The 144,179-nt window shown below is 35.3% G+C and overlaps 3 protein-coding genes across 4 annotated transcripts; 2 read left to right on the top strand and 1 right to left on the bottom strand.

Moving 5' to 3' along the window:
- Window positions 1–11,801: 11,801 nt before the first annotated feature.
- On the top strand, window positions 11,802–17,953 carry LOC144446587 (monomeric sarcosine oxidase-like). Its single transcript, XM_078136391.1, has 8 exons — window positions 11,802–12,021; window positions 12,622–12,691; window positions 13,237–13,431; window positions 14,001–14,217; window positions 15,714–15,880; window positions 16,526–16,712; window positions 17,071–17,204; window positions 17,803–17,953. The coding sequence occupies exons 1-8, from the start codon at window positions 11,922–11,924 to the stop codon at window positions 17,951–17,953; spliced, it is 1,221 nt and encodes a 406-aa protein (XP_077992517.1). The 5' UTR covers window positions 11,802–11,921.
- A 21,860-nt stretch (window positions 17,954–39,813) lies between these two features.
- LOC144449977 (NPC intracellular cholesterol transporter 2 homolog a-like) lies at window positions 39,814–45,765 on the bottom strand. The gene is made up of 5 exons (XM_078140546.1): window positions 45,748–45,765; window positions 45,498–45,649; window positions 44,323–44,430; window positions 42,017–42,192; window positions 39,814–40,830 (listed from the first exon to the last, which is right to left on the bottom strand). Exons 2-5 carry the CDS (start codon window positions 45,586–45,588, stop codon window positions 40,747–40,749), a joined length of 459 nt encoding a protein of 152 aa, XP_077996672.1. The 5' UTR covers window positions 45,589–45,649; window positions 45,748–45,765; the 3' UTR covers window positions 39,814–40,746.
- A 281-nt stretch (window positions 45,766–46,046) lies between these two features.
- On the top strand, window positions 46,047–141,972 carry LOC144449964 (ral GTPase-activating protein subunit alpha-1-like). Of its 2 annotated transcripts, none has more exons than XM_078140539.1 (43): window positions 46,047–46,164; window positions 52,655–52,815; window positions 55,289–55,346; window positions 58,745–58,788; window positions 60,055–60,247; window positions 63,069–63,193; window positions 64,867–65,005; window positions 65,256–65,394; window positions 66,105–66,357; window positions 66,987–67,058; window positions 67,480–67,623; window positions 68,441–68,686; window positions 69,687–69,760; window positions 70,366–70,477; window positions 71,093–71,215; window positions 72,281–72,671; window positions 75,394–75,600; window positions 76,324–76,425; window positions 76,768–77,115; window positions 77,719–77,954; window positions 78,257–78,355; window positions 79,079–79,234; window positions 79,667–79,795; window positions 80,129–80,254; window positions 81,377–81,544; window positions 83,732–83,842; window positions 84,014–84,082; window positions 84,725–84,850; window positions 85,193–85,385; window positions 86,170–86,243; window positions 86,973–87,176; window positions 88,100–88,247; window positions 88,890–89,047; window positions 89,745–89,926; window positions 90,470–90,577; window positions 91,516–91,587; window positions 91,831–91,954; window positions 94,121–94,273; window positions 95,719–95,877; window positions 96,638–96,765; window positions 133,663–133,790; window positions 137,840–137,989; window positions 139,086–141,972. In XM_078140539.1, the coding sequence occupies exons 1-43, from the start codon at window positions 46,059–46,061 to the stop codon at window positions 139,259–139,261; spliced, it is 6,414 nt and encodes a 2,137-aa protein (XP_077996665.1). In that variant the 5' UTR covers window positions 46,047–46,058; the 3' UTR covers window positions 139,262–141,972. The 2 variants fall into 2 exon arrangements, with proteins under 2 accessions (XP_077996665.1, XP_077996659.1); XM_078140533.1 differs by having other exon boundaries at window positions 86,167–86,243.
- The last annotated feature ends 2,207 nt before the right edge of the window (window positions 141,973–144,179 follow it).

The raw sequence follows: 144,179 nt of genomic DNA, 5'->3' as shown, positions 1-144,179 counted from the left end.
GCATGGGATGATAGGTCTAAAAAGTGATGATGAAAACACAAGAGGGCGCGACAACTCTGAAGTACCGCGTAACGTAATAAAGTCGGGGTGAAAGCAAAACCATTAGCCTCGCTAAAACAAGGAGAAGGCTACAATGGGGAACAGTTTCTACAATGATGCCATGGTTTATCAATCAGACATTTTTGTTTACGTTAATTCCTTTCGACCCAAAACATGTTACATTACATTCAGTGACATTCACGTATTGATACATTATAAAGAGCTCTATTATTAGCAGGGGAAGAAATTATTTGGAACATTTTTTCCCAGCCCCATTTTCTCATCTGCCCTTCTCAATGATCTCCCTTGTCCAAATACTAACATTTTAGCCACTCTCCTCTAGCTCTTCTCCCAGGCCCTACTCCCCTGTCGTAAATTCTCACCACAGCCTAAATTTATGTTTCAATTGCCAACAAACATGTTTTACGATGAGCAGAACACTTGTCGGTGTTCTTTTATATGAATGTTAATCACGATAATTACTAACGTACTCTATATACTTATGTACAAGCAATATTGTACTGCAATCATGCATATCAATACGTATATAATTCTGACTTTGAAGTGTGCCGTGTAAACCTTAATTTGCAATGCAACCGTTTGTTTAGGTACGATAAATTATGTCGTCATGTGTACAATAATCTTTTACGAGCCACTGCGAAATGAAAAGTAATGTCGAAATGAGTTTTGAATATTTTAATAGGGTCAGAGTATTTCACTAGATTGAACACCTGGTCGGTTACCTTTTCCAATAAAGGAGTGTTTACAGACCAGTTCATTTTACTATTTTATTGTATATAACATGTTTTAATGTAGTTTAGGGCGAACGTGCACCCTCCCTTAAAAGCGTGTGGACTCTACAAGAGCTGATGTAAAATATAAATAGTTTAAAAAAAATATAGGTTATCCAAAGCTAACATAATCTCATATGTGAAGCATGTGATTAAAGGTTCATTCTATGATATGTGTAAATATACCGGAAATGGCCTTTCTTTATCTAAATGATTGCATGATGAGACGTTCATATACCAATATATAGCATATAGTGTCACTTTAATTGTACATGTAAACTGAGACGGGCTCATTAGCTATCATCAGACGTGGTATAAGCATCATGTTGCACTGATAGCGGATAAAAATGAGGCCATCCGTTAAGACGCATTCTGTTAGCCATTTACCTCCACATTTCCATCATAATTGGGTGATGAGATATTGTCCATGTACCATCTGGTCCCTTTTACACTTTAGGGACACCGACAGCATTTGCTGCCATTCAAAAGAACAGTAGAAAAAGACGACTAGTATTATCATTGGTGTTCATTTGATTTTTAAGACCCAGAGGCATATCTGAATTAACAAACAAATAAAGTTATTTGATAAGGAATGTTTTTTGTCAATCATTACATGTCTTCCTTTCGTCGACATACACATATTGATATTTCGAAAACTCATTACTATGCTAATAGTATTGAATAACGGACACAGCTTACCATGTCACTTAATCGCCTTATAAAATTGATCCTGTACAGTCTCACAGTACAGTGTATTATGTTCGTACTTTGTGAAAAGGTTAATACAGAAAGTACAACACTCGAGCTAATTGGCAGATAGTTTAGTCCCTGTACAGTATCAATACGATTTACGCGTCCACTCACTTAAGTTATAGTTAAAGTCTTTACTCTAGAAGTCCTGAGGTACATGAGATGGTTGGCAGGAACATTGAGAAGAAAGTATAATGACATTTACTAAAACCAAGTTTTCTTCCATTGTGTGTCTCATAGCTAACAGTCATTTGCAGCTTATTCTTCACTTTTTTCCTCTTTTGATATCAGACATAAATATGTATTAAAAGATAACATACCAAGCCATAACAATACTAATATTACAGTTGTCATTCACATTGAAATGTTAGATGTACTGATAAACAATCATAATCAGTGGAGGAGTCATGACGAAATATTATAAGTTTCGCGACCTTCTTTTTTATGTTAAACTGTTTGACATTTAACGTCATCAACCTTTAATACGAGAATCCATATTTTCCTAAGCGTGACTTTATTTTATTTTATTTTCACTTCCTGAATTATGCACTCATCCAGCTACACGGTTTGATTTGAACCCCATAACACTATACTATTCCAGCAGCATATCAACTTACACAACTAGTTAAACTTTGCACCTCAAATATTTAGGAAATACGTTTTTGTAAGTGATGTGTATTCCCGACTTTAGGCGGTAAAACTGTAACTCGTATCATCCATTCAAAACAGATATAAACATAATCGATGTAGATGACTCGAAATCGTAATATTATTAAGAAACTAGAAAGATATATGATGGTAGTGTACATATGAAAGCACTGTATGACCAAGTTTATATTGATTCGGTAAACTTTCAACAACTGAATATAAGTGATGTTTCCAATTTGTGATCGACACGTGCTTAAATGTCAAGTGGCGAAATATCTGCCTCTGTATGATACGTTATTCGAGTATTGACATTTCACAGACATTTCTTTGGGGTGTCATGTAGACGATGATGTCATTCTGATAGAAGTATGAAAACATATTTGGTGTGAGGATGCTTTTACACATGTTGGCTTAATACCAAGTCATTAAAAAGTTGATTTGAGTATCCTGGGCTATTTCAATATCCCTCTCCGGATTGCAGTATATTATCTATTTAGGAAATGGTTTATGTATGAATAATGTATTAGTAACATGAAACCAAAGTGTTTAATAATGTCTCATTTCAATGTACGTTCCCTTTCAAACACTTATAGTTAATACATGTAGACGCATATACACTATCAGGTGTCTGTCAGTTTCAGGTATTGAAGTCGATTTCAAGTCTGATATGATGTATTGCACGAGTAAGCTTACATAGAACTACTTGGCCATGTAGAGAAAAGAGGTCATTAACTGAAAATAATCGGACACTGCTGGATAAAGATTCAAAATAATGGAGCTTTACCCCATAGTGTCCGATTATTTTTAGTTAATGGCCAAGGACTTGTCCTATAAAGAAGTTATACTTCGAATTAGACGTGTTTTTAGGTTTTTCACCAGAGAGTCAATCTTGTCATTTACAGCCTTTTTACATAACCTCTTACCCCTTATCAGGTTAATTAAAAATTCACTATAAACCCATCTCGCATATCTCGGCCAAAATAATCTGATGATTTCCCCAAAAGTTCAGTGTGAAATCCATTAACCTAGCAAAGACTCCTACTGTAACAAAGTTACAGTCCTAATTCGAACAGTATTTCTGTTTTTACCCACCCACCCATGGTTATGTTACTAATCCTGGTGCACATACTCATTGTCATGACAATGAACACATTCTATACGGAAACCTGCTTTCTGCACAAGTCACTTTGTAGTGAAATGGCTGTAGCCTGTAGCGCATGTCTTTGGATAGATAGGTAAGAGCTAGAGGTACAGTGTTCGAGACCCACCAAGGTAAGGGCGATTTTTTAAACACACTTTACACAATGAGAGGTGCAGAATTAGGCACGGTAGAACACGGTATTAGGCAATGCAGCACATGTCGGTTGCATTGTAACAGTTGACAAGTTGGGAACAGTGCTATAGAACAGTGCTAACATTAACCACTGTTACTGTATATGAACCTAACATTAACCACTGTTACAGTATATGAACCTAACATTAACCACTGTTACAATATATGAACCTAACATTAACCACTGTTACTGTATATGAACCTAACATTAACCACTGTTACAGTATATGAACCTAACATTAACCACTGTTACAGTATATGAACCTAACATTAACCACTGTTACTGTATATGAACCTAACATTAACCACTTTTACAATATATGAACCTAACATTAACCACTTTTACAGTATATGAACCTAACATTAACCACTGTTACAGTATATGAACCTAACATTAACCACTGTTACAGTATATGAACCTAACATTAACCACTGTTACTGTATATGAACCTAACATTAACCACTTTTACAATATATGAACCTAACATTAACCACTGTTACAATATATGAACCTAACATTAACCACTGTTACAGTATATGAACCTAACATTAACCACTGTTACTGTATATGAACCTAACATTAACCACTTTTACAGTATATGAACCTAACATTAACCACTGTTACAGTATATGAACCTAACATTAGCCACTGTTATAGTACATGAACCTAACATTAGCCACTGTTACTGTATATGAACCTAACATTAACCACTGTTATAGTACATGAACCTAACATTAGCCACTTTTACAGTATATGAACCTAACATTAGCCACTTTTACAGTATATGAACCTAACATTAACCACTGTTACTGTATATGAACCTAACATTAACCACTGTTATAGTACATGAACCTAACATTAACCACTGTTACTGTATATGAACCTAACATTAACCACTGTTACAGTATATGAATCTAACATTAACCACTGTTACTGTATATGAACCTAACATTAACCACTGTTACAGTATATGAACCTAACATTAACCACTGTTACTGTATATGAACCTAACATTAACCACTTTTACAATATATGAACCTAACATTAACCACTTTTACAGTATATGAACCTAACATTAGCCACTGTTATAGTACATGAACCTAACATTAGCCACTGTTACTGTATATGAACCTAACATTAACCACTGTTATAGTACATGAACCTAACATTAGCCACTTTTACAGTATATGAACCTAACATTAGCCACTTTTACAGTATATGAACCTAACATTAACCACTGTTATAGTACATGAACCTGACATTAACCACTTTTACAGTATATGAACCTAACATTAACCACTGTTACAGTATATGAACCTAACATTAGCCACTGTTATAGTACATGAACCTAACATTAGCCACTGTTACTGTATATGAACCTAACATTAGCCACTGTTACAATACATGAACCTAACATTAACCATCTAACGTCTTCAGATTGTTGTATTTTAACAAAAGGTCCTGAAATTGAAGACTTCTGGTGTAATGATAACAATATCACCCAGTTAAACTGCAATATTTAATTTATTTTGCTGTCGTTTATTATGTAATATATGGTTTGGAGATATTAAAAACAACCGGTGAGGTATTGTCCGAAAAAAGCCTGTGTTGCTTGTGACCTCACATAAACTTGACGTTGGACGAAGACGGGAGTCGACACTATAATATGTCGCGTTTCTTTGATTGTCAGACTTAGTTAAGATGTATGTAATTCACATTATAACGTGATATTGACATTATAGCTTTTTGACGATGTAGCTGTAACGTTTTATCGTCCAGTCGATAACACCATCTGTGCTTTTATGAAAACACATTAGGAAGAAGTGGGTAAGGGTGTATGGAGAACAGGAATTTGTGAATAAAGGTTTGATAAAAATCATACATTTATGGATACACCCCTTGAATCAATACAATGGCATAAACACCTGATGGAGTAGTCTAGAGTCCACGTAATCTGGAGTCCATCTGATGGAATAATTTAGAGTCCACGTAGTCTGGAGTCCATCTGATGGAGTAGTCTAGAGTCCATCTGCTAGACTGTAAGCAATATCGCCATGACACAATCAGGTTTGAATTATAGAACACAAATACTCTAAAATTAGTTTTATGTTTATGAGTCTCGCCCTTATGAATTAACCGTTACACAGATTTACTTTGCCATGCTTTGAGATTCACATTGTATAGTAAGTGACAATGACATTACTTTGTTCAGCTTGTTTAATTTCATTACAGTACCGGTGTAGCATTGAATTAATGGTTTTATGGAACACACATTGTATATCATCTTATATACTTTGTGACCTACTCAGTTGGCACATTTCCCATCAACCTATATCGCATTTCTATCGCTATTACACTCAAATAACTTGTTTCAATGATATAAAGTGATCATATCGAATTTATGATAATAATAATAACAATGTTAGTTTTTATGTTTTATACAGCTCTTTTCTACTTTGTGCTCAAAGCGCTTTACAATTAATTTCCCTGGCACGGATCTATCCCGGCACAACGGCACTTTATACAAATGGTCTTAGAATTGAAAAAGAGACGAAAACAGTACTTCAGAAATGCACTTGCGATATTTAAAAAAGAACCGTACCCATCTATCTACTATGAAGCTAGCACCGTGACAATAGCCTGTGGCGAGACAGAATGTAGATAGATAATTTTTTAGTATCAGATTCTCTGAATTGTTTCGGTGAGACTCAGCTGGTCAAAAACCGACACTATCCATAATTCATACACTAACGGAAACGGCAATGACGTTCTGCTATTAAGTAAAAACTATTATATCTATCACCGTAAGTTATGGTAGTGATACTTGTCCTATTTGAAGTATCTATTCCATGTGAGTGTGACCTTGACTCATAAAACTGTAAATAAAACATTTCCATCATATACTGAGGATCAAAGGAAACTCTTCAAGCAGTAAAAGATACATCATGTCAAGTCGATACCTTTAAATGGTGAGACCAGGAGAGAAACACTGGTGGAAAAGTAACACTGGTGGAGAATTAACGTTAACATTAGAGGTCGACCCATTTATTACACTGGTGAACGACCCTCTTTTTGTTACATAAGCATGTAATGCTTGTCTCGTCTTCTATACATTTAGAAGATTTCATAGTTCAACCAGAATAAATTGCAATCTAATCACTTATCCCGCATCAAAAATTTAGACAAGACGTCTTTCTTATTGTTGCATAAAAAGATAAATCAATCATTGGTAAGGTAGCGAGAGAAAACGCCTTTAGAACCTTAACAACAGAACAACAATAACAGAGTTGACTATCTCAGTTGAATAAATGACAACGAATCATCAGCGTAAGACTTAATATCTTGATATAAAAGAAAAGAAAAACATCGTACGGTGTACTTAGCCTAGCTGCAAATGGCAAACGAATGTTTGTTCGTATTTCAATCTGCTTGGCTATGGACCTTTCTTGTGGACAATTTCGGTCAATTGTTTCTCGTTGAGGAAACTCTGGAATAGTGTTATTGATACATCTAAAGATTAATATTGAAAATTACATTTAAGAAAGGTAGATATATCGGATCTCGGATAACGAGAGTCAGAAAATCACTTTACTAGGCGAGCTGATCCATATAAACTACATTTTTTTAATAGTATATGTTTTGCATCATAATTGCATACCAAGTTGAAACACAAAGCATTTCTGATTTATAACAACAGACAAACAAGCTAATCAGACTTAAGGATACGACCAGGGAATACATGGAATGTATAGGCTATGTGGTTTTAATTAACATTTACTAATTAATGTAAAAGTACTTGTTAGATATTCATGTCTACTATAAATACAGACACCATCCTGTTTGTTGTGTAAACATTTCCCCTGATATGCATTCTCTGTGTTTTCAATTTGCCCTATATATGTGTTTGTTTCACTTGTAACAAGCTTACCTCATTATACAGTTTGTCTTTTATTGTACCATTATTCCAGTGTAATTTTTAGCTTGTGAGCTTTGAAAACGGCTTTCTATTTCTTTCTTTTTTTTATTGTGAAGCGCATCCGAACAATAACATTTAGGAATTCTACACTACACAAATTCTTACGTTATCTTTATCTCAATCTTTATATATCTGAGGTGCAGATCAGGATACGAGAAAATCATGGTTTGTGGCGACAATTAATCACATATTAGTTCATAAATACCAACCGTTTTAAATGGTGACAACTTCATTTCAGACATCTATTGTACTCACTTGTCATTACGATATATACGACATCAATATGTTTTTTCCCCACATCACAGCCCGCGTTGTTGATACACTATATCAAGCTCATGGACTGAATGGCCGACGGCTTTCAAATGAATAACTAATTCACGTATGAGTGATACCATAGAAGCAGAAAAAACACCAAAACAATCATAGAGAACGTTTCCCCTAATTGTATGCTCCAGGATGTCTGGTTGAACGCGAACAATAACATCACTCGCTTTATGGTTATTGTAAGCGAAACCTACAAATTAAACATCAGCTAGCCAAATTATATGCCAAATTTCTTTGCTGTGGTACATATGGCTTCGGGAAAATTTGTGACATTTCACAGCAGCGTGTTCTTTGACAAAAAGTTTTAGGGTTTCATTTGTATAATTTACATATCTTTTTTGAAGGGAAGGTTGTAACTGCATGATATCAAGTGAAAGGTGATGGAATAATATTGACATTGATGTTACCTGGAAGTTTGAGAATATTACTAGTATAGCAGCACAATTTACCAACATGATTGAAATTATATATCGTAGGAAATTCTTTTGTATAAATTGGAGTATATTAAGAGAAGTACTGTAGAAATCACCAATGCGTAATATCGTACAGTTATATAATACTGAAAATAAATTCACGAGAAATGAAACGATTCCGTGGTCACGTAAAACATACCTCACGGCTGACTGAGGGGGCGCTACTATCATCGAATCAACAAGCTTTTATTACGACTCGCTACTATAATTCGCATACATTATTTTGGAATTATATGATGTAAGAGAACTTCGGTAACTACTAGGGGTAAGGCAGGGAGAATGGGGGAGGGGCACTTTTTACCAAATGTTTCTCGGGGAGTGTCATATTTCAAAAATGGGATTTGGGATAGGTCACATTTCACTTAAATTGGCTCATTGTATTATCTAACTTCAACTTGTTTTTATATTTTTGTATCCCACCACTGACATGTGATATCAGTATATAACTAGTCATATTTCAGCTTACAACTATGCAGTGAATCGAATCAATAGTTAGTTGTGGTGTGAGAAGAGGGGTTAGTTTCACAGCAATGAAAGATGAACTGTTACAGTGTTGTAAGATATTGGTGATAATGTTTTGGAGTGGGGATGTTGACCTCAGTCCCAACAATGTATGTAGTGTAGTCATCTAGTGATCTTTGAGAGTTCTGGTCTTCAGCTATGCCATTAGATCCAAATACAGGAATCGATTAATGCAGTGCCTCCATACAAATGTGGCGGTAGTATTCGGAAACAGTGCAATGCCTTTGAAAATTATCGATGTGGTGGCAGCGGTGGGATCAAGTCATTGTCATTGACTCTGAGACTTGTGTCTTATTTCACGTCAGACAGCATTTTCACCCAGTAATTTTGAAATATTTAAACGGAAGGGGGAAGGTTATACTTTAGAGAAAGGAAATTGAGGAAGGGGTTACCTTTTTAGAAAATGGAATCGGGGAGGGTTTCATTTTACGCACCAGATCGTGCTGGCTTTCCCCCAGCCATCCCCCTTGTATTTTGTGAAAGCTCTCTAAGCATTAATTGACCAGGTTATATAACTTTATGTCAAAGAGGCTAGCCATGAAAAGGGAGCCGTCACAGCACAATAAGAAGTTTTTTTCGGGTTGTAAAGGGAGCCTCCAGTAACTGCAAGGGGGAGGGCCGGCGAAAATCAGGCCCGGGCTGTTGAATAAAGTGTGACCCTCCCCCGATTCTGTTGCGCTAAAAAGGGACCCTTCCTCAATTTCCTTTCTTTAAAATATGACCCTCCCCTGTTGAAATATTTCAAAAACATCCATTGGTTTAAAAGCTGTCAGACATGGAAAAGAACATTAGTCTCAGAATAAATGGTTTAATGGAATTAATCGCACCGCTGCCACCAAGGTGAAAGTGTTAATGGCATTGGTTATTTCCCCAAGAACTACCACCATTATATTTATGTGAAGACAGTACTGTTCACTATATGCCACATGGTTATCAGCAGCGATTTTATGATATGGTCTGATATTATGGTACCTAACCCTAACCCTAACCCTAAGCCATACTTTAAGGCGACATTGAGCTGTTCATTACAATGATAACAAGGATTCTATACTAAAAGTGAAACATGTTTTGAGCACCTCATATGCATAGCTAATAGCAATGCAAAGTAGAGTGTCAACAGTCAAAACAATATTAGTTTTTGAGGGCTCACTATTAAAGTGTGCACCTACCGGCTATATTGCATGGAGTTTGCATACAGTCAGTGTATGCATAAAGCCATAATTTTTAGCAACTTTGGGCTGTTCATTACCATAGTTACAAGGATGCTCTGGTAAAAGTGAAACATGTTTTGAGCACCTCATATCCATAGCAATGAAAAATACACTGTGTCAACAATCAAAATAATGTTAATTTTTGAGGGCCACTATTGCATACAACTATACATAGATGCCAAAATCACAAAATAAGGCCAAGTTAGACAATGCACTTAGTGGTCAAAGTAAAATTTGACCCTTCCCAAAGCCAAGTTTCTAAAATATAGCCCTCCGCCGAGCACCAATTTGTAAAAAGTAACCCTCCCCCAATTCCCCAAGCCCCCTAAAGCCATCACCGTCTATTTGATAAACATAATTTACTTGTTGATTGTTCATGATATTTTTTTCTTAACTTTGCGATAAAAACTTTAAAGAAACATTTTACATCAACCTTTATTTTATGAATAACATTGCAAGTGTTCCCAGGAAATATCTATAGGAGAAGGAGTGGTTGCATGTAATATATTAAGAATGGATGTTCAGTGGAAATATAGGACATGGAAAATACGTTAGTCTGTTCAATATGCGTGCATTTTACCCTGGATTACCGTGACCAACACGACAAACCCCATGACGCGTGAGTGCAAGTGTGACGTACTCGATGTATTTGCACGAGCGCTTGCAGTGTTCTCTAGATCTGCGGTCGTACTTTCACGAGAGTGAAAGTGCAGCAGACAATATTGCAAGCTAAGCATGAGAGTATATACCCCTGAGTACCCACACTAGCACTCATATGTCAACCCCTGAGTACCCACACTGGCACTCACATGTCAACTCCTGAGTACCCACACTAGCACTCACATGTCAACCCCTGAGTACCCACACTGGCACTCACATGTCAACTCCTGAGTACCCACACTGGCACTCACATGTCAACCTCTGAGTACCAACACTAGCACTCACATGTCAACTCCTGAGTACCCACACTGGCGCTCACATGTCAACCCCTGAGTACCCACACTGGCACTCACATGTCAACTCCTGAGTACCCACACTGGCACTCACATGTCAACTCCTGAGTACCCACACTGGCACTCACATGTCAACTTCTGAGTACCCACACTGGCACTCACATGTCAACTTCTGAGTACCCACACTAGCACTCACATGTCAACTCCTGAGTACCCACACTGGTACATCATAAACAGCAAATTTCCGTAAATTCATGCTGTGCGACCATATGTATGTATGTATGTATGTATGTATGTATGTATGTATGTATGTATGTATGTATGTATGTATGTATGTATGTGTGTGTGTGTGTGTGTGTGTGTGTGTGTGTGTGTGTGTGTGTGTGTGTGTGTGTGTGTGTATACAACCATCAAAGAAATTGAAAATGCGGATTGCTAGGCACTGGACTAGGGTTTTAAGTAATTCCTTACTCTACGCGAGGCGAAAACAACTGTCAAAATTTAAAGCATACATTTTTTTTGAAAGAAACAAGAAATTTGCTGTACCTCTACTGGGCAGAAAAGAATTGCAATCGGAAATAATTGTTGTTGTGGTGGTGGCCGAAAAAAAAATGTTGGGTCCAATTCCTCCTGCCCCACTTCCCCTGAAATCAATTGGTTTACCCCTAAATATATTACAGTGTAGGATCACTATCCCTCTACGACGAACTTCTCGGTGAAGGCCAGGTGAAGGCTTACAGTCATATATCCTTTGTGTGTGTAAAGCACAGGCAACTTGTCTAAGGTCAGGACTGATTGGTTGACTATTATTACTCTACTTCAAGGTGAAGTCAGGACAATGTACGCCTGCGCAGATATGGATTTTGTGTGGTGTAAATAGTATAACTGTGGACGTAAATCATGGCTGGTAGTGGAGCACAGTACTACGAATATATTGTGGTAGGTTGTGGTGGGATTGGAAGTGCCACCGTCTATTGGCTTTCAAAGCGAGTGGGTAAAGGTAAGTCGTAATACCGATAGTAATTTTAAATTCAAATCTAAATGTCTCTTTCGACAAACTACCATAACACAATAACACTCCAGTGATTGTCAATCTCCATAATACGCTTTCTGACTTCATACAAACGTCTGATACAATTAATGAAAAGAAATAGCACGGTAGCGAATCTACTGATCTCGGTGAAGGTCAGGTGAAGGCTTGCACTCATAGTATAGTATAATATAGTATAGTATAGTGTAGTGTAGTGTAGTGTAGTGTAGTGTGTATAGTATAGTATACTATAATACCTTCTTACTTGTCTGTGATAGTATAGTATAGTATAGCATCCTATCCTATCCTATCCTATCCTATCCTATACTATACTATACTATACTATACTATACTATACTATACTATACTATACTATACTATACTATACTATAATAAATGTGGATTGTATAGTCAACCATAGACCAGGAAGCAGGCCCGTTGCCTTTTGTCCCGCTCCTTGGCCCGTTGTCCCCGGCCCGTTTCCCCTAGCCTGTTGCCCCACTCCATAGCCCAATATTGACTTTATTGTACTTAACACCTATATCACGAATTGTCTCTATTTGGTTTCAGACGTCCTCGGACTAGAACAGTTCAGATTGGGCCATGAGCATGGTGGCTCTCAAGACCATTCGCGAACAATGTAAGCCCGCCCCGCCCTTCCTCAAAAAAGTCGGATAACTGACGATCGGAAAATGTCATGACTGTTATTATGAACTAAGGGTTAACTTGGTTAGTTTGTGTTTGGGTGAAGTAATATCATGATGTTTATGTTTAGTGTTGGTGTTGTTTTCGCAAATATTTAAACCCTAATAAACAGTAAGATAATATACTAGAAACAGATTTGAATTTCAAGGGTTATTTAAAAGATGTCTATTTTTACATCAAGTTGTCCTAGAAGTGTTATAGAGGGTATACATGTACATACATACATACATACATACATACATACATACATACATACATACATACATACATACATACATACATACACACACACACACACACACACACACACACACACATACATACATACATACATACATACATACATACATACATACATACATACATACATACATACATACATACATATTTCGGTCGCATATATAACATATAAAATAATACATATATATCTAGTGAATGTACCAATATTAATTGTTTTGTGTTACATATTTGGTCTGATAGGCGGGTTTCATATTACGGTGATGAGAGATTTACCACTTTGTGTCGAGACTCCTACACTGCGTTTGAAGAAGTGGAAGAAGAATCCGGTATACAATTACTTTACAAATGTGGTGGCCTACAGCTTTCCACACCTGACTCTGCATCACGGTTATTCATTGAGAAGAACACAAATGATCTGAAGAGACTGAATATTCCGTAAGAAAATGCAGAACCACTTCTTTGATTTGTCTGTCGGTGTAAATGTATCTTTTATGTTATAATTATACATAGGCGGAAGTACAGAAATACATTATTATATCATTTTCTTCACACTTCAGCTAAACGTTCAAGTATAGTGTGTTTGCAACCCCTCCAAACAAATACCAAACATAGTTGAGAAAATTATTTTTGAGTTCTATCAGTCATATTAATTTTTTTGTTCTTAGGATATTATTTGTGTTCAGACAGTAAAAGTACACTCACTCTAGTATCGATTATTGCATATTGATTTCATTGTTTTCTGGCAATGACGGAAATACAGCTACAAACTTTAAATGTATCGTCAATGAAAGCTTGTTATAAATCAGTAACGACTCAACATTCACCCCTTGGCCATCGGTCGATTGTGAAAATCGTTGCAGATTCCCTTTTTTAAAACCACTTCTATGAGACATCCTTTGAATACTGCAAGTTGTCTGTGCTAATCTTCCATCCTACATACAGTATTACGTTACTTTACAATGTATCATATATATGATTTCACTCAATATTTACTCGTTTTACAGGCATGCACGAATGGAGGGTGTACAAATACACGAACGATTTCACCAATTCCAGACAAGACCAGGAATGGCTGGTCTGTATGTTAAAGACATGGGTTTTGTTGATGCTGCTATGGCCAACGGTGTTCAAAGACAGTTAGCCAGAAAACACGGTGCTACTATATTGGAAAACTGTCCAGTTTTGAAATTAGAAAAAGATGAAGATAACGTACATGTTTTGGTAAGTAAATGTCCGTTCGTTTGTCACAAAATTATCGTAAAAACCCATCTGCATCACATGATCATCATTTTTTTTCAATCGTTCACAGTGATGTTTGTTTGTTTCTTTTCAGGTTAGAATAATTTACAAATTTACTTTACAAAATATGTACAACTACTTAAATATCTATTCATATCTGCATGTGTAATTATTAATCGTTTTGTACTTAAATATCCATCCATGTCTGCGTGTGTGTGTAATTATTAATCGTTTTGTACTTAAATATCCATCCATGTCTGCGTGTGTGTGTAATTATTAATCGTTTTGTACTTAAATATCCATCCATGTCTGCGTGTGTGTGTAATTATTAATCGTTTTGTACTTAAATATCCATCCATGTCTGCGTGTGTGTGTAATTATTAATCGTTTTGTACTTAAATATCCATCCATGTCTGCGTGTGTGTGTAATTATTAATCGTTTTGTACTTAAATATCCATCCATATCTGCATGTGTAATTATTAATCGTTTTGTACTTAAATATCCATCCATGTCTGCGTGTGTAATTATTAATCGTTTTGTACTTAAATATCCATCCATGTCTGCGTGTGTAATTATTAATCGTTTTGTACTTAAATATCCATCCATGTCTGCGTGTGTAATTATTAATCGTTTTGTACTTAAATATCCATCCATGTCTGCGTGTGTGTAATTATTAATCGTTTTGTACTTAAATATCCATCCATATCTGCGTGTGTAATTATTAATCGTTTTGTACTTAAATATCCATCCATGTCTGCGTGTGTGTGTGTAATTATTAATTGTTTTGTACTTAAATATCCATCCATGTCTGCGTGTGTAATTATTAATCGTTTTGTACTTAAATATCCATCCATGTCTGCGTGTGTAATTATTAATCGTTTTGTACTTAAATATCCATCCATGTCTGCGTGTGTAATTATTAATCGTTTTGTACTTAAATATCCATCCATGTCTGCGTGTGTCACTTATTAATCGTTTTGTACTTAAATATCCATCCATGTCTGCGTGTGTGTGTCACTTATTAATCGTTTTGTACTTAAATATCCATCCATGTCTGCGTGTGTAATTATTAATCGTTTTGTACTTAAATATCCATCCATGTCTGCGTGTGTCACTTATTAATCGTTTTGTACTTAAATATCCATCCATGTCTGCGTGTGTAATTATTAATCGTTTTGTACTTAAATATCCATCCATGTCTGCGTGTGTGTGTCACTTATTAATCGTTTTGTACTTAAATATCCATCCATGTCTGCGTGTGTGTGTCACTTATTAATCGTTTTGTACGGACGTACAGAAAACGTTTGACAGCACTCCCACTGTTTGTCAGAGCTATATGTTTTTTATAGTATAATAGAAGTCTGGAAACACAAATTTAATGATCGAAATTTTGACTGTATAAGTTTTGCGGAAACAGGTTTGCATCGCTAAAAGGAAAAGAGTATTTTACAGTTTTGTTATATTTTGTAATTAACAGGTTCACACAAGTCAGGGTCTGTTCCGTTGTCGTCGTCTCATTATTTCTGCCGGCGCTTGGACCAATACAGTGATCAAATCACTTGGTTTCCAGCTGCCTCTCAGTGTCAGTCAAGAACAAGTTACCTACGTGGCTACACCTCATTTAAAGGACTTCACGAAGACGAAGTAAGTTAAATAAGTTAAAAGATTAACTGAATGCCTATTTTGGAGAATTAGTTGAGATTGTGGTACGAACAATTTTTGTTCGGCGCACGTGTATGATATATAATCTACTTCAACTTACAATATTCTCAGCTTTGAACGTTGAGTGCGCCAACTTTGACGTGGATAATGATCATTACTTGCTTGATTGCATATTTAAGTAGCCTCGGACCAAAAAATTGACTGATCATGTGATCTCTGAAGAGTGACCAATCACATCTTTCAAACTCAGTCCATGACAATTTAACAGCGCCACCTACAGTTTATAGGGTAGTATTTCGAGGAAGAACGTTGTAGTCTATCAATATGGTGAAAATATGGTATGGTTTTGTGGTCTCTTTCTGTATTTATATCACTTCCTCTCTCTTTCTCGCTCGATCGTATTTCACACAAATCTAGTCAATTCCTCGACAATAGAAATGCCAGCCAGAAATAAAACTTTAAGGCTTGCAAAGTTCCGATCTAAGGGAAAATAGCGTCTAATCAATAAAGATAACGAAAACTTGTAACTTGTAAATGGTTCATAAACCCATAGCAAAATGATCGTCCACTACCAAGTCTTGTGTTGATATGTATAAGCTGATATAATTTTTACAACGATTCTTACAGCTTTCCTGTATGGGATCTCTTTAGCGGTGATCATTTATTTTACGGTCATCCAATTCATGGTAACACAGGTGTGAAAGTCGCTATCCATGATTGCACACGTATCGTCTCCACGGACACAAGAACGTATCAGCCAGACCCAGTTAAAGAGAAAATATGCCTTGACTTTTTGAAAAAATTCATTCCACAGGTTGCGTATACTTTTCTGTAATTATGTGTGTGTGTGTGTGTGTGTGTGTGTGTGTGTGTGTGTGTGTGTGTGTGTGTGTGTCTTTTTTGTTTTGTGGACTCTCAATCCTATTTGTCGGCCCTTGCTCAAGAAAAAGACATTCTCTATGGCGGGACTTAAAAATGATTAAGCTACTGATGGTAAGAAGGCCGGTGAAACCACGTCCTCTTATAAGTGTTAACTCTGAAGTGACATAGTGGGGTGGAGGTGGTGCTACTTTAAATAGGCTGTCATAATCAAACCTTAGAGTAATAAGAACTACTACCACACCGATTACCATGGTAACAGTATGCTTTGATGCCTTGATTTCCAAATGTAGGCTGTAGGACCAATACTATATACAAAGACTTGTCTGTATACAAACACCCCGGACTTTGGATTCATCGCTGATTCTTTGGAAAAGAAAGGTTATCCACAAATAATGCTATTTGTCGGTGCTGGTCATGCATATAAGTAAGTACAAAGAGAGACTTTGCATTGAACTGATCATAGATTAACTGGTAATGATGAAAGAATACTTGTAATCAAATTGTGTACTGCTTTGAGTCACAGATAATACCACAAATATCGCTGATACAATAGAAGTAGGAGTATCATTAGATTAACGTTTGGTCAACAGCGTTATATTGTTTACTACCAGGAGGGAGCTTAGAGTAACAATGTTCATTTCATGGTACACAAGCTAGCTGTGGCCATGGAAAGGCATTTTCAAAATTCCATGTCTAATAATTTAAAGTAGTCAATTAAATGACTTTGACTAAAATCTATAATATATCAAAGTTAATATATATTACATATTAAAATTTCGCACTTTTATTCATTCCCAAGCCCAAGTCCATACTGAATAGTTGTCTTGACAACATCGACCAAGGCCCCTGAACACGCCTTCTCAAAGGCAGAATGAGCAAGCTAGGGAGGACGAAACTAATCAAGTATATGTGTATGGGTATTTAAGTGAAAGTTTTCACAATGATGTCGTTATTGTTGTATTCATATGCTCCAAAATTATATATATAATCTATTTCATATTTCATATTTGACATTTTCACAGATTCAGTTGTTTGTTTGGAAAGATATTAACTGAGATGGCCATTACTGGTAAAATAGAGTACGCTGTCATGAATGACTTCAAAGTCGACAGAGCTGATCTTAGAGACCAAACTGATAAAGATCACCACTTTCCTCTGAAAAGCAAGATATAAGCGGGTTCTGTTACTCAACGATACGACGGTCACCGAGAGACAATACATCTATGCTTGCCACGACTATAACGTTTCCGAATATTACCCGATATTAGGTATATCTCAGTTTGTTTTATCATAATTAGGGTGATGACAACCCAGTGAGGGCAATATCATAATTTAGTGCCTGCACAAGGGTTGGCTCTGTATACCAACATTTTGATGATGCCCAAGCCGATGGCGATGGCATCATCGAAATTGGGTAAAGAGTGCCAGCACGAGTGCATTTGTTATTAATTTTATTACACTGTCCAATTATTCATCCAATCAGTCACATGTCCACTCATCGTTCATCATAATTCGTCATGGATAGAAAATTTCCCTTCCATGGTACATTATTTGTAAGAGTTCCAATATCAGACATACAATATGTATTGAATATAATTACAAATGACTTGTACGGTCACTCGAGCTCTTACAAATAATGCCATCCACCATGAAAGGGTTGAAACTTCAAGTTTGCTATCGATGACGACCGATGACGCTACGACCGATGAGTGGACATATGAATGATTGACGAATGAGTGGACGGTGTAATAAAATTAATAACACATTCGCATGGGCAATATCACAATATAGTACATGTACCTCCCCTCAGGCTGGCGCCCTTTATCAAAAGAGTGCCAACCCTTGTCCATGCACCAAATTGTGATATTGCTCCCGCTGGCATGTGTTATTATTTAATTATTAATTATTAATTATTAATTGAATATGTATATATACTGTATATGATTTGAGAAATTCACTAAAAACTGCGATTGTGTATTTTATAGATTTGAATGGTTATAAATAAATACGATGAACAGCAAACTTAGCAAGACCTTTCTATTCATTTTGGAATTTACCTCTCCCTCCCATGCTTCTAGGCTCTGTCTTTGTTTCAGTCTGACTCTCTGTGTATCTCCTTCCTTCCTTTCCGACTCTCTGTGTATCTCCTTCCTTCCTTTCCTCTTTCCCTTCCTCTTTCCTTCCCTCCACTTCCTTCCTTCTCATTCCTTCCTTCGTTCTCTTTTCTTCCCTTCCTTTTCTTTCTTTCTTTCTTTCTTTCTTTCTTTCTTTCTTTCTTTCTTTCTTTCTTTCTTTCTTTCTTTCTTTCTTTCTTTCTTTCTTTCTTTCTTTCTTTCTTTCTTTCTTTCTTCATTCCATCCTTCATCGTGTCGTTACCAGGATAGTGTACACCTCCAGTTTCCCCTTGTCCCTAAATTTATCAATATTCCAGAGATCTGGTTTGAATTTCAACTCAGTGATAATCCTTCGCCAGACTTGTTATTATAATGGTGAAAAGGGGGGTTGTGGATGCACGTCAAAATAAAGTAGCTTGTACCATCACATGTTTTCAAGACAGATACACCAATGATGTCACTAGACTTAAAACAGCTCGTGTTTTCCTTACAATTTGAAGATCTCACGTCATTCCTATATCCCATTTTAGTTTCTCGCTGTATTAACAGTAGAGTGACGTCGGCCTTTGTGTAGATAATGACGTGCATACATAGCAACTATTCCTCCCCACTACTTATCCTTGCTTGCCAACGTCATTAATATACATATGTAAATCAATGTCAAATCACACCTATCTCCTTGTTGGTACACTTTCAATAGATTGTTGAACGTAGATAGTAACAGTTCGTAAGAAACCTTTCACAACAACTCACTATTGTAATTTGTATTAAGAAAAACAGTGACTATCCTAAAAACAGGGACTTTCCTAACATTTAATTTATCCTTTCATTTTGAACTTTTAAAGTTGTTGCCCCGAATGTCAGCTCGTTAAACTTCGTCCTTGAAATTTCACAATGGTGAATATCAAGTTTTTCCTTTGTTCCCTTTACTGTACTAGTAACAGTCCTAGTACAGTAAAGTAAACAGTCCTAGTAAAATACAGTTAAGTGGCGTGGCAAAACTATTTGTGCTGCCATAGTTCCGGATGATGTAAAAGTTGTCCTGTTTCTATAGAAACCAGTCATGGTCATATTGTACAACTCCAGTATTTAGTATTGTATGATAGACCAATGAACTGATCAATCAATCATTCCATCTTACGTCATCTTATTGTTCTCACTTTTCAGCGAAATTGTTCATTTTATAAAAATGAAAATATGACACTGAAATCAATGAAAGTGTTAGGTCAATCGAAGTTCGGTTTCCTTTTTCCTTTCTCAGTGTGTACAAAACGGTTCCCTTTTAATCATTCATCCTTCCATTAACGTTGGAATTTTTAACGAAATGGGTCATTTAAGTCATCTTAAAACAAATAACGTCCAACAATGATGGTGTTAAAACAAGGTTGGGTAGGGATTGAATTCCTTTGTCTACGTCACGTTTTTCATGAATTGATGCTCAATTAGAAGACACTCATAAGTTAGAACATTGGCTTACGTCATCAAGTAAGCACCTCTTAACCTCTTCTCTTATTTAAAAATCACTGTACGCTTTCGGATAATCGCCAAATAGTTCATTCACTCAAAGTGTTGGGTACAAGTATATCCATTCCACAGCTGTCAGTTAACAGAAGTCACCTGTCAGTGAGATTGTAACTTTAGTAAGTAATGTTAACTGTAACTTATCCAATCAATAATGTATCATTCATTCAATCTGAGTTGTTGTGGCGTCTTGTGTACAGTTTCATGTTTGATAATTGCTTGAAATCAGAACTATTCCCCTCGATTGCCGCATGATACAAAATTCAGTTTTCTATAAAGTGTTTTTACTATCAAGAAAGTCACGAAAGTAACTATCCACACTCATAAATCTAGTCACCCACCTTACAAAATTACCAAGTGAATCACTTGTGAGAGTTACCATCGACTAGCAATAAATAACTTTTTTTTTTTTCAGGTCTGTGTTTTTACACTGAAATCACGCAAACATGGGTATTATTCAGTATTTGTTACTAGCATCTGTGATAATCAGTGTGGGGTCCACAACGACTCTAAGTGGAGAGGAGAAACGCCTTCTCGCCAAATCCATTCTGGGGTACCGCAACAAATATATTAAAGAAACAGAACTCAGAGCACTCGGAGATGGAGGTATAGAAATCTACTTTTTTCGGTGTACTTTTGCTTTAAGACTAAGACAATCTTAAGTCTTGAAAAAATTAATTCAGGTAGAATAGTAGAAATTCAGTCGATGAAGACAGATTTAACTTTGTAACTCCTCGTTCTGGGCCATCACAGTATATTACTGTTACAGTGCATGTTTTGGATGGGAGTTAGCATTTCAATTGGCGCCTCATCTATTTTGATCTGACAAATTCAAGTTGATGTCCCATTGCTTTAGAAAAATGACGAGTGACACTGGACTTGTATCAAATGATATTCCCTTATTCCAGATAGGAGGACAGAACTTTCTAAGAGTTGAACATTTCAATAAGTGGTGATAAATTAGTTCCGTACTAAAGCTGCCTTTGCTAAGAATATTACGACATGCACTAAACGTACTAGAAAAATGATGGAGTATGTACAATGTAGAATTACATCTACACATGTTACAATATTTGCCAATAACTCATAATGTTGAAATATACAATGTGACTGTACATTTCTTTAAACAATTTTGATTAACAGTACCGTACAGACGATTTGTTTTCTTTCATGTTCACATTTATGTTCCAGTTTTTGGACCGATATGCGTCAGTCGTCAGTACAAAGTGTTTCTCAACGAGCTCTTCTGGGATGAGGCAGTAGAAGCCTGCGCTAACGATGGGGGAAGACTGGCCGTGTTTAGAGACAAACAAACCGCCTTATTCATAAAGCAGTATTTGAAATCAAGTGGGATTCAAAGACAACTTACTACTGGTATTTGGATTGGACTAAACGATAAGGAGGAAGAGGGCAGCTTTGTAACATCTGATGGCGTTCCGTTAGATTTAAGTGATTGTGGAACCTATCAGGATTGGGCAGACAGGCAGCCAAACGACAACACAAGACGAGACCCCGAGGGCCAGGATTGTGTACAATTATGGTAAGACGTCCTATCATCTACAGAGCTAAATACAAGCATTCTTACTTGGATAACTTGCACATGAAGGCAGAGTGAGAAATATCTGTCTCGTTATCTGTTAACAAAAGACACAATAATGTGAATGTTGTGAGTAAATTACAGCAATTGGTTAAATGACGTGTAATAGATTTAATACAGCATTAGACTACACATAGACCATGACAATATACTTTTTTTTCCGGTTTTCTTCCAAAATCTCTCAATGATTACTGTTATTTCAACCATTCCTTCTCTCCATTTGAATAATTACATGTATATATAGTCTGGACATTGACAGGTAAATACCACTACAGTCTTCCAGTGTGGCGATTTTGCTAAATAAACTCTGAGTACAATACAATTTCTCGTCCAGTTTACTTACCTATCATCACTCTAGCCATATGCATAGTTCAAACCCCTTCACTAATGACATGGTTAGAGTGACTACTATAAACATATAAAGAGAATTGTCCAGTTTGATAATGCTGACCAACTTAGGGTTTTCTCCTGACATGTTGGTTTCTTCCAGGCAAAATTGAGAGCGAACCATCTATGAATTTCCTTGGAAATTTTTTTAATGAGTTTGTTAAAGACCCAATAGCCGTAACTGTAACTATTGTACAAATTAAAGTTCTGTTGTTATTTTCATGTTACTGTACTTACCTGTCAGCATTCCACAAATTCCCAATTAAAAAACAAAAGAATACATTATCCATACCTCTACCACGTGATGACTGTTTTACACTAGTTATTATTCATTGGCCAATATGTCCTAATATGGTGTTTAAATTTATGATGAATGTATACCGCCACATTTCAATGTTAAATTTGCTGTTCTGTACAATGCTCTTTCTTATCTTCTTGCAGGAAAAATCGAAACTTTGCTTGGGACGATGACTACTGTAATTTCAGACCTAAGGCTTACATGTGTGAATACGACGGTAAGTATCAACTTGTAACTATGGTCAGACAGTCCACTGAAATCAGTGTACACAGTAACAATTATTAAGAAACAAATCTGAGCGAACACAGTATGTTATGGTTATATATGCATAAAGAGGCCTGGGATGGATGTACTTATTAATACCTAAAAGATAATGTCGTAGTGTTCTTCCTAAATTCTTGGCGAGAGTTCTACCGGATGCTAAGTGTTATTCAACATGCTTCAATTAAACATAGTTCGATATGAAAGGAAAATAACAACCACACACCATATCATTACAAACTTTAAAGATGATCGGAAACTGTGTGGGTCTCTCTCCCTTCTCATTCTTAGCAAAGATTGTACAACGAGAAAAGACAATACAATAGCCAATCACTTCAAGGCTGCAACTTACGTTCACATTTTTTTTAAAAATCTTTCAAACCCTTTTAAAATGTCGAACACTTCAACTCTCGGATATTGTAGACAGTCTAGTCAAAGGAGATAATAATTAGTAGATGACTAGCAGAAGTCTGGGGTGCTTGTCTAAGTGCAAGGAAGACAATTAAGAAATATCACAACTTCCAAAACACCTTGGTATGTATAAGTTGTATAGTTTTAAGTGGCTGTTTTCGAGAATTAAACTTCTCGTTAGCAGCCTGCTATTGTGCAGTTTACATCATTTGGTTTCTTAAATTGTGCTGAGAATGAGAAGTTAGCATCTCAATCAAATAAATGTACTTTCACTCACGTATGTCAAAATTTGGTTTCTTTATATTTATAGCAAGAGGGAAATCGTGCTCAGTTTTACTGAACGTGCATAGCTTAGTCGTAGTGCCCGTCAGAGTTTTACAATAGCAGTCCAATGGCAGGATAAATACACTGTTTTTAGAAACAAGAGTGTGGGCCATGTGTTTTAAGTAGCTACCATGAATAAAACAAAATATTGGGATACTTAATGACTATGTAATATTCAGCTTACTATATGATGTGACAGTTTCTAATCGACGCAGGTAGACTAATACCTGAAAGGTAACTTTTCAAAACTTATACAGGTTTGCAAATGAAAATTTCAGTTAAAATGACTCTGATATAACTTTATCCTTATAAATTAAATATACATTATGTTTTACAGTCTGCAACCAAGAATGTGCTGTTTGCCATAATCGGGAATAGATGGACAGAGACGAATATCACACACAGCAACTTAAACATACCATCGGATAATACCATCGCAATTAACGGAGCGGACGAAGCAATCCTTTGACTGTACTACTAGTGAATGCATCCTAAATTACAGCACTGAAAATAATTTGATACATAGAAAAAGAGCCGTACTTCAAGTAGATAGATATTTTTCATTTGTTGGACGTAAGTTAAATAGAAAAATGGATACCTTTTATATAAAATATAGTGAAATCACGGCTAAATATAATACGTAAATTTTGATTAAAGCTGATAATGTGATTTGTAACAACTCTGTGTCAAATAAGGGACAACTTTATTTCATGAGTCACTACTGGGTAAGGGCGATGATGAAGATGATAAAGATAGCACACTCAAGACCTATTATTGCATCATAAATACCACTAGTATGAATACTTTGACTGTCGGTTCTTTTCGGTTGTGTACTAGTTTCTCATATACATGTTACACATTTTACATTTTTTACGAAATAAATTTACCAGACGGTTTGCAACATAATGATTGATGATTGCCTTTTTGTCTTTTATTAGAAAATAAATATTCTCTCAGCACAGTATCAACGACAAGTTAAATAACGCTGAATCGGATAAAAAAGGGGATGTATGGTCTTGTCTATAGGTACAGTTTATAATTTCATTTACAAAATTCACCAACTTCAAGTTGCTCTATATCATTTTCTTTTGGGACGACACATAAACTCCTTCACTGGATATTGAGCATCGACTGATTAAAATTTGATCTCACGAATTGGTTCAGTCATGGAGTGAGGTCGTCAGTCTTGTCAACGAGACTACACATATAGAGTATATCAAGGTATACTGGTACTACACATATAAAGTCTATCAATGTATACTGGTACTACTCATATAGACGCTATCAAGGTATACTGGTACTACTCATATAGAATTCATCAAGGTATGCTGGTACGTTGAACGAGTAAGCGATACCGCGCACTTGGCATAAAGAATCTACAGTTTGCGAATACAGCCTTTCCACTACTTTAACATGAGCTCAGCCCCACCCTCTTACATTTCCCCAATGTGGTTAGTGTAAGATATCTGGGTTAGTTTTGTTACTGTTGATTTCCAGGGAATTGAGAAACAGTTTTGCAAAGATATATGATAATGGTGTTAATAATATGTTGAATTATTGCGGGCCTTCAAATAAAGTATTGTGTGTAACGATGTCTTTTCACTAAGACTTTTAGTTTTTACACACTTGGTGTTTAAATTGTTAGGGTAATAAACATTGAACAAAACATCAATAAACTACATTTACTGTGTGGTGACGTGAAGCACTTCGCTTACAAATACTGGGGATTTTCGGCTTAAAATTAACTGACATGTAATTGTTGCAATGTAAAGCCCCTAAAATCATCCAAAAAGTCCCGGAGGGGAAATTTACGGATCAAATTATATAACGTCGTAATTAATCTTATGCGCACACACGCACAGCGGATTACTATAAGTGTAGAACATAGAGGCTTACCTTGGGGAATGCTAGTTGGTATATCGACATAAAAGACGTACTACAAAGATACATGTAGGGACTATATTTCACTAAGGTCGTATCTCAAAAAGGAGTGAATCCATCGCAGTGGCATACAGCAACAAATAAAAAAGTACAGTCATAAATCAAATAGTACAGAAATATAACTTCCCACATTTGAACAGTTCTATGGCCTAGAAATAGATAGTAGTTAGTTACTTGTGCAATATCATTCTCATTATTTAAGTGCACATTCGATTATGGATTTCTACGCCATGTTTACTAACAAGTGTTTTGATATGTCACTAGTTTGATGCAGTTTTATTACAAGGTGAACTACTAAGGTCCATCAGAACGCAAACTTGAATTGATATATGTAAGGAGTTATCTAATTATCTGTGTACATGTCTTACAGTACAACCCATAACACCAAAGTAAGCGTTTCCTGTTTGTACCACAATCGACATCGATATCAAGTGTAAAAGTATTACTCAAATTGAATTTATTAATTAATTTAGTCTGTTTCATTTACTAATTGACCACATTAGAAGGGCCACATGCTATGCTTGTAAATAATCTAATTGAAACAGAACACTTTTACACTTGATATGAATGCTATAAACGAGTGTAGCACATAGAAAAAGTGCTTTACCTCAGTGGTGTTATTCGTTGTATGAGTGCATAATACCATACTAAGTTCACAATGAATTCTATTTTGAATTCATTCACCCTTGGTGTAATTAGAACTGTCGAATACAATGCGTGTATTTCCGTGAATGTTTACCTATTAATTACATCACAAAGGCACTTACTGGTATGTGATTGAATCTTGAACATCGATCTGTACAGGTATTTTCATCTCAAGGCCCACAACAAAATCAGTGACGTCACCCATTCATACAAGTACCACACATACACTGTATATATTGTTTTTGCTTTTTACAAGTTAGCCATGTCCAGCGTCTCGTACACACGATGAGTTGACCTCCACTTTCACTTAGAGAGTATTAACTCCATTACAAAGATCTGTTATCTTCACAGCCCTCCCTCTCTCCCCCCCTCTCTCTCTCTCTCTCTCTCTCTCTCTCTCTCTCTCTCTCTCTCTCTCTCACACACACACACACACACACACACACACAGACGCACAAACACTGAATAAAGAAATAGGCAACATTTGTCAAACGTTCAGTGTCAACGGTAAGGATAGAGTGCAATGTTCTCTTTCGATTCAAGTTTGAACGAGTGTGACTACGCCACCAACGTTGATTGATATAAGATAATTACACACAAGCTTAATTCGTCACGTTGGTTTACAGTTTATGTACTTCAAACATCCCTCTTACTTCGTGCACAAAAATGAAAAGTATCAAATGGGAAAACTAAAACAGGTCGAACAAATATAGCAAAAAGTATCATATTCGCTGTCAATGCAAACACAGTGTGCGACTTTCGTCCCATTCAGTTACCTAATCATACCTATACCTCGTTTCTCATTGACGACCCTGTGTTCACAACCCTACGCGCTGAGATATATACATGTTGTATAGACTTCCGTTGGAGACAAGCTCTCTATGTCCTGTACCAGCACAAATAGATTTGTGGTATGCTGCAGTAAGCATGCCTTTTTCAAAAATGATAATTGTAGGGTGAGGAGTACATCTGCTTTCATTACAATTATCTGTATCAAATGTCAGATCCTTTCTAAATGCTAAAGAGGCAGATTTATGTGCATACGGCAGATGGAGGGGTGGCCGTGTCCAACCTTCCATCTAGGATCCATCAAATTCCGAATAGGAATGTTTAATTATATGCGGGACATCCATGTACAAAAAGCCCCCTTCTCCCTCCTGCCGCTACCAGCAACACCACCAGAAGATGGGGTTGGGGGTGAGGAGGGTGATGAAGGTGTAGTGTTCGGCTAATGCAATTGACTCCTTCAGCATGGTAGCATAAAACAATCCACTCTCTTTTTCGGACGTGAAAATTGCGTCCCAAGTTTTAGACTAAAAGGTTACATAACTTGAATAATTGTAACCCAACATGAATTCATCCATGCCTTCTTGGGTATATGTAACAGGGTGGACTAACAAACATTTTCTGACATGAGTTAGAAGTGTTAGTCAGAAACACACTTCATATATCGGTGTATTCACATCATCCCCACCTCCAAACGGGGAGCATTGCACCAGACACTCGTAATTACAGTGTCGGAAAGTAAACAGTCCCATTTGTTATTGCCATATACTATTAGCTATGGTGGCACTGTACTCATTCTAAATTTGATGCCTGAAGGCATCACTGGCGTGATTACCCATTGTGTTTACTGGGGTAATTACATTTAGTAGCTTTATTAGTCTACGTTAGATTCTTAAGAAGCAATTTAAAAACTATTGAATGTTAATGTCCACAAAACCCGTCACCCACATCAATTAACATTATCATTCGTCGTGGGATACAAGAAAAGGTTGCTATCAAGTTCGAAATTCGTGAAGTGTTGTGTAAGAATGTCAGAAATACATTTGAACAGAATAGGAAGGCTAGGCTCGATCATAGAAAACTGAACACCGATCGTCGGTGGTCAAAGGGTAGAGTTGAAGCCCTAGTTTGGGGTTGATTAAATTTGCTACATTTCAAGTGAGAAGAGTGTCGTTCACTTTGACTCTATCGAACAACGCGGATTTTCCCCGTAGCGGTTTTCTGTTTCCTGTCATCATTTTCCAAGTGAATTTGTCTAAAAATCAGCCACCTGTTGATTCTTGGTGGTTTGTGCGGATGAGTATGCCTGTCTGTCTGTCTGTCTGTCTGTCTGTCTGTCTGTCTGTCTATCTGTCTGTCTGGCTGTCTGTCTGTCTGGCTGGCTGTCTTGCTGTCTGGCTGGCTGGCTGGCTGGCTGTCTGGCTGTGTGTGTGTGTGTGTGTGTGTGTGTGTGTGTGTGTGTGTGTGTGTATCTCTTTTCTTCTTTATCTTTTTCAAGTTACAGGTACACTGGTGTGCACAATGTTGTACTTAGGCCACGTTATCACTGATAATGTTTACATGGGACCATTTTTTCAGTCTCAGTAGAAGGCCTTTTAATTTGCTGAAGAAAGGTGAATTGTGAAATTCAAGCTTATTCTAACCGCATGACTTGAAAATGAGTAACCCTGGATTCTGACAGGCTTATGCGAATTGACGTCAGTGTCAAAATAAAGATTAATTTACAAGCCTTCCTGGACCTGATATAACAAGCTTTCTAGTAAACAGTGATGTCATGTATATACTACCTAGCAATGTGTCTTAATCATCTTGTAACATCTATAGGATTACCCATTATCAGGTAGTGAAGAGGCGATTGACCACCAAGAATTGTATGACGTGCTTTGGGTCAGACAACACAAAGAAGGGATTCTTTAAAGTTTGAAGTTGACGACAGTGGAATAACAGCAAACAATGAATGAACGTAAGACATGCATTCCAACATGCTTAAACGATAGGATGGAAAAAAACATTAGGATTGACTTTCGTCAAGTCTATATCTACCCAATATCCAAAATGTAAATAAACTGTACTGTAATGTGGTGGCTACTGTTGCACGTATTTTCATCTTTCGTTGAGCATCTTCATAAGGTATGACGAAATATACATGTAATATACATTAATAACAACAAAGTTTCACAGTCATCATGTCTATGTCAAATAACCAAAGGAAATGCTTGAAAGGTAGAAATTAGATGACATACGATTGGTTTTGATACCCATTTCTGTTGTCTTCTCCGTAAATTTAGATAACTTTTCAAGAAAGACAAAATAAAGCAACCGTGTTTTATTTTGGTCCTATGGATTTACATGGAATTCTTCTCTAAATGCTATACAACTTCCTAACGTACTATAAAACGTATAGCTATTTATAGAAATCACATCACAAGTGAAATCCTAATCTCTCCAGAGATGACCATCATCACACAGTCTCCACTAGTAGTATCAACGATCTGTAATCAAAGTAACCCCGTTGAATAAAGAGTCAATAGAAAGACTTACAGTTTGTTGTTGTCATGTTTATCCTTTTAGAAGGATGCTGACACTTTAGTGCGTACATGGAAATTATTTCATTGTTTACATCTTCAAGTTGATCAAATAGCAACTAATTTACCCGGCCTTCAATGACGGGTTTACTTTTAGGACGACTAACGTCAGTCATGTCTCGAGTTTCTTACTTGAGACAAGTGATACGTCTTGAAGCAACAAACAAACATGCAACAGCTACATGTACCTGGCGGACTTTTTACGCGATGTAGTGTAAGTTGAAACAATTCGAATGAAAAACAGACATTCCCAACAATTTGTACGACAATTTTTCATGTCAGTTCAGTTTTTGAGTACTGGATACATGTTGAGCTCTTGCTATTTTTTCTCTCATCAACCTGTGTACATTCTACATCGATCACAACTGTTACCTCTAAAGTTCTAAAATACGTCTCTCCCGCCACATGCGTAATCCGCAGTGTGTATTTAACATCCTTTCCAAACAACTATATATAGTTCTATCTATTGTAGTTTCAGACCACCAAGCCTTCCCATTACAACGAATGGCATTTTGACTCTGGCTAAAGTATGACAAACATAAACACAAAGTCCAATATATGAAACACGTTTTTCGCAATAGAGTGACAAATATTCCACCTATTCTTTTACAAAGAGATAAGTTGCACGCCATACTTTCATCCCTACTTTAGCATTATCGCCGAGAACAAGTTACTTGGGGTTTTTTAACGATCAAATTGATAGATGAACAGAAGATTGCAATCCTATGCTTAATAACACAGTAGTAGTAAAAATTAAAGTTACGTAATCCGTCACAAAAATACGTCTACCTCTTTGGAATATTCAAATATTGACAAATCACAAAAACCTACACATAGAACAAATGGGTATAAGACGACACGCCCTTGCATTGTATATCCGTTTGTTGTGAATGAAGGTTTTTTTTCCATTTATTTTCACCACAACTGCATTTGGTAACGTGCGTCATCCCCTATAGTATGTATATGTATATTGTATTTCATGAACAATTTACAAGCTTTTGTAAATTCAAATATGCATATCTCAGAATTACATGACCCGTACCATGTATTTGAATTCCGACCCATACCCTGTATTTAAAGGGGGTGATCCCCCTTTCAGAATGGTTCAACCGAATTCCAGGTAGGAGTATTGTTCAAGACTACACGGGTGGTTGGTGTCATTTAAGAAAAGAGATCACATCATTCTTCCTACTTCAGTAACCTTCCAAATTAGGTAAGCATTGTCACGCATTACAACGCCCCTCTGCTTATTCCTCAAAACGTTTTGGTTCGAGCGTAAGGTAAGGATGTTTTATTGCCTACTAAAACTATACACTTTCGAACTACCAGGCGATGGACTGGCATCGATTTCACACCTGGCACATAACGGCAAAGTCTACGGTGGTGTCTGTTGCAATTTGATCGGAGAGTCAAGTGAGACAAAATAGACCAAAAAGACATACATACATACATACATACATACATACATACATACATACATACATACATACATACATACATACATACATACATACATACATACAGACAGACAGACAGACAGACAGACAAACAGACAGACAGACAGACAGACAGACAGACAGACAGACAGACAGACAGACAGACAGACAGACAGACAGACAGACAGACAGATGCAGCGTTTCACTCAGATTCCTGTTTCTACAGCATCTTACTGAAGTTCAGTGGGACTCCGTGGATATACAGGGTTGAAATTTGAAAACATATTTGATTTTCAAGTAACTGTTTGAGTTGTATTTCAAAAGTTGTTCCCAGGTGTCCCTTTAAATTGATACATCTCACAGCTAACGGTAATATTTCCGTTGAATTTGAGATAGATATTCTAAAGTTTTGTATCATTTTATAGAAATCTGTGGTATTGTGTTGTATGCGTTGTATTGCCGACTGAACACCACTGACTTTTTTAACACCTTTTGTAGCTCATTAAAACTTGATCGTTTAGAACTTGAAGTAAGATGAACATGTTGATTGATTGTCGACGACATAGTTTTGACTTTTCTGACCTTCAAGTATAGGTTAATAGGTCAAGTAGAAGTTTATCGTTATGTTGGCAATTACCGAAGCTTTCTCTGTTCTTATTCAACAACATGACATGAAGTAAACACACACGAATATTTATCATTTCAGTAAACGCGCCTTGTCGTTGTACGAAAATGAGCCTCCGTTTGGTGTTGTCATGTCTAGCTTTGGTCTCCATTGCTGCTGCTGCTGCTGATTCGAAGTGGGATGTACTGCGTCGGTACTTTGGATACGAGAGAGAGTTAGAAGAACCAGCCGACGTAACTACGCAACGAGGTACAGTACTGTAAAGTGTTTTTTAAGCCACGGTTTCATCTCTCGATTTGTAGCATGAATACAACGAGTAACACTGAAGTAAAGCACTATGTCCTACACTTATTTATAGCATTACAACGGGTAACACTGAAGTAAAGTACTATGTGCTACACTTATTTATAGCATTACAACGGGTAACACTATAGTGAAGCATTTTCTCTATGTGCTACACTCGTTTCTAGCATTTATATCAAGTGTAAAAGTATACTGTTTCAATTTGTTTATTTACAAGCCCAGCATGTGGCCTTTCTTATGTGGTCAATTAGGAAATGAAACAATGGAAGGAATGTTTTGAAATGTTGTAGTGGGAAGTGGGAGGGCAAATATGAACAGCTTCATCAGTATAACTAAAAACTGTCAACATAGTTCATTAACTTGTGTTTTGTTTTTTCGATGGAATTCATAAAATTGAAAACTGTACCTGGGTGTATCGTCGGTAGGGATCTACAAGAGAATAGACTTTAAGATAGGAGTTTAGGAAAACAACTTGCAAGGGAATAATACACCCACCCATAACACTAAAGTAAAGCACTTTCTGTATGTACCACACTACTTTATATTATCCAGATCAAGTGTAGTCTAGTTCCTATACGGTATCGTTACGATTTGGTTTAATTAGAGGCCACATTGGCATCCAGACTTTATCAAGTGTAAAAGTACACTGGATCCTGCCCAGAAATATTAGTGTCCGTCTCTCTTTCCCATATTTTCCCCACTACCATCGCCCCACTACCATCGCCCCTCTCCCCATATTCTCCCCACTACCATCGCCCCACTACCATCGCCCCTCTCCCCATATTCTCCCCACTACCATCGCCCCTCTCCCCATATTCTCCCCACTACCATCGCCCCTCTCCCCATGTTTTCCCCACTACCATCTCCCCATATTCTCCCCACTACCATCTCCCCACCATTCAGCTTCATCCTCTCTTTCAAAAAGATATCTATCATGTTTTGTCTATGCTCGCCAATAGATCAGTCTAACTCTCCATACAAACACCAACGAATACTCTTAATATGACATTTTAAATCCATTAACCACTTTTCTGAATCCACCCTCAAATGTTGCCCGCTTCGCTGATAACTTTCCCGTATCCCTCACCAACTCAGCTGACATACAAGTTTTGCCCGTTGAAATACTGGCTGTTTCCCCTCCCTGTACTGGGTCCCACCATATGACCAATACGAAAATACCCTCCCACTGAAACTCTTTGTTGGCTGCACCTGACAACACCTCAATGATAATTGTTTACAAACTGTATGAATGGAGTGACACGAAATGGAATTAAATGGTGTAATCAACCATGAAAGGATAGACATATTGATTGTTAATGACCATATCCGTTAACGTTTTAACACGCATCATACACGACACATAATACATATCCTGTTTATAGATGAGACGTCACCAAGGATTGTAGACAGATTACCCTTTTCATGATAATATAAACCAGATGTTAAAATTTGAAGTTTATCGTCAACTCTCCTCTCGAAGCGTAAAGTCGATCGATTTACATGGTACAAAACAGAGATTTGCAAATTGTTGATTTCTTTGTCAAGTAGAACAAAAAAGTCTTAGACACTGCCTACAAAAACAGCGTTTTTTGGATTTTACATTTGTCGAGAAATGTAGACGTAGCGAAAGTATTCCCACAAAGTTACATAATATCCACAGACAAGTAAGTTCTTACTTGTCTGTGATAATAGCTAAACATTATAGTCTCGATCGTAATTACTCTGTAATTACTCCGCGATCGTACACGTGAACTTTTAAACCCATTCAATTGTTTTACATGTGAAAGTTTATGTTTGCAAGGACTACGGAAAATTGCGTACATTCAAATCTCAAAGTTACGTCACACCGTCTCTTACCTTTTGTCACTTATAATGACCCGTTAAAGTTTATACTTGGCAAAGTTTGAAACCTATGTGTGGATTAATACTCAGTGGGAATTTCGAGGCGTCAACATTAAAAACACTTTCGTTTAATGGTAATGCCCACTTCTGTGACACCTGCGTTAACAATTTAAGAAGTTTACAAAAGGTGGGACGTTGTGAAAGTCGAACCTGGAACTCGCTAAAAGTGTTTACTTTGGATAAAAGCAATGTACCTGGTCGAAACTAGGCAATACACGTTAAAACGTACCACACAACACATCTTACAATTTAATTATCACTCTACAACACACTATATACACATGTATAGACAAATAGATTCCAAACTGAAACAAAGAGATTGGATAAACTAGTGACACTATGCTAAATGATAATATAGTTGGGAAAAATCAATGTCCATGTATGAATATACCTCCACTGTGAGTAGGTGAACAGAAAAATAACACAGACAGACATACAGACATGTGTACAGGCATGTATACAGACAGACAGACAGACAGACAGACAGACAGACAGACAGACAGACAGACAGACAGACAGACAGACAGACAGACAGACAGACAGACAGACAGGCAGGCAGGCAGGCTGGCTGGCTGGCAGAGAGAGAGAGACAGAGACAGAGACAGAGACTGAGACAGAGACAGAGAGACAGACAGACAGACAGACAGACAGTCAGTCAGTCAGTCAGACAGACAGACAGACAGACAGACAGACAGACGGACGGACGGACGGACGGACGGACGGACGGACGGACGGACGGACAGACAGACAGACAGACAGACAGACAGACAGACAGACAGACAGACAGACAGACAGACAGACAGACAGACAGACAGACAGACAGACAGACAGACAGACAGACAGACAGACAGACAGCATGTACCTTTATATATTTGTAACGATGCTTTGGAATGGTAGACCTTGCTTTAAATCATGTTGGTATACAGGCTAAATTAACTTGCACGCTTTGTTACGCATATGCCACGGTACAACAACAGTCGTGTAAAACTGAGATATGTACTTGTTACGTCGCATGCAAATACATATCTTGCGGATCGGACAATCTAACGGTACATCGGACATTAAGTTATTATAAATGGCGGTTTGCATCTTATGTGTGTGGAACTCGTCAACAGCTTATACAATAACGTAAATCATCCTTGTACTATTCAATTACAATGAAAACCAAGAAACCTAAAATAAAACTTCGACTCAACAAAAAATCGTACATCTTCATCTCACCAACAGTCTACAGAGATACTGTCGAGCAAGACGATAAAATGTAGCGCTGTTGCAGTATAACATTTTTGTTGAGTCGAGTCAGACAACACACATAAGGTCGTGTGATTTTGATATTGTATTTTATCGAATCGCTGTTGACCTTGGTCGATGTGTGCTTTCAAACCCGAATCACTCCAACGCACACATAGACTTCCCATTCATCATATATTGAATATTCAGAGAGCAAAAATATTTATATCCATATTCGAATTACACAAATAGCTTTCATACAAAAGTATTCACAAACCGTCGACCTCCATTGCTGAATGTGGCCCTCATCAAATGTATGTGTATACGTAAAACGTCAATGAAAGGTTCCAAGTTGATACGTTTCTTGTTCTGGTATCAATATGGGACTACTTGTTCTAATAAAACTTATTTGCATTGTTCTATACCTCCAGTCTTTGGACCAGTATGTGTTGGTCGAAGCTACAAAATTTTCCTCAACCCTTTAACATGGGACGACGCAAAACAGGCATGTGAGGATGACGGTGGTATGCTGGCTAAAATCCCTGATCGGGCAATCCATAGAGATATGACAGATTACATCTGGAGTGCCAAGTTACGGGGACCAATCAGTCGTATTAGTGGTAAAGGTTTGTGGATTGGTCTGAGCGACAAGGAGGAGGAAGGAAAATTCAAATGGGTGGACGGGGAAGAGTTGAATCTTGATGATTGTAACTTGTACACGGGATGGGCCGATGATGAACCCAATAATAATGTCAAAGAAGACCCAAATGGACAAGACTGTGTACAGCTATGGTAAGGATGTACATATATATATAATTGTATGGTGGTCAAATTGATAAATATACTTAGTGTATGATAATCCACGTTTGCAATATATAACATTGATTTAATACTGAAAGTACTAATTAAGTAGTCTAAGAGTTGAAACTTCAATAAATCATTCGCCAGTAATGTTCAGACTGAACATAAAATAAAGTAATATCTATTTTCGAAGATACGATAAGTTTTGCTAACCTCAAGGGACCATGTACTGGTGTCTGTATAAAATTATCAAATGTAAATTAATTAGGAGACAATTACAAGCCTTACCTTAAAGTGAATACAATTGCTTTCCAGCTTCATCACCGTATAAGTACTATCAAGCCTGTTTCACCAATACTTTCGGTAGTTTTGAACTTTTAAGATAATAATGAATTGTAAACTTTTTTCGTCTATCCATACAGGAAAAATCGTAATTTCTTGTGGGATGACGGTTACTGTGATGTTACACCTAAAGGATACATTTGTGAATATAAAGGTAGGCAGCACTCATATGTATGTTATTTAGTTAACGTGTACATGTTAAGCCATACGCCTCTGTGACTATGGGATCGTGATTGTGAGATACATTAATACATGTAGTTTCTGAGCGCTTGTGTAGACGAAACGAATATACAAAAAAATTAATATCCAGGTGTAACTTCAAATGTCGACAGACAGCTATGTCTAAGGGTCCTCTATAAAAATCAACGAATTTTAGTGAATATGGGATTTTTTGCACTAATTCGTCTTCTGTTCCTTTTCCCTACAGAATGTGCTGATGAATGTGTCGCCTGTATGTGAGTCTGAAGCTTCGGTCACATAACAATGACGCAAAGATAACACATGCTATTCTATTTTGTTTTTATATTTGCAATTTCTCGTTTTGTTAACTTTGACTTTCTTTGATTTTGAAAATAGTAATTCAATAGTCTTTATGTGTCTTATATTACGTTTACAATGTCATGGTGAAATAAACTTATAACGTAGAATTTCCATAATGAAGTATTTACCTTCCTCTGTTCTTGAAAAAAAAATCTTTTAAAATAAACGTACAAGTAACTTCGACAATATGTAAATTTGCACTTTACTGACTAACTAACTGACTAACCAACTTTCTGACACTGTCCTAGTATCCTAAATTGACTACTACCATTGGTGGCGCACTTTCTTTAACTGGCCACTCTCCGACGTTGCAGGCGCACTTCTCTGGTCTACTTTCTTTAGTTCATTCACGGTCAGGAGTTTTAAGGAGGGAGTATACAGTGTAGTTCCTCCTGTTCACGGTTCAGCACACTCTCGAGCTCTCAAAAAAGAGCCCAGCCTAAGTATTAATTCATATTAGATACACAAGATATACAAAAATTCAATCATAGATGCAGTTGATGACATTCAAGGTACAATTAGAAATAATGGTCATGTGATAGAACGTAGATAACTTGATTAGATCTGATAACTTCAAACCTCATGTAAGACCATTCACCATTCACAGGCCATTTACATATAAAACAATCAGAGAAGATGTAAGAAAGAGAAACTCGGAGGAATCACCTGATCCCGTTCAAAATCCATACCAATGTATAGATGTTGTAAACCTTATCTATGAATTATATCTTCCTATAATCCCACTTTGCAGTGGTTTAATCATAGACCCTCGTGAGGGTCTATGGTTTAATGTTTTGTGAGGTAAATATATCTAAAAGGTGTTCCAGTAACTAAGATTCAAAATGTAACCAGAGCTCCAATGCTACAGTAGAGATTTGGATGAAGATTGTAAAACAAATACTGGCAAACAACACACATCTTCCTCCTGGTAAATTCCGCAGGCTAGTAATGTACAGGTCAGTAGCAGCCAGACTAGTGGACTCTGAACTATCTCTCTAGCAGCAGACCAAAACTATACAGCACAAGAATAGAGACAGAAATTGTCATCCATTGATGTATGTCAGCAGGAGAAGCTGGAAATTTATTACAAAAAAGCCATTTCAGAAACTCAAAAGAATAAAAAGGACAAGTAACACCAAACACATAAACCACAAAATATCACACAACAAAATGGCAAAGAAAATGTCGAATGCAATATTACACAAAAATTAACAAATTAGCTAGCAATACTAAATTAGATTATAGTGACAATAATATAAGAAGCAAACAATCAATATGTGCAGTAGAGTACTTACCTTGAGGGTGGTGAATTGAACTAGATGATGATGATGATGATGATGATGATGATGATGATGATGATGATGATGATGATGATGATGATGATGATGGTGGTGGTGGTGGTGATGGTAGTGGTGGTGGTGGTGGTGGTGACGATGATGGTGATGACGATGATGATGATGATGATGATGATGATGATGATGATGATGATGATGATGATGATGATGATGACGATGACGACGACGGTGGTGGTGGTGGTGGTGGTGGTGGTGGTGGTGGTGATGATGATGATGATGATGATGATGATGATGATGATTATGATGATGATGATGATGATGATGATGATGATGATGATGATGATGATGATGGGGGAAATACCTGCCTTGTGTACAAGACATAATGATCTACTAGACATATCTTCATAAGCAATTCAATTTAGCCAAGACATTTGTTGAGGTGTTTTTATCTCCACAATGCTCTCTATCTCTCTATAAGTAGTGAAAGAGCTTTTGGAGATAGATAGTAACACCAAAATAAGTGTCTTGGATTGTATAGTATTACAACCAGTGACTGGAAACCATTTACACTTGGTACTTGTTACAAATAGGGAAAGTAAATAAATGGATTGGATTAATAACTCTGGTACTATACTACTATGTGTGTGCTGCTATTCATACCATTCCATTCGTCTCCAAATCATTATTGATCTCCAGCAGGCCACAAAATTTCAAAATTATAGGAAAGTGTATTTTGTCACTGAAATCTATTGTTAACAGGTGGGGTGGGGTTTTACAATCATTTACATTCATGGTTTCATGGCTAGGCAGGAGTGAGAGTTTTGATGGATTGCTGTCATAACTCGAAACTGTTTACTGATAATTAGGTTGGAATTGTAAGTCACACTTAGTAACAACACAAAACTTTCTATTAAAATCTATAGTCACTGAGGAATGTCCAAATGAGCTTTGGACAGGGGACACTGATATTTGGTGAAGTACTAGTCTCTCTCACAGCCTTTTGAGCATCGCTAGTAGAAAGCAGCTGTTTTATGTACTGATATCTACCACATACTTGTACTGTGCACCCTTATCGACTACATAGAACTAACCATTCCTTGATGTGTTGTTGCAATCCACCATTATATTGAAACGGTCCAAGGACATAAAACAGCCACTTTCTGCTAGCGATGCTCCCAAGGCTGTGAAAGAGTCTAGGGAAGTAGACGAATATCAACCAAGGCTATATCACACAATGATCCATGGAATATCACACAATGACCCATGAAATAGTGTACACCACCAAGTCAACTGCATCCCATACATACATACATACATACATACATACATACGTACGTACATACATACTTATGCACACACACATACATACATACATACATATTTATTTTATTTATTTATTAAGCCGTATACACAAGAAGTGACATTGGCACACACATACATATATACATACATACATACACACACACACACATACACACATGCATACATACATACATGCATGCATGCATGCATACATACACATGCACGCACGCACGGACACACACACATGCATACATACATACATACATACATACATACATACATACATACATACATACATACATACAAACATACATACATACATACATACATACATACATACATACATACATACGCTCAATCAATCATGAAGACATGAATGCACTGAAATCCGTGTAAAAAATGAATTCCCTTTCTTTATTAGTACAAAATGTACAAATGCAGCCACATGTCTGTGAGTGTTAACTGTCAATAAGTACTTCTAGGAAAAATATACCATTTGATGGACAGTTATAATGTTTATATGAAATACACATCCCATTTGTTTGTACTACTTTGATGCTTACAGAAGAAACAACTTCAAATGCAACTATGAAATTCATCAATAAGTTTGTTGTTATAGTTCAGTTTGACAAACACTCGTTTATTTTTCTCTTCAAATTGTACAATAAACAATCCAGTCCAAAAAAACAAAACAAATAATAATAAATGACACACAAAATAAAATAACAAGTACGTGTACTTTAGAAGTCACAACCGTCTATAATTTATGAATGAAAAAATAAACATCCAAAACCAAACTATAGTTAGTCAATGTTGGGGTGGGATTTACTTTACTGTAGTGTATTGTTAACAATAACAAAGAGACAGAACATAGAGGGGTGGTAATTATAAATTCAGCAACAATGAAATATCAATATTTTCCTTCATTTGAGTAAAATTTTTGTGTGTCAATGTGTGACTGGGATGTGTGAGTCTTATTGCTATCTAAGTTCAAAGTCATCATATGCATACATGCACCATGTGGGAGTGATTTACATAATACTGGGATACAGCCTAATCATAGGTTGAAAACAAAACAATGTGACAAAGCAAGTGATGTTTTTGAGCCATTCACACAGCAAGCTCTACCATATCTTAGACTTAGAAGCTATCTTACAGTTGAACATATCATTATAACTTTTGGTATCACATTTTGGTATGCATATAAATTGTACTAAGTTATTGTCATGTTTGTTTTATGATTTGACAAAAGTTACAAGAAATCAGGCTGACAAAACAATGTGAACTAGCATTGGTATAAAGTTACAGGTACAAAATGATTTACTGAATTCTAGCCGGCACCTCAATACAAACAATGTCATCTCCATTCTGATCTTGTAGTTCCCACTTGATGGTAAGTTGAAGCTGTACAATAGCAAACAAAAAAGACGAAATGTTAACAACATTAAACTTGAACTTGTATGCTTAGGCTTTACAAATGACTTCAAGATAAATGTCAAATCAGACTAATATCAGCTACTCAACATCATCAAATATAGTCTAAAATATGTCCTAACAAGTCATTGAGAATGACATAGTCCCCGCTACGATTGGGTTTTAAGGAACTGGCAGTTTATGTTGTCATTTTCTTGATATCACTACTCTGATCATGCAACAACACTTGTGAACCTAAATCAAACAGACTTAGATATGTTGTGTCTGCTCGTTGGACATGGAACATGCCTACTCATGTTGTGTCTCCTCATTGGACATGGGACATGCCTACTCTTCAAGATGATGTGATGGAATAAACCATTCAACAATAAAGAATAGGTCGGGTATGGGGGGGGGGGGGGACCTGTTCAAACATATCTGACTTATGGCTTTGGACATGAAAACTGCGCCAACAAAATGGCTGCCAGGCAGCCATATTGGATCGTATCACGATGAAAATGGATATGCACATGTATGTCATAGAACACTGTCCTAATACCAACTTTGAATGAGATCTGTTCAAACATGTCTGAGTTATGGCTTTGGACATGGAAAATTCGCAAACAAAATGGCTGCTAGGTGACCACATTGGATCGTATCTTGACAACAATGAATATGCACATGTATGTCATAGAACACTGTGCTAATACCAACTTTGATTGAGATCTGTTCAAGCATGTCTAAGTTATGGCTTTGGACAGGGAAAATTTGCAAACAAAATGGCGGCTAGGCGGCCATATCGGATCATATCATGAAACAAATTGACGTGCATATGTATGCCATTGTATATTGCCCCTGTACCAAGTTTGAAAAAAATCGGTCCAGGCATCTCCAAGAAACGGCTGTGGACGGACGGACGCACGGACACACGGAACCCAATCCATAAGTCCCCGTCTCGGACTTCGTCCGGCGGGGACTAAATACACCTTACTGCTTTCCATGGTCTGTGGTTATCTAACACTTTTTCAAGCATTTACAAACCAAGCATATTGAGTTCAACTTCTCACCAAAACAAGAACAACAAAAAGAACTACTATTTCAACAACAGCTGCAACACAAACAACAATACAGTGAATTTATGACTGTCTTGAGATCATCGCTATCTTCAGATACTTACTGCTGGGTAAATGGTCTTGATCTCCAACACATCTACATAGGTATATGATTTATTGGGAGTCAGCGGACATGCTAAACCAGAGTCCTTACATCCATCTGGGTTTGGCAATGGGAAGGGTACTGGTACATCAGCAATAATTCCATGTACGACAGCCTTGATTGCAGTGATAGCCTTATCTAATATCAAAATTAAAATAATATTCATACAATATTTCACATGGAAACACATCTCCCACCATTTGGGATGTCTTGTGTTTAATGGATACAGTTAACCTGGAAATTTTCACTTAAAAGAATTATTTTGCAGCAACACAAAAATAATCAGATGTTAATTGAATTGCCTTCCATAAGGATTTTTCTTCCTATATCCTTTGTTATCACCACGTACATTGCATGATTACCAAAACCATTAATTATTATTATGGAAATGACTTATTAAATGATTAAATAAAATATACCTTTGCTACATTAGACATGATTTTATTTTCTCAGATTTACCAGATTACATGAAATTTAAAGCTTGCAGCCTTAAGAAATTACATCATCACCAAAAATCAGTAATTATGCAAATCATTGATTACAATAACAATCTATATCAATAAGTTTTCGGGGAAAAGGGCAATTCATCATTGTCAATATATGTACAAAATTATATGAAATTTGAAGGTTGCATTCTTAAGATATTGCCCCATTGCCAAAAATCATTAATTGCTACACCTGACCAACAAGCTTTATACAACAAGTGTATGTGCTGTGTCATCATCAATGTACATATTGAATTATGTGAAATCTTTAGCTTTATACATTCTTGAGAGATGGCAAAACAATGACAAATCATCAATCTTGTGAATGACAAATTAAAATTAAAAAAAATACATGTATGCTTTATAATGTATGTTCACCTTGTTATTATATTATCACTGTATGTACAAAATTATATGAAATTTGTTCACTTTCTTACAATAATGCATAGCCCAATTGCCAGTAATCATTAATTATGCAAATTACTAATTAAAATATAAAGCTACACCAACAAGCTTTACAGGACATATGCAATTTCTTACTATTGACCTATGTTCCAGCTGACTCATAATATTCATATGTTTACCAAAACCTAATCAGTTCATAGTGTAAGGAAGAAGTGTAGCAAGTTTTTTTTGGTATCGTATCCACAGACAGAGACAGGCACACATACATACATACAGACAAACAGACAGACAAAACAATAACATAACCGTCCCATATGGCTGTAAAAATCAGCAGTGGCTAAACTGTATTGTTGCAGGCTAAATACCAGCAGTGTATATGACTATTAATCTGAAAGTAGTAAGCACTTAGGAGTCATGAATGTCCATATGTATGTATGTATGTATGTATGTATGTATGTATGTATGTATGTATGTATGTATGTATGTATGTATGTATGTATGTATGTATGTATGTATGTATGTATGTATGTATGTATGTATGTATGTATGTATGTATGTATGTATGTATGTATGTATGTATGTATGTATGTATGTATGTATGTATGTATGTATGTATGTATGTATGTATGTATGTATGTTAAGTTCCATGGGGCAAGAGTGTACTATTATGGAAATAATGAAGGTGAAATATTGTCAATTTGGCAATTCTTGGAAATCACAAGAAATTTATGTGATATGAAATCATGAAATGATTAACCAGAACCCAAAGTTTATGAACATGCCTTTATTTACTTGAGTAACATGGTTCAGTTTCCTTCAGACTTTGTAATTTCTAAGTCCTTGAGACTGTTAATTAAAGTATGATAATGAATTGATAGCATCATCATCTTGTATACATCCCCATTAACTTTATTATAAAGGTATTACAACAAGAAACATAGCATTCGATATGGCTGCCCTTACAAGGACTTTTAGAGGACTTCTATATGAGTCTGTCCTTTGTGTCTTGCAGATTTACAACTTTTTATTTACTAAGTGTACACTGTTTGTAAACTTTACTTGTTAATATATACACAAAGTTACAAGTGACTCATCTGACACAATATGAGTCATTGTCACTTGTCTCAGGTGACAAAACAAAACAATATTGGTTGGTAATGTATAAATACAATGTATGGTGTGATCCACAGAGTGTGTATTCACTCTTGGGGTCATTGTAAATTAAATGTATTAATACAATGTATGGTGCAATCATAGACAGTGGAGGGATTTCCACGGAGTGTGTATACACTGTATTAGGGTTATTGTAAATTAGGATTCTCTTAGTTTTTCATCCTTGGACTAATATATTTATTGGACTGAAGTGAAGGTTACTTACTTGGAGTGAATGTAATTTTGACTGTTTCATTGGTACCTCTTTTTAAAACACATGGTTGTTGTGGACATGGATCAACCTCAACCGTTGCTGCTTTCCCACTCTTGGAACCTGATGGTGTGTAAAAACTAGAATGAGTTAATCATATCAAAAATAGACCAAACACACTGCCATTTGACAAGAGTTTTGTGAAACACTGTCTGTTTCTTCCCACAGAGAGGAAGACAGGCTAATATCATACATTTACTGTAGGGATTGGCACTACTAACCTGGCAGCATCGTACATGATCTAAAACATAATTTTTTCTAGATAGGAAAGTAATTGAAATAAATCATACAGATATACTACATGCCTATCAATGACATACTCTGTATTTCATTTTACTAGTACTTGTCTTCTATTAGTATAATAACTTCAAGTTGTAGTTTTAAAGTCTGAAAGGATTCGCACTTGTTTTTTTCTCCTTTACACGCATTGATACAATTTGATTCTGCATACCAATTAAGGTAAACATATTTTTCAATCAGCTCAGAAGTAACATGGAAACATCATTGAAAATTGAATATTCCAAGTCCTCCTTAAAACTGTTGTATAGGTGAATTACCAATTGATAATTATTCAGCAAATCAATGTCTCAATAACTACAATAACTATTGTATTTCAGAATATAATACGGATTTAAAAACAGTTTGTCAAATTATAGAAGTATGAATCACTGCCCTCTCGTGTCTAAACACGACGATTACATGTAATTTGATACTAAAGTGGACTAGAAATTTGACTTGTAAGCATTGTTAATTTCGTGATATTCATTTACGAGGTACATCGCCATCACCTGATCATACTTGGGAGTGTACACTACACGTCACGAGGTATGTCTCACCATGGTCTCATTATAACTGTACAAACAATATTCGGATTATTGCTATATATATTAAAATCTGGTGAATTTAAACTTCCAACTTCTATTTCAGCTCGGATTTAACCGGATTGATAACAATCAACGGCTTGAAAATTGGGTGAATATTTGACACGTTTATCATTGTGTCCGCAAACGTTGTTGATAACCCCAGAAACTTATTGCTAACATCAAAGTTCCGTAAGGTTGCACATGGCAATTTACATTCGGCCACATAATGTCTCCTTTTTGTGTTGTTCTGGACACATCTGTACTCACCGCAATCTTTGAATTTGATTGTCCCACCAACAACCATGGACGAAACACCAACGATACACAAGATACCGAAAATCGCTGTTTTGACCAACATTTTTCAGCGGAGTTTACGCGACGCAGAAGAGTTTGCTCAGTCCAAAGTGCTTCGGGGTGCTCTGCGGAAGGTAAGTCACAGTGAGTGAAGTAAGTGGGCAAAAGTCAGGTGACTACGAGTCACATGAAGGTCTCGTAGTTCACGAGAATATGTACTTACACTAATATGACAGTACTCTACGGTGGAACAGCATCACTGACATGACTTTCCAAGAGTCATATGGTAACCTAATCATTTTCGTGTTACTTAAGAGTCAATTCGGAGAGGCTATGACAACATGTCACCTGGAACTCTCAGAAGTTTGAAAAAGTCTCGCACTTTGCGATATTCAAACAGCGCATGCTCAAAAAAATGATATCGCCATTTTGAAATTTTCAGGAAGAAAGTAATGGCGGCTTATTTATGAATGATGTTAGCACTGATTATCCTGAAGGCTTGCTTAATTTTGTCTCCAACAGCCAAAGTTTGAAATGTTCAGCAAGAAGCAGCATGGCGATGTCAAGAAATCGTCTCAAAAAGTACTTGATCCGAAGAAGGACTCCATCACCAGGTTGAAACACCTTCGCGTCATCCTCGGTGAGTTTCTCGGTTTGCAAGAAACGTGTAACAGTGGTACTGCTCATTGCACCGGCACTGTTTTCAGACACCCACTCGCTACAACAAATGCCAATCACAAACAAATCACGCAGGTGTGGTAGTCGCAACAACTATAAGACATAAAGTGAGGTTTACCTGAAATCAGTGAAATCTTAACTGCCTTTGCATTTATTTGCATTAATCCCTTGCTCCACCTTGCTTTAGGTTATTATGTCATTTGAACTGGCATTGGTATCCTCGAACAAAAACAAGATCGTTGTATTCATTAATTGTGTATAATAACATCCAGTCATGATCAACATTTATTTGTGACTGTACTGTTATGGATTGAGAGTAATAGACATGTCGAGCTTTCAAACACAGAGAAAGAAAGAATGGGGTTTCATTGTGGTCGTTATAGAATTTAGAAACTACATATTATAAGTTAATAATATTATCAGTGTGATACTGTTCATATGATAGTCACAATCAGTGTGATAGTAGCCTATAATCTGATAATTACATATTTTTAACAAAACAACACCCTCTAGGAATAGATGTACCCAGATACTTCATAATGTATTATAAACTGTATAAAAATAACACTACTTGCACTGATAAACCACTCAAAAGGGGCGGCAACAACACAATCCTTACATGATTCATGTATTGTTTCAGGTAGAAACAGTTTAGGTAACTTTGGTAGATTTTGTCTACGTACTACCACTAACAAAACTGTGAACTCTTGTACAATATTGATCAGTATTATTGAAAGGTCAAAGCAGGTACAAATACATTGCAACATAAAAAATAAATCACATAATTTGTATACGTACTGACAGCCCAACCCTCTCTCACCATTTCAAAGTTATGGGATTCGCTCTTGTATTATCCATAACATTGTGTAAATTTTTGTAATATAAGGGTACCATTTATATATTTTTTATGTTCTGAGATCAAGAAAACATGCTAAATGATTTACGGTAATACTGATATTTGTGTGACAGTGTTAAAAATTGTTGAATATAACAGTAATGGTAGTAAACATAGTTCCATCAATCCACCCCGACAATTTATTGGAAATTTGTGTATTCCCTATTGAGTACAAATCAGTGATCAAAGCTATTGATAGCATGCTCCTGTAAGTTTAATACTTGCAGTCTATCAATTGCTGCAGTAAACAAAACAGTAAGTTGTAGAACAATATGTTGGTGATACAGATAGTATCAATAAGCCAGATGGTGTTTTTACATTCTTTCCAAGTCTTTTTCATGAGATGATAGTTTAAAATGAATTTTTTTTTAACATCTTGACCAATTCAGTCTAGACATGCTTGTGTTTGAGAAAATTGTTACAGGAGCCTATTTTGTATTTGCTAAAGTTTGGCAACCCCAGTATCAAAAAAGGAAATTGGTAAAGTTTGACAATACCAGTAACAAAAAGGGAAATCTGTTAAAGTTTGGCAACACCAGTAACAAAGAAGGAAATCTGGCAAAAGTTGAATAGATTTCTATTTAAATGTACTCTTTAACTTTTGTAGACCCCCCCCCCAACTCAGTTTACCTACTCATACTTGATTGTTATCATTGTGTTTGATTTATCAGCATATTGTAACAGACACAATTTCTGCATTTGCAAAGGGTACATGTAGCTAGGCGACTTTACATGTACATTTTGTATATTATAGAGAACTAGCTTTTTAAATCAGTGGCTGCAAAAGTACATTGTGATATACATTAAGAGATCTGTCACAAGAACATGTTATAATGTACATGCCTATACATCAAAGTTCTTCATTTGTCAACCATTAATCAGACCATTTTCATACAAGGTGTATATTGTATAATCTGGTGAATTGTTTGACAACACTCTTAACAAAGTAATTACCTAGATCTAATAAGTGCAGTTTCCAATTACAAATGTACTTAGGTTCAGCCATAAAGGTATTGATTTCAGATAACTAACCTATTAAATTAATTGTAAAATAAAGTATGTGTGTACTGTCTTCAGATGTTGGTATCCATCCTACATTGTACACATGTAGGCATCTTACAAAATGCAAAATGCAATTATACAATGGTCACTTTCATAATTTCATTTATAAATTATATCAAGTCACATATCGCACTGACTAGCCTGAAATCCTTGTTTATAAGTTTTCCAGTCGTCACCTGTTGTTATGCTGATTCACAGTAAGATTAGGAAGTCTTTTATGGATACACAAATTATCACTTTAATAGTCATATATTGTACATGTAACAGTATCCTTTTTGTAACATTCACATGTGTACATATCTATCAATGAAGTGCTGTGTGGGACTCACAGACAATGATAACATTGCTATTCCATTCTGTTATATCAGGAATACATAAAGAATCAACAGTAATATTGTTTCTCTACAGGCAAACAACCCATATTCCTATTTCATTACTTTTAATTTAAGTAAGCAGAACAAATCATATTGAACCAGAAATGATATACAAATGTACTAGTAATCATTATTAAATCCAATGATGTGGTTATTACACTATTACAGATATAAATGCCTGAAGTCCATATGTTTGTACTCAAAGCTATAAAGTATATATTTTGTAACTTATGAAGTGACTCAGGTTATAGATATGTGACCATTTCAAATTATTTGTATACATCTTTCCTATCATTACAGCAATATTTGAATGGTTCAATGACACAATTCATCTAAGTACATGTGTAAATATTGTTTCATACAGTGTTAATGCATAGACCCTCCATATTGGTGGAGGGTCTATGGTTAATGTTATTTTCACTGATGAATGTTCCGAATATCATCACATATAATGTTCAGTAATATTTATTTTAATACTGTGCAAGTACAGTATGTGGTTTTGTGCATGTGAATGTAATTATAAGGAAGGAAAAAATGTATGTTTTATAACATATGTCCCATTAATTTACTGTCGTAATGTATCATTGCTTTCTCTTTCATCATCATTTAGTAATATGGTACTGTGTATATTAATTCACAAAAAAGAATGTGTGGTAACCTAATTTACTCTTATTACAAAAACATGAGCTGTCTGTAGAACAGATGCTACCTTAAATTTGAGGTCAAAATTCAACAAAATACACTTGTGTAATTCAGTATGAATGAAAGTATGTGTTATACATAGTAACAAGTTTTCACAGCTGGTCAGTTGTATAACATCACCACTTGCACAGATCCATTGACCTTGCTGACACTTAAGGTCATTCACTGACCTGTAAATACACAAGAGTGGCTTACTTTAGATCACAGATTCATCAATATATTTTCTCATAACATTTTTCTGTTGCAACCACCATAGTATAATGTTTTTGACCATGTCATAATGAGCCACACGCATATAAACCATGTGGGTGGTATTCATTGTATATGTGTATATATAGATCATGTAGATGTATACCATGTATACACTGTCACTGCCTTTAATTTATCTGTCTGTCTGTCTGTCTGTCTGTCTGTCTGTCTGTCTGTCCAAATGGGAATGCCAATAACATGTACACTGCATTGTACCTGTCACTTAGTCCCCCCCCCCCCTTCATCCTTGCACTGCTGTTCAATAAATGCAAATGTTTCATGTGAGGATAGCTTAAACTTTAAGGTTAATCAGAATAGCCTAACATGCATTGTAAAAACATACACTTAATTCTAGTACCAGCACTCACTTACAGTCTCCAGACATGTACATATATACAAGTTAAAACAATCTGGTCTCAATGCCTTAATTAAACATGTACAACTAAGACTAGTCTGTAAGATACGACATTTGTGCAACGCTGTTAGCCAGCACAAGGTTGAAAAGCCTGATAGGGCTGAACAACACAATGTATCTTACAGTCTAGACTAAGACTGTTTGTCATAATGTTGCTTTCAAAAGGAGACAGTAGCCAGCTTCCCTGTAATGTCACCACCATTCAATACATATATTGCTACAGACTGTGACATATAATTAGCCATATACATTTTTGTAAATGTACTTGTATATTGTCAGTGCTTTGGTCTTTGCAGTATTCAAAGTAATGGCAAACATCTACTTCATGTGCTAGTTTACTAAATCAATTTAAACAGTATCCATCTATATTTGACAAATGACAGGGAAACAAAGCTACTTGGCTCTACACACGTACATTGTATTCTGAAGGCAATGAATCAAAGTTCTACAAGGGAGTGTCTGTCTGCTACATTTTGTAAATGTATGGCAAACAGTATAAATGGTTGTTGTTTGCAAAAGTGGGAATTCAAGTGGGTATCTAACATTAAAACTGGCTTTGTATACAGCAGGAAATTTTATTTGAAATTCTTGATCTCAACCTCAGTTTTTGTATCAGGTTTTAAAGATAAAGGAATACTACTTTGATTGCAGCAGTTACATGATAATGTAGACCTGTGTCTTCAGAATTGTTTGCTGCTAGTTAATGTTTGCAGTATCACTATCAATTCCTATACTAGTATGTAGTTAATTTGTCACCCAGTATATGTTAGAGCTTTCCTGGTTTTTTGCTTTGGTTTTTTGGTAATACACTTGTCTCTTCTTCTGACTTATCTTTGTTTAGTAGTATTAGTAGCCTTAGGGTTACCCTACTGTATATTGGTAAAAGGTCACTGAACATCTTGAGTTCATCCAGATGAAAAAGAAGGTTGAACTCTCTAGCTATGTACAGTGTGAAATGGTTACATATTATGAAGTCTGTCTTTTTCCTGTCTATAGTATAAATTGCAATAATTAAAATCAAACATCCTTGATTTGTTGATTGATTTAAGTTATTTTGAATTAATTTGTTGGCACTGTCTTCTAAAACTAAAAGAGGCATTTATGTAAATGCCAGTGAACTATTCATACTGTTACAATATTGAAATACAATACTAAATGGTGTATTATGTAAATGGCTTATGTCATTCATCTGGCCAGTATTTGAAAGACAAGTAGCTAGTTATGCCAAATTTTGAAATGTCAAAACACTCGCAGTGTTCAGTAACTCTGACTGACACCATATATATACAGTTAATAGAGAATTCTTTGAATTAATATGGTTGCTTTTTTCATTGTTGTAATGTGTGCATGTAGGTCTCAACCTTTATCATTAATATTCAACACTGTGAAAACAAATATATGTGGATAGGATAATAAGTGATTAGTAAATACTTGTAATGGTTTGATATTACCAGGGTTCAACTCCAATCCAACATACAAAGACGTGCTGCACGTTTCATCAATAATGACTATAGAAGGGAAAGCAGTGTCACCACCTTGTTAAAGGAACTTAAATGGAAACCACTGTCTGAGCGAAGAAGAGAACAACGACTTCAGCTCATGTTTAGAATCATAAATGACCTAGTTGCAATCCCTGCTGAAACCCATGTTAAATTCAACCAACACCCAGGAAATCACATTTAAAAACTTTACTGATACAAGCATGTAAAACAGACACTTTCAAACATTCCTTCATCCCACAAACTATTATTGACTGGAATCACTTACCTGATAACTTGGAACTTGCACAAATTTAGATCAATTTAAATCTGGTTTATCAGAAATACCAACTCATTATGACTAGAGACTGCACACCTGCAGGATTACTGCTCAATTTTTTAGTTACTCTGCAGTATTATACAGATACAGATACAGAGAACCCAACCCAATATCTTAACAAGAGGATACTAAATAGAGTACAGATACCTCTGTCATTGCAGGGTAGTTCTCCTAATAAGCCAGTGACTACAAACAAAAACAAAAACCATTACTTCACTTGGCCAGGGTGAGAACATAACCTCTGTCCATCCTTGTTGTGTTTGAGGCTGTATACCCTCTGTTAACCAAATTTTGTTGTTGTGGGTCAAAATGATAAAAAAGGGTTCACTAAATTTTGGTGCGTCACTAGAAATTGTGTGCGTCAGTGGTGCATCACATTGGCTCAGAGGCCGAGGACACACTGGTTGGGGGAATATGTACGTAATGTTTGCTTGTATGGATGATCTGCATTTGATGGTCCCAAAAATTTGCAATATTAGTCTGTGCATCTTTGGACGTTCAAAATAACAAAACAGTGGGAATCTAAATTAGAAACATGAAAATTTTAGTATCTCTTGTTCAGCTTATGAAGGATTATGATTATCAAGATTGTGACGGAACATAGTAACTCAGTTTTTAAAAAAAAAATGAAAATTTGACAAATAAACAGTAAACTGAGAGAAAAGTTAAACGATGTCTTATTCTAAGCTGATGAATATCATTTCATTATAGTTACTAAAAGTATTGTCAATAAAAACACAGACTATTCTTCAAGTGGCCATGCATTGTACTTGTATAGGCCATGTGCATAATTTATTGTATGGTTTTTGACAAACATTTCAATTTTATACTTGTAATGTTATAATTTATATCTTCACAGGACCAATCTGAAACTGTTGGAAATCTTGACTAAACTTTAATTTCTCATTTCTCATTTCTCTCCTTGCTGTTCTTCCAGAACATTCAGAAGCAGTTGAATCCAAGGCTTTCTTTGAGCAATACTACTCCCATGTCTATCAGGTGTTCTATGACAATTTCATATCAGTAGAGGCTGCCTTGAAACAGAAAGTACACAAAGCACAACGAGAAGAACTGGATGGTATTTTATTTGTCTTTGAGGTATGTATGATATGTTTACATGTAGATATTATACACCATTTACTTTCAATCGAAGCATCAACCATTATATGGTGGATTGACTTGCATATCACAAATGTGAAATTTTATATACTTCTTACTGGACATCTGTCACTTTACAGAATACATTTAGTGCATATATGTATATACACACACGGCATTAAAAATAAGGTAATGTGAGATACAGAGAAAATGCATTAAATCAGTTATTTGGAGGACATAAAACATAACCCCTGGCATAAAAGAAGCATAGTGGTAACTGAAGAAAATTAGCTTTTGCAAAAAATAGGTGAAATTCAATGAAAATGTTTACATTCACAAGTCCTATCCATGACAGTTACAATTGTTATTGTCTGTTAATACTCATTCATGTGTAATGTTGTGCCATTAGCCAAGCTTGGTTTAAGAAAACTAGGAAGTCTGTATGAAAGAGAAATATGTGTTGTGACGTAGGAACAGTAAGCCATGATTTCTGCAGAATGAAGTGATTCCTTTAAAAGTTGTACAGATCTGTAGGTGGTAAGCCATAGCAAGATAATAGTGTAGATCTGTAGGTGGTAAGCCACAGCAAGATAATAGTGTAGATCTGTAGGTGGTAAGCCATAGCAAGATAATAGTGTAGATCTGTAGGTTGTAAGCCACAGCAAGATAATAGTGTACAGGAGGTAATCCTTTACTGTGTCTTGCTGACTTCAATGCAGATTTGGTGTGATTGAGTGTGAAGTAGGCATAGAGTCACAAAATAAATTAGTTCTTTTGGTCATAAACTTTGCTGACGTACATTGTAAAGTGGTACTTCCCCTTCAGGTGTTTTTTTGACATTTTTACTAAAACCAACTCTGATTTGCTCATTACCATCCCATAATGCATGTTGATTTGATTCTGTGTATGTAGGTTTAAGTATCAAATGGCATGCCCTAAGGTTGGATGCATGCTGTCGCTCTATGGACTGGAGTGAGTGATGTCTCCAACCCATGATTTATTCAGACTCTGTATTTCTTTATAAACGTATAACAAACTTAGTACATTTTTTTCATTTCTGCAGATATGCTGTTAAATATCAAAGATACTAAAACAAATGTCATGTTTCATTATTGCTCAATTATAATGATTATTTGTTGTCATATTTCCATCCAAAATAAAGAACCCCCCCCCCCCTAAAACAAATGTCACGTTTCATTATTGCTCAATTATAATGATTATTTGTTGTCATATTTCCATCCAAAATAAAGAACCCCCCCCCCCCATAAACAAATGTCATGTTTCATTATTGCTCAATTATAATGATTATTTGTTGTCATATTTCCATCCAAAATAAAGAACACCCCCCCCCCCCCCCCCCCCCCCCCCCCCAATAGTTTTACTTTTTTATGCTGCTGGCATAAAAATGCAATGTTGTTACAAGGGTTAAGAATCTTGGTAACAGGAACGGGAAAATTCGTTACAACTAGTACAGTTTACCATATTGTGAGCCATACTTTTGATGGGGAACTGTTTGGCTTACTCATGGTTAATGACATTTCTACTTCAAAACACCACTTGGGTAGAATTTACCTATTAATTCTGTCCTTACCAAACACATGAAAATGGTCTCCAAAAATGCTTTTGTGCATTGTACCAGTCTAAAGAAATGTAAATCATAAGATGATTTGGGAGATTGTAATCCTTGAATAGAAGCATAGAAATAATTCCATAAGGAGAAGGGAGAGAATTACGTACTTGTTGGATTGTTTTGTACTGGGTAGTGACTATTAACTGATTGATTGTATTGTAACTGCATTAGTAGTGAGTGTTACAAATTCTTGCCTTTCAGTCATATATAGCACTTAAATTGATTCATATATGAATTAGATTGAATTCAAAAAGAGCTAAATAATTAACTCATTAAGTCTCAACAAGGGTTTGGTGTAAGCTTTATGATTTTTTTGTTTGCAATAGACATGCTAGAGAATGTCACTCATTGCTGCTAATGAATTTGTAATGAATGGATGATCAGTTTACAGTATACCTGTACACTATGATGTTGATTGAAATGATTATGTGAAAGTTACCAATGAAAATATCAAATGCAGAGATGAATTGAGAGAAAAACACATACGTTTGAATACTTTCATTTCAGGAAAATGGCTAGTATATATAGTGTTATTGGTAAAATTTGTGAGTCTGTGGGGGTTGGGTGGTTGGGTAGGGTGGGGGGAGCAATTCTGGTAGAATTGGCATAGTTACCCACATACTTGTACTTTACCATAACTTCTGTTGGGGGGAACCCTGGTGAAATGAAATGGTGAAATGGGGAATTTAGATACAACTGGGACTTACACTAAAGCCATGACTTTGACATCCAAACATTACATACTTTATACCTCATTTGGAAACCAGCATTCAATAAAGACCTGTTGGAATTTAGAAATATACTAAGATGATGACCTGGATCATTTGTTTTTCTTTGTTACAGAAAATTTTAGTACTTTTACCTGATTACATTCATGAAAGATGGCAGTTTCACAGCATAGGTAAGATTTCAACCTTAGTTGAATAACAATCCTCTGTAATTTGACCTCAAACCAACCCTCCATATCGCCTAGCAACACTGTATTGTGACCAACTTGAAAGAACAGTCTAATTGTTATCCATCCAAACTGATCACATAACATACACATATTACTGAAGGCAGGTTTGTAACATGGTGCCTCCATCCAACACCTTTGAAAGAGAGAAATTTTGAGAAGGTAGGATTTGGAACACCTAGATTAAAATCTGGTCACCAATAGCCAAAGATGAGCAGGGGAAGTATAGACTGCTTGCCTGAGCCCTGGGATCAAATATTCATAAAATTGTCAACACTACAGCCATGGATGAGTATGTGTGGTGGTGGTGATGGTGGTGGTGGTGGTGGAGGTGGGGTCACATGTACATTGTGTGTGTGTGTGAGTGTGTGTGTGTGTGTGTGTGTGTGTGTGTGTGTGTGTGTGTGTGTGTGTGTGTGTGTGTGTGTGTGTGTGTGTGTGTGTGTGTGTGTGTGTGTGTGTGTGTGTGTGTGTGTGTGTGTGTGTTTGTTTGTTAGGGGAAGGGGTGTTTGAACTCCTTGTCTGAGCCCTGGGATCAAACATTTATAAAATGTTGTCACCACTATAACCATGGATGAATAAGGAGGTGGATGGGTGGAGGTGTGTTTAGACTGCTTGTGTGAGCCCTGGGATCAAACATTTTCATAAAATTTGGTCACCAATAGTCAAAGATAAGCAGATAAGCAGGGGAGAATAGAGTGTTTGTCTAAGCCCCAGGAATCACATATTCATAAATAATGTAAAATACTTGCATCCTGCATAGTAAACAATAAATCTAATCCATGTTCTATTGTCAATTTTTTGGTCTCCATGTAATTGGATTGACCAATTTACAATGCAATTCAATAATATACTGTGGTTTCCTTCAATTATTGATGCATATTTTGTACTGTGAGGGAAAAATTTAATTTCCTTATTTTCAGTAAACTTTTATTCATAAAAGGAAAAAGCTTGAGTAGAGTATGTTTTGTTGTATCAGTGTTTAGTATCGGTTTACATGTATGCGTGACTTAAATGTGAATGTAAAATGGGGATGGAGTGCCCCCCTGAACTAGTCAAATAACTATTGTGTTTATTACGGTGTTGAGTATACTAATAACTTGATAAACAAAACATGATGATAGTGATTCTACAGGTACATGTACTTGTATATTTGACCAATGCATACATTCAAACACATATTCCCCCATAACACTGGTATGATGTATTATAATGAAATTGATATCACCTGTAATTTATGTTGGTCATATTAACGTATAAATACAGAGTTCAAGGCAGGTGATGTCAATGTAGAATATTTTTTCAAGGTGATACGTACAAAGCAGGCCTGAAATGTTTACAAATATATATCATTACAAATATTGCTAATGACAAACACCGTTTCAGTTCAAAGCAAGTGGTGTAAGTGCAACTACATGTAAAATGTGAGATTTTAAGGTAATAAGTATATAACAGGTATGAAACTGTCACGAATATGTAAAAAGCTCATGACAAACACAGTTTTGCTGGTAATTCTGAAATTGAAACTTGGTCTACTTTATCCTAGAAAAGACTCTTTACCATGATGGCTGACTAGCATACAATGAGGCAATTCATAAAATGGTAATGAGAACACTTGGCTGCCGTACATGTATACAGTGATAGAGTGTATGCTTGAATTATGGCAGTCAAGCTGTTCACTTGTACCTATATTAAGCTTCCTAGTCTGCCTTCCAGCCACAGAAAAGACAATTGTGTGTTGTCTGGCCGTATTGGCTGTCTACTGTTGTATGCAGAGACTCGCAGGATTTATACCTTGTTACCTATTATATGTCAAAAATGTATCCATGTACATGGACCTTTATGGACATACGTGTAGAAAGGAGTTGCACTTTAATGTATATTTGTCTTTGTATACATATGTATAGAAATGAAATTGCCCAAATGTACTTTACATTATTGCCTTATTTTAGTCATTGTACAAATATTGGCATTGCAATAGGAAAAGTCAATAACATCTAATGAGTGAAATTTATTGAGTTGTGTATTCAGCTAAGTTTAGCATTATATAATTAATATGTGACATATCGGAATATGAACTTATAAAATGCATTGGCTCATTGTCAGGAATTTCATCATTTGGTGAACGACTGTGTATAATGTACAATGTACATGTAGGTTGCATAGGTGCCGACACAATGATAAATATTTGTGAAGTGACAAATTAGCGTAGGCTACATACCATCAAATGTCAACCCAAATTATAGTAGTTAATGAAAGAATTCCATTTTTCAAATAATTGTCTATTTTCATAACAGTGTGATAATTTATAACCTTTTCTCATTACTTGACATTTGTGAGAATAAATATTTCAAATGTCAACTGTGTAGAATTTGAAGAAAACTCTCAAACTGAGTCGGCTGTTGTCCTGCAAATTATTTATGCAGACATTTTGCTTGGACTGTTTCATCTTTTACAACTACACCTAGCAACTATATTCATGTATACACATGTACATGTATTTTAAAGAAAAAATGTTCCAATCCTTTGGGTGTTACCAGCCACCCTCCATATTATCAGGTCAGAGGTTATTGTGTCAAAGGTCACATATTTAAATCATTATAGAGCAAAACTGAATAGTTCATGTTGATTGATTTGTTTGTTTGTTACATTGTACCATAATTCTATACCAGCTGGGTCTTTTGACTTCTTTTAGGCATTCTAAATGTCACTGTCCTAACTAGAAAGTCAAAGTTTTTAGTACGTGATGTCCAAATAAGTACTTAAAATATTTGCATTGCTCACACCACCACTATCAGGGTTGCAGTCTCAGAACTAGGTGTTCATACACTTTAGATATCCTTGTAATGGTTATGATAAAAATGATGCCAATATCATCACTATATAGTGTAAGATATCTCCAATTGGAAATGTTGAATTCATATTCACTATTGCGTGACGACCATGCATTCACTGTCACTTGACTTTCGGTGTTCTGTGTGGAATTTTTGACGCTTTCCCTGTGACATGAAATATACAGTTCAAAGACTACAATGTATACAACAATGATATTTTGTTTGTTTGACAATAAATTTTGCATTGGAAATACCTGTTATAGCTGGATTTCTAGTTGTCTGCTAGGTTTGTTTACAAGGGATGTGCAATGATCACTTGATACAACAAGCAAAAATACGGCTGTTGATGAAAAATATGCCTGCATATCTGCAGGGCTCTCGACCAATATCTTTCTTCAACATCTATGATTACAGTGAACAAAATCACAAACTTCTTGCAAACATTTAACTTTTAATAAAAAAACAACCAGAATTATGGATTTAGAAAGTTGCATATATTATCTATTACAGGTCGACTTATGAAGAAATTGTTGCACCCCGGCAATGCCTTGAAGGTAAGTTGTATATTGTATAAACCCTTCACCATGGAGGGTCTATGATTGTATTAAACATGTGACATTTATATATGGACTACAGTGCTTTATTTCTAAGTGAACAGAAGGTCCCATGGAATTAAAGTCCTCATGAAAATTTCATAAATGCCACTGCATCATTTGTAGAGATTTGAAACCTTCTTTGTAATGAATGCTGCTTATCCAATTTTAAATTGGTATTACAAAACATGTTTATGAAGAGAACGTCAAAAGATGATTAGTTGTAGTAAGGCTATATCTTCCCCATTCTCTGCTTTAGTTTACTAATGTATTTATATTCCCTTTCTTCAAGATAAGTGTATTAAAAAAGTATTCTCACAAGAGCTGAAAAATAAAGAAGTATGGCCGTTCACTGTCCCCAGTGATGACTATTCATTTATATCATACTTGTCTGTAATCAAATTTATGTTTTGAAAAAGTAGTCAGTTTTGACAGTAGACTTTCATGCCATTCCTTATTCATGTACAATAAATCAAAGCAACTTTTGTTTCCATTAATACTTCTGTCACCATGGCAACTCCTCCTACTGTGGTTTCCTATTCATACTCTTAATAGTATATGATACTTTAAAAGCAGTATCAATATCTAAAGCGGCTGCAGTAGGTCTGTGTAGAACTGATTGCGTATGTTCTTGTATTTAGTGGTTAATTAATTGATCAAGTAATTGAATTATTACCATCTAAGCTGTAAAGGGAACGCAGAGGAGGACTAATGTGCTATTATAGGTCCATGCTGAGGATAATAATTGTGATAAAGTGGTTGAGTACAGTCAGAAACATAAATTGGAAAGAAACCGTGTTGAAATCTTGTTCTCCACTTTTCGAGATTGCAGTATTCAAATTGATAAAAACCATAATATTGATCTAATTATGAATACGCTTGTACACTATATAACATTTTGACCTTTCAAAGATTTTAGCTGTTACAAAAAGGAAATTAATACGTATTAAATTCTGTCACAGGCAAGTACAGATATTTAATACAAATTAAGTGTATAATGAGCAGAAAGACCATAATGCATTGTATCAACTATTTAACCCAGCAAGTACAAAATCTCTCAAAAAGCACTCAGAACTTAGTATTTCAAAGATAATGCTTGCAAAACTTGTTCAAAGGATGTTGACTCTATTTATTGTACATGTTACTTACAAAATGTGCACTCTGTTTGAACCTAAGTCTAGTGCTATCATACAGTCTTCTTAACTTCTTCACCTTTATACCTTACAGCTCCGGAGGGAAGGCATCCGTCTGTTTCTACTCTGGTTCCAGGCACTTCAGGAGCATGCAGATGAGGAATGCTACCTGATCTATGCAACGCTGATTCCCGGATTTCCACATCCTCAAGGAGCCTCTGGAATTCATACCCTGGATAGTCTTATTAACAACTCAGCTAGGCCACCTTCTAGTGTCTTCCTAGATTGTAAGTTTGTACAAGACTTTCCACATTTTGAATTCTTTTAACTAGTCTCAGCTAGGCTGCCTTCTAATGTCTTCCAAGATTGTAAGACTTCTTATTTTGCATTCTATTAATGTAAATCTCCACAAAGCTGCCTATAAATTGTAAAAAAATTCACATCTTGACATACTTTAGCCATATCTTTGCAAATACTTATTGTGACTTTTGGTTGTGGAGGCTAATGGAAATGCTTGTGTTTCTACTCTATCATGAGTGAATTACACTAAATATATGCAGATATGAATGATATCACATACATGTACATTATAAGATAGGAAAAAAGAGTATTAAATATATTTAAAAAATAACTCCAATGTGATCATGAATGTTATTTGGCCCCTTGGTGCTGAAGGTATTTTGGAAAATGATAACATAATGTAAGACCAGCAATAGAAGTATAGAAAATGATAACATACATGTAAGTCCAGTGATGGAAGTATAGAAAATGATAACATACATGTAACACCAGTGATGGAAGTATAGAAAATGATAACATACATGTAACACCAGTGATGGAAGTATAGAAAATGATAACATACATGTAACACCAGTGATGGAAGTATAGAAAATGATAACATACATGTAACACCAGTGATGGAAGTATAGAAAATGATAACATACATGTAACACCAGTGATGGAAGTATAGAAAATGATAACATACATGTAACACCAGTGATGGAAGTATAGAAAATGATAACATACATGTAACACCAGTGATGGAAGTATAGAAAATGATAACATACATGTAACACCAGTGATGGAAGTATAGAAAATGAATAACTACATATGTTATATGATGAATCAGTAACAGACAAGGTTTTTGGACATTCTTGTAATATTTTACATTCTAACTTTACCATTTAGACAGAGTTAATCCAGTTTTGCTCAAGTTGTAGTTATTACTTGTATACAAACAAATATCCCTTTGAGAAAGAGAGTTACATATTAACTAATCCTGTCACAGCCATTATCTTTTACATGGACTTGACCTGAAGAGCAGGTTAACTTCTCAACAAGTACGGCACATATAGTATCATGATAGTGATGGCGTTAGGCTTTATGCTGTCAATGCCGCTATGAATGGACCATTGACCAAAATCACTTCTCCATGATTATGAGCTTACCCAAGTACAAGATTAAATTTTGAATGTGACTAATTAGTAAATGAGTTTCAAATATTAGATTTTGTTTGAATCACTGAAAACAACTAAGATATTAGTCCTTTTCTGAAAGAGTCTGTTTATTTTTTTCTACAATTTACGTTAGTATTTTTTGTCATGTAAAATTGATGTCTACATTTCAAAAAGACATTGTTATCGAGGATGTTATAATTGTTAGTTAAAAACAGTTTACATGTAAGTACTTTATGACACTGCCACTATAGAAGTACACACAGAAATATGAAATATGAAGAAATCTATACTGTTTTGTACAGTGTACAGCATATGAGAAATGTGTGTTACAGATAACATTAAAAGGAACAGTGTGTGATTTTAAAATAAGAATATATTCACTTTCTTGTCACTCCTGTGCATCTAGTGTCACAGCATGATGAACATAGTTATTACATAGTGTATATTTTAAGAGTGTACAAATTGATTGATTGTTTCTGGAGTGGATATTGCACTTGAAAAGAATGATTTAATGTTTGCAAATACGTCACGTTGAGAACTCTATATGGGTCTTTCAAGTAAAATTGATGACTGGTTACTGTTCTTATGCATACAAATAGTAGTGAAAATTGATGTATATTGCATTGGCTGACCCATTCTTTCAAAATAAAGTATACACTCTAGAAATGCACAAAGATTTGTAATTTCCAAGTCCGGTATTGAAATATCCTAAAGCGTGCAATTATACAACGTGTTGTACTTATTGATGCTAATTTCCTGAAAAATCTGATTTCTTATTGTTTGCTTCCATGATTTTGTTACCAAAATTTATGAATTCCATTGATTGTGCAGAAATCACAGTTCAGTGAAGTGTAAATGACATTTTGTGTGAATACTGTTTTATCTCTGAAATAAGTATGTATACATGTACATGTTTAGCAATATATTTCATCGTTATGGTTACTTTTACAATTGTTCATAATACTGATAACTACTTGTGTTAAAATCATGTCTCATTGACAGTAAATAAGGGACTGTGTACATGTACAAAAAGTAGTCGGAAATACGTGCAGATCACTATGAATGCAATAAATGAATTTATGTTATAGTCTGGGTTCATTTTAGACATAAAGGTATTGTAAATACAAGTCAGAAAATTATTGACAATAATCCCATTTCATAATCATCCCAAATTGTAGAACTGTCCTGACAGTGCTGACAAAAATTTAGGATAATTTTCAATAACATTCTGCCTCTGTAAGTAGCAATAGTTATATAACTATAACTGTATGCTGAATATGTGGTGTACTTCAGTATGTTCACCTGGTTACATTTTTATATTAGCAAACATTCATTCATTTAGATTTGATTTTGTTGAATTAATGAGCCATCCCGTCAATGATTCACTGATGTAGATGACAGTGGTTGGATGAAAAAGTTGATGGAAACAGCAATTCACATTTCCTATCTTTTCTGTATTCGACATACTGATAGGGTCCCCATTCTTGGTGGCAACTCTGCATCAACATTTACAGTTGACTTTAAAATGCCACTGTATCTGTTCAATATTGTTGTAAGACACATGGAGATGCTATGCTCGAATTCAACTAATAGCTCATTGTACGGCTTATATGATCTCAACAATTTTTTGTGTTGTTTTGTTTGTCCCCAGTTACTGCAACTGCTGTCACCCCTGTAGAAATCACCCCACTCATAGCACCACAATCAGGAGAAAAACAACCAGAAAATGTGACAAAGTTTTTATTGGAGGCTGTTCTCCACTTTACAGTTACACAGGTAAGCTACAAATACCATCCACCATTATTGGAGGCTGTTCTCCACTTTACAGTTACACAGGTAAGCTACAAATACCATCCATCATTAAATCCTGACTCATGCCATAATGGAATTGTATTGTAATATGTATCAACAAATATATTTGCATTATGTGTAAGCATTTTGAATACAAAAATGTGTCACTGAGTGAATCATTACAAAGATAGTGAGTAAGCTCTGAAGTTTGACTGACAGAAATCTAACTGTCACTCAAATAATAATTACATATAATCTATGTATTCAATTGTATGATTAAAACGAATGGCTTTTAATCTGCTATTAGTCATCTGTTTTTATAAACAATTAAGTTTCAGACAACCTTTTCTAAAAGGAATTCTTAGTCATGTCTAGACAGAATTGTTCTTTATTTGTTAGCTTTTGTTCTGCAACGTTTTTTAGATCTACTGCATAATAATGAATGTTTGGTAATGATATGGCATCATACATTATACTTAACTCTTTTTACAACAGCACAAACTAACATCTGATTGATGAGACTGTTTTTCTGTCAATAATTTCCTCATCATTCATGTGTCATATTAACAGAGACTAAATTGTCACTTTAAGGTCAAGTTACTTTGCAACACATGAAACATTTGCAAGTCACGAGGCCATCTTGTACATGTGTAGACATATAAAGGTTACAAGGTCAATTATAAAGTTGAAGTCTTCTAGTGGCAGGAACTTAGAAGAAAAGTTATAAAATTACTCTGCCAATAAAATGACTGAAAACTTATGGAAAGTAAAACCAAATTCAAGTTGATTTTCGTTCACCGTAATATTAATTTTCCAACTTCACCATTTGTATATTAAAGTTAGGATTTAAATGATATTCAATGAAGATCAAACGTTTGTAAACGTTGTTTCAATTCAATTCAATTCAATAACTTTATTTATCCCAAATGGGCAATTCATTTTGGCGGACAGAACATACATCAAATATACACATCAAATATAGATGGAAAATAAGAGGCAACAGACTGGTACAAAGAAAAAAAAACATGATAAGAGGTTACAGAACATTAAAAACAATTCTTACTACAAAATGAGTATCTAAAATGTCTTATTTAAAAGCCGCAGAGTGGATGGAATAAAAGAGTTCTTATGATGGTTTGTCCTGCAAGTTGGGCATCTAAGACGTCTTCCTGATGGAAGGAAATCAAATTCATTTGTTAAAATGTGGTCTGTATCTAAAATTGAACGAGCCTTTCTCACGATTTGTTGATTGTAAAATGACAAAAGACTTCTTTGTGGTACGCCAATAATTTTTGAACTTATGGTGACAATTCTTTCCAGAGAATTTCTGTTCTTCAAATTTAAATTACAAAACCAGCAGATAAGAGAAAAGCTTAGTTTGGTGAACTCATTAAATTTTATGGACCTACTGTACATTGTATATACTGCTCTTAAACAAGCCTAAGGGGGCAACTCAAAAAGACTAGGATGGAACAAGCTGACTATATGCAGTTCACGATTTAGAGGAATATTCTGTTGTCTCTAGCATATCAGTTGAAAAACTTTACAGGTATTTGTTATACTTGTAAATAAGCCCCTGTCTGATTTGCCACTTGTATAGTTATAGATAGCATTTACTAAAACATTGAAAATGGAAATGTTTATTGTTTTATTTTCAGATCACTAAAATGGAATGGAGAGATCCAGAAAGGAGAGAGAAGAGTTTTATCTTTTTATTTGAAAATTTTAAAAAGTATTACCTGCCAGACATTTTTCCAAAGTTTTCAACTCAAACAAGCCTTTATGATCCTGTTTTAGGTAAATATAGAGATTTATTTACACCTACTTTGGTGTATTTTTACATACAAAATATGAAATTTTAGATTTATAATTTTCAAACTAGGTAAAATTACGGTGAAAGGGAGAGCTGCAATACAAGGGAAGTGTATGTAAGGATCATTATGTAGAAGACACAGGATATTAGTGCATATTAAAAAGAACATTACCTGAACCAACCTTAATATATATGTACCAGTATGATACATGTTATTCTTGTATTTATCTTCAGATGTTCCTGAATTTAGATCCAAAAGTTTGGATCAGACAGATAGTGTACGGAAGGATCCCATAGTTGCTTGCAGAGTTAGTGTAATCAGATGGGTAGTAGCATTTACAATGAACAGAGGAAAACCCCAGCAAAGAACAAGGTGTGTAGATGCAAGCTTTATTTGTAATAAAAGAAATATAACCACTTCAGCAGTAATTAGAAAAGGTTTTATAAATGTAAGCCTGTCCAGAACCCACTTTGGAGCTTTCTTGAACTTGTCCTTATATCACCTGCATTTGAACACAAACAGGTAGTAGTGGTGGCGCCTTGCTATCCTGTATTTGAAATACATGGACATTTACTGTACCCCAGACAGTCTGTGTGTTTTGCTTAGGTTGGTGAACCCTGGTAACAGAAAAGGAGAAATGGGTCAAAAATTGCATAGATTCTCATGCAATCTACCATTATTTTGTTTGGGAACCCTGGTAAAATTACTTTGGAACCCCAGTAGATTTTTACCTGTTTACCACCCTTAACAAAAACACTGGGTTGTGTTCACTTGTACCACACTGACTTTCAGTAGTTGGCCATTTTGATGGTGGCTCAGTGATTAATTGTTTTACGAGAGAAGAAATCCAGGATCAGTTATTTTTGAACATTGCACGCCTGAAAACTTATTGTCATGGATTGCCTATTATTCTTAACCCATGAAAGAAAAAAATATTAAGTAATGTCTTGTTATTCTGAAATCAATTGGCCCAGAGACCCAAGGCTATTTGGCTCATCATACTGATAAACAACATATAGCCAAGTGTATGGGCTAAAAATTCAAAACTTACTACTACATGTATTATTCTGTTTTTCTGACAGTGTTGGGGATGATAGCACACTGAAGAGAGATGATAGTCGTGATGTGGTTGACAACAATAGAATAGGAGATAGAGAAGAGAATAATCCACCAAGTAATTCTAGTACTTTAACCAGTCAGTCTGATAGAGACACTAGTACATCCAGTATAAGTAGTATGGAAGAAAGTCAGCTTCACACCGATGCTGAGATTGTAAGAGATGCATTCTATGCTAACAGAGACAATGTCAACTTTGTCCATGAGATCTTCAGACAGGTAAGGAAATGAGTCAAAAACTTGAATTTGAACTAGACCCAGTCAAGTCTAGTCTAGTTGTTAAGCAATACATGTTATTTGAAATGATGTGGTCGTAATTTTCAATATTTTCTGCAGTAAAAAAGTACAAAAATAGTTTGAATTTCTGACCAGTGTCACTGGAACTTAGAAGTGGCATTATATTTCTATGTCTACTTCTGAATGCCCAACATATGCAAATTTTCTTTAATTTGTTCACTTTTGTTATAAAATCAATTTGCTAAAAGATAATGATAAAATCAAAAAATGATTTTTGATACACACTTAAAAGACGGTATGTAACATAGACAGCAAAATTTGTACTATTTCCTTCAAGTTTATATGTCTATGTTTTGTACCATTTAGAATTCAATGTATTGATAATCTTCCAGGTCCCAGTAATGACATTGACTCCTGTTAGAACAATGTCCACCCTGCAGAGAATACAAATCCAGTTTATGCTAGGAAGTCTACCTCGATTTCTATCCCTATAAGCCAAACCCTATGGTTACTTCCAAGCTGGTGTACAAATGTTTCCACCAACTGTTCTACATTCTTGCCAAAATACAGTATAGAATTATTTAATCTAATGCAAACTTTTTCTTCCTCAGGGGTTCTTACTCAATTTTAATGATGCAGCAGCAATGAGAAAAGTAGTTAGAGTGTACCAAGACTGGATACAGGTAATTACAACACCAATAGATACTTAATTTTTTTCACAATCTATAGTCTAACAAAAGTTGTCTTCTGTGTAGGTTTGTAGATGATAATACAAACAGTATCAATGTACAATCTCATGTTCATTTGCATTAGGTGTGATTCTAAATATAAGCAATGGAGAAGTCAAATCTGAAAGTAATTCTTGGATTTTCTGAAGTGATAGCTGCATAAAATCTGAGAAGTGCTTTCAAAATTAAACTGTTGGAATTAGATTTGGCTTCTGTATCAGTTGTTTGTTTCAAGATAATACCATATGCCTCAAGCTTTCTACTTAAAAGTTGCCTTTGACATTTTCTACACAGATTTTACATAGTCATGATTACTATGTCTATCTGTAGTAAAATATTAATCTTATAACAACATTTGGTGTTTGACTGTCTACAGCAAGAAGACAAGCCAGTCTTCATGCTGGATTCATACGACTTGCTTCCGGATGCATTGGCTACTTCCCAAGATAGTCTGGATTCTCCATGTATCAGTGAAGATAGTACAGAGCTGAGTGGTCAGCTAAGGAGCATTGGCAATCAAGTAAGTTTGTGTGTATCTCCCACCAGAGTAAACAACATTGGGATATATCGTGAACAAAGTTATGAATTGTTCTCAGGTGATTTTGATTTGAATATGTAAACTTATAATTGCTGGTATTTGAATTTTAAATGATAATTTGGGTAGCAAAGCCTTTAAAATCGCCTTTTGTTCAGCATTTTTATGGAACATTGAGGTTTTATAAAGGCGACAGTAAACATGAAATTACCTCATGGCAGATAGACTGATTGTAGTCATTTTGTCAAGCATCATTTCATGACATTATCTGTAAAGTTGGGGGCTACTTACTACATAGGGTGCCATCCATCTGTGGTAGGTACAGTAGTCCACATATGCATGTTCACTTTGTTTCTTGACTATTTTGATAATGGCGAATGGTAGCCATACTTATTGTAAAAATTCACACATTTTTCCCACTAACTCTGGAAGCTTTAATAGATAGAGACCTCATTTGAGTTTCTACACCCATGTCATTCATGAGGAGCTTTCTTTTGAGACTTTGAACTCTGACTCTTGATCTCTCTGTTTAATTTCAAATATACTCAAAGTGTTCATGTATATCTCTGACATGCATGGACTGAGTGCAACCAAACCTTGCACAACTGTCAGATACTGTAGTCCAATTATGCACATCACTTTATGTTGTGACCTTCATGATAACAATTGAATGGCAGCCAGATGATATTGATCATAATATTTCAGAATATGAATTAGTACTAAAGTTGAAATGTGGACGGTGTGGGCCTGTGTGCTACAAAAACTTGTTGTCTTTCTCACTGTGTAATTGTTTTGTTGACAGACTGAGATGGAGAGTGGGGCGTCTGCATCAAATACTTTAATTCCACACATTCCTGGTGTTCCATACAAGAGATTTTCTCAAAGTGATACGTATTTGGGTGCAATAAACCAAGCAGTTCGTGAGGCCATGGAGCAGTGCAATGTTAGAGCAGGTGAACAGGCTACTTTACAGGTCTTTATCACACACTCTGCCAATGTTTTCTTACTTGAGCCTGTCAAGGACCAGGCCAAACTATTAGATGATCAGGTGAGTGCCAAGACAACTTGTAATAGCTTCCCATAACCAACTCTTCCTGTGAAGCACAAGTTTAAGGCAAAGATCACATACATGATACATATTTACTTGTACAGAAATGTAGTTCAGTTGAAATCTGCATGGTAGTTGTCAATTACAATGAAAGTGCTGGTTGCTGAACTTGATTATTCAATATCTCATTTGGAATCAGGACTAGGCTTAGAGCTTAATATTGAAGAACAGTAACTGACTGGTTCACCATGATTTCATTGTAACTTTGGTCTGAGGGCAAATGTATGGTTTGCTTCCATGACATTGCTGTCAATGAAATTAACTGATCTTAAACTGAATTTTTGTCTTGCGTGAAAATAGAAAGTTATGAAAGCCTTGGTCAGGTATTTTTAAAAGACTGAACTTACTGTGACCTGTCCAAATCTAACTGTTGTCTTAGATTGTCTGATTTTTCCATCAAAGGTTTTAGTGTCTAAGTTTGTGTGTATCTTCCACCAGAGTGAATTTTTAACGATAATTTGGGTAGCAAAGCCTTTAAAATCGCCTTTTGTTCAGCATTTTTATGGAATATTGAGGTTTTATAAAGGCAACAGTAAACATGAAATTACCTCATGGCAGATAGACTGATTGTAGTCATTTTGTCAAGCATCATTTCATGACATTATCTGTAAAGTTGGGGGCAACTTACTACATAGGGTGCCATATGATCCATTTGTGGTAGGTACACTAGTCCATATATGCATGTTCACTTTGTTTCAAGACTATCTCTAAAAGACTGAACTTACTGTGACCTGTCCAAATCTAACTGTTGTCTTAGATTGTCTGATTTTTCCATCAAAGGTTTTAGTCTCCACAAAATATCAGTTATCTACAAGCAATTGAACAGTAACATTCCATGAAATAAGATAAGACTTTAAGATTAGCTGAATTAGGGGACAACATTTTTTTCCCAGAAAGTAGATACAGCAATAACCATCTTTTGTCTTTGTTACGTCTCCAGGTTGATATGTGCAAGAGAGTCCTTCACATTTACAGACATATGGTAATGAATGTCCATATGTCAAAACGCACATGGTAAGTAGATAAATCAGAGCCTTGAATGTCAGGTTAGAGAAACCTGACATAAATGAGTATAAAAAACAGCTATAACTGTCTGACCAGGTTTCACATCACAGATGCTTCATCAAGGACCTCAAAAACATAATAAATGATAATAATGTTGATAACCAAACACTGTCAACGGTTCGCGTAACAGTTCAAACAAAATCTCTCACTTTCAAATGACCACCACCCATTCCACCATATTTTTCAAAAACAACAAATACATTCTGTAATCAATAGGTGCATCAGAAATAGGCAAAACTATAGTTTGGATGGTTAACCATATATGTGTTTGTGAGTTAGGGAGGCATAGCTAGTACTAAGCTAGGCAGGGTAAGACCCTCTATTCATGTATAAAGTCTACATGTAATGCTGACATTGAAAACCCCACAACATGATAAGTGGTCCCTGAAAAGAATACAAAGTGGAACATACATGAAAACAACTATACAGCTTTCTTAGTGTACGTTGCACTTTATGTAGGAGTAGGATCTTCAAAATATACAGAAGATCATCATACATGAGATTTTGTGATTCTCGATGTAATATCAGTGTATGTTTTCTGGTTTCTAAATCAGGGAGCAGTTGTTGATGGTGCTACTTCGGATAACAGAGGTTATACTGAAAAATCCTCCAGAGAAAGGCAACAGGAAATCTCTCAGTAGAGACCTTGCAGCTGTTATGTTTCAAGTAAGATGATGTATTTTTGATCTTTTGGTCCAAGATATCTGTCAATTTTTTTTTCAAATCTGGGTAATGTGATATAGAAAAAGTTGACATGACAACAAATGACTTTCGTGTGCTAGTTGTAAAGATAGATTGTATATTGTAGATAGCAATGTCAAGTTAATAAATCTTCACCAGCAACATAGAGTATCTGAGAATGTTTTACTTTGAATGGCGTAATCATGACTTGCAAGTGTGTCTGACCTTTCTATTCCAATGGGAAATAAAAGGACTTGTCTAGTGTGTGAATGCATGTGTTTATCATGTTGATCAGCGCCCTCTCAGGTGATATTTACCTTTTACACGACTGTTGTTTTTTTAAACCCTACAGTGGTTTTATGGTGGGCATATGATACAGCTTGATTCCTTAAGACTTTGAGTCAAGCTCACTTACCCACCTAGAATAAATCTGACCTTGTTTCAACGAAATTCACAGATAGTCATGTGGATGTTGCTGAGGGGCCAGTACATTATGCATTCTATAGTTAGTTTGGGTTTCATTTTTTTTTTTCAATATTTAATCCAGTCACTTGTCACACACTATTAAAAAATATTCTTTTATTGACATTTTTTTTGCAGACACTAATTGTTACCTGGATCAAGGCAAACTTAAATGTTGCAATTTCTACAGATCTTTGGAATGAACTACTTAGGGTTTTATCTTCACTGACTCATTGGGAAGAACTTATCAAAGAATGGGCAGTAAGTAGACCGGCTATTATTACATATGTACTAGAGATTACTTGCACTGGTATGTGCACATACTAGTGGTATTTGCACTGCACTGCAATACCGAAAACATTATTGCATACCTGCATGCCAGTGATATTCAAATGAGGATGCAATTGTTCTTCCTAGTTCTACACAAAAATGCGTATTAAATCACAGTGTCATTTTTATGGAAATTAGTTGTTTCGGATAAACAAAATTAATAACAGAACCCCATACTGCGTGAGTGCAAGTGTGGCGTGCTCAGGGGTATGTGCACTTGTGCTTGCAGTGTTTTCTGCTGCACTTTCACTTGCTACGGTCATGAAAATACAAGCACAGAGAACACTGCAAACACAAGTGCAATTATCCTGAGTACGCCACACTTTCACTCACTTGTCATGGGGGTTCTGTCATAGTACTGTACACATGGTGTACCTTGCTTTTAGACACACAGATTTGAATGATATGAGTCTGAGAAATCAGCCTTTAAAATCGCCTTTTGTTCAGCATTTTTATGGAACATTGAGGTTTTATAAAGGCAACAGTAAACATGAAATTACCTCATGGCAGATAGACTGATTGTAGTCATTTTGTCAAGCATCATTTCATGACATCAAACTTGTAAAGGTTTATCACTAAATTAGGAAAAAATCTTTTCAATTTGAATTGTCTTTGTTTGGCTTCTCTTAAGAAGTAAAAATCCTGGAAAATTTGCATTAAACATATGAATGAACCATTTCTAGTGATGTTAAAGTCTTGATCTTGAATGTTCACAGTGAAAAATTTGAACTTGTCACTTCTTGTATTCCTTGCATGTGATATCATCACTGTGAACAAAAAGTAGTGTTTCATATCTAGGAAATGCAGGCTTGATTTTGTATTAAAATTCAATGCAGTCAGATGCAAAGAAAAAGAAGTTAAAAACAAAATGTTCGTACTCAGAAAAAGAATTAAGTATTAAATTGTGTATATATGTAGGCAAATGTTAAACAAAAAAGTGATGAATAGCGGGACTAAAACAAGCCTTAAAATGTTTGCGGTTTTTCACATCTACAGAAAACTATGGAAACACTGACAAGAGTGTTAGCCAAACATGTGTACAACTTGGACCTGGGTGATCTTCCTCTGGACAAACTTAGTGAGCAGAAACAGAAGAGAAGACGTGGTAGACATGGACCTATGCAGAAATCACAAGGACGGCATGAAAGATCTTTCTCTAAAGGCTGGAGTCGCACAGACTCACTCTCACCACACGCACAGGAGGAGTTTGAGAGGTTGAGGCAGAGTATGACAGGCATGGCATCTCATCATCTTGGGAAACGTGGGGAGGGGGAGGGATTCAGACAAAGGAGTGCTACCACAGTAGGGCCAGGTGCATCTCATACTGTTGTTGATGGCGCCACCTCTTCAGCAGCACTTGCAGCAAGGCTAAGGCACAGGTCAACAGGTAGGTTGGCTTTGGCATATACATCAATCACTGCACGCATTTATCAATGTGCGTTGTCTCAGTGTTGGTGCCTTCCCCCGCATGCATATTGCTGTCAAATTTGTGTTGGGCATGTCTGTTTATGCCGTATATATATATGAATTTACAGACCAGGTACAATTTTATTATGTTTTACCTCTTGTTATGCATCATTTCAATTTGTTATTGCTACCATTATGAATGTTACAAAGTCATTTGACATTCAGCAAATTATTTGCATCATACATTTATAGTAAAACATCTCCCACATGTTAAATATCAAAGTATAGAATTACTCGTTTATGGCAAACCATTCCTATGTATGTTAAACACAATTCAAATTTATGCATCCCTACACAAAGCTTGGGTGATTTTCTTTTCGAAAAAAAAAAAATTCAGCTGTACATAAATACATTCCATTTCAAGTGTGTGAACCTGCAGCTTTCCTGCCAAAGTTACAGTTGTCAGTTGATCTCATGTCTGTAATCAAGAATTGATGCTGCTTGTGTAGTTGTAGTAATTATCACATTGAAATTAACCTAAGCCAAATTATGAAAATTGTGTTTTATTTTTCATACTTTTACTTGTCTTATTGCTTTACTTGCATTAAGATTTCATTTAATCAATAATTAGTAATGCTATATTTCAAAATTCCCAGTGTGATGAAATTCAAGATTCTGATATTTGATTTCTATCAGCATATCACATTATTAGATATTGACTTTGCAACAAGACAGTGGGTATTCAATATATATTTACCAGCATCTTTTGATATATAGAAAAGTTACATATATATAACAAAACCTGTGAAACATTTGGATAATTATGTAAATCTTGAAGTATACATCCAAAATATCACAGACAGAATTACATACACGGCCATTTCTTTAACAATTTCCACAGTCTAGATATTCAAAGTTTGTGACTTTACTCTTTCATTTGGCTTATCCAGTGTGACATGCCAGACTGCACTGCTAAGAAGTGTTGCCCCTAACAATGTATTACAGCTATGCTTCTGAATTTACTTCATTAATAAATTCTATCCAAACTAGGCAAAGAATCAATTTATCATGAAATTACTAATGAAACTGTTTCACTATTGGGTAGTATTAAAGTCTGTTGTACTTTATTGTTCAATGTTTCCCTGTCAAGTGGTGCACCTTTTCTGAATTGATTCCCTCTCCTCAGAGCTTCCAGTAGTTCTATGTAGTCCTATTACTAGTACTGTAACATGTAGTTGTGTATATTACATGTTAGATGGGTGAGTGGACAGCTTTCAGGTTAAATTATCTTGATATTCTTATACTAATAAGTAAGTCTTAAATACTAACAAATGTACAAAGGAAGTTATCATGGGTATGACTGCTCTTTACTGAGTATGGAATTGTGGGTAATCTTATGAAATGAGAATTGGAATATCTCATGAGATTTTGTGAGATTTCAATTTCTAATTCTATGAGTGAAATATTTGAATATTTAAACACAGTGTTCAAAACTGCTGTCATACCCATGAACATGACCTTTCAATTTTTTTTTTGACTTTAACTAACTTAGTTTTAACAATTTAAAAGATATTTTGGTGTGGATTTCAGTGGTGCTTTCTGTTACTGTTTGCTGACAATTTCTGTTACTTTTTGCTACTTTACTGGCCTAACTTATTCTAGCTATACTGCATGAGGTCTAGAGAATGCATGCATGCATGTTTTCTGCAAAGCCATATTCAGTATTTAAGCCATAAAGATTCTCAAATGAGAGACAAAAAAAAATAATTTTGACTTCTTATTTATCCAGGAATAGTTTATATAAAACAATAGTTCTGATTGGCTAGCATGATCAGTTGCAGCAAAAGTTAATATAGTACAATAGTTCGGATTGGCTAGCATGATCAGTTGCAGCAAAAGTGTATATAGTACAATAGTTCTGATTGGCTAGCATGATCAGTTGCAGCAAAAGTGTATATAGTACAATAGTTCTGATTGGCTAGCATGATCAGTTGCAGCAAAAGTGTATATAGTACAATAGTTCTGATTGGCTAACATGATCAGTTGCAGCAGTAGTTCATATAGTACAACAGTTCTGATTGGCTAGCATGATAAATTGTTGCAGCTGGTGTAATAATCAATCAAGCAATATCAGACATGATAATAATTTCTGAATTGCATGGAAATAGAAAGAGCAATTTAATGCAATAGATCAAAATTTTATTTATGTTTGCTATTTTGTGATAGCTATATTGTGTTTGATTTAAACATCGGAGAATTACCAAGGCTGTGCTGATATACAATTACAGATGGTGTTTGCAGAGATGGAATTATTTAAAGCAGTACGGAATAATTTGCATAAAGTTAGATTTTACATGTGACCTGGTCAGTTGGTGTTTAGTCATGTATGTATTGAAAAAGTGGTATGTTACATGTATCAGTATCTGTATGTCTTATATCAGGTGATGGTGTTTATTTCGGAAATCAACCACTCATTTTGCATTATTTTGATGGATGTACTTCACAATTATCACATTTTGTATAGCGTACATTACATGTAACATATATGATGCATTCTTCCCAGTAGTAATTGCATAGTCAGTACAGCTTTTGTATCATGTATGTCATAGTCACATAGAATGTCTAAATATGCATGGAAAAACCCACAAGTCACTGACTAAGTGATTGAGATTGACTATAATCTCTTCATTGATTTCATACAGGTGAAGCCCCTCATTTGAATCTGAGGGTGATAGAGGATGGTGTAGGGAGACGGCAATTCATACGACAACAATCTCTCAGCTGTACGGAGCCTGAGGCTTACAAGTACCATACATGTAGTAGTGATGATGATGAATCCAAAATGTCACTGGTAAAGAGTAGTAGTACAGGGGATCTGGTAGCAGATGCAATGGTACTCAGACTGAAAGGTAAGTAGTACTCCACTCAGCACTGTTTGTTAGTAGTAGTACAGGGGATCTGGTAGCAGATACAATGGTACTCAGACTGAAAGGTAAGTAGTACTCTACTCAGAACTGTGTGTTAGTAGTAGTACAGGGGATCTGGTAGCAGATGCAATGGTACTCAGACTGAAAGGTAAGTAGTACTCCACTCAGAACTGTGTGTTAGTAGTAGTACAGGGGATCTGGTAGCAGATGCAATGGTACTCAGACTGAAAGGTAAGTAGTACTCTACTCAGAACTGTGTGTTAGTAGTAGTACCAGGGAGCTGGTAGCAGATACAATGGTACTCAGACTGAAAGGTAAGTAGTACTCCACTCAGAACTGTGTGTTAGTAGTAGTACAGGGGATCTGGTAGCAGATACAATGGTACTCAGACTGAAAGGTAAGTAGTACTCCACTCAGAACTGTGTGTTAGTAGTAGTACAGGGGATCTGGTAGCAGATACAATGGTACTCAGACTGAAAGGTAAGTAGTACTCCACTCAGAGCTGTGTGTTAGTAGTAGTACAGGGGATCTGGTAGCAGATGCAATGGTACTCAGACTGAAAGGTAAGTAGTAAGAAAAGAAACCAAAGATTATTGCCATAGTAAGTCAAACAAACAGAACATGCATTGGCCTATCACTATGTAATGATATATATAGAAATAGACATCAATTTGGAAGTAAAGTTTGCTGTTGTGTTCATTTCAGGTGAAAGTTTCAGTAGTGAAACCAGCAACATTACAACATCTAGTGGTGTTACAGGTTCTACAGCAGCTACAGACTCATTAAGTATTGGAGATATTGTGTCAAGTAAGCCCACTATTCATTATCAATATCAAACCTTAATGGACAATCCCTGTAATAGATATATACAATTATAATGCTTTTCCACTATTATCAGAAATTCCACAATCATGTCTCTGCCATATTATATATGTGTGTCCTGCTAACTCTGGAAATGTGAGACTTTTCTGAACATGCAAGTTTATTTTCAGTCAGAGTTTGTAGCATGACAATGTCATTTGCCAAATTTAGCAGAAGTACAAGTTTGTGATACCATTGCAGTCTATGAATGAATATTTTGTCATTGCCAAATATTTTTGTGGGGAACTCACTACCTCAAATTAATCAATATTTGTATCATTGCTGCAGTGCCAGGAATGCCACGAAGTCTGGCTGCTGTTGAAGATCATGAGTTAGCTAGTTTAGCCACATTAGGTGACTCTGTCAGCTTTGACAGCACAAATCAAGGTGATCACAGTCAAGAACACAGTAATCATGGTGATGATAGTGGAGAACACAGCAACTCTAGCATGTTTGAGATTGGTAGGGTGTCACCACCGATAGATGCTATTGGTAGAGAAAGAGATGAAGAGGAAAAGACATCAAGGTCATCATCAAGGTCACCATCACCAGCCACATTCATGGACATGCAACACAAAGATTCACCAACTCAAGAAAGTCTACAGTTAGAAACTGTAGTAGCAGCTGATGAAATAGGTAAGGTTTTCAAGTCTGAAAGATTCTGGCTTGTTGATGGTAATCCTCACAAAGCAACATATTAGATAATTTAAGTATGATCCATAATATTGTCTTTGCTGCTCTGAAGGAAATACAAATGTACATGTCTTATTTAAATCCTTTTTGCTGTAAGTGGGAGATCACATTTGACACTGACATCACAAATATTTCTTGGCAGAATGAGCAAAAATAGTTTGACCTTTCTGATGACATTGTTCCTTTTTCTTACTAATTGAATTAAATTTGGAGAAAAATTCAAAATTTTAAATAAATGTAATTGACAAGATAAAATTTCTATATTGGCAGATAGTAGCTATGAGTTCCATTTTAAGAGTTGATCAGCCACAGTCAGGCTTGGGTTTGATACTGTAATAAAATAACCACTCATTATCTGTAAGGATAACATGTACAACGTGCATACAAAACCAAGTCTTTGAGTCTAGCATGGATTTACCAGGCTATGCGTGATCTGGAAAATAATCAAGGCAGTATTTTTGAACTAGTCATTTAACATATCAAGTGTTGGTACTATGATTTGTGTTATTGTATTGTTTTAATATTTTGCCATTCATCTCTTTACAGACAGTGGTAATCACAATCATACATACTTGGATGGCACAGATACACTACAAGCATCAGCTGAGATGAACTGTCATGTCATCTTAGGAGGAAGTCGTCAGGGATGGTTACCGGATGTAGCTGTGGTACTATGGAAACGGATGCTAGGTATCTTAGGTGACATCAATGAAATCAAAGATCCAACCATCCATGCCGAAGTGTTTGAGTATCTCTGGGACCTTTGGGTTGCTTTCAGTAAAGTAAGTGTGGATCACGTGATGTGGATTTCACAAGACTTGGTCTGATGGATTGATCTTGTTTTTTTTTAAATTTTGTATAATGTGTGTAGATGTACAGCTAAATTTGGTTTTGTAAAATGTGTGCAGATGTAGAGCAAATTGCGCTGAGTCATACAAATCATTTTGAGAGATTGGCAAAGTTACAGAGAATATACACTGTGCAGTACTACTATACCCAAAAAAACTTGTACTTTGTGTTACTTTGAAAAAAAAATAGTTTGAAAACTTATAAGATTACAATTGTATAATCTTTGTCTTGATAGATGAGAGACAATCTGGGAATATCTGTAGATAACCTGAGTACACCACCTCCACCAAGATTGGTTCCACCTCTAAGGATATTTTCACCATGGTTATTTAAGGTATGGACTCACCATTGAATTGAATTTGAATTTGAATTAATTGGTAAGAACAAGCTATGCTTGATAAACCCCATGTCTATTACTAGGTAACTGTCCAAGTTACTTACCTACAATTGTAGGCAAGGAATTGCATTTCAGTCAATTCAGCTTTCCACATTTTGTATTAGATTGGGAAATGATTTCCTCAGTATCCTGCAAAAAAGTGCAAATAAGAATGTTTCATGTTTCATAGATTAGATAATAGATAAATATGCTGCCACGGGTTGGTTTCCACTAAGCAAATTACACTGTGACTTCTTTATCAGCCCAATTACATTTTCTCATATGTAGTACTACTAGTATGCAATTAAGAAATGTGTAGTGCATTATCATGCAAATAGTGCAGACAAGAATCTATAAAAGAGCTAAATATTTCTGAACAAAAAATTGTCTGACTTTCAAAATGTTTGACTTATGTATAATTGCAATATTGCAAACAGTGAAATAGCCTATCTTCTGTAGTAAAGTTATGAAAGGTTTGTGTTGTTAAACTCATTGAGGACAACATAAAACGTTAGTCAATTCCAATGTATGCTTAGCCTGGTCCAGATATACTTATATTTCATTATCTTCTCATTGCTTTCCTGTCTTATTTCACAAGTATAGTTTACACAAATTACAGCTTTATGTTCAGAGATATAAGTGTAGAATAACAGTTGAGTTGTCTCTGTTCCTATCTTTTAGGCTGTTTCTTTACCCAAAGAATACCATAGAGGGCGCTTGTTAGCTTATAGACTACTATGTGCAATGACTGTGCGACGACATGAGCATGAATTACCAATGGATCACCTTGTACAGTTCTATAGAATACTCCATCATGGATTGGTTGGCACAGATCAGGTATGTTCATGAAAAGACTTCAGCTATATACAGAATTTGTTGTATGTCTTGAGACTTTACAATGTATGGAAATATATCAATGTTGTAAGAGATCCAAATAAAAACCTGTCCTAATATGATACATGTACTATTATTCACTGTACAATATTCATACAGAAAGTCCATTTAGAGGAAAAAACGTCGAAAAGAAAAGAGTGAAACATACATTTTGTGATGATTTCCACAGACCATCATGACAATAACACATATCATGGCTTTCCCTAGTTGTGATTTTGAATTGTGATTTTGAAAAGACCCTTTTCATCAGTAAAAATACTTCTTTGTCATTTATCAAAATAAGACATGTACACTTAGAATCCCTACTTTAAAGTTTACTAAGCTCTTTGTGTTAATGATTTATATGCTTATTGTGCGCTTGTTTGTACTTTACAGGACATAATCAACACAATAGTGCGACACACATCTCCCTTATTCTTCTCCTGCTCCTTACCAGGCAGTACCATGTTAGTATTGGACTACATCCAAGCCACTAATATGATAGTGTCCAGTACAGAACTTGATGTAAGTTCCATACCCATACTGCACTAACAGTCTAGGCACACATAACGTAATCACTGTATACACACTAGCAATATGATAAGTGTCAAGTACAGAATTTCACATAAATGATAGGTCCAAGTCACTAACATGTTAGTTTCCAATACAGAACTTGACATCCATATATGGGAAAACAAAGAAATTGATAAAAATATTTGAAAGTGTCACTTTGAAGAACCAAATCAGAAGAGACAGATTATTACAGACACTTGAAATTTAAGATCTGTGTCACGTCCAGACTAATTAGCTCCTGGATCAAGACTATGTACCATTGACTGCTATTTCTGTCAATTGTAGGCACCACGTGTAGAAGCTATTTCTTTGCTAGGATCTCTGATCTGCTTCCCCAACATGTACTGCAACATGCAAGCATTGCAACCCAACTCATCAGATATCAGTATGATGTCATCCAAAGATCTCAAGGTGGGTACTAGATTCATTTGTATAACATCAGATCTCAAGGTGGGTACTAGATTCATTTCTAAAACTGATATAACATTAGATCTCAAGGTGGGTACTAGATTCATTTGTAAAACTGATATAACATCAGACTGTAATTGCTTCAGTTCAGAACTACATTGTAGATACTTGAGGTAATGAACCAATATTGCTTGGGTATCGTTCTTGAGTTGAAAAATTGTGAAAAGAGAGTATTTTCAGAAAACACACTTGTGGTTTAGTATTGCCATTTCAAAATATGTTCTTTCATATTTAATTTCATTAATATAACAGCTACAATGTTTGCCAGGTACAAGTATTTGTAATGAGGGAAATATTGTAGGAAATATTTGATGTTGACAATGTAGGCTTGATCGTAGTTTTGAATCTTGTGTATGTAAGTAAAGTGAATACATTACTCATTATATGACTAGGAGTAGAAGGCCCAGTTGAATTAGGGTTAAAATGTAGGTGTGAAAAACAGTTGTCAGGTAGAGCTGTAGGAAAAGTCAATAAATGAAAAAGAATAACCCTATGTAATCCTTACAGTGCCGCTGATACAATAGCACTAATGCCAGGACCTGGGATTGAATCATGGGGCTTTAACAGTTGCACTGATACAATAGCACTAATGCCAGGACCTAGGGTTGAATCATGGGGCTTTAACAGTTCCATTGATACAATAGCACTAATGCCAGGACCTGGGATTGAATCATGGGGCTTTAACAGTTCCCCTGATACAATAGCACTAATGCCAGGACCTGGGATTGAATCATGGGACTTTAACAATTGCACTGATACAATAGCACTAATGCCAGGACATGGAATTGAATCATGGGGCTTTAAGAATTGCACTGATACAATAGCACTAATGCCAGGACCTGGAATTGAATCATGGGGCTTTAACAATTGCACTGATACAATAGCACTAATGCCAGGACCTGGAATTGAATCATGGGGCTTTAACAGTTGCACTGATACAATAGCACTAATGCCAGGACCTGGAATTGAATCATGGGACTTTATTGATACAATAGCACTAATGCCAGGACCTGGGATTGAATCATGGGGCTTTAACAGTTGCACTGTCACTGTTCTCTACAACAGGACCATATCATCAGCATTTTATTGAAGGCAGGCAGGAAAGAACCTCACTTTGAAGCACGCTGTGTTGCATTGAGTTTACTTGGAATGTTTGTATATGAAGAAGTTATACATGGTACCTACCACAGTAGACTCAAAGAAGCCATTAATGTGTTGCTGGCAACTATTAAGGTGAGCGAATACAACCTGCTTGTGAAGGAGAGTCAAGATTGTTGTCATTTGTTTGTCAGACATCGGGTATTGTATATTGGTACATACGAATCATTTCAAATGTAGTCGTAGTCATATATATATGTACAATGTGTTGTGTTTCATAGTGTGTCAAATCAATCACTTGTGTCAAAGATGTGATCCTTCACCGAAAGAAAATTCCAAGTTGAAAAACTGTATCAACCAATCATCAAAATTCATACCTGCATAAAATAAACACTGAAGATACTTTTGAAATATTTAGATAAAAATGGACATTTTATCTTAGTATCTACCGTTTATCTACCGTTGCAAAGGTGAAATAAATAAATAAATAAATAGATAGATAAATAAATAAATACATGTACCATGGAAAGTATTGTAGTGATGGAATTTATAAACACACACTTCCTAGCGGAATAGCTACATTGTCTGCTGTCAGTTTTCAAAATCTTCAAACTTGATGCTTATTTTATACAACTTCAGACATTAAAATACAATACCTGTATAAAATTCAACTGGACAGATAATATTTATTATTGGATTTAACTTGTCAATTATTTATCTTTTATTTAGTTATTAAGGTTTTTTTTGTTTACTTTGATTGTGATTTTTGTTTAAATATGTAATTCTTTTTTCTTTCTCTAGATATGTTTTGCTGTGTGTTGTGTTAAACTTTCCTTTAATGATTTTCTCTAAATTCATTCAGATTTTTTTCTCCTCCAGTTTCCTCTGTATTCCATCATCTCCGATCTGATAATACTAAGAATTAACATTGCCTTCTTTAACCCCATTAAATCATAAAATTAACGATAAAAATACAGTAAAATGGTCAATATAAAAAAGATTTCTGACATAATGTGTGTGATATGGATGACAGACAACTTCAAAATTCAAATCATAATCATTGTCATCATAAAATAGAGAAAAGACAAGTATTAATTAAAATGCACATTTCAGAATCCTGCCAAAGCACCATTTCCCGTAGTGTCGGCATTGTCCTTTCCATTTCATATTCATTTCATACCAAATTTTTAAGGAAAGTTGTATCTAAAAATTGAACAAAACTAGAAAAAACAACACTTGTTCATTTCATGCTCATTCTCAGTAAGAATTTGTAGAAGAAAGAAACATATTTTGTTCATTTCATGTTCATTACATTTGTCTTAATTCATTGTTTGTTAAACCATAGAAAAGACAAAGGGGAAGTTTTATGTTGTTATTTTCTTTTCTCCTTAGGGGCTTAAATATTCTGAAGACAACTTTCAAAGTGGGAATGTTCAAAGAAAGTCTCTTCCAAACGTGAGAACAAAACTTCACAGACAAAAAAAATGCTAATGTGGTAAAATAAGCATATACTAAAAAATTTGTAATTAAAGCTATGAAGTTTATATAAATGTTGACAACTAACTATTTAAAACAAGTAAAATGTTCTCCGCTTGATAAATTTGTGAAAATTGTTGATAATTTCTAAACTTAAAAAAAATGATAAAACGTAAATCAAATCATAGACCCTCCACCAACGGAGGGTCTATGATCAAATACAAAGATAAAGTGTTGTGATCATGAGTTAGTAAAGTCTAGGTATATGTTGCTGGAAAAGAGTTCTGATAGTTTGTCCTTAGAGGCTTTCATTGCACTTCATAATATTTGATATGACAAGGGAAGGACACACCGAGTCGCGATCATGCTAGACATTTCAAATACACTAGTATTATAACCATACTGAGGCTGTACCATGTCAAAATTGTAAATCTATGAAAAATGTTGCAGCCATGTTAAATCAAATTCCTGTGGTACCAATTGTAAATCATTTGAACAATCCATGAAATGTAAATTAAAACAGATGTTTTAGCTCATTGTCATTTGTTGACATGTCTGTAACAGCTTTTGAAACACCTGTGGTACTATACCATTTGGCAAGGAAGAAAAGCCACAATTTGTGACAAAGAAAGTCAGAAATGATCCAAAACCGAAACATAATCTTATAAAGAGAACCATAAGGTCAAAATTTGTTGTAACATCACTCACAGTATTTCTCAATTCAGTTATGGAGGTGACTTTACATACTCTTGATAATCTAGCACTTTGTCTAAGTATCCTGGTGTATCAGAGTGGAGAGATGAAGAGATCTAACTCATCATTACCCTCTATTCTTTGTATTTGTAGTTCTCCAACAAAGCTGTAGCTCAGGTAGCTTCTGATATGTTGTTGTTACTCTGTTATGAAGCAAAGAAAATTAGATTTAATCAACCAGAAATGCCAAAGAAAATTATTGAGGTAAGTAGTAGAAATTATCAATGATGTTTTATGGGCCATAACTTTCCAAGAAGAGGCCAGTTAATAGTGTTGGTAACACTTTATATGACAATAATGTGTGAGGGAAAAGACTTGTGGATCATGAAGCTTTCAGTATTTAAATGTAACTTTGTTTTTTGCACCCAATAACAGGTCATAGCTCTGACTATCTTGAATCTCCTACCAAGCACTGAGGCATCTCATAATGAAGATGATAAGAAGGTAAGACATATCACCAACTGAAGTATCTGTTAAGAAATTATACTCTTGAAAGGAAAGGTGATTATTTTGTACAGTTTCCAAATCAGCAGTGCTGAACAATAAGTTTTATGATAAAGCCTTATTTGCTGACTGTATACAATTTGCCTTAACCCCATGTTAAGTTGCAAACAAACATGTCCATACGAAAAAAGTGATGTAGCAAGGGGTATTTGGAATATCAATGCATTGACCATTTAGAGAGGTGACAGGTGTATGCCTAGTAGCTGGTGTTCATTATGTACAACACTTGTCACTCTTTAGCATTTAGAAAGATTAGACAAACCCTATCAATTTATATGGCAAAAGTGATAAGATTGTCTAACTGCTCATTTTGTAACAACAACATGTAAACAAACAAAGAATGATAGAAAAGAAATCTTGGCACCATATTGTTACATGTACCAAAAATCAAAAGTGATCCAGTGTGTAGAGTATAACAAGTTAGACTCAAAGAGACTCATTTATGAATGTAAGATGTAAGTAAATATAGCATGTCATCCCAACCATTGCACAATATAATGTGTATGGTTTTAGTTTGTTCTAAAAGAGAGGATATGAACAAAAGTCGATGAAAATGACTTGAAACGTTGTGATTTATTGCAGTTACTGGTGTCTTTGATGTTTTGTATGTTTGAATGGTGCATGGCCCTACCTATCAGTGTGTTAAATGAACCAGTAGAGAACAAGTCAGATAAAGAAAACAAACCTCTTCTTGCAACAGTGTTCAGGGTAAGTATTGAACTATACAATGTTATCATAGTACATCATGATCCCTTGCCACCACCTGTGATTCGGTGTGTCATGTTATGGTCAAGGCAGAGGGACAAAGGAAAACTCTAGTTTGGTGATAAACCCACTGATTGAAAAGAAGTGAAAGTATTCCAATATCTGGAGTTGAATGTCAATGTGTAAGAAAATAGCGGTCAACAATCCATTTATGTGTTAATGTATTAGATGAGAATTGGTGTCTAATTTGGAAGCTGTGTGTCACTTTTCAACAACTTGTGTTGCGCACACACACTTTGTGTAAATCTGAGTGTCCAACTCTGATCTTTGTCATCAAATTAACAGGTGCTACAAGCAGCTGCACAAGGAGTGAACTCACAACATAGACAGACACCTTTCAACTTCTCAGACATTGCATCTAATGACTACGATCCACATGTACATATTGATAATATCAGAGAGAATTTATTGTATGGTAGTGGACCTAACACACCCAGGACACCTATACAACTTGAAGGTGTAGAAGATATAGATGAAGGTAAGTAGTATTTTACTACTTAAAAGTTACTTCATTGCTGCCTTTCATTCATTCTTATCCTGCTGCACAGGGGTGGGGGTGGGGTGGGAGTGGGGAAGGGGGTGGGTGGGGCTTATTAACCCTTTCATGACTAGAGACGAGTTTTAAATAATATGGGGACCCAATTTATATGAATATTTTCATAATTACAATAATATTACTTTATTAGGAAGTAACATTTCTTTATTTCCAGTCTAAAATGAAGTTGATATATGCCAAAAACTTACATAAAACAAGAATTTTGTCCAAACAATTTTGGCGGGAATGTTTTCAGTATTGAAGGGGTTAAACTACAGCTATACCTCATCAGAATGTTTTACATATGCATGTGGCAAAATCTGACATATTCAGTCACTTTGGGATTGCCATCATTAGTAGATATCAATAGTGATTACAAGTAGGTGGTTATCAATCTGTACATTTCATTGTTGATTTCAAAGTAAGTGAAACTTAGCAAAGTCATATGACACCGTAGTTACAATAGCAGTGATAGTATGCCTCAACATTTAATGTACAAGCGTGGTAAATCAGGGGAACATTCGGGTACATTTCATCATCATTTTTGTCAGTTATCTATCGACAAATAATAACAAACTTGGACACACACTGCAAATTTACAGTAACATTGAAACACTATGATTCTGTGAATGTAGGGGAGACAGACAGCGATGTTTTATTTGTACAACTTTTCAGTTCTTTTCTCGTGAAAAATACTCATTTCCATCTTGTCTTTTCTCAACAGAAGATTCCCTTTTAGCCCCAATTATCAGTGATTTTCACAGAAGATCACCAGATGTGATGAGACTAGCTGCCAAGACAGTAAGTATTATAGTTTAATCATAGACAATGGAGCAGTCATCTACACTGTCTATGGTTGAATGGATATAATGAGCAGTAGTGAATCTTACATTATTATCTCATTTCTACAACTCATCAACATCATATAGATGATCAAATACTGTCATGTTAGAGTGAATAGCAAACAGTAGATCACATTCAGGACATAGAAGGTGTCAATGAAATAGCTGTCAGCTGATAAAATTCTTATCAAGTGTGTTGTGGCAGTGATGCTGAAAATCTGGAGTTAGGGCTGGTACCTAGAAGTAATAATGATTATGCTTAGCCTTGAACTGTTTCTGTTATTAAACCTGTAGTTGACAGCAATACAATCACCTATAGTTGTCTGTATTGGATGCATCGCAAATATTTTCTTGAAATTATAAGTGGTTCAAAGACTTGGAATTTATGTCTAAAGTATTGTAAATTTCATCATCTGAGAATAACATTGCACTCACACACACCCACACACACACACACACACACACAGACAGACAGACACGCACACACACACACAGACAGACACACAAACACACACACACACATATACATGCCCGCACACACCATGTTATAGGAATATGTTGCTACCATTGTTCCATGAATTTCAGGGTACCATTTTTCAACTACAGGAACACACAAACATTTTGTGACTGACAATTATAAACATTGTACTTTATTATAAATTGCATCACTCCATTTGTTTATTTTCAGGTGATGTCTCATTTACTAAGTCATCTAGGACATTTTCCTCTAGGATGTGGACCATCAAGAATTAACACATTAGTTAGTGAATACCATGATAATCCAAGTACTGAAGTAGATGAACTTTCAACAGAGCTTTTTTCTTCTCCGAATGTACAGTTTTTTGTTTGTAATAATTCTTTCTTGATGTCATATGTGGAAATTCCAGCTGAGGTAAGATTTTGTGTCCTTATATGTCACATTGAATTTTGTCATACTTCATACTTCATAATTGAAAGGAATTCATATATGTGTGTTTTTTTCTCTTTGTAAACATAAATCAGTATCGTCAAGCTCAACATCAAATTTACACAATAAATCTGGCGAGATAAAATGTTCTTGGTTAAAAAAAATAGGTTGACTAAAAGCTGTTGTTTCAGAATTAACCCTTCATGACTTCATTGCGATTCTAAGTCCTCACACTTTTAAAATTGTATGGGAAAGACATTATGAGTAAGAATAATACATTGTATACATATTTACATGCACAATAAGAAGTTCTTGACATACCTACAACTGTTTTTCCACATTGTTATATGACAATAAAGACTATCCTATATTTATTGATGACAAAAAATTGTAATTGTAAAGTTCTCAAATAACAGACCCTTCCCACCTATCCCTGCTATTCTTGAAAATTGCTGTCTTATCCAAACCATTGCTGCCAACCAACCCCTCATTGGGAACACTTCCTGCATATAAGTTCATTATTACAATGCTTTTTTCAGAATTTAATAATTTACAATATTTTTTTCATGAAAGAGTGGCAATCTGAAGATGGAGATTATTGTGTATATATATTATTTATTTGCCAGAGGTCGAAAAAACATTTTACATATCAAGTGAGGAAAATGAAATAATCAAGTAATCACATCGCCAATGAGAAAAAAAAAAGTATATATAAAAGAATAACTTGAACTTCGGCTGGACCACAAAAATAGTTTGTTCAAACTAGTCGAGTTCGAGGCCCAAGGAAAACATATAATGCCTGTAGTAATGGTAGATTGTAATGCCAATTCATGAATTTCATCAACATGTGCTTGGGTAGATAATAGTGTTTATAAATGTTTTGTTGTTTACTGTGTGATTGCCTACAGCTGGATGCTCCTGGTGGTGGTGTGACAGCAGGTCTGACAACAGCCAAGACTCAGAGTAGAGTAGTTTTGAGAGATCTATGTGGTAAATTTGTATGGGATTCAGCCATATTATATGGACCACCTGAATGTGCAATATATCCTTACCCAGGTCAGTTGCTCCTTGCTCCTAAAGCTGTTTTTGATCACAGTATGACTTGTGTTGTATTAGTACATTTAACAAGACACACATCTGTTGTTGGGTAGAAATCTGTGTTCATTTGTTAGAGGAAAGAGGAAAACTATTTCAGATATTTCCTTGTGTGTGGACCTCTCGGTTGGTGTGTGTGTCTGTGTGTGTGTCTGTATGTATGTATGTGTGTATGTGTGTCTGTGTCTGTATGTATGTATGTATGTATGTATGTATGTATGTATGTATGTATGTATGTATGTATGTATGTATGTATGTATGTATGTATGTATGTATGTATGTATGTATGTATGTATGTATGTATGTATGTATGTGTGTCTGTCTGTGTGTGTGTGTGTGTGTGTGTGTGTGTGTGTGTGTGTGTGTGTGTGTGTGTAATGCTCCTATGTCTGTCGATCTGTCTAGCTGTATCTGTGTGAGCATGCATATAAATATATGGCTGGTTACAATTTTGAAGACAAAGATCTAGTGTATTAAAGTATGGAATGATTAATTCTTGATATTTAGTAATGTTTCAGATATAAATTATTGTAAGAGTACTTCCTAATTTCCTATCACAAGATCACAATTGTATTCAGTAGATGGTTTATTACTTGTTTTCAGATTTAATGGGTAGATTTAATATCAATAACAATGCTAACACATCAAGTGATGTATTTGATGATAACACAGACCAAAGAACACACGAAAACTTAGTAAGACAAAGAAGTAAACTTCCATCCTGGGAAGAGTCTGAAGAGAATCAAGATGTGCTGGATGAGGTACGTGATTGATATCTTGTCTCTTTATTCAGTATCAAGTTTAGGATTTACCAAAAATGAAGCAAGAAGTTTCATCCCTCCAGATTTACACCGATGTTGTGGCAGAATCCTTCTCTCTGTCAACAAACTGTAATGAAGTGTGTGATTTTGTTTGGTGAGATTACGTACTAGGACTATACACTATGTTATTACAGTAGTTTACTTGTTGACAATAAGTAATACTAATAGTGATTGAACATGTCATTACTGTTAAAATGATCAAACAGATGTAAGACTTTGATTCTGTGGTTTTAATAATGTGGCGTGAATTTAGTATTTAAAGTGTTGTAATGTGAGACTTACAGCAGTGCATGATGGGTGATGTAAAGTGTGGTGTATTGTAAGGAAGGGATGTAAACACAGTAACAAATTGTGTATATTAATTATGAATGAAGCTTACATACCCAAGTACTGATATGATGTCTAGCCCTGGTTGACGTGAATATTTTTACTGGTTGAAGAAAATTTGATACAATCTTTTAATATTTTCTCAAATTATTTTTCTTGGAAAGTACATGTTATAATTCTTCATATTTAATTGAAAAAGGAATGAATTTATGTAGATAGTGTTTGGATCACTTTTAGTGAATACATAAAAGGCACTTGGTTTTTGAAAATTTATAATTCTCAGCTTTCCATGTTTATGTTGCATTGATAGCTTCTACAGTACATTGGTCATACCAGTAATGAGTGTTTACAGAAACCAGGAAGACCATTGAATATTGCAGCTACTCCTCCTGAGGAGATCACCCCTCAGATGGAGAAATCTGTCAAGTCATCACTTCTAAGGCAATTTGAGAGTGAAGAGATTTATGTACATCACCATGGCATGGACTGTGGGTAAGATCTTGTATACATTTATGTATGTGTCATTAGGAACAAGGTTGTAGATGAAAACTTTCCTGTAGTCCTTAGTCCCAAAATAAGCATACAACACTTCACTAGATTTACCACCAACCAATGAATTGTTTATTTATTTATTTATTTATTTATTTATTTATTTATCGGATAACCAACAGGAGCTAGTCCCATTTATAGGCTCCTTTGGTTCAGTGTTAGTGCAGGAGGAAACCAGGGTACCTGGGGAAAACTTGCGTTGTACGGCAGAGTCAAAATGAATGACACTCTTCTTACTTACAGCGTGGTAAATTTTAATCAAACCCTGAATGGGTTTGAACTCCAACCGCAGTGTTAAAAGTCAACCACTCAGCCACCGACAACCCAGATTGTTACAAATGTTGTTCAACCATAAGTGAATGTTTTCCAAAATTTGACATTGATCTATTGTGTAAGAAAATCAGGTAAAAGTTCCCCCAACATAGGCGAAAAAGTGAGATTCAATTTATTAAACAATCAACTTTTATGACTTTGTGTGTTACACAGAATGGTATCCAAACCTCAACAGCCGTGGCCTCACAATGACCCAGCTTCACCTTTTTACATCTGTCGTCTGATGTTGAGTCAGCTTGGTATGATGGCCTGGGAGAAAAGGTAACATTATATCCTGCTTTGTTTTGCCATTATAGTGTTAGCTGCCATAGATAGTTTTCTTTCTTTTGTCATTACTAATGTTGTACATATCTATACATTTCATACCATAAAGAGCAGTACTGTTTGGATACACAAAGAAGTCAAACCTCAACAATGAGAACACCCATAAAAATGTGTTCGAATAGTGATTCTTTTCTAAATGTCAACCAGTAGATGTTGATGTGGTAGTAAATAAAGATACAATACAATACCATCGTAATAAAACATAGCTTTATTATCGCTAAAGTAGGTCATTTTTGTGCGATAGTGAAATAAAACCAGACACAGTAAAAACAAATTACACATTTAAGAAAAAATCCAATAAACAGAATTTGTAATTAAATAATAAAACATTTAACGCTACCAAAGAAAGCTGGGAATAGAGACATAAATTCCAATGTTGGTACAAAATGTACATAATAAATTCTACTATAAGTTAGATTTATAGTGTTGATGTCAAGTTCTCTGGAATATTTTATTATCACTGGATTTTTATTTTCAAGGATTTTTGTGAAAATAATATGTTGGTATGAATTCATTTTTTGCATGTACATATTTCTGTATGTTAATGTGTAGTGAAATCATTCTTTGATTTGTGATTGGGATTGCTATTAAATCTATTTTATAATTTCTTGTCTTAAAGTGGCACTAGTTGTAACCAGAATGTTTTTTGAGCACAATATCGTACACCCTGAACACTATTGAATCACCTGTGAGTAAATTTATGTGCAGTTGTGTACATTAGTAATTTACTATCACAGACCGATTCATTAATCGTTTTGCATCTTTCTTTTCAATTAATTATCCACCTCTGTATAGCTTAGTTTAGTTTCAGAAGAAACTTCAATGTCTGTGTTTTAACCAAATTTTTTTTATCTCTATACCCCATAACATTCTAGGGCAAATTTTGATCTGCTGAAGAAGAATGACAAATTGATGAGAGAATTGAAGAATCTGGACTCACAGTTGTGGTAAGTTGAATGATCCAGTACAGAGATAGACTTGGGTGATTTGTTGACTATGTTTCATTTCTGTCAACTGTATTTGTCATTTAAGATCTCTTATCCTCTTATGGGATCACCTTGTTTCTTAAGAACCTACATACATCTTGTGGTGTTATATTTGTATAGTTCCCACCCACACAACAGAGACATTGATCTTGATAATCCATCTTTGGTATTTATTGCCGGGATTCTTCTGTTGTGATATTTCAGCCGTGAAACACACAAGATAGCAGTGCTATATGTAGCTGAAGGCCAGGAAGACAAGAATTCAGTGTTGAGTAATAGTGGGGGAAGTGAAGCCTATGAAAATTTCCTAGCTGGCTTGGCATGGGAGGTAAGTCAGTACTTTGAATGTAGTTGGAGTTTGTATAAATTCTCCTTTTATATCAACATCATATAATGATATCCTAGTGGTAACATTATTGGAAGCAGGCCCATTGCCCCCTGGTCCGTTGCCCTCCAGCCTTTTGCCCCCCTAACCTCCAACTGAATCAAAAGCACTTTTAGTATTTTTAAGTTTAGTTTTACGTGATATAATTTCTCAATTATCTCTCAGTTCTTAGAAATGACTTGTTCTGTTTGTCCGTCCCCCAAGGAAATTTTGTCTTCAATGCCATGGATACTTTACCGCAAATTGTGTAAGAGACTATAGTTCTAATTTTGGGTGTCATTACATGAAGGAAGTGATGTGTTCACAAATAAAGAGCATAACAAAAATCAGTCTGCACCTTGTCCCTTGGCTAAAGGATTTGCCGTTGACAGTAACAAATTTCTTTAAAGTAAAGAAGCATTCTATCTAATCAGTTTTCTTTGATAAGAGTATAGCATGTTAACTTTATCAGCATGAGAGGTGATATGTTGGCAATACAATGACTCTCTTAGCAATACGAACTGCCATGGCATAGGTGTTAACCTCGGCGTAAACATGACGACACCTTTGTGCCAACAAATTACACCTAATTTGTTCTAATGTTCACCACCTGACAGACAGTCTTTGAAATTCAACAGTATTACAGTACTAGATTCAATAACCTCAAAGAATCTTACATGTAAAAGATTCCTTTGAATTAACCAATGTGATCAATAACTTGACTTCAAGTCACTCTTATGTACATTCATGATCAATCCAACTTGAAAATGTGGAATATATTGTGGGGGGGGGGGGGGGGGGCAAAAGGCGTAGGCAGCCATGATAACAGTGACACTATTAATTAAAAAATGTAAAAATCCAAAATAAATACCCAATCCTCATCCATGTGGCCACTTTAACAACAAAATGAAAATACTTGTCCAGTTCTTTGTAGATGCAAGCTTTGCTGTAGATAGTGTTTATGTAAAAAGATACTGCTTTCGTTATTTTCATATACAACTTACAAGCCATGACTTAGCAATCAAAATGAAAATACTTGTTCAGTTCTTCTAACATGGAAACCTTAATATTGTGTTAAAAACTGAGAATACAACATCAGTTTGTATCATAATGTAAGCCATAATGTAGCATTGAAACTCTGAAAGGATTAATATGGACATATGGACATTGTTGGTTATCAAGAGATTGATCTTTCTTCAGATCTACATTTCCCCAATCGGATTAAAATCTGATGTTGTGAACTCGCCACAACTTCTTTATTTACTTCCTACTTTTATTGTCATTTGTTCTTTTTTGTTCTGTGAGCACCTGATACCTATATCTGATACAATACTATAGGAGTTCTCATATGAATCTCATACTTGCATGTAGCCAACCAAATCCGTCTTACAATATAACACTCAATGTTCGAAACTAACACAAAGAGAACCACCAAACAATTACATTGGTGTTTGCTCTCGAGCTATTTTTAAACAGAGCATTCTGAAGTATTGTTTGTTGTTGTTTGTTTGTTTGTTTGTTTGTTTGTTTGACTTTATTTAAACTCGATAAATTGTTGAGCCAAAGGCTCTTCTAACACAATGTCGAGTAAGGGAAATTTACAATATTTACATTACATATACAGAAAAATAAATGATGACAAATTGTACCCATATGTTTCAGCGTATTACATATTCTCACTCATCGAGTAAATCCATTTGGTGCTCACATTGTGTATGAGAATTCCTATAGTATTGTGTCAGATGTAGATAAAGGTGCTCACAGAACAAAAAAGAACAAAAGTAAGAAGTACATAAGAAATTGTGCCAAGTTTACTCCATCAGATTTTAATCAGATTGACATTGTCCTATCTTTGTTTAAGAATTATACAATTATCCTCTTACAATTTTCTATTCCATTTATCAATTGATGTAATTCAAGAATGTGGCTTTCACAAAGCGTTGCTTTGCACAGCTCCCATTCATCTTGAAATTCTTATACTTGTGTCAAAGTTTTCACAAGTGTTATACACTCCTCAATGAAGCAACAATGTTAATTACTGAACTTAAATATTTAGAGAAGAATTTGCCAGTGTTTGTGTCTGAAGAAAGTTCTTCTTTTAAAACGTATGTGTGATTTGACATTTGCTAGGTTGATTTGTCCACTCATACTGGTTTTATGGGAGGACTTCAGAAGAATAAAAGTACAGGAGACACAGCACCATTCTATTCTACTTCAGCAGCTGAAGTGATTTTCCATGTTGCAACTAGGATGCCAACATCCCCAGATGATCTCACAATAAAGGTAGGTAGTGTAAATCTCCTGTTAAACATGCAAAGGGCATTTTTATCACTTCAGACAGAAAAGGAACTTGGTATGTCTGTTTCAGTTAAAGGTTTATGTTTCCTTCAGAAGAAGAAATTGACAATGCTTGAAATACAGCATCAATATGGACATGATTGAAAATTTAACATCTTTCAAGCTAAATTTACGCCTTTTTATCATCGTTATTATCATGATACACTGTGAATATGGATACACTATGTTTTCCAAGATACTACGTCACTGCATTGCAAAGCAGGAAATTACTGATTTTGTGAGATGTGGGTTATACTGCCCTCTATTGACAAATTTTGGCAATGCTACAGCAACAGGTTTCATGTAATATGTCAGGTGTTTTGATATCCAAAACTGCATATCAACCTGGTTAAGTGAGTGTGTACTCTATTTCATTGCACTCAAAGATTCTACAATTTGATATCTACTTTTACACTATTGAGTTGTACTTGTTCATGATAGGGAAATTTTGAAGAAAAAATATGAAATTCTGGAGAATAGCTTCATTGTGTAATCAGAGTTGTATATTGTGTTGGGTATGTCTCAGTGACAAATAGCACAACCTTTCATTTTGTGTAAAAAAAATGTCGATTCAAAACGAGGAATGGAACAAATCAATTTTTTTCTGAAAATTTAACAGTGCGTGATTATTACTAATTATGGAAGGTGAAAACATCTCCCTCTAGTGATGAAGCTTGATCAATGTTTGTTATTGCACTACATAGTGATCTCTCCATGGTCATTTCTCAAATTAATATTTTCAAATTGGGCTCACAGATGGTTTATAGTGCATTTCTGTATTTGTAAAAGAACACTTGCTTGAAAGCTAAGGAATGGACAATGCCCTAAGACTGTAACCTTGAGTGGCTTGATTTTCAGTTGTATTCAAGTGTGTGCATGCATTAACCCTAATGAAACAAGATGCCAACAAATTCTATTATACTTTAAGATAATTTTATGATATTCTTGTTGTGAAACTCACAACTAAAAGAGACAGGGATTCAGGTATTGAAATAAACAAGGTTTTTTATTTTGGGGTAAAAAACATGAACAGCATGAATGAATATTTTTATCCCCATTAAGGCTGTGAATGGTAGATATTTTTAAGAGCCTGGGGTAGTCAAAATGCCAGCTGTCACCATGAACTTCAAAGAACATTTTGATATACCTAACCTAGCTTGCCTTGAACTGAGCCACGACTAGAGACTTCAGTGTTGATAGAATAGAAATTAATCAAAAGAAAATAATTTGATGTGTGATTTGCTCCTATATTGGAATTAAATCAGGTATGTTGGCACGGAAATCACGACGAGTACGCCAACTAAATTTTGTGTAATATTATTAGCCAACACTACTGAAGGAGATTAATACCAGCACAGACACATGCTGATGTACAGTTTTTCATTTGATAGTTACGTCACCTTGGGAACGATGAAGTTCATATTGTATGGTCAGAACACTCGCGTGACTACCGAAGGGGTATTATCGCAACAGAGTTTGGTGATGTACTTATCTGTATATACCCTCTCCCAAATCAGCTTTATCGAATACAAATCCAGAGAAAACCAGAGGTAAATAAATATCTTTAAAAATTAGATTGGTCATTGTAGCTCCTAATGATATGTGATTTATGAAAACAACCAGAAGTGTTCTAAATCAGAAATACTTGTGTTTGGTAAGAGATTCATCTGAAAACATTCTCCTCAAAGGTGAATATCACGTGTGTAAAACCTACCAAAACAAGAAATTTAATTTAATCAGTGAAATAGAGAGATGAAAAATTGATGTGTAAGTCGAGTGATTGTAGTTTGTCTCATGTCATGTATATGATATCAAATCAAGAGACTGTAAGCTGTACTCTTACATAGTTTCCAGATATTTTTAATCCATGCTGAATTCTAGCATTAAAACATGATGAATTTTTCAGCAATTTTTGATCAGGGTTGTTGTATTCTGTTTTCATTGCAAGTATTTATGTGATTACCAATGTATTGTGCAGTGGCAGAATCAGTTATATATATTCAGTACTGTTTTCAATTATGTCAGTGTGTTTGTATGGTTTCTGTAAAACTCAAAGTTCATCCGTATGTTGATTGTATTGAAGCAGACGATTCACAGAGAGATTATTATATCAAATGCGTAGACATGCTGCTGTGTGTGCCACAGATATGATAGATTTGTAAAGTTATTATTTCAAATCAAGTGTTTGCATTACAGTAATAGTATACAGGGAATATAGACATGAGAAAGGTACATTTTATGGCCCTGCACCATTTATTTAGCACTTGTATTCTGAGTATGCTCTTCTCCCTTGAATGTCATTATCAACAGGTGCCATATTTTGGACCATTATTTGATGGTGCTATAGTTGATCACAGAGTACTGCCTGGCCTGGTCAGGGCAACCGCTATCAATGCAAGTCGTGTCAAGAGATCTGCCATTCCATTGTACCAAAAATTGTATCCTTTCCTCTGTGTGTGTGTGTGTGTGTGTGTGTGTGTGTGTGTGTGTGTGTGTGTGTGCATGTGTGTGTGTGTGTGTGTGTGTGTGTGTGTGTGCACGCACATGTGCGCATGCATGTGTGTGTAGGGATGGTTCTCTCTGTGTGTGTGTGTGTGTGTGTGTGTGTGTGTGTGTGTGTGTGTGTGTGTGTGTGCATGAATATGTATGTGTTTGGATATTGTGTTGATTAGTATATTATATATGTGTGCTAGTACTTTCTAGAATGTTGATGTATTCTATGGGTGTGTTCTACCTGCAAGTCATTTTGTGTCATGGTGTATGTATGCCGACAAGAAGCGGAATAAACAAAATGATTAAACATCATATACCTGAAGCTAATGGTTATCCATAGTTCTATCCATGTTTACCTACCAGTGATACTTGAAAAGAAGAAAAGGAAAAAAGTCAAGTAAAGGTAGGACCATCCATCTGATTAATATAAGTAGAATAAAATATACATCTTAGGTGCCGCTACATATCTACAAAGTCTATTTTATTAAAAACTATGATTGGAGAATCTGTCTTTATTACCTTATACAATTAAAATTGAATTGTCAACAATTCATAGTGAAGGGAAAACAAAGGAAGAAATTTGATGTTCTTGAACTGTTTACTGCAGTGTTTCCACTGATACTGCAGTGTTTCCACTGATACTGCACTGTTTCCTCTGATACTGCAGTGTTTCTCACTGATACTGCAGTGTTTCTCACTGATACTGCAGTGTTTCTCACTGATACTGCAGTGTTTCTCACTGATACTGCAGTGTTTCTCACTGATACTGCAGTGTTTCTCACTGATACTGCAGTGTTTCTCACTGATACTGCAGTGTTTCTCACTGATACTGCAGTGTTTCTCACTGATACTGCAGTGTTTCTCACTGATACTGCAGTGTTTCTCACTGCTCTTTTCAGTGAAATGTTATTAGAGAATAGATTCTGAAAAAATGAATGAGTGCGCTGATAAAAACTGTAGAGGCCTGAAAATTATATAATTGTATGTATTGTTTACGAGATCAAATGTTTTGAAAATTCGACTTTACATATTTTGCTGTATAATTGTAGTGACACATTTCCCAAATGTGGCAAAAGGGGAATAGATTTGAAGAATTAGTGAGATTTTTATACTAAAAAGGGGTGTACAGTTAAAACTATATATAGGAAGGCTTGCGTGTGTCGGTATCTGATATAAATTTCTTTGTGTTCTGAGTGCCCTATGGCAGGGAAAGAGACAGAGGCAGAACTATTCTTTGGCAGGCAAATAGGCACATGTACCATCTGTTCAACAGTTAGGTGTCCAGGTCGTACACAGTTGATGTACTTTTTATCAGTTCACTCTAACCAGTACAGGTTGATGATATTAGAGTGTTCACCTATTCCAGTGGGGTTTCCATTGATGATATTAGAGTGTTCACCTATTCCAGTGGGGTTTTCCATTGATGATATTAGAGTGTTCACCTATTCCAGTGGGGTTTTCCATTGTTGATATTAGAGTGTTCACCTATTCCAGTGGGGTTTTCCATTGATGATATTAGAGTGTTCACCTATTCCAGTGGGGTTTTCCATTGATGATATTAGAGTGTTCACCTATTCCAGTGGGGGTTTCCATTGATGATATTAGAGTGTTCACCTATTCCAGTGGGGTTTTCCATTGATGATATTAGAGTGTTCACCTATTCCAGTGGGGTTTCCATTGATGATATTAGAGTGTTCACCTATTCCAGTGGGGTTTTCCATTGTTGATATTAGAGTGTTCACCTATACCAGTGGGGGTTTCCATTGATGATATTAGAGTGTTCACCTATTCCAGTGGGGTTTCCATTGATGATATTAGAGTGTTCACCTATTCCAGTGGGGGTTTCCATTGATGATATTAGAGTGTTCACCTATTCCAGTGGGGTTTTCCATTGATGATATTAGAGTGTTCACCTATTCCAGTGGGGTTTTCCATTGATGATATTAGAGTGTTCACCTATTCCAGTGGGGTTTCCATTGATGATATTAGAGTATTCACCTATTCCAGTGGGGTTTTACATTGCGGAAGAACAGGACATTTCAACTTTGTTGTCCTTTGACTTCAAGAAAAGAATCTATAATTTTGAAAACCAGTTAAACTCCATTGATATATGTATAATTAAGATAATTTCATCTGTGCTTAGCAGTGTCAGATCACATTAAAAAGAATTTTAGATTGATTTTGAGATTTGTTTAATATGTGAATAAGATATTATATAAACAGTTTGTCTTTATGTTCCTTAATCTAGCAACGATATCATTTATTATATTTCATATACAAATGATTGAATGTGATTATTGAAAATTAAAAAAAAAATTGCTATGTTATTAATAAATGCCAGGGTACTTACATATGACAGCAAATGGAAGTAATTAGATAAATAGTCTTATTAGGAAATTCTATTCAGACTAAACAGACATATTGTGACCTTCTGATTGTAGACACAACTTTAAATATAGCAATTTTTTGTGACATCTTTTCTCACTAAAAAAAGTCTCTTGGAGTATAGTTGTCTCTAGAATGACAACTTACTTGTTTTGTTATTCCACGTTGTTTTGAAACCATTGAAATGTTATATAAAAATAGCTTACTCCTAGGAGGTAAGTAGCACAGAGAAACCTGTCAAAAGTTGTACAAAACATAGCCCATCCTGTTCATTGTAAAATGACGGAGATAGATAGATCAAAATAGCATAGAGTCAGGCGGCAGTCCTTGAGCCAATTAGTTAGATTTGACAGAAACGGTCAATTTCATCATGCATAACATTATTTATAGTAGTCTAAAGTTATCCTTGTATTGTTACACAAGATGAAAATGCAGGGAAGGAAATTAAGAATTTGTCAATAAAGTCATTGCAGTTTCACTGGTGGAAATATTTTAGAGTGGGTGTCCAATATATTTTACAACTGGTACTATTTGTATTTATAACCTTCCAAAATGGATGACAAGGTTTCATTTCCCAATTAGGTATGTGTGTGTTTTTGAAAGTATATGCTGCCTTCAGATAAATAACTGAAATTGCTTAGAATGTAGAGAAAGAGAATGCAAAAACTATGCCAACCTGCAGGCATGATAGTTTGTTTGTCTGTCTGTCTGTCCGTCTGTCTGTCTGTTTGTTTGTTTGTTTGTTTGCTTGTTTGTTTGTTTGTTTGTTTGTTTTGGAAGATGCACAAGATACAATTTTCATGGAACTCATTACAATCCCTACTAATATGCTAAGAAAAGATTATTTAAAGTAAGCATGAACCTCAATAATTAACCATATATCCATGCAAGAATGGGTGTAAAATTTACCTGAGAACTTGGCCGAAAGTAAAGGGGTGTGGCTAAGTAAGTTTGATAGACAGGAGTATAGCAGGACTATATGGATGTTTACATGAGAACTTGGCCGAAAGTAAAGGGGTGTGGCCAAGTAAGTTTGATAGACGGGAGTATAGCAGGACGATATGGATGTTTACATGAGAACTTGGCCGAAAGTAAAGGGGTGTGGCCAAGTAAGTTTGATAGACAGGAGTATAGCAGGACGATATGGATGTTTACATGACCTGAACCAACCTAATCAAGTTTTGTTTAAATGTTCAAACTTGGATTTCTTTTATTTACTTGTCCTTTTTCTATCAGTAAATAACTGTACAGTAATAGTTTAAGTGAGAGTTGAGACTATCAATTTAGTAATGGAAAATGGACAACAGACCATTCTATAACAGTAAGTACCATGGGTAACTTGAATTTTCATAGAAAGGACATAGTTGGATTTTTTGTTTGTTTAACTCTCCTGAATTGTTTTTTTTCATATCTTTGTGTTTTGGTAATAGTTTATTTTAGCTATTTGTTGATTTGGTCCATTCCGATTCAAAATCATGGAAGTTTCCACTTTCATAGACTTCAAACATCTTGTGCTCTCAATATAAACTCACCAACAGGGAGCATTTCCTTGTTTCAGCCTCAGTACCAGCTGATTGTTCCCAACCATTGAGATTCAAATGACCATAGAAAAGAGTTGCTGGTTGCCAACCACACAAAAGATAGTTTGCCGTCACTTGTTTGAATATTCAACAGATGAGAAATCTGAAACAAAGCTGGAGAATGATGCCAAGGTGTATTATTATACCATAGTACTAGTAAAACCTTGGTGCCAGTACAAAATGTATGGCTTTTATCAAAGTTTAATTCTCCTGAGCATAATAGGTTATACACAGGGAACTTGAAACCATTGTCATGTGGATTGCTGCCCTTTGTATGATTGTTTGAACACAAGGCGGAGCAGTCTTGATTGGTGCATGTGTGGACAGCTGATCCCTACATGAGTGCACCTATATGCTAATTATGCTTACCGCATAACTGATGATTTAGATATCCAGCCAGTTCCTTGATTTCATCAATTAAACATTGATAATCCTCAGAGAATATTTAATGGACCCCTTGGGTGACCTTGGCATGTCAAGGTGTCCAAGCCAGTACCGACCTTGGGTCAAAGGAACATGAAGGGAGTGGAGGGGAAAAGTGGGGGAAGCCTGCTTTGTATCGAGCAGCTTGCCCTTCATTTACTTTTATGAATGCCTACAAGGTCAGTAGCAAAAAGACTCTGAGCCAAAGTAGCTGAGGGGATTGGCAACTTTTCTTTTTAGTTCCCTACACAGCTGCAGGCTTTCAACTTTCCTTTGTGTATATGCGTCGCACACTATTTCTTGAAGTTAAATAGTGATGGAAAAGATCGGTCTGTCACCGACTTGCCAGGAGTGAAGTAGTTCTCTGAACTAGTAGTGTCGCCAACTTGTTATCAAGTGAAGTACACCAAGGCAGTTAACTGTGAGCATTTCACTCATGAAATGTAGTGCATCATCACATCCAAACGAAACATAATACATGTACTGCCATAACTTTAATCTGTCCTGTTTTTTAGTTCAAGGTTGTTGTTTTTTTATTCCTTGTGCCCTTTTGCCCAGTTCAAGGCAATGCAAGAAAGTTATTTCAACATTATGCCTAAATTGTGTCTCATGAGAATGAAAATACAAAATGTACACAAAACATTAACAATGGGATACGTACAATAAGCTGGACTAAATATTGAGCTGTTCAGGAAAAAAGTTTCAATAATACAAATAAAAAGTAGATTATGATCTAATAATAAGATTCATATTTAACCCCCACCTCCACCTCCACCCCATTATACTATTACAGCCAAAGCATATTAGTAAATAAATTTATATGTGTGTATATATTAAATTGAGGGAAATTTGAAATTTTATACCAAGATTCATCAAGTGCAGGTTGTACAATTTCTTTCTTTATTTCTCTTTGTATCTATCTCCTTTGTACCCAGTTTATCTAACTCCACTGAAATCAGTGAATTTAACTTTGAAAAGAAAAGAATAATATTTCGAAAGAAATTATCAGACATAAAATCCACTCATTTGAATGTGTTGTTGCAAGCCTTTCCGATGTTGATGGAAATGGGTTAAACTCAACAGTAATGGCAACCACCATTTCTACAGTAGGCATTTGATAGTTGTCTGGATGCCAACTTGGTCTCTAAACCTGAGTGGAGGTGTAAATCATAATACTACCGTGTAGGGACTAGACTAATCTGATAGATGCTATCACCTCATACCCCAAGTCTTTAAATCCTCATCAACACAACCCCCCACCCTCACCCCCTGTTTAATAATTAAATATACACCCCTGTTTATTTCACATCACAATCCATTATCCAAACATGGAGTGTAAGAATCCTTTCTTCTTTTTACACATATTGAATATAGTAAAGCAATACCAGGTTATGATAAATGACTTTTGAGAACAATTCAAATATTCATGTATTTTCCACTGTATATTGTGATAAAAGAAAAAAAATGTACACATGTATATTTCATCCATATGGTAAAATGACACCATATTGCTAATGTACGATGTAACAGACATGCCTGTCTCTTCCATCATTTAACCAAACTCTAATGCTTGGATTTCTTTGATTTTTAGCACAACTGAATTGAGGTTCAGTAGTGCTATAGGGATCGCCTGGCATCTGTCTGTCTGTCTGTCTGGATGTGTGTGTCTGTGTCACTGTGTGTGTGTGTGTGTGTGTGTGTGTGTGTGTGTGTGTGTGTGTGTGTGTGTGTGTGCGCGCGCGCGCGCGTGTGTGTGTGTGTTTGTAAACAACTTAAAGTCAAAAACCGCTGAACCGATTGCCATGATATTTGGTGGGTCCATTACCATTGGTGTCTAGTTGGGAATTTGTTCAAAAAAAAATGATCTTACTACCGGTTTGTGATTTGGGTAAAAAAATGTGATTTTTGGTCAAAAAACTTAAACTCAAAAACTACTAGGCAGATTGGGCTGCAATTTGGGTGAAACATTCTTCAGGGTGTTATTACTAAGAAATGTTCATTATATGATGGTCCCATCAGTGATATGCAAATTAGGGCTAAAAATGTGTCTTTTTGATCAAAAATCTATAATTCCAAAACCACTGAGCAGATTTGGCTGAAATTTAATGGGAATGCATTTAGGGATGTATGGACAAAGAAATATTAAGCATACAATGATTCCATGAGTGATATGCAAATTAGGTGTAAAAATGTTCATTTTTGGTCAAAAACTTATATCTCTAAAAGTCCATGGTCAGTGAGTTTGAAACTTGGTGAGATGTTTCTGAAAGTGTTATTCTGCAGATTTTCTTCAAAACATGTTTACAAAATTGGCCCTAGCAATCATGAGTACACCCTTAGCAGCAACCAAATGGCAGTATATTTTGGTTAAATAACAACATCTTATGGTAGGCAAGTGAGTAAACATTTCTAAAAAATGCATGCAAATATCCCTAGCAACCATGACCATGCCCATAGTAACAGCCAAACTGTCGTGTATTTCACAAAGCTAACCATGGGGATTAATAGACAATTGAATAAATATTCAAAAAATGTATGTAAATTTGCCTAGCAACAAGACCACACCCATAGCAACAGCCAAATGATCACATATATTGCAAAGATAATGTCAGGAATTCATACACAGGTGAACAAAAATATACAAAAATGTATGCAAAGACATCTAACAACATGACCATAGCAACAGCCAAATGATCACGTATATCACAAAGATAGCAACATGGTTGGATAAGCAACTGGATAGTCATTCAACAAATGAATACCAAATTGTTAGCATGGACTAGCATATGGATAAACATTTTTAAAAACTGTACAGTTGTGCTACAATGCCATTGGCGGTATTTTTCACATTAAGACTTAAAAACAGACTTTTTAAAAATAAATGTGGAAAGCTTCTGAAAGCAGAGGAGGCAGTATACAAAATATGTCTTATTTATCAAATTGTTGAACAGCAAAAAGTGAGAAATTGTCAAGAATCCATTTTGTCAAGTTTTTGTTTCCAGGACACGACAATATTGAAGCACCATCATTCAATAGATATAGACATGATACAAGGAAATTGAAAAGGTTTTGACAGTAAGTAGAAAAATGATGGGTGGATCGCCTTTTTCAGAACTGAAATTTGATATGGATGCATTCACTCTGAAAGACTTGTTTGCATTTAAACCATCAATTTTAGAAATGAGAGAGAAAGTATATATAGATTGGTTAGACTGAAACAATAAACAGGCAAACAATTTGTGAGGGTTTTGGCAAACAGTCATTAGTTCTCTGTCACTGGTTTCATTATTTGTCAAAGCATTTATCATTTTTGTCACACCATGCCTTGACTTGACACCAGGAAACATGATGAGTCAGGGAAAGATGGAAGTGCATGTCACATCATGTTAGACTTTTAGGACGGGGACGATTTTAATGTGCGTATGATGATATATCAATTTTTTACTTGTTTTGCCGTAATATTGTCTGTCTGTCTGTCGGTCTGTAGATTCAGAATTCCATAACAATTTCAACCGTGATCAGTCATCACTTTGCAATTTCTATTCACACATTGTTATGTTCTTGATAAAAGATGATGAAGATAGACATTGTATGTAATGTATGTAATCTGTATAGCCCCACTGATAGGATGGTATTAATTTGAGAACCAGGGATTGAATCATGGGCTGGCTTTGAGCAAAGAAAGTACATTCTGTGCTAGATATTGCACTTTGATGACACAAATGTGGTTTTAAGTGGTGGTGGTGGTGGTGGTGGTGGGGGGGGGGGGGAATTCAATTATGCCAGTATCAACTTTAGGTAAGAGTTTACAATAATTGTTAAAACACACATGTTCATTATCACAGCCTATTTATGTGTGTATATTTTAGTCAAGGTGACAGATTTAGAGAGACAGACACAGAGAGGCAGACAGAGACACACAGTCATACACCAACCCACCAAGCAATCTGTTGCTTCAGCCAATACATTAAAATATTTCCCTTTTAATAAAACTGGCACTTTATCCAATTACATTAGAGGTAAACCCTACTAATGGTAAAATATCATTTTCCGTCGTATTTTTTGAGGCCGCAGTTTTTACAAAGTAGTGTTTAGTGTGGAACAGCTTCAGGGCATCCTGGTAAATTGATAAAAAAGAGGATGTGAACATCTAGCCAACTCCGTGCATTTTCAGCGACAAAGAGGAAAGCGGTTTTAATGAAATAAAAACCATCTAACAGTAGGGGATCGAGAACCACAACTGTGTGTCTGTTCAAAGGCAAAACAAAGTAAATGCACTGTAGTTTTGAGTGGTAATTGCTGACGTTACTGTTAGTTTGTACAGGTATGGTGCCAAGGAATTGTGCCATGGCATGCATGATTTGCTTCCTTGATTTCTGTGGCTGTTAACCGTATGAAACTTATTCAGCATATTTGTGGGGGTTTCAGGCAAGTTTGGCTTCTGTTTAGCCATATTCACATGTTGTGATAATATGATAACAATAAAATAATTCAAGTTTATGTACCCAGTATCTCTCCCAGTGGAGAAGTGTGGACATCAAATCCATGCCTTGGCATGTCGCACACTTATTAAAATCCATTCACTCAGTGACAGAGCTGGCTTTGATTTCTTTCCTAGTATCTTTATGTTTTTGTGCATAGAATTATGTTTCACAATCAATTTATTGTCACGTCAGTGCAGTAAGGTTGTATTTTCCTATAAAATTGCATAGCAGATGTGACCTTACTGCACTGATGTGATGTTCTATAGTTATGTGGTGCAAATGACATTTCCATACCAGTTTAGTGGTACAAAGGGTATATGGTAAAACTTCCTGAAGCCAGGACCTTCATCCATAAAACGTTGATCTTCAAAACCCATATCCAGACCACTAAGCTTAGCGTGATGGATGCCTTATTTCTTTTCAACACTTTGAAATAAAATTTGACAGATCATATTCATTCCCCCAAGCATAATATACAACATGTAAATAAAGTATAGTAGATATTCATTGTATTCTAAAATCATGATTGTGTTTGATGGAGTGAAGAGATACTAATGGAAATAATACAAAACTCAAACTCTTATTTTCCCATAAAATACAAACATAATGATATACTTTACTGGAAGATTGATTTCTGTTCAATATTTATATTTTGTAGATTGGTTAAATTATGAAGTGATAAGACGCAATGAATACCACATACTGATAATAACACAATCCATCATTGATTAAATCACATATGGGTAAATCAAAAGATTATTAATTATCGGATGATAAAACTAATGGACATAGCTATTTAATGCTCAGATTCACCTTGAAATGTACATACACATCCTCACAAACTTGACATTGAATGTAGTTTTTTTATTCAATCATTTAGTCTGTTTGTTAGTGTTGATTACAGATAATACAGGGATTACATGTTAGTACATCATCTGATGTTATCACAAATGATAGGTAGGCAATAATGTCACTGGATAGTATAAAATAAATGAAAACTGAGTATTGTGTTTATTTTATATGACTGAAGTGTGCAATGACTGATGGGAAGATAGTCAGCACAACAGATAAATGTTGGAAATTGTTTCTTAAAAAAATAATAATTAGTTTGTATGACTTCTTAGTTAGGAAAAAGACTATTAATCAGCAAGAGGGTTGGATGCAAGTAGACAAGATGTGGTTGAACTTAGCTGACAAATGGATTTACTGTGTATGGAGAGAATAATGGGAGTTACATTGATGGGAGAGATGAAGGGACCGAGAGTGGTAATATGGGGGGGGGGGGGGGGGGGATTGACAAATGGAAAGAGTGAATTCGTGAGGAAGGAGACAAAATAGGAGGTGTAGGGTTGAGTTCATAGTTGCTTGGAATACTTCATCATTCGCAGACTTTTGAGGAGGGAACTAAATTATTTATATTTAGGATTGAGTAGTTCCATGACATGACAACTGTAGTGTTTGTTTCTAGTAAATGTAGTGATTATGTCAAAGAATGAGTCACACTGTATTATGTAGAGGAAAGAGGCAAGATAGGCAACCCCAGGTGAAAGGAAAGGCAAAAACAATTATCATTTAGACCCAGATCAGAGACGGTAACTTTGAGTTGAAAGTTTATGATCAGTGATTTGATGAAAGTGGCTGTTTGAATGAAAGCATAAAATGTGAATTAGAAAGAAGTGTGAAGGAAATGACAAGGATGATTACCATAAGTCTTGTTTGATCACATCCTCTGAATTTTGCTGATTAAATTAAATATCGCAATGCTGTATATAAAAACATAGCCATGTCCTTGGAAAGGCAGCTCACAAAAGCAACTTAACAATTCCGTCGCCAGTCTTAATAGAAAGGAAATGATGTAAAGAAAAGAAGCTAAAATATCCCATAAAATATTATTACCAGATTTAAACTGAATGCCTTCCGTAAGGGCAAAGTCTTTAGATTTTCGTTTCTACATACAATGATTGTTGGAATGCAACAGAACATATGCGATTAGTTATGTTATGAGGTATGTACCAAATTATATTGAATTTGAAGTATGCATTTTAAAGATATACCCCAAGAGACGTACACACACACACACTCACACACACACACACACACACACACACACACACACACAGACTTTTCATTCCCAATATATAACCTTCCTTACTGAAGATAAAAATGGTATAATCACATTTGTCTGCACTGCCAAAAGTAGCACTTGTAGCTACAAAGCAAAGAGTGTGTAAATCCTTCCGGTTGCCATGTGACAGCATTTGGAGTAAAATTTATCACATCTTGCTGATCTGAAAATAGTGATACGGTAGAAGTTTGCTGTAGTATGCCATGTTTTGTAGGTTTGTTGCTTAGCAGGTTTTGAAAAGAGATAGGTGACAGTAAGGGGGGATTGAAACAGGTAAGCTCAGTGCTTGTTTTAGTAGGCCACAGTTGTGTGTGATTTACTATGGTGGTACTACTTCACGGGTAATTTATGGCAAGCTGGTTATGATTTCACAGTTGCAAATAATGAGGTGTTATAGAAGTGAAGGCTTAGCCCTCGACAAACACTCTTCAAACTTAGTGTACCACCAAAAATACAACCTGTAGTCATATATTAGGATTATACTAATGAAACTTGCTGGTTTTACAATTTTGTGACTTGTATCCCTGATATCATTTCATCTATTTTATGAAATTGTACTTGTCACGCGAAACACTCCATAAATATGAATTCTTGGAATTCGTTATGCAGTATTTTCAATAGGAAGTTTTGCAATTTGACAAACAAAGCAATAGCCATGTCTTGTGTGTTTGATTCTGTGTAATATGTAACCAGTATATATTCAATCCAAACCGTCTCAAATCATTCACCGTGTCCAATTCCTGCATTCTTCATTTCCAAACATTTCAAATTATAGTTTCACTACTTTTATAGTAGAAATCAAATTTTTTTAAATTTTCATTTTAAGATTTAATTATGACAGATTTATTAATTTGCTTTTTATCCAACACTATCAAAAGTTGATGTACTGCCTTATTTAGTAATATCACAACGCATCACTTAAAATACTCAATTTCAAGGGTATGGGTAATAAAACTGCAGGCAACGACATGCTGTTATCCATGGTATAATCAATGGTGTTGTCAGCAGAAAGGAAACACATCCCAAACAATGCCACTCACAGCTGTGTGTCCTTCAGAAGTACTGGAAATATCAGAAAACAAGACCGGAAAGGAAGTCATTTTTTTCATTGGCTATGAATGGAATAGAATGGTGGCGGTCAGAGGTCATGTAAAGAAAACATGACAAGGAATACATGACAAGACATGTACGAATACATTTCCCCCCACAATCATTCCAGAAGTTTTATGTTGGTTTAATGATTGAGGCTATTGATAATTGAATGCACATATTCTCATTCTAAAGCTTATTGAAGATAGTGGGAAAATTTGTTGAACAAACACAGCAAAGGTGGGAGAAATAAAGCATGTGAGAAAATGCAGGACATAGGATGTGAACGTACATGTCTTGTGATGTATTACCAACTATACAAAACAGAATGGAATCATTCTATCTGTCTATTACTTTCATTTCTGAATGCTCTCTCTCTCTCTCTCTCTCTCTCTCTCTCTCTCTCTCTCTCTCTCTCTCTCTCTCTCTCTCTCTCTCTCTCTCTCTCTCTCTCTCTCTCTCTCTCTCTCTCTCTCTCTCTCTCTCTCTCTCTCTCTCTCTCTCTCTCTCTCTCCCCCCCCCCTTCATGTACACTGTCATTCAGCTGTATGTATGTGTGTTTGTGGGGATAATTAATTTATGGTATCATAATAGTTTAAAACATATAGCACTAATCCCTGATTAGACAAGGTACCAAATGATTGAAAAGTTACTTGATAAACAGTTTAAGGAAAAGACCATAATGTCTGTACATCCAATGACCAGACAAATCATTCAAGATTCCGTTTAGATTTGGGATTATTGTTATCCTAGCCCCAGCATAATCTCAATACCTTGTTAGGTTTTTTCCCAATCACAACCAGAAGGCTTTTTTCTGTCTATGTCTCCATTGTTTGATTTCTCTATGACATTTCTCTTAGAATACTTTTGACTTCTTCAATGATTCTAGGCCCAAGGCTGAGCTATCATAGTATTTTGTTAATATTCTCTGTGGAATCGGAGTACTTTTTTCAAACCTGGCTGCGAGGAATTTTTATATGTAATTTTGCATAAGCCGATTGAGATAAACTGATTGAGGTTAGAGATAAGCCTTTGTATCGTTTCTCAGTGATGTTATCGTTGCGATTGTCACTCATAGTTCTGTCATCTGAATGTCTCTTCCCAACGTTCTTTACTGCATTTTATGTGTTCTAAGTAGGTGCTTCTGTTGTGTTCTTAAAGTTGTTATATTTCTATAGTAATGATGAGTATTCATCAAATAAAAGACTAGATCACAAAAACAGTTCTCTCCAGGGATTGCAATGAAGTGTGAACAGGATATCTTGTCATCATCATGTGTTACAGTTTGAATTGTTACATCAATGTATCCGTTCCTTCTGTCACTGAATTCCTCATCGGATAAAAACATATGCAAATTTGACAAATGAGATACTAGTAAGCGAACACTGTACTGCAAAAAATGTCATATCTCTCTCTCTCCCTCCCTCTCCCTCTCCCTCGCCCTCTCTCTCCCTCTCCCTCTCTCTCTCTCCCTCTCTCTCTCTCTCTCCCTCTCTCCCTCTCTCCCTCTCTCTCTCTCTCTCTCTCTCACTCTCACTCTCTCTCTCTCTCTCTCTCTCTCTCTCTCTCTCTCTCTCTCTCTCTCTCTCTCTCTCTCTCTCTCTCCCCCCTCCCTCCCTCTCTCTTATATTCTTATTCCCTTAGGATGTTTCAAAAAAATGCAGACCTCCGTATCATCTAGTGGTGCATTACAACACCACGCAGTACAATGGAAACTTTCCATCTGCCTGATATCAGTACAGCACCAGGTGCAAATAGTACCAAATCTTACACCATATTGTCAACGTGCAGGACAGGCCTGTCTAAACGATACACATATATGTGATTGGGGTTCCTTTCACTTGCATTCATAACAGTTTAGTGACAATTCCTTGTATGGCCCATTCTCTTCTTTTCTTGTGTGCATAATGAATACAGGCCCAAGGGCAGGTGATAGTGCTGTCAATGTTTGTTCAGTGCTTTTCATCTAGATAATCAGCTCAACCACAAAGTGGACTTCTAAATACACTCGCTAACAATTTTTTTCATTTTGCTTAAGCAAGTTCAATATGTTATGATTTATTGAAATTTCAAAAAAAAAATAGAATTTATGTTTGGGTTTTTTGGATTCATATTTGCTATGTTGAAAGCAAAATAAAGTTTGAATATTAAATATCAACTACATAGTTTCATATATTTCCTTATAAGGTACATATTTCATTCCTTTTTGCAAATTGCATTTATCTGTTTTGTTTGTTTGTTGTTTTTCCATAATCATCAGGACTTGGTATAAATATGAATAGTGCAATGTAGTCTTGTATATATGCAGCAAAGAGTTAGAGTCAGTGAGACCATTTTAAATTCACACCAGCGAATATTTTCTGTGTTACCATTTACAGTTTGTAGCCCTATTACACTGGAATGGTGTATATGTCCTGTGTTATCATTTGCAGTCTGTAGCTCTATTACACTGGAATGGTGTATATATCCTGTGTTATCATTTACAGTTTGTAGCTCTATTTCACTGGAATGGTGTATATGTCCTGTGTTATCATTTACAGTTTGTAGCCCTATTACACTGGAATGGTGTATATATCCTGTGTTATCATTTACAGTCTATAGCTGTATTACACTGGAATTGTGTATATGTCATGTGTGTCCTGTGTCACCATTTACAGTTTGTAGCCCTATTACACTGGAATGGTGTATATGTCCTGTGTTATCATTTACAGTCTGTAGCTCTACACTGGAATTGTATTCAGTTGTTGAAGAGTATAGCTTTTCAGAATTTGTTAGCTCTATAAGGACTCTATGGTATGTGTGAAATTGTATTACAATTAAACACCTCACTCTATGATTTCAGGCAACACTTGTATCTAACCATAACTTTTCAGTCATGTAAGTTGTCAGGTTGTGCAATTCACCGAAATCAAAACTGTACATTCGACTTCAGAAGTGATTGCTATGTATTTGATGTATCTGATATCATTTCTTTGAGGAGATTCACTCAGTCATACCTGGTGTCACACTTGTGTGATCGGGCATTGCTAACATTGAGTGTGTGATGAGCATTTCAAACAGTGGACTGTTTGCGTCTGAAGTATGTGATGTGACAGACATTGCTATTAAGGCGGAGACTTAATGACTGAGATATTTATCAACATGATATACCTTTCAATATATGAAAATGATTTTATGAAATTCATATTTGATAATATGCCTTTCTTAGAATATTGAATACAACCAGCAGTTAGACTACAATAAGTGGGTGGGTGGATGAAAATGAAATCAGGGAGTTTACTTTTCCATAGATATGTCCTTGTAAAACAATGAGAAAGAAGGCTTGTGTCTAGACAGCTCTGATAAGTGTACTGCCCTCTGTCACTTCATCCCATCATTATGATGTTTCCATGACATTCTTTATGTTGAATATCTTCTACATATCAAGTTAAATAATTGTATTTATTGAAATGTGACAACACATCACAAATAAATATATATATATGGATGGATGGATGGATGGATGGATGGATAGAAAGAAAGTCTTTATTTCTTTTAACTTAATGTATTGTGGATAAAGTAAAATGACCACTAGTTTAACTTTAATATTTTGACATCTATCAAAGTTTATTTTGCAGAATTTTAGCATTTGGTTTACTTTCATTCAGTGTAGTGTATGCAGGAAGGACCTCACCATAATCCACAAAATAATTGTTTTCAAAAGTGAAAATGACCCCACCCATAATGACAAATAGCTATAGCACATACCCTTGCAACAAATACAAAGATGCTAAATCATACATTAACAGTTTAACAGATTTGTCTATATTGTTGACAAGAGGGGAGTTAGCTGAATGTTTGATTGTATCTCAGAAGTTTGGGTACACACAATTAAACAAACAAACAAACAAATGATTGAATTGATGTGTAACAAATGCCCTTCTTTTGTATGTAGCTCTCAACCAGGTAATCATCAGTCAAAATATGGGGGGGGGGGGGTTCAATGAAAGATGGTAAAATTTGACTGTTCCCTTTCAAAAGCATACTATGATCATAAGACCTGAGGTTAAGTTGATAAAATCTGGGGTGAAGGGGGGAGGCGTTGAGTATCAGGAGACAAACTGGTAAAGTTTTTACCATTGTTTCCCTTCATGAATATGATATAATCAATGAGAGAAAAAACTAAGGGAGAAGAGTTTGTCATGTCTCCTCCCTCGCTTTTACAGTGCTTTATAAACCTTGTAGAAGCAAAAGAATTCATGTCTTATCTCCAATATCAATAAGTTTATACAATAACAAAGTAGTATCAGGGAAGCAACCACACCCAAACACAAACTATGGTACTCAACTACATCAATCACAAATCATCAAAAGTATATATTTACCTAACTCTTTTCTCCACCTTCTTTGCCCAGTTAAAAGTCCTTCTGAAAATAGTCCAAGTTTGGAATGTGAATTATGTGATATTCATTGTCATTTTACCAACATATCATCCCTTCACAAAGCTGTTACCTAAACACTTCAATATGAATGCTGTGCTGTATATAAACACATTTACTTTGACCATGTTTAAACACATGGGGAGTTAAATACAGTAATTCGAGTACTCATGAAAATATCAAAGGAAACCCCATATGTGAAGGAAATGGTAAAGCAATTTGTTTTTTAAATATGAGTGACGGCTATTACTAGCAGATTAAGCATTTTTGTCAGTTAGAAACAAATTTGAGTAATTGCCAACAATATCAGCTGCTGTTACTGCACTGCATAAACTGTAGTTTTATTCAAAAAGTGTACTACCCCTGGAAAAGTATGTGCCCAGGAGGTGTTGTCCTTGTAGAATGTAGGTGTTACATGTAAAACAGATAGACTCTACTTAGATGTAGCATAGAACCCCGATTTCATCAAATATATGCCTATCTCGTCAATTTCTCCAGCTGTGTCTGATGTTGGCAATAGCATAAGTAACATTTAGCTTTGTCCTCACTAGATCCTATGTGGGTGTCTGTGTGTGGATGTATGTTTTTACTTTAACAGCTAGTATAAAAAGAAAACAAATGAAACATTGGTGATGAGATTTTTGAGCTGATGTTATAACAGGAGCTCCATGATATACATGGGAGGAGTGATGCAATGAAAGTTTTTGAAATTGTAGTAAAGGGGAATAAGGAGAAGCCATAGTGGATTATTATATGCTTTTAGACATACATTGCAACACCGTTTATTAATACAAAATTACAGTACTTGTCTTTGTTTTGGGTTTGGCATGACAGTAGAAAACCATCACAACACACAGGGATAAATGCTTCACTGATTTCTTTCCTTGCTGTGATCAGAGTAGATGTTTTCTGTTTTTTCTACATAGGTAGCAAGATGTTATCGTACAAGCAGTCCACATATAGTGATTGTTTCATCCCATTTTGATCAAAGCAGATGTCAACATCCTTGTTATCAATTGTTTACAACATACGTACGTACACAAGAGAATCATCTCTAACACACTTCAGCTCTTTATATCTTTTGTAGGAGAGGGACAATACCGTGTCAATTTGATTTCATTCCATAATACTTTACATCTGTCATAGTTGCAAATAATAACCAGGCAATTAGGTACTACTAAAGTAGTCTATGTTGCCTTTGATGTGCTCACTGTACCAGCATCATAACAGTGCTATTTTTTGATTCCATCCTATTTGGATAGGAAGAAAAGGAAGGTCAAATGAATAGAAAAGAGGTGATGTCAATTTTGTTGTGTTTATACACTGTGTGTCAGCTACCAGCATTTTATTGACACAATATGTTGTCAGTCTAATATTTGGTAAAAGTTTTGTACTAGTTCTAAAATTAACTTGTTCTATTGAATAATCTTTGCTTCAAATGTTTGAATTGTGTGAACACGTGTGGGTGTCCCATTGTATTCAGTTCCGTACCACTTTGCTGCTATTTTTGGCTACAAATTGAAAACAATTTTATGTTCCTCTGATAGTTTCTTTTTTGTTCATTGTCCAGTTTTATTTTTCTACGGGTAGCTTTTGTGGGTGATTATTTCAACTTTCTCTAGTTAATTATCATTTTTATTTCATCGTAACTCTTCCTGTGGGTTATGAGAAATTTTCCAAAGATTACCTTTGAAAAAAATGATGGGAAATGAAATGGAAGAAAAAACGATGTTCCAAATATTGGAAAAATATGTTGAAAATTGAGAGACAAAGAATGGGGGCAAATTGTAGAGGGTGACTACTGAGAACTTGTGAATACAAAGAAGTGTTATTGTAGACTGAATTTATAATTAAACTGATCATTTTGAGTGAAATGATCAAAATTTATGTTTGTAATTTAGTCTCTGCAGGATAATTTAGGGAAATATCTGCAAGATATTTAACTATATCTAAAAATTCATCCGATTTACTTAATTCAAAATACATAAATTCTCTCAATACTAATTCTGTAGAAAAAAACCTAAAGAAATAAAGACAGTGTACACATATCATAAAGAAAGGCAAATAATGTATTCATACGTTAGTGTGTTCTCAACGTCTTTGTGCAAGTTGTGAACTTTTAAAGCAAAGTTGTGAACTACTGCAGCCATGTGTTGTGTTTTTGTTGATGAGATGATTCGGGTTCTTGAATAGGGGTCATGACAATTGGATAAGCAACATATACTATACAATGAAAGCAATGTAGCAACTCATGACTCAGTGTCTAGAGGAAAGGATGTTGCAAAAGATATGTGTCACATGTTGCATAATTGAAGCCATTCCTCTATTATTTAGATAGTTTCATACAGTAGAGTTCTCAGTATTACAGGTACCTTACACTTATGTTCTAAGTATCACAGGTACCTTACACTTGTGTTCTAAGTATCACAGGTACCTTATACCTTACACTTGTGTTCTAAGTATCACAGGTACCTTACACTTGTGTTCTAAGTATTACAGGTACCTTACACTTGTGTTCTAAGTATTACAGGTACCTTACACTTGTGTTCTAAGTATTACAGGTACCTTATACCTCACACTTGTGTTCTAAGTATTACAGGTACCTTACACTTGTGTTCTAAGTATTACAGGTACCTTATACCTTACACTTGTGTTCTAAGTATTACAGGTACCTTACACTTGTGTTCTAAGTATCACAGGTACCTTACACTTGTGTTCTAAGTATTACAGGTACCTTATACCTTACACTTGTGTTCTAAGTATCACAGGTACCTTACACTTGTGTTCTAAGTATCACAGATACCTTATACCTTACACTTGTGTTCTAAGTATTACAGGTACCTTACACTTGTGTTCTAAGTATCACAGGTACCTTATACCTTACACTTGTGTTCTAAGTATCACAGGTACCTTATACCTTACACTTGTGTTCTAAGTATCACAGGTACCTTACACTTGTGTTCTAAGTATTACAGGTACCTTACACTTGTGTTCTAAGTATTACAGGTACCTTACACTTGTGTTCTAAGTATTACAGGTACCTTATACCTTACACTTGTGTTCTAAGTATTACAGGTACCTTACACTTGTGTTCTAAGTATTACAGGTACCTTATACCTTACACTTGTGTTCTAAGTATTACAGGTACCTTACACTTGTGTTCTAAGTATCACAGGTACCTTACACTTGTGTTCTAAGTATTACAGGTACCTTATACCTTACACTTGTGTTCTAAGTATTACAGGTACCTTATACCTTACACTTGTGTTCTAAGTATTACAGGTACCTTACACTTGTGTTCTAAGTATCACAGGTACCTTACACTTGTGTTCTAAGTATCACAGGTACCTTACACTTGTGTTCTAAGTATCACAGGTACCTTACACTTGTGTTCTAAGTATTACAGGTACCTTATACCTTACACTTGTGTTCTAAGTATTACAGGTACCTTATACCTTACACTTGTGTTCTAAGTATTACAGGTACCTTACACTTGTGTTCTAAGTATCACAGGTACCTTACACTTGTGTTCTAAGTATCACAGGTACCTTATACTTATGTTCTAAGTATCACAGGTACCTTACACTTGTGTTCTAAGTATTACAGGTACCTTATACCTTACACTTGTGTTCTAAGTATTACAGGTACCTTATACCTTACACTTGTGTTCTAAGTATTACAGGTACCTTACACTTGTGTTCTAAGTATCACAGGTACCTTATACTTATGTTCTAAGTATCACAGGTACCTTATACTTTACACTTGTGTTCTAAGTATCACAGGTACCTTACACTCAGTACCATAAGTACCTTACAGTGCATTTGTATTCTGTAATCTTTTCCTATTTTTTTTCTGTGTTTTCTTTGTCATATTTACACTACCCATACTTCCATACACTAGCTGACCTCGTCTTCAGGAATGAAATGATTCACACCTTTACATTTCTGCTGCCCACAAGCCCCACCCCCACCCATAATATCATTTATGGTGCATACAAAGGTTTCAATTACAGAACCCATGTGTGAATACTATATTTTCATTTATTAGAGACACTACTGCCAGCATATGTACAGGGTTGTTTAAAATTATTGTTTTTCTAAAAATAAACATCCTGTTTTTAATATGATGGCTGGCTACCTGTTGCTAGTTGTGAACTAGACTTTTTTGAATGGTAATATTTTCAAATTTGACCACCACTATATTGTCCTTTCAAATAGTATAATGATGTTTCATTCAGTGAAAATTAACTCAGACTGTATACAGAGTATAACCAACTTGTTGACTTGAATGGTTTTAATGTGAGGTTTTGACAGTCATGAGTCTCAAAATCAAAGGAAATTTAGTGTTTGCAAGTTTTATTGTACCTGTAAATGCTAAAATGAGAAATGTTGATATTGTGGAAATTTTGTTATGGAAATGTAAGTTATCAACCCTAACACAATAATTGCCATAAAATGCCATCTTACATGATGGTTTTAAGAGACAACTTCCCTTATTGGTTAAACCATAAAGATGTATTATGAATGATGCTTTCACAACCAATCAAAACTCTGCACATATTTACCTGAAAGTAAATGAATTATCGTACCCTGTGAATTCAAAGCTTGTAAGTTGAATTACTATAACGTGGTTTTCATATTATCAAATGAATAAGCTAATAGAAAGAGCTATGAATATTTCACTGAAATAAACCCTTTCCATGTATTTCAATAAGCATCACAGTGGAGTATGATTTCAGAATAAAAAATGGTGAATGCATGGATTGCAAAACATGAGAAGGTTCCAGCAACCTTGAATACACAAAGACTGTCATGTACTTTCAGACATATACCCCAAAATATTAAATAATTCATTTAATTCCTCTTAGAACACCCAACATGAGACTCGGAGAAAGGATAATCCACTTCGGCTCTGGTTTCACAAAAACACTCACATCACACACATGCTTATAGATAATGACACCTGCTAGTGTTTAATAGCCATTGCTAAGCATATTCTGCTACCTTGCCCCACTCCCACCTCCAATCCTCAAAGAAAACATTTCATAAATCCTAGTTTGAATAGTTTATGGCCCGAGTTTGAAACATCTCCATACCTAAGTTGGGTTCTATATTTCACGCCAGTAGTTAGGTAAGTTCTACCTGATTTCCTTAGGGCATATTACCAGGACTCAAAAGTTATGTATGAGAAAACTGTCAAATTTAGCAGATTTGTCAAAGTCTGTAACCAGGGTTCTAAAATGTGTAGCGCAACGTTGTATATGGTGAGCTCACCTGCTTACAGGTCCTTGCAATTATAACATGGGTATTATCTTTCTTTGCACCGCAATGAAACTCATTTTCTGTTCTTTGCACAGCAGACTCTCACACACCTCAAGATAAGGTACAGCAGTTGGTCGATAACTAATTGGTTGAACCTTTTCAAGTTAAGATGTGCCATTATTGCATCCACCTTGATAATATGTACTGCCTATACTCCCTTCAGGGCACAAGTGATGTCATATGCTGTGGTATTTTTTATTAAAAATGAGTGCGTGTTTTTCGATATGAGTGTCTGGAAGGCTATGTTGGCTGCCTACTTATGTTGCCCCAAGGCATGTGCTGGTCAGTTTTGTCTTTCGCTTTTCTAACAGTTTCTCATAGAATTAGCTCCAGGATGTCAGAGTAAATTAGTCGTGTTCCCATCTGTGCAGTTGCTGACCCTGAGGGCCATTGTTGTATTTACTAAAATTGGTGGCCTCCAAAGACTATCATCAGTAATTCAGAGAACCGATTCCAGCCCCGCTATTTAGTAACATAGTGGAAAATCACAGTATAACTGCAAGCAGTATATTAATCATCTTTCCAAAAGTGCATGCTTTGTTGCAAGACTCATAACAAAAGACTTCCAAGATACTTATTCAAAAGACTGTGGATGCGCCATGGCTTCCCTCTTTCTCGCCCACTTCAACTAACTTCAAATAATTATGATACATTGAAATAGCATAGTTTCACCATTGACAAGCTAATATATAACATGGACTATAAAATGAATTCCTTTTGCTATATATATCCATCAGCATGTTTTCAAAATGATACTTGTATTGCAGTTTAAGGTGACAAAGATTCTTTGTTCATACTACAAGTAACAACTGTTTGTCTGATCAGCGAGATTAAAAGTGCATAAACTGAATTTATACATTTTCGGGTGTAATATTTTGCTGCATAATTAAAAGGTAATCATAGTATTTTACTTACTGAAGCATGCTTAACCATCACTTACAATTGATTGAATGCAAACCTGGTATTAGGATATAACTAATGAGCAATCCCATGATGAAATTTATCATATATGTACATGTATATATTAAAATATGTCAAGGAAATCCTTACTATGCAATCAACTGTTCTTTTAATGCCAGAACACAATTGTAATGTCATAGACGGCATGCATCAACATTAACATTATACTAGAATAGTTCAGTCAATGTTTCATGGAAGTATTTTCACTTGAATAAAAAGCTTATAAACTCAATTTATTATATATGTACATGTTCATATTAAAATATGTCAAGGAAATCCTTACTTTGCAATCAACAGTTCTAGCAATGCTATAAGACAATTGTAATGTCATAGAAGGCATGCATCAACGTTAACATTATACTAGAATAGTTCAATCAATGTTTCATGGAAGTATTTTCACTTGAATAAAAAGCTTATAAACTCAACTTGTGCCACTTAAAAGTTGTGTCTCCATTCAAACAGAAATAAATAAGTTTATTTGCTTAGGCTAAACCATGGTGTCTTCTCTTGCATCGACATTGAGTAGTTGCTAACTACAGAATCTGGCTCACTTAACTTACTCAACTTTCTTGCCTTTTGGGAGAAACTCTCTTCTCACTTGAACTGTACCCCTTCTTGATCAAGTCAGACAACACTGCTGTCACTTATTTTTTCAGTCATCCTTGCTTAGGCCTGATTAGCACAAAAATTCTTTGGAATTTGATAGGAGTGAAGGCAGTTTCCCCATTGTCTAGCTCATGCATTGTATGTAGGTATTCCTTGCTTAAAAGTAGATTCTATATTTGTCTATTAGGATGTTTTTAGTTATCAGTATTATAAACAAATATGTTTCATTTAGTGGATGAGACTTGCATATTAATCAGTAATTTACATAGTCTGGAAGAGGATAGCAATTCAAGAAGTGAAAATGTGAAATGTTGAATTTAAGTACAAAACCTTTGAATGGTAATTTTATGAAAGTGACATAAACCATGGCTGTTATTCATAGATTGGTTTGATAACTGCAGTTTTGTAGTTGAATATTTATAAAATGTCATTCATCATAAATTACAATGACTTTATACAGAAAAATGTTAAAAATGATACCATACTATGTACTACACTTGTACAGACATGTTGGAAAGAAATGCATGCCATGTATAAATGATATCACATCACACAGTCACTGAGTGTGATGGTGTGGCCTCACAACCTGTTGATGGCAAGATTTACACAGTCTTGGTGCTTGTCTTTTAGTGACACCTACTAATTTGGAATGCTGTGGGTATTTAAAAAAAAACTATGGTTAGAGTGACAGGTAGTGTTGACATTTCAGATGTAACAGATGGCATTAAAACCTTGTCCTGGGGCAGGGTCGTGTCAAAAGTGATGGATATCACTGTGGAAATATAAGCCAAAGTAGTGGCATCTGTGAAAGGATGATAATTTTCAGAAACAATACAGATAAATTAAATGCCAACACACGTGTCTGTCTTTAGCTCTGGTCAAGGGCTTATGTCTGATTTCAATAGACCTCTGTGCAGCGTGTTGCTACATACAGTAAGAGCATGTTTGTCATCAATAAATTGTTGTCCATTCTGGAGAACAATATGTAATGTATTGGCACTATTTTTAGATGGTAAACCAGAGAAGTGAGATACCATCTATCATTCCAGTACAGGCTGATTTCCAAGCACATTATTCTATCACAGGTTTTTGTCTTGAACTGCTATAAAAAATGGCATCACCACTTGTTCGCAGAGTTTCTGAAAATTTGTCAACACATAGAGAAATCTGATGAGCCATACAATGACAATGTTTTCCAGACAATTTATGGTAATTTTGATGTGGAACCTTGATGAAAGGCTGGGGAACTCCCATAGATAAGGTACTTGTTACTGTAAAAAAAACACTGGTAGGGTACCCTGGCAACATGACTCACAAACTTATTTATATAATGCCTACTTTACCACCCATAGATAAAAAACACTACATATCAAGTTATTACACTCTGTTGTAGGAAAATGAAAAAATTGTAAACCACTAAGCAAACTTTCATATTTATATTTGTTATCTCGGTTCCAAGACTAGCCACATGGTCAACATCAGAACATATTATTGAAATGATTGCTATAGTGTACAATACTACACACACACACACACACACACACACACACACACACACACACACACACACACACACACACACACACACACACACACACACACACACACACACACACACACACACACAATAACCTGTGTAGGTATTTATATGCACATCATTGGATTGTGTGTCCAGCCAATGACCCAAGTAGGAGTTTCATAACAACAGAAGATTACACACATAGCAAAATTTTCTGGTTCTGAAAAACAATTGAAAATCAACTCAGATTCCCAAATTTTTTTTTTTTTCGCCAGTATGTCTTTTATTTACCATGGAATTGTTGAAATTGATGCAGAGGCAGTCAATGCCCTCGACTGTCTATGGTTAGTCTGTTTTGAGCTACCATTTACCAGCTTTGTTTTATGCAGAGACAGTCAATTCCCTCAGCTGTCTATGGTTAGTCTGTTTTGAGTTACCTTTGTTTGATACAACCCTGCAGAAACCAATAAAATACTACAGTTTCTGGTGACATTTTGTCTAAGTAAAATGACTGAAGTATCACCTTGCAGACAACAAATGCAGTTGACGGCAAACATTGGCAACTGCACGTCTGTCTACAGCTAGTTGAAGTAAGTTTAATTGGTTTATTTCATAAAAGACAGAATGTAGATCATGCTATCTTAGAGTAGAATATGCAGTTTGTTATTGGCTTCTGCATTGTTGTATCAAACAGGGTTGGTGAACAGTAACTCGAAGTAGGCTGTAGCTGGTTTTTTGTTCCTTCAAGAAATCAGATGAAAGTACTTTTGACTAATGACTTTCTACATAATTATTTCTTGTTAAATCAATGACAATGAAACCCTTGTATAAACTACAAATCCGTCAAAAATAAAGTATTCACCTGTAGCAGTATTTTATATCTCATTAGCATATTAACACATACAGATGGTACGATTTATTTAAATCCAAATAGATTTAGGGGGGAAAATTGTGTAATTTCTTTGTGTCAAATTAACAGATATTAAAAATGAGGATGGTGAATTTGTAATTGCTCAAGAAATGGTAATTTGCACTTTTTTGTCACTTCATTTATAATTTGCTTCATGTCTCAGTATTAATAGCCAGGCCAGGAAAGCTTTTATACTTCATAATCTCAATACAATAGAATTTCTTTCCTTGCTTACTGTACCCAACAGATGTTAGTGACTGATAGATGCATTCATCTCAAACTTCAGTTGTATTATGATACATCTATATATGTAGTCCAAAACTAGGCTGCAAATATAGATTTGTTTCTAGTGTACGGTAGGACAAACTAAAGATACATCTACATATGTAGTCCAAAACTAGGCTGTAAATATAGATTTGTCTCTTGTGTACGGTAGGACAAACTAAAAATACATCTACATATGTAGTCCAAAACTAGGCTGGAAATATAGATTTGTCTCTTGTGTACGGTAGGACAAACTAAAGATACATCTACATATGTAGTCCAAAACTAGGCTGTAAATATAGATTTGTCTCTAGTGTACGGTAGGACAAACTAAAGATACATCTATATATGTAGTCCAAAACTAGGCTGTAAATATAGATTTGTCTCTAGTGTACGGTAGGACAAACTAAAAATACATCTACATATGTAGTCCAAAACTAGGCTGGAAATATAGATTTGTCTCTTGTGTACGGTAGGACAAACTAAAAATGCATGTTGCCCAATTTTACACACCAATTAAACCAAAACTTGAAATCAAATGAAAATTGCAGCGTTTACTACTGAGGTCAAGACATGATATTTTGAATGTTAGGGAGCCAGTACTTTTAATACCTCTTCAGTGTTGTCCAGCTAGCACAGACATCTGTCGCCACATCTCTAAGTGCCCCTCTCAGGTTTCCTAGCTCAGTTTCTCACTACCAAAGAATTTATATCAAGTATAAAATAGTTTATCATGTCATAAAAAGTAATAATAAAGCTAAAATATGCTGTTAATATAGCATTAATGCACTAGTGACGTTATTTTACATTAAGTCTAAATATGTATTCATTTAAGTAATGGCAGACATTAGTACTGGTTAATAACCATTAGAAGACACATTTCAAGAGTCAATGGTTATGTTATACATTACCTGTAAATTATTACACTTAGGAATGAGAATGTGGCATGTCCGGAAGTGAAGTAGTTAGCATGTCAAGCATATACAGGGTGCACAAGCAGTAATTTTGATTGCTTGTTATCACTTTGCTGGGAAGCAATAATGGAATCATGAGTGAATGAATGAATGAATGAATGTGATTATTATGTTCAAAGATGGATATGGTCTCATAGTCAAGGAAAGCATAGTGTTTTGGGAAGTATGTTGACAGTCACATCATTGAACATAATTAGTATAGGAAGCTGCTGATAGTATCAGTTGAAATGTGACCTTGTGTTAACACTTCTTTGACAAATAGTGAGATAAGTTGACTGATAGATTGTCATTTCTGTTACCATTATCATTACAACAATATTTCGTAAATGTTCTTAAATTAAATATTTTTAGTGTGAAATTTTAAAATTGTATTCTCCCCAGGGAGTTGAGGAAGTGTAAAGGGCTGTTGTGCCGATTAAGATAAGGGATAATAATTGCAAAGCGCTTTGAGCACAGAGTGGGAAAGCACTATAATATATAAAAACTAACATCATCATCATTATTATTATTATCATTATTATTATTATTATAATTATGAAAAGATTATTGACAAAATAGGAAATGTAAAATCAAGTCTTTGGCATATTGTATAACTCTGTGTTGTTAAATAATTTTGAATTTGAAAAATTGCAAAGGTTCAAGATAAATCAGTAGCTGTCATTTAAGTCTGACCCCTGACCCCTGACCCCTGACCCCTGACCCAGTTGAGATTATGTAGTCAAGGATGTTTTACACCTCTCACACCATTTGAAGTACTTCAACCACATGTTCACTATATACAAAATTATTAGTTTGGTTGACAAGTTTCACACCTTTAGTGTGAAAAGAGATGGAATACCATTTTTGAGGCAGGTGCTGATAAAATGTGTTGATTTTACACAATAGTGGTGATGCTAGAGGTAAAGTGTTGTTGTGACTGACCAAGGACGGACTGTAGACTGATTTTGATGATTTCTTCAAATCTGGAATCTGCTTTTGTAATACAAAATCATTAGTGGAAGATATCCAGGCTAACCATTTAAATAAATAAAAAACAGTAACTTTTATATAAAAATTTTTTTTTTTTTTTTGAGATTTATCATCAACTGATGGATTGATATAAAACAAAACCATCAAATATCTATGTTCATGATATTGATATTTTATTGATAATTTTCAACATACAGAATTTCAAATAATTTGAATAATGTTCATTGATTGACAATCAAATTACTTCTTGTTTTCCATATCTACACTTTATCAACATAACTGGTGCCTTCCTCAGGACAAACTGATGATGTAATTCTTATATAACAATTTTTCTGACTTTTTGTAAAATGTAAATTTTTTGTTGAGGTATACATTAGCTATTTCCCACATTTCAGGTAGAAATATTGATTAAAGCAGATATATCTTCTTTGTAGATTCAACATTTTATTTGTCAGTCAAATAAAATCACTGACTACTTTGAGTGTCAAATCAGAGAAAACCGACCAAACCTGGGTAGTCCACCCTGTTGTTTAACCCATTAATAAAAACTATCCCTTCAATATTACAGTTATAACAGAGCCGTATTTAGTGTTGTATAACTTTCATGGAACATAGATAGGTCATAGGTGTTGTGATTAGACCCAAAGTACTACCAGTACTTTGCCATCACTTTGTAGAGTTTTACAGGCATGCTGTAGTACACTACACATCCTTCTCCAACTTTTATTACCGGTCCTCTTCAATTGTTGTTAAAATAAAAAATACAATAGTTTATGGCAACGTAAAAATAACAACACAAGTAGCTAAACACTTCCCCAAATCAAAAATGATAGCATTGGTATTGTTGACAGATTGGATAAGATAAGCGTTATATATTTTAAAAAAATAAAAAGGAGTGGATAAGAGCAATAAATCAGCCGATAAGCAAAGAATAGTGTTTTCATACCACATGTTGATATAGATTACAGTCAACATCATACAAGCCGGATTAATTTACCTTGCTGTCAATTGACCATATGGATATGATCCCCATAAAGCTTTTTAACTTTGTGTGTAGTTTATTAAATTTCAAAGCTATTTGATGAATCAGCTTGCAAAAATAGATATAAAAAAATAGCAAGCAACAAGATGTTAACATGACACACTGTGACCTGTGCGGGTTTTGATATATGACTGTAAGGATTGTATGTGTAACAGCTGTAGGCAATAGGGGAAAAAATAACTCATCACCTGGATCATTGAGTTGTAAAATAAAGAAGGAAAAACAGCTAGTTAACACTCGGTGCTAAATGAAGTTAATTGGTCACTGTCTACATTGAGAAATCTCATCACAGCCTTAATTTAAATTTAGATAGTTTCAGAAAAATATTCATATTTGGATTTACAAACTTAAACCAAGATTATGGAATTGTGTCTATTTGTTGAATGAGATATTATTATATTTATTTATTTTTTTTAAATTATAAGAAAAATATTTATATGGTACATATTTGGTAATTATTTATAATGCCATTTTGTGTTATTTGTAGATTGACAATGATTACTCACATGACATAATTCCACATCAATGTAGACATTCTTTTGTGTTATAACAAATATGGATTTCAATAATAGATCTATTTCAAACTTACATAGCTAAAGTTGTGTTAGGATTCTGATAATTAAGAGTGATAAAGTCCAAAAACTGACTGGAATAAGTTTGCATGTGTGTAAGTGGAAAGTTCAGTTTATCAGAGTTTTATCCTACAGTAGCTTTTTTTATGCATCACAGTATCCTGTGCTTGGTGAATTATATACATAAAATAAGTTGACATTTATTATGTTAAAAAATGAAAAATTAAGACTCACATTATCTGTATTACACTGTCAACTTTTAATATATAAAATGACTGCTTTGGAATTCAGTTCAAAAATCACCAACTGTTGGCTCACCATGAAACATCACTTTGTTGGCAGAGAATTTTGAATTCCTAAATATAAATTGTGTTGATTGTTAAAAAAAACAACTTTTTATAACTTACACGGTGATAATAGTATGAAAGCAATTAATAGGACAATATAAAGGATGGTGACGGCTAATTTATCATGTTGCAATAAAATCTGCCTCCATTGCTTCAATTGTTTATCGGCTTTGTAAAATTTATTGCAAACAAAAGGACAGACAAATGTTACCAGCACGGCAAAAAGTCATATGTTTGAAAGAACAAAACATGTATTGTGATGAGTGATAATAAAGGACTGCTCATTTACAAAGAGAGTACCAGTATGGACCATTCATCTGGCGACAGTGTTTGTACAATGTATTGATTGAATTGCTATTACCGCACTGAACAGCTCCTCTTCTCTAAGCTTTATTGACAAAAGGATTCACCCAGACTCTTAAATTTCATATTTTCAATATGTGCATGTTGACCCAGAGGTTGAGTTCTGCCCATAGCTTTGATTAGAAATATCATATCCATTTCTAGATTTCATAGATAGTAAGGAATTAATGAAGAAACCTAATAGTCTTCACCCATTGTATATGTGGCTTTAGTCTACCTCTATGTCTATCTCTGCATGTACACGTTTGGTTTTCAGTTTGTATGTGTGTATCTGTATGTCTTGTCTGTATGTCTGTCTCATCCAGATGACTACATCTATAATCTGTGTCATTACAAAATTACACCTCTCCATGACTGAGTGTATAGCTATCTGTCAATCAGTAGGAGTAAATGTCTGCCTGTCTCTAGTGTATGTCTGTCATCGAGTATGCCTATCAATGCAAGTGTTTGTCTATATATGTCATTGAGTGGATATACCAGTATCACTATGAATGTGTCTCTGTCTGTCTGTCTCTCACTATGTACTATGTAGTATGAGTGTGTGTCTGTGAGTTAGTGTATGTATGTCACTGAGTTTTAAGTTTATTTGTCATTGTGTGTATACCAGTATCAATAGTCACTGAGTATATTTGTGTACATCTGTCTGTCATTATGACTGTCAATATCTGTTATAGCTTTGTAGCTCTCTCTCTCTTTCTCTCTCTCTCTCTCTCTCTCTCTCTCTCTCTCTCTCTCTCTCTCTCTCTCTCTCTCTCTCTCTCTCTCTCTCTCTCTCTCTCTCTCTCTCACTGTCTCTCTCATTGTCTGTCAGCTTGACTTTTTGTATATGTTTCGTTTGTGTGTTTCTTTATCAGTTTGTATATCTTCCTGGATGTAGGCCTATACATCATTTTGTGTGCATGCCATAGTCATCTATTGCTATATACATATCATGTCTCTCAACTATCTCTTTGTCTTTCTATCTATCTGACTGTACATCATGTTTTAATCCCTCAAAGAGGGACTGTTACAGTGTGCTCTGTCTGTCCATGCATGTGTCCATAATACATCATTACTCAGACATGCAATATCCACTTTCTTTCAAACCTGGTACAAAGGTGACATATCATATGGGACATATGCACATCATTTGTTTTGTGACATATGCAAATTTGTCCAAATGGCGGCCATATTTGTAGTTGAAAATCAATATTTACAGTCTAACTCAAAAACTATAATACATAGAGACTCCATTTAAGTGTCTACTCCCCTATTATCAGGTACCAGCGTTCTTTTAAGACATTGACCTTTGACCATGACCTTTAGGGTCAATTAAGAAAATCCAGCCATTTCTTTTAAATTATGTCCACAAGTAAAATAGGAAAAGAAAAATATGTACAAGGACTACTTTTAGTACTCATATAACTTTTTACTGAATGGTGGCCATATTTGGTGTAAACAAGTCAATATATTGCTGCATAACTCAAAAACTTCAATACATAGAGAGTCCATTTGAAGTGTCTAACCCCATATATTTAATCACATGCAAGCTTTTTTGTAAGAATGTGACTTTTTGACCTCAACCTCAACTTTCTGAGTCAGTTATCAAAACCAAGCTATTTCTTGCATATTGAAGACAGTCTTTATCATTTACGTGTGACCAATTTCTTTCAAAATGATGTCTGAAGGTAATGCAGAACAAGAGAAGAAGAGAAATATATAATACATGCATTAGTTTGGTGCTCAGATAACATTTAACTGAATGATGAGTGAACAACATGATTTTACTGCATAATTCAACAACTTTAATACATGGAAACTCCAAGTGTCTAAGCCTATATTGTGAGGTGCAAGTGGTTTTTTTTCAGACCTTGACCTTTGACCATGTCTTTAATTTTCAGGGTCAGTTATTGAGATCCAGCCATTTCCTGCATATCACAGACACTTTTTAATATTTGTTTGTTGCCACTAATGTCTCCATTCAGTTACATATAAGTAAAGCATTTGAGGGATGTATCTTCTACAAAGACTTGTTTTGTCTGTAAATGTCTGTGTACATCATCTCTCTCTCTCTCTTCCTCTCCCTCTCTCTCTCTTCCTCTCCCTCTCCCTCCCCTTTTCTCTCTCTCCCCCCTCCCCCTCCCCCTCCCTCTCCCCCTCCCTCTCCCCCCCTCTCTCTCTCTCTCTCTCTCTCTCTCTCTCTCTCTCTCTCTCTCTCTCTCTCTCTCTCTCTCTCTCTCTCTCTCTCTCTCTCTCTCTCTCTCTCTCTCTCTCTCTCTCTCTCTCTCAGGTAGCTCTTCTGTTGAATTAGGACAACATACTTTCAACTGACTTTACACATTGTCATTATGCGATGCTGTGGAAGGATACATAGTAATGCAAATAATGTTTTATCTAATATTTTCAACATGGAAACCTCATATATATCAAAATGAAAATGTACCATGTGTATCACAACTGTATGTTTATATTGAGATTATAGAGTACTGGTGTCATCATGTAGTATCATTCTTTTATCAGCAATGGTGAATGTGTGTGAAAAGACAGTTACTGTAACTTTAAATGTCAATTTTAAAAATATCCATGTTGCCATAAAAAATGTAGTACAACATTCCAGTATTTACTATAAACTTCCAGTCCACTTAGAAATAAGTCAGACGTTTTTGTTAGCTGCATAAACGTCAATCAGTGGTACTGTTGAATATTTGATGCCAAACCATATCACCACTCTCATCTCTAGACCTTTGATTGATACACAATCATAGAGCAACTTAGCTAATGGTAATCAGCCATTCCATTCGTTGATTGTATGAAATATTTATCCCCTAGTACTCTCAGGTTTGGCTGTGAGGAGAAACGCCAACATCAGTTGCCCAGATTGCCTGGTAGAAGAACAATAGCCAGGCTCATTAGAAGGTAAGGAACAGGATATTTCAACAAATGTGCTGCAAGGGGGATTTGTACATGCATGGAGACGGCCAGCTTATTATCTGTATTCTCTCAGTTGTCCTCCAGCTCTCTTCTAATAGAAAAATGAGAAACATCAAATGATGAGCTCCTTGCAATTTTTTTTTAGTTCGGTGGCTTTTTCTCGTTCGTTTCCAAGAATGGCCAAGGGGAGGATGAGTGGTATAATGAAACGCATATTTCAGTGCGAGTTGTCTCTGTCAGTCATTTTACAAATAGCTAATAAGTTGATACTGCTACAGCATTCCAGATTGGTATGTACATGTCTATGCACATCATAGCTGTTTATTTCCATCATATGCCACTATGAAAAGACTTCATTACAAAACGCCATCTGTCTCATACTTTTATAGGTGGCTCTTCATCATCCCATTTGCATTGTGTTAATGACAGCTAGTGCCAGTATTTTTTGTTGTGAAATCATTTTGTCCATTGTCAGTTTCAAAATGTGAGCTGAAATTGAGTAACTCATTTAGATGAATATAAAGATAATATAATCTGGATATCCAAAGAAATTAATTTAAAAACACAAAATTCTGCTTTCTTGCACTCATCTGTCACCCTAAGTAGACATTTTCAGGAATCCATGCATGCAGGTTGTCATGTACGACCCAGTTCCAAATACACTCACAAGAAAGAAAAACATAGTGTAACACTTGTATTTTAATAGAGAATAGAATATATTTCCCCAACCAACTACAGTGATTGAACACAGAATTTAAATTCTTCATTCAGATCATTTCGTGAAAAGATAATAAGGCGCCGCTGTCAGTAGAAAAAAATCAAAGTGTACAGTCTGGGGAAAATTTTTTGTCAGGGACCTTGCCAGATGCTACACATTTTCATTGTTAGAGATGTTGAATATGATGATAAAGACTGGAGTCTTTCATTTAATTCCACTAATTAATTTCATTCCATGACATTGTCTAAGTCATCTAACATTTTGTTGTGGCTGGAAACAGCTTGGATATGCCATCAGACAGAAAAAGAATGAATGGTGTCATTTCTAACCATTTTTTGCACAATGGAAATACCAACAATATCCCAGGCTTGCTGCTAGACAAAGGAATTTCCGTCACAAAGGGTGTCCATTTCATTAGCAGCATTTGATTTGCATGCACAAAGCAAGAGATGTATATAGCATTGTTTGGGCCTTACAGGACTGTGTGTAACACATGTTTCTGTTATTCATAAGGAAGTACCAGTACCAGCTGGTTACACCAGTGGAGTCATGACAGTAGCTAATAATGTTCCAATACTCATCTTTTTGCAGTGGATATAATACCACTAGTCAAATATGTATTAGTTTCAACTTCTGTGTACATGAAAGAATTGTCTAGACTGAGAAAAATAATGTCTGGATGTTAAATTGTCAACATTTACTTTTACTTTATATTTGTCTTATTTTATCATCTTGATAATTCAATATAACAAGTTTTCTGACAGAGTGTGTATTTGTAAATGTTCACCAGTGTCATTCTCAGACAATTTTTTGTCACGCTTGTCCCCTTCCAAGTTGTTATTTAGCTATGCTCTCTCTCTCTCTCTCTCTCTCTCTCTCTCTCTCTCTCTCTCTCTCTCTCTCTCTCTCTCTCTCTCTCTCTCTCTCTCTCTCTCTCTCTCTCTCTCTCTCTCTCTCTCTCTCTCTCTCTCTCTCTCTCTCTCTCTCTCTCTCTCTCTCTCTCTCTCTCTCTCTCACTCTCTCACTCTCTCTCTCTCACTCTCTCACTCTCTCTCTCTCTCATCCTCTCATGCTTTATCTCATACTTTTGCCATCTAGAATATCAGCAACATAAAGAATAAATCTTTACAAAAAAAGAGAAAAACTTGCCATTGGTAAAGTTATCCAAAATAACAGCAAATTTGTGGACTGTGTATACATCAACAAAGAAAGCTTTTTGCGTGAAAGCAAACTACCAGAAGGCAATAGTGCAGGGAATAACCAGCATGATTACTGCATTCAGTGGCAATGAATGACAACTACTCTACAAATCAGATATTTGTATGTCCAAGGAAACAGCTACTGGTGAGAAAATAATCAGAATAAGTGTTTGTTCACGACTGTAGTCAAACCACAGAGGTCCCACCAAAACCAAATCATGTGTTATTTACTTCAAAACACCCACCTTCCTACTAAGCTTTTCAACAATTTTGAAGTGTACCGGTACTATGCAAGCTTAGAAATTTTTTTTTTTTAAATGTTTGCTTTGGGACCTTTTTCTTCTAATCATCATTATTGTCCACTTTATTGCTGGCAGGTACCATGTCTGTAATTTTCTTTCCCCCCTTTGTACTTCCTAGACTTATCAACAGCTCAACACACATGTACATATACATATCTAGAACATACTATGTGTTATATTGTGACCATTTATGAAACACAGTATGGTCAGAAATTGAATAGCCCGGCAATTTTCACTGCTAATTTCACAAAACTCACCCACTCAGACAATGCAGAGAGGAAAAAAAATCTCATGTAATTGTAATTCCAGATATTTGTTGTCATTTTATATCTATCATTCATAGATGGTGAAATTTAGGTAGCTGATAGGGCATAATTTCATCCCTTGTTGGTTTTCATCGAGGTGTTAAATTCTCAATTATCCTTAGTAATTGGGCTAGGTTACTTGAAAAGGTGTGAATCAGAACATGCTTAGCTGAAAGAGAAACTGACTCACTTATGTATAATTTGAGAACACTTTCAATGGTTTCATAAGCCAATGTGTTGATTTTTTGACCCCTGTTTGTTGCAATGTCTGGTTTCTGTTGTCATATTCTGTCAAGCTGTTACACCAAATTTATATTCACAGTGCTTTAGAAAAATGTGTGTAGTACCATCGTTGTAGCCTCTTGACAACTCAACTATGTACATCATGTATTCTGTACTGTTCAGGGTCTCGTCTTTGTGTAACAGTTATACAAGAAAAGGGTTCATGAAAATAAACATATCAAAGTTTTAGATATCAATCCCTTTAGTTGTTTTTTGTCAGTGCTGCTAATAGTAATACTGATGTAGTGGTACATAAATGTATACCTCATGTGACAGAGTCTTCTTTGTTTTGTTTGTAGATGACAAGTCAAGTATTAACCCAGGATGTTACTTGTGTTCTCACATGTCAAATTGTTTTCTGTTCCTATAGTAGTGATGATATGATCGTGAAGAAGATTTTACTTGTGTTCTCACATGTCAAATTGTTTTCTGTTCCTATATAGCAATGATGATGTGATAGTGAACATGATGATCACTGTGTATGAGACATAAGAAAAGAATGTGTGACTGATTACGGTAATATATTTGGTAGTAGTGTGATGGTACAGAACACTTTTGTGTGCATATTGCATCAACTTATTCACATTTAATTGTATAAACTTATTGTTAAAGATACTAGCCCCAAGGTGAATAATGCCAACTAAGATGAAGTATGAATGTGTGTGAGGAGTGACAAAACAGTGATGGATGGAAGTCCAAGTATGAAGCTATAGTCAAGTTAGTATTTGTATTGTTAGCACATGCTAGTATATTCTACCTTAACTGATTGTAACAGTTATGAAGAGAGATCCAAGTACCTAGAAGCTGTTATCAAGAACCACAGAGATCCCACCACATTTGAAGAGTTCACATCTCATGTGTTTGCACCAGCCCATGATAGGAACCCAGCTATATTAGTGGCAGGTAGGTGATATCACTAATGTTGTATTGTGGATGGAAGGAGGGACAGGTAGGTGATATCACTAATGTTGTATTGTGGATGGAAGGAGGGACAGGTAGCTGATATCACCAATGTTGTATTTTGGATGGAAGGAGGGACAGGTAGGTGATATCACCAATGTTGTATTGTGGATTGAAGGAGTGACAGGTAGGTGATATGTGGATGGAAGGAGGGACAGGTAGGTGATATCACCAATGTTGTATTGTGGATTGAAGGAGTGACAGGTAGGTGATATGTGGATGGAAGGAGGGACAGGTAGGTGATATCACCAATGTTGTATTTTGGATGGAAGGAGGGACAGGTAGGTGATATCACCAATGTTGTATTGTGTATTGAAGGAGTGACAGGTAGGTGATATGTGGATGGAAGGAGGGACAGGTAGGTGATATCACCAATGTTGTATTTTGGATGGAAGGAGGGACAGGTAGGTGATATGTGGATGGAAGGAGGGACAGGTAGGTCATATCACCAATGTTGTATTTTGGATGGAAGGAGGGACAGGTAGGTGATATGTGGATAGAAGGAAGGACAGGTAGGTCATATCACCAATGTTGTATTTTGGATGGAAGGAGGGACAGGTAGGTGATATGTGGATGGAAGGAAGGACAGGTAGGTGATATCACCAATGTCGTATTATGGATGAAAGAATAACATTTTAAAGAATTTCCAAAGATTTTAAACCACAGCTATCTGGAAGGTTGGTGTTGCCGAGTTGCATTCTCTCTGATATGTTAATATTTTCTTCTTATAGAACATGAACATCTTTGACATATCCAAGACAAACCGTGGTCAAGTCAACATTCTGTACATAAAAAAAGTCCTAGTACACATTTTTGTGCATTTAATACATAGTGTTATATCTGATATGTCTTTCAGAACAAACGGTAGAGATTATGATAAAAATTACATTAAATTTAAAAATGGATAAAATGTTGTATTAGAATTATCACATATTAATGATTGTCACAAATGTTTGAGAAAAAAATGAAACTATAAAAAAACATTTTAGAGATATTGTACAAATTTGATGGTTTCTATGGGGTAGTTAATGTCATAAAAATGCTGAAGAGATTAACTGAAAATAATGCTGAAAAGAAAAGTCATGGTTACGTAACAGTCAAATTTATCAATGAACAAGTAACAGATCACATATGGTGAGAGATGAATACAGAACAATAGATATGTATGCTGTGAATCAGTCACATGTAACAGTTGTAGAAAGTCTGATGGACAAATTTTCTTTGTTATTTCTCATATTCAGATATGTTACTTCATAATGGCTAAAACCAAGTCATTTGGAAAAGAAGCCAGCAAAATTAAGGCAGGCAAAGAAGTCTGTTTAAATGCTAACATGGATATATAGAAATTTTACCAATGTTTTATGTTTGTCTTTAGGCATGATGGAAATAGAATCAGTTACAATGGTGCAGCTCTATAATATCATGTAGACAGACCGTATTAAAACGTTTCAAATGACACATGTATACGCTCCTTCACTCACTCAGTTCCTTTCCATATTCTCGATACAACCCTCCCATTAGCAGTGTTTTAACAATGTTTTAGAACCTTGACACAAACAATGTTTTATGCCATCAATAGATTGATGTATTTTGGGAATGTGCCATGAGAAATCTGTTAGATTGATATCATTAGTTGTTGACATATTTCTTAATCTTAACCATCCAGAAGTTGACCAGTTTATTTTTTTTTGTGTCCTGTATCAAAAAAAAAAGCCTCCCTACTTGAAAGTTTCGCGACACTACACTTTCAAACATATTGTTAATACCCGTACAGCTTTTTGAAAATTCTATTTTGTGGCTATGCCTCCAAAGACTGATCTTAGAAACATAAATTTGAATAATATTAGAATAAATTATCATACTAGTGCCAAAGTACTTCATGTAGCATATTTAGATAATGACTTTCATTGAATAATAGAATAATCTGACGTTATGTGGACAGATAAGCAATATCGCGTAGGATTCTGTAGTAACCACGCAAAAGTTAAGGTAGAACTTTATTTTGGTTTGACAATCAGTTTGGAGTATGAAAAATACAGACTGAACTGGTGCACTTTGGTTTGATTGCAATTGCAGGATGCCAACAACACAATGATAGGAATTTCTGTGCAGAACCTATCTTAAGTCCAAAGTGGAATTACAGGTTGTGTTCTTGTAGCCATGGCTTCTTATGTAAATGTAACCGGGACAGTTTCAACCAAGTATTTCTCCATATTCACACATAACATAGTCAAAGTTAACAGTGAAATCAGTCTAGGAGATGCACTGATTAAAAATGTGTCTTTATTTCTTGACGTTCACTGATGTTTGCCTTTAAATGAACCATTTCAAAACGCTGTATACCTCTTAACTCCACCAAATAATTCCACGGATTTTCATGTCCGCAGGATTCAATTTAAACTATTTTGCACTTCATTTATTCTATGTGGAAAACTGTCTTAACAATTCATGAATTATCGCTTGATGTTTGAATTTTAGTGAAGGTGACATTAATGTTTAATGTTTTAACCACACTCTGCTAAAAAATACTGCATGGTTAGATTAAACAGCTGTATGCCTGTAAGCTGTTGTAATCATTGGCAACAATAATGTCCAAAAAAGATTACATCCTAACTAATAGAACTCATGATCTGCAATATACTCTGGTTTTTAATTCATTGCTTAATGAGGTACAAATAATTAGGGGTTGGAAAATGATTAATAGTCTTCAATTAAATTAAATTAAATGCAGTAATCAGGTTTGAAATAATTGAAAAAAAAAACCCACTAGAACAGATAGAGGAAGAAATTGATTTACTACTAGTGTATGTAATTTATTATCATAAAAGCCAGCCTGCAACGTGGGTGTTCATAATCTTATTGTGGCATAGTTTTTACCACCCACTGGCAACAGGCCAACACCAGAACTGAGCTAATTATGATAAACACCAATATAAATATTATCCAGTTATGGAATATGTAAATCCAATTAAGGCTTCTCACCATTATACAAAAATTGACAAACATTCAATCTCTCAAATTCCGGGTTGTCACAAAATGAGAAACTATAAAAATTCAATTAAGAAAATTAAATTTGACATAAGGTGGATTAGAGTAATATGTTATCATGAAAATAATGCCTGGCTGCACATATCTGACTATTAGGGAAAATTAGCATCTTAATTATTAATAACAAATATGTCATCATTTTGTGTTCCTTTGCATAATTTTGCCACTTTGTATTTGATGTCAGTATCATAGGGTATAACTATAACAGGTTTATATCATAACTGAAGGGATGCAATGTTTGATGTAGAAAGTTTTACTTTATGTAACTTTAGCAGAAAGTAAGTCTTTAAGCTTTATGCATTTCTTTTTAGTTTTTTTTGCAATAGCCCATAGGGAGGAAATTGGGAGAAAAAATACTTTCTTTCAAAATATGTGCAGTTAAAATATAGGGATGCTGTATGCAGAGTTCATTATTCCGTAGTAATAATAACAATACATAACCTCAAGGATAATCACTCTTTCAATTGTTATGTCTATTATGTCATTTGGGATATGATATGATTATGGGCAGATGGTAATGTCCCATGGTCATCTTCCATTCCATCAACGTAAATTGGCCGATTAAGAAAAACGGTATGATTGTTATGCTAGACAATTATCCAGGCCAGATTAATATGTAATTGATTGTTAGAACGGAGATGACTGTGATGTAGAGTACAGTTAAAGAAGGACACACAGAAAATGATTGATTTTACATGATATACTAGAAATCCATCCATCAAAGACACAAAACACATATTGGTTATGTTTATTTATAATGACTTATTAAAATCCCTTATTTCAAATGTTTGTTCATCTTTCCTGTTTGTCTGTTGATGTAGGTTTTGCAATTCTCAACTTTTCTTTAGCTTACAATATTTTGGTACAATTCTTGACTTCATAATACTAGACCAGTGTGCTCCAAAATACAGGTGTTAAATCTTAAATCTTTCATTCTTTTTCAGTTAAAAACTACTTTGGTGAGGTATCATCCTTACATAGTGCATCTAGTACATCCACTGCTGGAACAGTAGAACACACAGGTTCCATATCTAGTATACGATCATCAGCCAGCAGCCAGGCAACAGTAACAAGTCAAGGCAAGGTGATCAAAGGTATGCAAGCATTTAACAAATACAATATTTGAAAGCCAGAGAACAGAGAGTATACAAATATTCAAAGAGTTCAATATAGAAGCTTTAATATTGATTGAAGCCATTATTTACCATTCAAGGGTAGAGTAGGGAAGTATTTATGTTATGATCTTGTCCCATCTCATTTGCTACAATCATGACGTTGTATATTAAACAATCGTGTATTTCATAACCATAATGATATTTTATACAGAAATAACAGGCTGCATAATGTATTTCTGGTGTCTAATTATACCAGGTGCAAACAAAAGAAACAATACACAGTATTCCATAAATAAGAACTTTTCACTTAGCATCCTAAGCTAATAATGAAGTCATTATAATCTATCCTACTGGACTTGCTGTTGTTTTAAATGGCAACAGTTTCACGTCCTATCCTGGATGCTTCCTCAGGCCAACTGATGATCTGATGACAGATGGTTTGTGACACCTGACAGAGTAGGATTGTCATGTGATGATGAAAACCGTTGAGGAATTTTACTGATCACAGTGTTGTACGCACCTGCCAAGTCATGATGTAGTCCCCCTCCCCTATTAAGAGAAGGCTCATCCCGTTTAACATATACAGCCTCCTTTACCCCTCTTTCAAACCACCTGTTTTCTTTGACCAATATAACTACATCCTTATTGTCAAAGGAGTGATTCATACTGTTGAGGTGTGTATACACTGCCGAGTTCCCCACATCGGATGAAGTTGCTCTTTCTGTGTTGGTACATCCTAAGCTAATGATTGACTTCCATCCAATTTAGATATTATCTACAATGATGTCTATGTTTGTCATAAAAGATGATAAATTACGTAGGAGGGAGCAGTGTACCATAGCACAACAGAAGTCAATTAGTTAGCCACATTGTTATATATGATCTATCTTTGTCTGCAGTGAGCTGTAAGAATTATGATATTCATCAGACTGGGTCAATTACAAACATTAACAGGATGTGGTTTTTGTGTTGTATATATAATGTATGTTAACTGACACTAACAAAGGGATATCTATTTCCTTCAAACTCAACACAAATATACCACATCTTGCAATAATCTTTGACTTCTCTTCAGATGATAGGAGCTCAGGGGACTTCACTGGAGGAGAGGATGGTCATGCTACAGCCACCAGAACGTCTAGTAAGGGGAAATTAACAAGTAAAAGCCGTCAACCCTCCAGTGGTTCAGTAAAAGATGGCACACCACCAGACAGTCCGGGTATTGTTATGAAAGGGAAACGAGCATCATAACTAGAAAACCTCGCCCAACTATTGTGAAATACTCACCATCAGTATTAGTAGATATGGTATTGTATTGTATGGTATGGTATGGTACCATGTGGACAGGAAGACTATGAGGAGATGGACAGTCATTCAGGATTTCAGAATGTCTTCCTCAAGCTGTTCACTCCTTTTAGACCAAATAGGACACCTCGCCAACATTTGTTAAGTACATAAGTGTAGGTGGGGAGGGTAGTGTATGGCACCATGTGAACAGAATAAGTGGCAGGAGGAGTTCAGGAGTTTATGGTGTTGTCAGTAAGCTGTTTCATTCCTCTCAAACCAAAAACAACACCTCTCCAATGTTTGTGAAATACTCCCATTAGTGCCAGTAGAGAGGAAATTGTTTGGTACCTTGTGGATAGGAAGACTCACAGGAATACGACTATTGCTCAGGAATTTGGGTTGTCTTCCTGAGACCATTTTCCACCATCCACACCAAAAGCAACATCCCTCCAACTTTGTGAAATATGTACCCATTAATATCAGTCGAGGGTATTGTAGGTACCATGTGAACAGAATGGCTGGCAGGAACAGTTCAGGAGTTCCAGATGTTTTTCTTCAACTGTATCACTTCATTCAGAACAGATAGGACACCCCTACAACATTTGTGAAATACAGTGTACTCCCATTACTGTAGGTTGAGAGGGCAGTGTATGTACCATGTGAACAGAATAAGTAACAGGAGTAACCTGGGAATTCAGAATGTCTTCGTTAAACTGTTTCACTCTTTTCAGACTGAAAAGAACACCCCCCCCCCCCTCAGACTTTGATTAAATACAGTGTACTATTGAGTACATATTATATGGTACCATGTGAACAGTATGACTGAATAGTCATAGAATTTGTCCTCCTAGTGTTGGGAAATAAACAATGATATAAGGATTAATTGGTACCATCTTAACATAAAACCAGCAGTTAAGAATTCAAAGCCATGGGTGACTCCTCAAGTGAGTGCATTCATCAGCCCTTGCAAATGCTGGCATGTTTATCATTAGTGTGACAGCATCTTTCAAATATTGAATAGATCCAAAAGTCAAAAAAAAAAAGTTTGCCAAATACCCACACATTGTTAAGATTGAAAAAAAAAGGCATTTACGAAAGAGAGTACATGGATATGTTAAAGGGAATTTGTTACAATATACTGGGAATATTGTTTTGTGGATCAGGACAATTTATGTTGGTTGTAGATGAAATATTGTTCAGAATAGTTACAGAGCAGGAGGACCAATTTTTAAAAGCCAACCAACCTGAGTAAGGGAGATGATTACCGGTGACTGTGTCATAATTGTTATACTGTAGAACTAGTTTGCCATAGCCAAATTATGAATAGACATAGCAATAGCTGCTGGGATGAATATAACTGATACTGTATTTGTTGAACTTTTTGCCAAAGAAGTTAAGTAATGCATTGTAGAACTCTAATAAGTTGGAGTATTTATTTGTCATCAGACATAGTTGCCAAATCTATCTTCTTTTTATACAAAAAAAACTTATTGGTTGAGGGGCATAGTATTGGAAATAGCAGGGTATATTTGTTAATGTTGTCATTACTGTATTTACATTCAACGAATGTAAAGAGTTGTATACCACAAAAAAACAACTGTACTGTGAATGCAAACCCAGTGCCAATGGAAAATGGAACTGAAATTACAATGTCGACATGACACTGTTACCTATTCTTGTTTTCCTTTGTCAGATCAACCAAGCCAACTTAATGGCCAACTTACTTCAGCCATAGTGAAACATTTGCAGCAAAGAAAATTAGCAAAGTTTGCCTGATAAACTAGAATTTAGGAGATTTCAAACAGTAGAGTGTACATGACTTGTTTGTATATCATATCACATATTTAATGAAATATCAAGTAGTACCACATATGGTCATGTTGGTACATGGAATCAGGCTGAAATATGACAAGACAGCTATATTAACAGATACTAAATGAACTTACTACTTAAATGAATCTCACACTGCAAAGATGATGCAAAATTGTTTAATGTGTGATTAAAAGCTGCAAAGTATTAATTAAAAAGCTGCAAAGCAAGGTTCTTTGATAACAGCATTGATCTGACAAAACTGTCAATTTAGTATCAGTTGTACGGATGTGATTCACTAGTCTTTGAATATGATTTGTTGTTTCCTGCATGTGATTTGAATATAATTTACATAATTTGATTTGCCCATAATTACATATTATTTAATTTGCATAAATACAAATAAATATGTTGGAGGAATACCCATGTAGGAAAAGGTCTGTTTTTGGTGGGGCATTGATGTTGTAAATACATGAACATAGGTGGCACAAAATTTACTATGTGCAGATTGCAGAATTATCAACTTAATCAAATTAATTTACATTGTGTCGTTTTATTAAAACATTAATTTTCGGTATCTCCTGGTGGTAACTGGACAAGAGGGTGGACAAGGGAGAATTAAGATTTGAATCAAATTGTGTGTGATATCAAAGTTTGAGCAGTTACAAGGAGAGGGGCATCCAATTTGCAATACTTTCATTTGAGTACCTTGTATGGGATTTTTTCTGCATTGTATTTGAATTGCAATTTTGTGTACATATTTTTGAAAATATCTATGAACAATGTTACTGCTTTATGGACAATATTCCAAATATCTTGAGGAATCAGATGTGTAGTTTACAATTACAAAACTTTTGGTTCATTGTTTCTAGGAAATCAATTCAAAGTTTTAAGAATGATTAAACTATTTCAAAAAGAGAATGATGTTTTATGTGATTCTTTGTGAAGTTAGCCTCTGTGTGTGTGTGTATGTGTGTGTGTGTGTGAGTATGTGTGCGCGCGCGCGCGCATGTGCTAGATTGTCAGTTTAACAGTGGCGAGGTTAGGAGAGGATGTATACTGAATTGTCTGTGTGTCAGAAATTAATAAATGTTTTGCTTTATCTTATTTGCCTGGATATTGGTCTGACAGACAAAACAAGTGTGGCCATGTGGTGGAATTTCCATAGGTGTAGAAGACATGGCTGATTGCTGACTGTTCCATAAAACCCGTATGTGACCCATAAACCGTCAATCCTTTGTATATGGTGGCAACCTATAATATTTGCATGATTGGTGAAAGTCTTAGATTTTGTCTAGATTTGAAAAGTATGCGAGGACACCATCTTTTAATTATTACCTAGCCGTAGAATAGAATTACCCATAATGACACTTTTAAATTTACTTGTATCATAAAATTTCGTGTTCAATGTGAATGTTTGGAAGGTTAATGTCACTTCAATTGTCATAGGGTACAGTACGTTCTTCCACACCATTTCAAACCCAAATGTAGGATGATTTAATACCATGAACCAAGTATAAGATAAGATGCATATTATTGTAGAACTTATAGATTTATCCTGTCTTTATGAATATACATATTGATTACCTGATTTGCATGTTGCCATTCCGTTTAAGAATGGTAGTTATCAGTGGTAGAGAGGAGATTGCGAATCAAGGAGGCGAAAGGCCAATGGAAACAATCATTTACTCTCTTTATTACCGGTGATGAAAATGTATATTGTGTACAAAACTGTATGATGACACCCACGATCAAGACATCGTTTGTATAGTATAATAGTGTCAGATTATGTTGAAGAAACACGTACCCATGTGATACATCCTTCATTGCTTCTTCTCGATGAAATATCAAATTCTATAATTGTCTATCTATCTATCTATATATCTATATATATATATATATATATATATATATATATATATATATCTATATATATATATATATCTGTCTATCTATCTATGTATCTATCTATCTATCTGTCTATCTATCTATCTATCTATCTCTGTCTATCTATCTATCTATCTATCTGTCTATCTATCTCTATCTATCTATCTATCTGTCTATCTATCTATCTATCTATCTATCTATGTATCTATCTATCTATCTATCTATCTATCTATCTATCTATCTATCTATCTATCTATGTATTATCTAAGTCAAGGTCTCATAAAAGGCGAGAACTTCACAAACTTGTCTATATATATTTTCTCATTCCAAGTTTCTTCATGTCTATATCAGTGCCATGGTGCCAAATTGACCCCCAATACACAAAGTGAACATGGTTGATACAGTGTCTGACATGAAAGACTGTATTATTTTGAGCGTCAACGTTTATTCTTTTACATATGTACGTATGTATGTTTCATTTTTAAGTTTAGCACCTAATTACAAATGATTGTAGTAGCCGACAAATTCAACTTGAAAATGAAATGAACATGACATATCGATGTTATGTTTTAGCGTACGTATTTTTGGCGATATCATCAAACGTGTGGCGGTGTAAAAGATGAAAGAAACTGTGATAAATGTAGGGTCAACTCATGTTTATCAGATCACATTCATTGCATAAACTTTGAAAGACCTGTGTAATACTTTGGAGATTATATTACTCAATGTGTCGTACGGAGTGATTGATGGCAAGTACAACCCACTTTCACGAGTTCAAGCACACGCATAGACAAATACATATAAAAGGTCGTTAGTCATCATATCACATCACATGGAGGTTGATTACCATTCGATAATTTATTCCACTTCATCCTTCGTGTATAATCGGACTCTTCAAGGTGTAACCATGGTAACCCAAGGTACATATAGAATTATATAATCAATAAAATACCTCCTGTAGCAAAAAAATGTCCGAATTTCCATATACGTAAGAAAAAAGAAAAAAAAATATTCTAATTAAAATATAGGATATCGAAAGTTCCGATAATGTATAAAAGTTAGTTATCGTATTTGCCTTCTGGCTGGAGCGCCCTCAAGGTAAAAGTATCTGTCACTCAGTAAAAAAGAAAAGTTTCCTTCAGCGGCGAAAATAGAGATTTTGTTGATCTTCGACATTGCTTAAGAG

Source organism: Glandiceps talaboti, chromosome 2 (assembly GCF_964340395.1).
Source record: "Glandiceps talaboti chromosome 2, keGlaTala1.1, whole genome shotgun sequence".
NCBI lineage: Eukaryota > Metazoa > Hemichordata > Enteropneusta > Spengelidae > Glandiceps > Glandiceps talaboti.
This window is presented reverse-complemented; position numbering and strand designations above follow the sequence as displayed.

Excerpts from the sequence above, each read along its gene's own strand:
- LOC144446587 (XM_078136391.1), top strand. The coding sequence starts at position 11,922 with ATGGCTGGTAGTGGAGCACAGTACTACGAATATATTGTGGTAGGTTGT. Across the intron at positions 12,022-12,621 it reads TTCAAAGCGAGTGGGTAAAG|ACGTCCTCGGACTAGAACAG; the intron begins GTAAGTCGTAAT and ends ATTTGGTTTCAG. Across the intron at positions 15,881-16,525 it reads AAGGACTTCACGAAGACGAA|CTTTCCTGTATGGGATCTCT; the intron begins GTAAGTTAAATA and ends CGATTCTTACAG.
- LOC144449964 (XM_078140533.1), top strand. The coding sequence starts at position 46,059 with ATGTTCAGCAAGAAGCAGCATGGCGATGTCAAGAAATCGTCTCAAAAA. Across the intron at positions 90,578-91,515 it reads ATGATGGCCTGGGAGAAAAG|GGCAAATTTTGATCTGCTGA; the intron begins GTAACATTATAT and ends ATAACATTCTAG. Across the intron at positions 94,274-95,718 it reads CAGATGATCTCACAATAAAG|TTACGTCACCTTGGGAACGA; the intron begins GTAGGTAGTGTA and ends TTCATTTGATAG.
- LOC144449977 (XM_078140546.1), bottom strand. The coding sequence starts at position 45,588 with ATGTTGGTCAAAACAGCGATTTTCGGTATCTTGTGTATCGTTGGTGTT. Across the intron at positions 42,193-44,322 it reads CAAAATTACATTCACTCCAA|ATAAGGCTATCACTGCAATC; the intron begins GTAAGTAACCTT and ends TTTTGATATTAG. Across the intron at positions 40,831-42,016 it reads TCAAGACCATTTACCCAGCA|CTTCAACTTACCATCAAGTG; the intron begins GTAAGTATCTGA and ends GCTATTGTACAG.